This window comes from Erinaceus europaeus, chromosome 21, assembly GCF_950295315.1.
Source record: "Erinaceus europaeus chromosome 21, mEriEur2.1, whole genome shotgun sequence".
Taxonomy (NCBI): domain Eukaryota; kingdom Metazoa; phylum Chordata; class Mammalia; order Eulipotyphla; family Erinaceidae; genus Erinaceus; species Erinaceus europaeus.
The window spans coordinates 9,776,289-9,920,467 of record NC_080182.1 but is presented as its reverse complement, the minus strand read 5'-3'; the positions used below and the strand labels follow the sequence as shown (position 1 = coordinate 9,920,467).

Sequence of the window (144,179 nt, the reverse complement as noted above, 5' to 3'; positions counted from 1 at the left end):
CCCATGTTCAGCAGGGAAGCAATTACAAAAGCCAGACCTTCCACCTTCTGCATCCCCATATTGACCCTGGGTCCATGCTCCCATGGGGTTAAAGAATAGAAAGACTATCAGGGGAGGGGATGAGATACAGAGCTCTGGTGGTGGGAACTGTACCCCTTATCTTGTGGTCTTGTCAGTGTTTCTATTTTGTAAATAAATAAAATAAAAAACAAAAACCCAAATGAAAGAAATGGTAGGTGGGTGCTGGGGAGACAGTCCAGTGGTTACACAACAGACTTCCATGTCTAATGTTTGGAGTCCCAGGCTCAATCACCAAAGCCAGAGCTGAGAAGTGCTCTGGTAAGACAGAAAGGAAGAAGAAATGAAGGAAGAAAGAAAGGAAGGAAGGAGAAGGGAAAGGGAGAAGAGGAGAGGGGAGGGGAGGAAAGGAAAAGAAAGGAAAAGAAAAGAAGAGAAAAGGGAAGGAAAGAAAAGAAAAGAAAAGAAAAGAAAAGAAAAGAGAGAAAGGAGTGGAAGTTTGGGCCTCTATGTCTCTTCTCTGCCTCTGCTTTGTGGCTGGCTCCATGAATGTGATGAATGACAAAGATGTCCACACCGAGCTCAGGACTTCTGCCTGGAGTGGAGAATGAGCACCTAAAAGCTGACTGGGTGGGTCCCCAGTTACCCAATAGCCCCTACATCCCTCCTGCTGCAGACTCACGACTACTCCCCTTTTCTGAGCCTTCTCCCCAGAATTCCAGTCTCACTGCATCTCCACGTTGGGAAGCACCTGTCACCAGACTTTGACCCCCAAATCTAGGCACATTCTGGACTTGGGCTCAAGGTTGGCCATGAAAGGGCAAAAGCCACAGAGATGTGGCAATTCACAGATGCACCGAGCACTGCATCCATTTTGCTTCCAAACTTCAGTGACTGGAGCTATTCCAGTGCAAGCTACTGATACCTCTAATCTCTCTGCTTTCATACAATTTTCTTTAGTTTTTTTTTCTGCCTCTTTCTACATGCTTTTAGCTTTTTCAGTTCTCATTCCAAATCTATCCTTTTGGAATACATTTATCCCTCTTGGTGGTTGCTTTTCCTGCCCAGTCATGAGAGTTTTTACCCTCAGCTATATATGCTCCTTTTTTGTTGTCTTAGATCTCACCCTCTTCCTCTCTATCTTCTTATGATAAATTTATTACCCAGAAGAAATTAAAGACCCCCTATAATCTAATCATCAGAAGTCAAACTTTGGTAGTGATACCTTCTTAAAAAATTAATATGATTTTTATTAGTGAATGATGGTTATGAGATTAAGAGATCATATGGGTATAGTTCCACACTTCACTCACTGCTGAAGCTCTGTGCACCGCTGCCTATGGCCTCCATAGTCCTCACAGCGTCATAGAGACAGTTTGAGCGCTCCTTTATGTCAAGTTTATGTAACTTCTAAAAATATTTATTTATGTATTCCCTTTGGTTGCCCTTGTTTTATTGTTGTAGTTATTATTGATGTCATTGTTGTTGGAAAGGACAGAGAGAAATGGAAAGAGGAGGATAAGACAGAGAGGGGGAGAGAAAGACAGACACCTGCAGACCCGTTTCACTGCCTGTGAAGCGACTCCCCTTCAGGTGGGGAGCTGGGGGCTCAAGCGGGGATCCTTACGCCAGTCCTTGCGCTTTGCGCCATGTGCACTTAACCCGCTGTGCTACTACTGCCTGACTCTCTAGTTTATGTATTTTAATTATCTATAGTCTACATATGAGCAAATATATCACCTTCTTACTTCACTAGGCATAATCTATTACCTCTAGTTCCATCCAGTTTTGTCCTGAAAGACATATTATCGTTGCTTGTTTTATTTTATTTTATTAGTGATTTAATAATGATTGACAAGATTATGGGATAAGAGGGGTTAAATTCTACACAGTTCCCACCACCAAAGTTCTTTTTTAAAAATATTTATTTATTCCCTTTTGTAGCCCTTGTTGTTTTATTGTTGTAGTTATTATTGATGTTGCTGTTGTTGGATAGGATGGAGAGAAAAGGAGAGAGGAGGGGAAGATAGAGAGGGGGAGAGAGAAAGATACCTGCAGACCTGCTTCACCACCTGTGAAGTGACTCCCCTGAAGGTGGGGAGCTGGGGGCTCAAACCGGGATCCTTAGGTCGGTCCTTGCACTTCGCACTACATGGGCTTAACCAGCTGCGCTACTGCCCCACTCCCACCACCAGAGTTCTGTACCCCATTCCCCTCCATTGGAAGCTTCCCTGTTCTTTATCCCTCTGGGAGTACGGACCAAAGATCTTTATGGGGTACAGAAGGTGGGAGGTCTGGCTTCTGTAATTGCTTCTCCACTGGACAACGCGGAGACTGGACTCCATTGGACGTTGATAGGTCTATCCACACCCTCATCTTGTTTCTCTCTTTCCTTAGTGGGTCAGGGCTCTGGGGAGATGGGGCTCCAGGACACATTGGTGAGGTTGCTTGCTCAAGGAAGTCAGGTTGGTGTCATGGTAGCATCTGCAACTTGGCTGAAAAGTATTACGATACAAAGCAGAACAAATTCTTTAGTAATCAGGAACCTAAAGGTAAGAATAGAGCAGATGAGATTTGGGGTCTTCATGTTGGAAGAAGCTAGGAAGTCTATTTAGCCATATTCTGATGGGCCCATGCCTTTACTAATTTTTACCTGGGCTGGGCAGCTAACATGCAGGTGGGCTAAAAGTATTGTGTGGGAAGATGGTGTCAGAGTTGGGAATTGGACTAGAAAGCTGGATCAGGGCAGAGAGTAGCTCCCAAATATGGGAAAAATATATAAGTACTGTATATAAAAAAGCATATAAATACTGTAAACCCCATTGATCTGACCTAGGGCCCAAGTCTGTTCATATTCAGCACAGGAGTCTGTGTAACCTCTGCATCCTTGTAGGTCTGAGCTCGCATTCTGTGGTCACAGCTGGGCACATTCTAAGCTACACTCATCTCAGGACCAGACTTCCTCAAGTGGCAGAGTATGTTGACCCACATAATATCTTTTTAAATTTCAGAGTAGTGTTCTATGGTGTATATAACCCATGATTTCTTTTTTCTAAATATATTTTTATTTATTTATTATTAGGCAGAGACAGAGAGAAATTGAGAGAGGAGGAGGAGTTAGAGAGGGAGAGAGACAGAGAGACACCTGCAGCTCTGCTTCACCATTCGTGAAGCTTTCCTCCTGCAGGTGGGGACCAGGGGCTTGAACACGGGTCCTTGCACACTGTGGTGTGTGCACTTAGCCAGGTGCACCACCACCTGGACCCATAACCCATGATTTCTTTAGCCAGTGCGTGAACATTTATTTATGTTTCTTCCATGCCCTGGCTATTGAAAATAAAGCAGCTATGAAACTGTGTCCCTTTGGATTAGTATTTTTATGTCCTTTGGATAAATACCCAACAGTGGTGATAGGAACACTTTCTTTCATAGTTCCTTTCTCTACTACTTTCCGTAATAAACTGCCCAGTCCCATGATCGAAGGCATTTGTACCCTTGATCGGATTCAGTAGTCTTTAACTGCTCATGATCCAATAATAATAGCTTGTGTTTTTTGAGTGCTTCTTATGTGGCAGGTAGTTTCATGTGTTTTACACACATGATCTCCTCTCACCCTAAAAATAATCTCCATGCTGTAGATGAGGAAAGGTCGGCACAGAAAATCTGAGTAGCTTATGAAACATTGGAACCAGTGTATGAATCTGATCAGCATCCCAGATTAAAAGCCACGGAAGGGAGTCTGGCGGTAACGCAGCAGGTTAAGCGCAGGTCCAGCGAAAGGATCCCGGTTTGAGCCCCCCCCCCCCCCCGGCTCCCCACCTGCCAGGCGGTGAAGCAGCTCTGCAGGGGTCTGTCTTTCTCTCCCCCTCTCTGTCTTCCCCTCCTCTCCCCAGTTCTCTCTGTCCTATCCAACAACAATAATAGCCACAGCAATAAATAAATAAATTTTTAAAAAGCCACTGAAATATGCTGTGTCTAAAATGTCTGCACATCTCAGTTGGCTTTCTTCCCAAAGTTTGCTTAAGTGGTCTTGGCCATTCAGATCCTGTTAGCAAAACACAGTATCCTTATCTTGAGGACATGGATGATCTCGAATGTCCTCTTGAAGGCTCAGCACCAAGATTCTCTTTTTAGTCGTGGCTGTCTACACTAACTGCAGCTGCTATCCTTGGATCACAGGGATACACTTTACCAAGATTCAGATGTCTCCTTCCCAAGCCCGAGTGGAAATTGCATCCCTTGTTCGTAGCCTCTCTGATTGTGTTCCTACTGCCTTGGTCCTGATCTATGGGTGACTGATGACATACTCAGAGGCTGGGCTGGAAGAGGTGGTCTGATATCTATCAATTCATGCCAGACTCTGATTCAAAGACTTATCTGTTGGGCAGGCATAGACATTGACCTCCAGGTACTTGGACCAGCTAGGACAGCCCACAGGTCTGTCTCTGTTGGCATATGTCTCTGTTGGTGTATGTTGCCCCTGGTACTACCCCCAGGTGCTTCTTTGAGTCATTATGAAAGTAATACTTTCCACTTTTCTTTTTTTTTTTAATTTCTTTATTGGGGAATTGATGTTTTACATTCGACAGTAAATACAATAGTTTGCACATGCATAACATTTCCCAGTTTTCCATGTAACAAACAACCCCCACTAGGTCCTCTGTCATCCTTTTTGGACCTGTACTCCCCCCCCCCTCCACCCCAGAGTCGTTTACTTTGGTGCAATACACCAGCTCCAGTTCAAGTTCTACTTGTGCTTTCTCTTCTGATCTTCTTTTATAACTTCTGCCTGAGAGTGAGATCATCCCATATTCATCCTTCTATTTCTGACTTATTTCACTTATCATGATTTCTTCAAGCTCCAAGATGAGCTGAAGATGGTGAAGTCACCGTTTTTAATAGCTGAGTAGTATTCCATTGTGTATATAGACCATAACTTTCTCAGTCACTCATCTGTTGTTGAAGCAACTTGGGTTGCTTCCAGGTTTTGGCTATGACAAATTGTGCTGCTGTGAGCATAGGTATACACAGATCTTTTTGGATGGGTGTGTTGGGTTCCTTAGGATATATCCCCAGGAGAGGAATTGCAGGATCATAGGGTAGATCCATTTCTAGCCTTCTGAGAGTTCTCCAGACTGTTCTCCAAAGGGGTTGGACCAATTTACATTCCTACCTGCAGTGCAGGAGGGTTCCTTTGACCCCACAACCTCTCCAGCGTTTGCTGCTGTTGCCTTTTCTGATGTATGACATTCTCACAGGAGTGAAGTGGTATCTCATTGTTGTCTTGATTTGCATTTCTCTGACAGTCAAAGACTTGGAGCATCTTTCCATGTGTTTCTCAGCCTTTTGGATCTCTTCTGTGGTGAACATTCTGTCCATGTCCTCTCCCCATTTTTGGATGGGGCTATTTGTTTTCTTGTTGTTGAGTTTGGCAAGCTCTTTATATATTTTAGTTATTAGCCTCTTGTCTGATTATGGCATGTAAAAATCTTCTCCCATTCTGTAAGGGGCCTCTTGGTTTGGACTTTCCACTTTTCAAAGAATTCAGATACCACACAAGCGAAAATTAAGACGTCTACCTTCCATATTTCCTTTGGGGAAAAGCGTCAACTACTGGAACTTTGATGTGTTCCTTTTCTAGATCTTTCTCCCTGGTTGCTAATGCATAAAAAATAAAAAAAAAATCTATCCATGGAATTAAACTATAGATGATGTTCTTTGTTTTCCCTTGATTCTGTCATTAACCTCTTTCCATACTTTAGGTTGTATCTTAATTTACTGAATCCTTTCTATATTGTTGGCCACTTAAATAGCTCCCATTTACTTATTATCTCAAATAATATTGCAAAGGACATTCTTGTGCATGTGTCTTTGTGGGTATTTATGTAGAAAAGTCTTTCATTTTCATTTCTGTATAATGAAACGTGCTGTTTAGATTATTAAAATATTAACCATATTAAAAAATTCCACTAGACTGTTTCTAACACCCTGAAGCTGCCTCATTTGCCCATTTTCCTCCTCTGGATAAATGAGCTATTCATTAGCAGCTCCTTGTAAATAAACATCACATATTTGGGGTCCACACACATTTCTCACAGATTCCTTCTCCCCGAGGAGTATCGGGTCCAGGGCAACAGACAGAAGTCAGAGCCTGCACACAGGGGGAGGGAGTGGTAGTCGCTAAAACCTCCAGGTGGTGGCTCAGATGGATGGCTTGTTCTTGGGCGACTCTGAGTATCCCCTTTCCATAGACCATGTGCTAGCCCAGGAAGGGTCTTTGAGAGTCAGTGGTAACTGACCAGTCCTTTGGGAACCTCAGTGGCTGATGCTTCCCAGGGGGTGGGCTGGATGGAGCTCCTTTGACATTTGGACCTGATGGGTTTTCTTGGAGGTACAAGAAGTTTCTGGTTCCAGAAGTGAGGCTAGAGCAGGGAGGGCAGGCAGAGGGGGTTATTTATGAGCTTGAAGTGCTGGACTTTAACTCTTCTAGCCTTTCTCTTCCCTTTGCAAAATGAATTTGATGTAGTGTTCTGATAGCTAGTTTATTTTTACTTTATGCTGGAGTAGGCATCAACAAGTGCTTGCTGGGGGGAGTTAGGAAGATGGCGGCCTGAGAAGTCGCTGACAGTGAGCGCTCTGACCGCATCGTCGGCAACGGTAGGATTTTCTCCCTTTAGCAGGCCAGTCAATAAGGGGGGACACCAAAGAAGTGAGTACAATTTAATTTGGGTTAAGAATTAGAGTAAAGGTGACACGGACTAGCGGGGCGCCAGAATTCCCAGGGTGCTGGGCAAGGCGAGCGTGCCAGGCATTGTCCTCCGCCCGCCCAGGAAGGCGGCTCCTCCGCCGGTTGCAGAGCGTGGCGGGCAGAGGACCCGGAGAGAGCACTTTAGCTCGGGGGCTGCCTCTTGGGAGTCGCCAGGGTCCACCGCGACCCTGAGGGTGGATCCAAAGACTTCTTGAGTATAGCTCTCATTGGATCAAAGGACTTGGAGCTAGTTTTCATTTTTGAGAAATCCTTTAAAAAAGTCTGGAGGGGGGGGTTTCCCGGAAGATGGCAGACTGAGAAGCGGCTAGCCTTTGAGCTCCGGACACATCTCGTGTAAACAATAGGATTTTCTGCCTTTAGCAGGCCAGCCAATAAGGGGACACAGCGGTGACAACAAGGAGGTGACTATAACTTAATTTGGGTTAAGAATTAGAGTAGGGGAAAAAAATTCTTTTTTCTTCCTTTCAATTTTCAAACATACATCCTTCCCGCCGCCCTCCCCCCCCCATAAGCAGTGCCTGGGACCAGCTACTAGCAGGATACCCCATACCACCAAACAGGGTTTTTTTTTTTTTTTTTTAATTCACTGATACACATTTGGGAAGTTCCTCGCACTGCTCTTTAATTACAACTCTTCTTCTTATCTTCTCCCTTTTCTCTCTCTTATCTCTCTCTATCTCTCTCTCTTTTTTTAAAATCTTGTCATACACTTCTTTCTTCTTTGCCTTTCTGAATTTGTGAATTACTTTGGGGAAGAAATCTGACCCAGAGTGGACTCTCTATGTGTGTATCTCTGCTCTAGTTCCCTTTACACTCTTGTTACCCCTAGAATATACACTGGATAGTAGATTTGCATAACTGTCTATTCTTGCTATCCTCTCTTTTCTCTTTCTTCACTGGGATTTGGTTACTATTTTTTCACGGACTGGAGAAATTGTTTGGCTAACTGGTAACGATTAAACTCCTTCAATACTTACTTCAGTTGCTACTGTTATTCCGGAGGTTGGTGAGTGCAATTGTCATAAAGGTATTTAGTACAGCGTTACTTGTGCTCAAAACACAACTGAGGAACAACAGAGCATAAAAAAAAAGAGAGAAACACATAAAAAAAATGGGTAGATTAAAAACAAATAAAACTGCTACCCCAATGAATGAAGACAAGAGCCCAGAAGAAACCACAAATCAGTCAGAAGTAACCATAGATAAGAAAAGTATGCAAGCAATAATAAACTTAATAATCACAGAAATGAAAACAACATTGGAGGAAAGGAATGGCAGTATTAGGGAAACAACAGTTGAGACCCCCAAGGAAAATACTGATTATCTTGAGACAATTAGAGAACTGAAAGCTGAAATAGCTGTAATGAAGAAAGAAGCTGAGGCAAGGGAAAGCAGACTAACAGAAGCAGAAAACAGAATTAGTCAGACAGAGGATGAGTTAGAGAAAACTAAGAAAGAGGTGAAAGAGCTTAAAAAGAGATTGAGAGACACTGAAAACAACAACAGAGACATATGGGATGATCTCAAAAGAAGTAACATTCGTATAATTGGCCTGCCAGAGGAAGAGAGGAAGGGGAAGAAAACATTCTAGAGGAAATAATACAAGAAAACTTCCCAGACCTGAATAACAGAAAGGATATCAAGGTTCAAGAGGCCCAGAGAGTACCAAACAGAATCAACCCAGACCTGAAGACACCAAGACACATCATAGTCACAATGAGAAGAAGTAAGGATAAAGAAAGGATCCTAAAGGCTGCAAGAGAGAAACAAAAAGTCACATACAGGGGAAAACCCATAAGACTATCTGCAGATTTCTCAACGCAAACTCTAAAAGCCAGAAGGGAGTGGCAAGATATCTATCGAGCCCTGAATGAAAAAGGGTTTCAACCAAGGATAATATATCCTGCTAGACTTTCATTCAAGCTAGATGGAGGGATCAAAACCTTCTTAGACAAACAACAGTTAAAGGAGGCAACTATCACCAAGCCGGTCCTGAAAGAGGTACTAAAAGACCTCTTATAAACAAGAACCTCACTATAACACTTGCAATATATCAGAGTAAACAAATTGTTTTTTAGAACAATGGCACTACGATACATTAAATCCATAATATCAATAAATGTCAATGGCTTAAACTCACCCATCAAAAGGCACAAGGTGGGGGGATGGATCAGAAAACATAACCCAACCATATGCTGCTTGCAAGAATCCCATCTGTCACAACAAGATAAACACAGACTTAAAGTGAAAGGATGGAAAACTATCATACAGGCTAACGGTCCACAAAAAAGGGCAGGAACAGCCATTCTCATCTCAGACACGATAGATTTTAAATTAAATAAAGTAATAAAAGATAGGCAAGGACATTACATAATGATTAGAGGATCAATCAGCCAAGAAGATTTAACAATTATTAACATCTATGCACCCAATGAGGGACCATCTAAATACATTAAGCATCTACTGAAAGAATTTCAAAAATACATCAATAGTAATACAATAATAGTGGGAGACTTCAATACCCCACTCTCACACTTAGACAGATCAACAAAGCAGAGAACCAATAAAGATACAAGAGAATTGAATGAAGAGATCGACAGACTAGACCTCTTGGACATTTTCAGACTCCTCCACCCCCCAAAACTGGAATACACCTTCTTTTCAAATCCACATAACACATGTTAGGCCACAAAGACAGCATCAATAAATTCAAGAGCATTGAAATCATCCCAAGTATCTTCTCAGACCACAGTGGAGAAAAACTAACTTTTAACAACAAACATAAAATTATTAAAAGACATAGAATTTGGAAACTAAGCAACATGCTCCTTAAGAACCACTGGGTCAGAGACTCAAACAGGAAATTCAAATGTTCCTGGAAACTAATGAAAATGAAGACACAACCTATCAAAATATTTGGGACACAGCGAAAGCAGTACTGAGAGGGAAACTTATAGCTACTATCACATATTAAACACCAAGAAGAAGCCCAAATGAACGACCTTACTACACACCTCAAGGACTTAGAGGAAGAGGAACAAAGGAACCTTAAAGCAACCAGAAGGACAGAAATCACTAAAGTTAGAGCAGAAATAAACAACATCGAAAATAAAAGAACCATACAAAAGATCAATGAAGCCAAATGTTGGTTCTTTGAAAGATTAAACAAAATTGACAAACCCCTAGCCAGACTCACCAAACAAAAAAGAGAGAAGACTCAAATTAATAGAATTATAAACGATACAGGAGATATCACAACCGACACCACAGAAATCCAGAGAATTCTGCGAAACTTCTATAAAGAACTATATGCCACCAAGCTAGAGAATCTGGAAGAAATGGAACAATTCCTAGAAACCTATGCACTTCCAAAACTGAACCAAGAAGAACTACAAAATCTAAATGCACCAATCACAGACAAAGAAATTGAAACCGTTATTAAGAATCTCCCCAACAACAAAAGTCCTGGACCAGATGGCTTCACAAACGAATTCTACAAAACTTTCAGGAAACAGTTAATACCCATACTTCTTAAGCTATTCCATAAGATTGAAGAAACAGGAATACTCCCTTCCACCTTTTATGAAGCCAACATCACCCTGATACCAAAAGCTGATAGGGACAGAACAAAAAAGGAAAACTACAGACCAATATCTCTGATGAACATAGATGCCAAAATATTAAACAAGATCTTGGCCAACCGGATACAGCAACACATCGAAAAGATTGTTCATCATGACCAAGTGGGATTCATCCCAGGAATGCAAGGCTGGTTCAACATCCGTAAATCAATCAATGTCATTCATCACATCAATAAAAGCAAAGCCAAAAACCACATGATTATCTCAATAGATGCAGAGAAAGCCTTTGACAAAATCCAACACCCATTCATACTCAAAACTCTACAAAAAATGGGAATAGATGGGAAATTCCTCAAGATAGTGGAGTTCTATATATAGCAAACCTACAGCCAACATCATACTCAATGGACAGAAGCTGAAAGCATTCCCCCTCAGATCGGGGACTAGACAGGGCTGTCCACTGTCACCGTTACTCTTCAACATAGTATTGGAAGTTCTTGCCATAGCAATCAGGCAAGAGAAAGAAATCAAAGGGATACAGATTGGAAGGGAAGAAGTCAAGCTCTCACTATTTGCAGATGATATGATAGTATACATAGAAAGATCTAAAGAATCCAGTAGAAAATTACTGGAAGTTGTTAGGCAATATAGCAAGGTATCAGGCTACAAAATAAATGTACAAAAATCAGTGGCATTTCTTTATGCAAACACTAAATCTGAAGAAGAAGACATCCAGAAATCACTCCCATTTACTGTTTCAGCAAAATCAATCAAATACCTAGGAATAAAGTTGACCAAAGAAGTGAAAGACTTGTATGCTGAAAACTATGAGTCGCTACTCAAGGAGATAGAAACTGATACCAAGAAATGGAAAGATATCCCATGCTCATGGATTGGAAGAATAAATATCAAAATGAATATTCTCCCCAGAGCCATATACAAATTTAATGCAATACCCATCAAAGTTCCACCAGGCTTCTTTAAGAGAATAGAACAAACACTACAATCATTTATCTGGAACCTGAAAACACCTAGAATTGCCAAAACCATCTTAAGGAAAAGAAACAGAAATGGAGGCATCACACTCCCAGACCTTAAACTATATTATAAAGCCATCATCATCAAAACAGCATGGTACTGGAACAAAAATAGGCACACAGACCAGTGGAACAGAATTGAAAGCCCAGAAGTAAATCCCAACACCTATGGGCATCTAATCTTTGATAAGGGGGCCCAAAGTATTAAATGGAAAAAGGAGGCTCTCTTCAATAAATGGTGCTGGGAAAACTGGGTTGAAACATGCAGAAGAATGAAATTGAACCACTTTATCTCACCAGAAACAAAAATCAACTCCAAATGGATCAAAGACCTAGATGTCAGACCAGAAACAATCAAATACTTAGAGGAAAACATTGGTATAACACTTTCCCAGATACACCTCAAGGACATCTTTGATGAATCAAACCCAATTGCAAGGAAGACCAAAGCAGAAACAAACCAATGGGACTACATCAAATTGAAAAGCTTCTGCACATCCAAAGAAACTATTAAACAAACAGAGAGACCCCTCACAGAATGGGAGAAGATCTTCACATGCCAGACATCAGACAAGAAACTAATCACCAAAATATATAAAGAGCTCAGCAAACTTAGCTGCAAAAAAGCAAATGACCCCATCCAAAAATGGGCAGAGGAAATGAACAAAACATTCACCATAGAGGAGATCCAAAAGGCTAACAAACATATGAAAAACTGCTCTAGGTCACTGATTGTCAGAGAAATGCAAATTAAGACAACACTAAGATACCACCTCACTCCTGTAAGAATGGCATACATCAAAAAGGACAGCAGCAACAAATGCTGGAGAGGCTGTGGGGACAGAGGAACCCTTTTACATTGCTGGTGGGAATGTAAATTGGTACAGCCTCTGTGGAGAGCAGTCTGGAAAACTCTCAGAAGGCTAGACATGGACCTTCCATATGACCCAATAATTCCTTTCCTGGGGTTATACCCCAAGGACTCCATAACACCCAACCAAAAAGAGGTGTGTACTCCTATGTTCATAGCAGCACAATTCATAATAGCTAAAACCTGGAAGCAACCCAGGTGCCCAACAACAGATGAGTGGCTGAGAAAGCTGTGGTATATATACACAATGGAATACTATGCAGCTATCAAGAACAATGAACCCACCTTCTCTGACCCATCTTGGACAGAGCTAGAAGGAATTATGTTAAGTGAACTAAGTCAGAAAGATAAAGATGAGTATGGGATGATCCCACTCATCAACAGAAGCTGACTTAGAAGATCTGAAAGGGAAACTAAAAGCAGGACCTGATCAAATTGTAAGTAGGGCACCAAAGTAAAAACCCAGTGGTGAGGGGGAGACATGTAGCTTCCTGGGTCAGTGGGGGGTGGGAGTGGGCGGGAGGGATGGGTCACAGTCCTTTGGTGGTGGGAATGGTGTTTATGTACACTCCTAGCAAAATGTAGACATATAAATCAGTAGTTAATTAATAGGAGAGGGGGAAATCAATTGTATGTCTCAAAGTTTCTCAAAAGACAAACTGATTCTTTTTAATATATAGGTTACGTATTTGATATGCGGACTCTCTCAAAAGCCTAGACCAAGTAGATTAGAAGCTTCCAATAGCACAGCTATCTACAAGATACTGGGTACTGTACAGCAAACCATAACAAAGGGACTTTTCAAAGTTAACCCAATTAACAAATAATGTGATAATAATATTAACTATTGATTGTCTTTTTGAACCCTAAGACAGCAGGAACCTCACATCTTCACTATAGAGCCCCTACTTCCCCCAGTCCTGGCACCCTTGGATAGGGCCCACTTTCCCGTATGCATCTCCCAATCCAAACCAAATAATATTGCATCCGCCGATCACAACCTAACCAAAGCAACGATTGCCATCTCAACATGCTTCACCTCAGACTGTATCCAGAGACTTCACGTGTGGAATGACAACCCTTCAGCTTCATTACTCGGGTGAGACCTTTCCTTTAATAGTACACTCTAATTTCATCTCAGGTAGTTCACTTTCTAACAAAGTCCCATAACCTAGATATACACCAGTTTCTGTGAGAGAGAGCTTATGTGCACACGTATCCATAAACAACTGCAAAATATATACCTGAAAGCAGGATTACACTAGAGTTTGCAGTGAGTACCTCCCTAACACTTCCTCTCCACTATTCCAAGCTTGGGATCCATGATTGCTCAACAAATTGTTTGGCTTCATATGTTAACTCTCTTTTCAATCACCAGGTTCCAGATGCCACCAGGATGCTGGCTAGGCTTCCCTGGATTGAAGACCCCACCAATGTGTCCTGGAGTGCAGCTTCCCCAGAGACACACCCTACTAGGGAAAGAGAGAGGCAGACTGGGGGTATGGACCGACCAGTCAACGCCCATGTTCAGCGGGGAAGCAATTACAGAAGCCAGACCTTCTACCTTCTGCAACCCTCAATGACCCTGGGTCCATGCTCCCAGAGGGATAGAGAATGGGAAAGCTACCATGGGAGGGGGTGGGTTATGGGGATTGGGTGGTGGGAATTGTGTGGAGATGTACCCCTCCTACCTTATGCTTTTGTTCATTAATCCTTTCTTAAATAAAAAATTTTAAAATAAAAAAAATAAAAATAAACAAGTGCTTGCTGCCCCACCTCCACTCATTCTGATGACTGCTGCTTTGTTTTCTTTTCTTTTCCTTTTTAATCTCTCTCTTAATTTTTTTTTTTCTCATTGCCACTAAGGTTATTTCTGGGCCTTGGTGCCTGTACAACAAATCCACCACTCTTGGTAAGCATTTTTCTTCTTCTTTCTTTCTTTATTTTTTTCATTCTTACCTAGCCAGGAGACTTTCTTTCTTATTTTCTTTCCTTCTTTCTTTCTTTCTTTCTTTCTTTCTTTCTTTCTTTCTTTCTTTCTTTCTTTCTTTCTTCCTTTCTTTCCCCCAGAGATTGCCGGGGCTCGGTGCCTGCACCATGAATCCACTGCTCCTGGAGACCATTTTTTCCCCTTTTGTTGCTCTTGTTTTTCCATCATTGTTGTGGTTATTATTATTATTGTTGTTGTTGCTGTCCTTGGATAGGACAGAGAGAAATGGAGAGAGGAGGGGAAGACAGAGGGGGCGAGAAAGATAGACACCTGCACACCTGCTTCACCTCCTGTGAAGCGACCTCCCCTACAGTTGGGGAGCCGTGGGCTGGAACTGGGATCCTTACTCAGTTCCATTAACACTTTGCGCCACGTGCGCTTAACCCGCTGCACTACCTCCCGACTCCCATTTTTTGTCTTTTTTTTTTTTTCCTTATCTTTCTTTGTTTCTTTTTGTTGATAAAAACAGAGAGAAATTTAAAGGGAAGGGGGAGGTAGAGAGGCCTAGAGAGAGACACTTGCAGTATTGCTTCATCTCCCTTAAACTTTTCCCTCTGCAGGTGGGCACTGGAGACAGGAAGCAGGGCCATTGTGTACATGTAGGCTTGTGCTCCATTGCGCACACCACTGCCCAGCCCGGATGGCTGTGGCTGAGTCCAGGGTATGCACATGGTGGCAGGGGTCCTAGAATCAGGGGCGACAGGCAGTCCTCTGTGACTTTCTGTTTTTACAAGCCCCATCACATATGCAGTAGCTGTTGACCCACCAGACCAGAGACTGGAAAATTCCTACCCTTTCCAGTGTTGAGGAGGAAAAAAAAAAACTTGTCAAAATCTTTAAAAAAATTATACTGGGCTCCAATGTCAAGCAAAAGCCAAACTCATCACTCCTTTCCCTGGATGCTTGGCGCCTATCCCTCCTCATAATGCTGCCGGAACTCTTCTGTATAATTAGTGGGGGCATAATTAATACATGAGAGGAGTCTCCCTAGCAGATCTGAGCCAGAGTGTCCTCTTAAAATGGGGTGGGAGGCAGAAACTTACAAGCTTCTACTCGTCAATCCACAATGTCCAGGCAGACAATGACAGCGGTATCCCCAGTCTCATTCATTTCTGTGTTTCTTGCACGAACCCAGTCCCGCAGAAGAACCTTCTTGACTGAAGGGGTTAGGAGGAGTTCTGAGTGACTGCTCTGGGAATCCAAAAGATCAGCTTCAAGAGCTGAGAAATCCAAGGAGTGAATGATTGTTTCCCTAAGAGCATCTCCAGAGGGACCGGGTGGTGGCACACCCTGTTGAGCACGTGTGTTACAATGCCCCAGGACACGGGTTCAAGCCCCCATTCCCTGCCTACAGGGGAGTTGCTTCAGGAGTGATGAAACAGTGACTCAAATGTCTCTCTTTCTCTCTTCCCCTCTCAGTTTCTCTTTGTTCAATCACATAAATAAAACTTTGAAAAGAGCACCCAGGGAGAGCAGATAAGTTGATGAGTGGGACTGACTGGTACAGGCACCAACCACTAAGCTTGCACCCAGCCTCGATCTACCTCAGTGTTGGCATTCACACTCTGACTAGTTCCTCACTCACTTGGAGTTGTTTCATATATATATATATTTTCCTACTCATGTTCTCCTACTCATATTTTTACACTTCACACCTTCCAACAGCTCATTTTTTTTCACACTGCAATCAAACGATCTTTTTAAAGAATATAATGCTGGCCATCGCACTCTGCAATTTTCATTGCCTGTCCTGGCTCCTTCTTGCCCTCAAACTCCTTAACATAACTTACAAGGACTGCATTATACTGGCCTCTGATATCTCTACAGCTTTGTCTCCAACACCTCTTCCCTTCCCACTCCATGTTCCAGCCGCGTAAGCCACCTACAGCTTCACAGAAATATATGGGGAGAAATAATACCCCTCATCACTCAAGTCAGCTGTGAAAAAGATGAAACTTTATTTTTTTCTATAATTAACTCAAATTATTGTACACATTCTTGTTTTTACCCAGCAGTGAGAAAAAGGAATCTTGCTGGGAGTCGGCGGTAGCGCAGCGGGTTAAGCACATGTGGCAAAACGCAAGGACCAGCATAAGGATCCCGGTTTGAGCCCCGGGCTCCCCACCTGCAGGGGAGTTGCTTCACGGGTGTTGAAGCGGGTCTGCAGGTGTCTGTCTTTCTCTCCTCCTCTGTCTTCCCCTCCTTCCTGCATCTCTCTGTCCTATCTAACAACGACGACATCAACAACAATAATAACTACAACAATAGAAAACAACAAGGGCAACAGAAAGGGAAAAATAAATATAAACAAATTTATACTGGGAGTTGGGCAGTAGCACAGCGGGTTAAACGCAGGTGGCGCAAAGTGCAACGACCGGCATAAGGATCTCGGTTTGAGCCCCCGGCTCCCCACCTGCAGGGGAGTCTCTTCACAGGCGGTGAAGCAGGTCTGCAGGTGTCTATCTTTCTCTCCTCCTCTGCCTTCCCCTCCTCTCTCCATTTCTCTCTGTCCTATCCAACAATGACGACATCAATAACTACAACAATAAAACAACTAGGGCAACAAAAGGGAAAGCAAATAAATATTTAAAAAAGAAATAAAATAAACATGTATTTAAAAAAAAGGAATTTTGCTCATTTAAGTCAACTATCTGTTACCTTTCTTTTTTTGGGGGGGAGGGGAAGTTTTTCTTAATTTTGTAAAATATAGATAGGGTGAAATTTGCCATTTTAGTTATTTTTTTTTAAGTGTGCAGCTTCTGGGAACATTAAGTTAGCCACATTCTTGTGGAACCATCACTAGCATCTGTCTCTAGAATCCATTCATCCTTCCAAACAGACATTGTCCCCATGACTAACTCTCTCCTACCCTCTGTCTCGCAGCCATCTTTGTGTTTTCTGGCTCTCTGAAGTTGACTGGCCAATACAGTTTCACCCCCTGGTCTAGGTTGCTTGTTGTCAACTCAGAGTTATCTCCAGAGCTTGTACTCTCCTCTATGGGGGTGGCGTGAGCCTCTGGGTGTCCTGGGAGGTCCACACCTCTGCTACCACCTCATGTTGGGCATGCACCTATTTCCATTTCCTGTCCTCGGTCTGATTGTGTGGCTTCCATTTGACTGCCTACACACTCTGCTCCCACATAGGCCTCTCAGTTCTGTGGCCCTTTTAGTGCTTCTCCAGGCACCCCCTACTCTTCACTCTCCACATCCAGAGGCAGACTCCAGGTGCCTGAAAAAAAATTGCTTGTTAGGACATGGAGATTGCCTATAGATTTTCTAAGAGGGGTACAATTCCACACAATTCCCACCACCAGAACTCTGTATCTCATCCCTCAACTGATAGCTTTCCTATTCTTTAACCCTCTGGGAGTATGGACCCAAGGTCATTGTAGGATGCAGAAGGTGGAAGGTCTGGCTTCTGGAATTGCTTCCCCGCTTCTTCTTCTAGCGTTTGCCCTTCTTCCATAGTAGCCAGTCAACAGCGTCAGGTTGAGCCTGATGTAAAGTTTCCAGACCTCCTTTGAATCTGGAGAGGTGGCAGTCATTGACTATGTGGGTCATAGTCTGTCTGGAGCCGCAGGGGCAGTTCGGGTCGTCTCTGGCTCCCCAGCGATGGAACATAGCGGCGCACCGGCCATGGCCTGTTCGATAGCGATTGAGGAGGGCCCAATCATAATGTGCTAGGTCAAAGCCGGGTTGACGCTTGCAGGGGTCTGTGATGAGGTGTTTGTTCTTTACCTCAGTGGACTGCCAACTCTGTTTCCAAGAGTCTGGAACAGAGAAGTTCAGTGTAGGCGTAGGGGACCAGATTGGGTGACGAGATGTCAAGCGTTGGACAGGGTGGGCGAAGATATCCGCGTATATTGGCAGGTCCGGTCGAGCGTAGACGTGGGAAATGAACTTAGATGATGCTGCATCCCGACGAATATCTGGCGGGGTGATGTTGCTAAGAACTGGCAGCCATGGAACCGGGGTGGAACGGATGGACATGGGCGTTGACAGGTGGATCTATACTCCCAGCCTGCCTCTCTCTTTCCCTAGTGGGGCGGGGCTCTGGCGAAGCGGGGGTCCAGGATATATTTGTGAGGTCATCTGTCCAGGGAAGTCAGCTTGGCATCCTGGTAGCATCTGCAACTTGGTGGCCTAAACTTTTTATTTATTTATTTAGGGTGGGGATAAGGAGGACAGCACAGAGCAAGTTCTGGGCATTGAACCTGAGGTCTCAGGCATCCTGGCTTCTTCCACCCACAGTGGGTACTCCTGGAATCCTGTGTCAGTATTTCCTACTGCTCCAGAACCCTCTTCCTCTCTGAACTCTCTTAACCAACCTCTAGTCCCAGAATTTCCACCAGGACTCCGGGAGCAGCTGAGCTGTGGCTATTCACCTCCCACCCATTCTTCTAAATTCTCTCTGCTTGGGCAGGAGAGATTTATTCAGCACATCCTTATATATTCTCTTTCCAAACTATGCCAGAAGTTTACTGTTTCTCATACAGGGCTCTTAACTTTTTGGAACACAAAATTAAAAACAATATCTATTCATCATTGTGATAAACATTAACTCTGGGAGTCAGCGGTAGCGCAGTGGGTTAAGCGCAGGTGGCGTCAAGTACAAGGACCGTGTAAGGATCCGGGTTCGAGCCCCCGGCTCCCCACCGCAGTGGAGTCGCTTCACAGGCGGCGAAGTAGGTTTGCAGATATCTATCTTTCTCTCCCTCTCTCTGTCTTTCCCTCCTCCCTCCATTTCTCTTTGTCCTATCTAACAACGACAACATCAATAACAACAATAATAACTACAACAATAAAACAAGGGCAACAAAAGAGAAAATAAAGAAATATTTTTTAAAAAAGAAAATAATTATAGACAAAAAACCCATTAACTCTAAATACTAGGACCCTACTATGGGTGTGTACACTGATTCCTTTCCAAACAGAATGTATTAGCACTGACTATGGTCTAGGCACTGCTCTAGCCACAGTGAACAGAACAGACTAACATGTCTCCCTTTCCCCTATGGTCCAGTAGGGAAAGATAGAGAACAAACAAGTTAAATGAAACACCTCAGGTGATGATTAATACTAAGGAGAAAATAAATCTGAGAATCAGGGGTGGCATTTGTGTGGCATTATGACTTGGGGAAAGCAGCGAGATAAAGAATCAAAGAGAAGAAAGGAGGCCATTTTTAATACCTGAGTAGTATTCCATTGTGTATCTAGACCACAACTTGCTCAGCCACTCATCTGTTGTTGGACACCTGGGTTGCTTCCAGGTTTTGGCTATTACAGATTGTGCTGCTATGAACATAGGTGTACACAGATCTTTTTGGATGGGTGTGTTTGGTTCCTTAGGATGTATCCCCAGGAGAGGAACTGCAGGGTCACAGGGTAGGTTCACTTCTAACCGTGATGGTGATTTTAAGCTATAAAGTACTTTCCAAGATCTTACCATTCCTTTCTTCCCCCCTCATTTTCTTCCTCCCCTCCTTTTTTCATCTCTTTCTTCTTACTATGATTCCTTCATTCCACCATCCTTCTTCTGCCTTATTTAACAGAAGCCTTAATAAGAGAACCAGTGAAAGGTAGACAACATTCCATATGTCTGAGCATATATGAGCTTCCATCAGGTGTCAGGTTAGTTGATCCAAAAAAAAAAAAAAAAGAGGTTAGGGAGGTGAAGAATCACTATAAATGTTCTTAAAACAAAAGTGGAGTAAGATTGGATGGGTGACGAACATTTTTTCAGTCCTTTATCATCCTTTCTGTCTTGCTTTGTCTTTCTAGAGTTAAAATATTAAACCAAACTTTCATATATAGATTGAGGCAATATTTGAAGCACTAGAGTTCAACCTTAAAGCAAGTTCTTGCTCAAGATCATTTATCTGCAGTACAGATAAACATAGAATTACACCAACATAAACTTATGTTTTATTAAGCACCCTGGTAATACAGTGATTCAGCCTGTCTGCAATTTATACAAGAGTTTTCTTGGGGCTTTGTTACAGTATAGTAGTTAAACCTCTTAATTAAACCAGCTTGCTGGTAAACCAGATCAGATCTCTGTACTGAGGCCCTCACCCATTTATCCAGATCCAACTCCACATTTCTATTTGCATGACCCTCAGGCACTCTAATAAAACTGAAAGCTTAATTTTCTCTATCTCCCTTCCACAACAGAAGCCTCCAATATTTTTTCTTTTCATAAATGCCATATGAATGGAATCACAATATTACTAAGATGCTGGGACTGAATTTTTAGCCACCCCCACCTTATCTCCACATCTAATCCATCGCCTCATTGCATTAGTTTTACTTTCAAAGTATGTGTCATGTGATTTCTATTTATAGTTTCCTTGTTTGTTCCTCTAGAGAGAGTGGAGTTCATGAGATACCTGTTATTATAAGTATACCCAAGATCCTAGCTCTCTCTTTATTCCTCCCTTCCTTTCCCACTCCCTCCTTTCCTTCCTTCCCCCTTTCCTTCCTTCCCTCTTTCCTTCCTTCCTTCCTTCCTTCCTCCTTCCCCTTTCCTTCCTTCCTTCCTTCCTTCCTTCCTTCCTTCCTTCCTTCCTTCCTTCATTTCTTTCTCTTTTCTATTGCTATCGGAGTTATCATTGGGGTCTCAGTGCTGGCATTATGAATCCATTGCTCTTTAGCACCAGCCATTTTTCCCGTCCTTCCTTCTTTACTCCCTCTTTTCCTTTCTCTCTCTTTCTTCCTTTATTCTTTTCTTTTCTTGTCTTCATTCTTTTTTATTTTTATTTATTTATTATTGGGTAGAGACAGAGGGAAATTGAGAGGGGAGGAAGAGAGAGGGGAAGAGACAGAGCGACACCTGCAGCCCTGCCTCACCACTTGTCAAGTTTCCCCCTGCAGGTGGGGACCAGGGGCTTGAACCTGAGTCCCTGTGCACCGTCATGTGTGTGCTTAACCAGGTGCACCACTGCCTGGCCTCCCCTCTGTCTTCATTCTTTATGCCCACTCTTATGTGATTGGTATATGTCCTTATAGGTGCCCACTCTGACACATTGGATATGTGTCTTGGAATAGGTATATATCTCTGAAAAATACGTAGTATTTCTGTATACAACTAATTTGGTTCCCAATGTGATATTATTATAGCGATCTCATTCTAACTTTTGTAGTCAACACTGTGCCACTAAAGATTCCTTATGCATATGAACCTCTCTAGTTCCTCACATCTATTTGCTTCTTTGAATTACACTGTGGATTGGCACCCAATCTTACTTATCCATTCCCCTAATAATAGATGCCCAGGCTATCACAAAGTCCTTACACAAAAAATGTATTCTTACACAAAAATGATTCTCATAAATGTTCTTTCATGGACTTGAGTATGAGCTCTTGTCAGATATCTTGCCCAGGAGTGGGATTCTAGCTCATAGGGTGCAGACACACTTACTTTCATTCAGCAATGCTACGTTGCTTTCCAGTGTCACTGCCCCCGATCTTCTTTCTTCCTATTCGAATAGAAAAGTTCCTTTACCCTGCTGGGGCCCTAGTCGGGGAGTCCTGAGAGTCCCAAACAGACATGATGGACCTAGACCTCGAATAAGTCCCTCTCTCCATTGTTACCGGTCACTCCTATCAGGAAAAACACAATAGACCCCTTTGTGGGCTCCCATAGGACCTTGCCCTCAACTTGGATCAACAACGGTAGAGAATGTTCCATCCTACAAAGGGAGGCTGGACAACATACTCTATGCTACACCTGAGGAAGATGGGTCCTGATATTGGGGCAGCTTGGAATGTTCCTACTCATGACCACAGAATGTGAGCTCAGATCTACAGGGATGGAGAGGTCACACAGGCTCCTAAGCTGAATATGGGCCCCAGATCACATCAGATTAATGGGGTTTACAGTCAACAATATGTATACAGCTTTCCCATATTAGGGAGCTACTCTCTTCCCTGATCCAGCTTTCTGGTCCTTCTGCCAGCCATGACATCACCTCCTCAGACAATAATTAGGATCCACCTGCATATCAGATTTCAGGCACAGGCAAAATAAATAAATAAACAAACAAATAAATAAATAAAATAGCACTAGTATAGCCACAGCGACATCCCTTTTGGAATATAACTAAAATATGCCTACTAGCTGTCTACAGAATGGAGGCCCCCTAACTCTTCATCTGCACTATTCCAGCCTTTGTATGTTAACTCTCTTTTCTTTTCTTTTTTTAAAAAATTTTTTATTTAAGAAAGGAGACGTTAACAAAACCATAGGATGGGAGGGGTACAACTCCCCACAATTCCCATCACCCAATCTCCATATCCCATCCCCTCCCCAGTAGCTTTTCTATTCTCTATCCCTCTGGGAGTATGGACCCAGGGTTGTTGTGGGGTTAACTCTCTTTTCAACCACCAGGTTCCAGATGCTAGCATGATGCCAACCAGACCTCCCTGGACAGCCCCACCAATGTGTCCTGGAGCTCTGCTTCCCTAGAGCCCTTCCCCACTAGAGAAAGACAGAGACAGGCTGGGAGTATGGATCGACCTGTCAATGCCCATGTTCAGCAAGTAAGTAATTACAGAAGCCAGACCTTCCACCTTCTGCATTCCACAATGACCCTGGGTCCATACCCCAGAGGGTTAAAGAATAGGAAAGCTATCAGGGGAGGGGATGGGATACAGAGTTCTGGTGGTGGGGACTGTGTGGAGTTACACCTCTCTTATCCTATGGTTTAGTCGATGTTTCCTTTTTACAAACAAAACATTAAATTAAAAAAAGAATAAAAAAAAGTTCCTTTCCCCTCACATGATTCCCCCATTATAATCAAGATACTGGTCCTCCATGGCTTTTTAATTTTGCCAATTTCATGGATATAATTGTTTTAATTGGTGATTGAGCTAATTAGTATCAGTGTGAACATCAATTCTCGTGGCTGTTAGCCATTCAACCTCTACTCTTGTAAATGGCCTGGATGTAGTCTTTGCACATATTCCTTTGCATTAGATTTCCTGTCTTGTTCCTGTTGTTCTGCAGGGAGGAGTTTAGCACGTGAGAGAAACTGTCCTAACCAGGTACTACCTGTGTGCACATTCATATATGTGCTTATGTCGGTACCTAGCAAATCTCAAATCTCTGTGGGAGCAGAGAATTCATCATAATTCATGTAGAGAAAGGGAGTGGGAGGAGTGTATCATCTCTCCATCCACAGAAATCTAGGCATGAGGAAGCCAAAAGACTCTCCACTGTGACGATTAAAGCCAGATCCAGAGTGCAGGCCTGTGCGGCGTGCACCACTGCTTTGTACAAGCCAGACTTCAACCGTGTATTAGCAATCCGGGTGTCAGTGATTACGCGCTGATGAAGTTTCCATTGATTGGTGCTTCAGGTTTTTCTTCTCAGCACTGTACTTGAGAATGCTCCATTAGATTGATTGGCCCAAAAAACCAGTGGTTAAAAAATGAATTCATTGTTAAAAAGGAAAAATAATGATAATGACACTGACAGTGATTGAAACAATAGCCCATCCTGCTCAGAAACCAAAAGCACAGGATCATTAATGTGTGAAATGTGAAAAAAAAACCCAACAAACGTGTAAATGAACTTGCCTACTACTAGGCCCACAGTGGTGATCTGTTTTGGACAAAACAACATCATTAATCATGCTAAAGGAATGTTGTCCATTTGAATCCCATTCATTTAGAGTCTGTGTTGAATTTGCAAATTGCTTCTAATAATTTTTAGATTTGTGACCATGAGAATTTTGTGGCTATTTTGAGGACTCTGTAACCCCATTCTACTAGGATCCAAAGTGTTTGTCACCAGGAATCTTGTTTTTATTATTTTTTTTATAAATTCTTTTTTAAAATATTTATTTATTACCTTTTGTTGCCCCTGTTGTTTTTTATAGTTGTAGTGATTATTGATGTCATTGTTGTTGGACAGGACAGAGAGAAATGGAGACAGAAGGGGAAAACAGAGAGGGGGAGAGAAAGACACCTGCAGACCTGCTTCACCACTTGTGAAGTGCCTCCCCTGCAGGTGGGGAGCTGGGGCTCGAACTGGGATCCTTTGGGCAGTCCTTGCGCTTTGTGTCATGTGCACTTAACCCGCTGCACTACCGCCTGACTCCCTGCAACTCTCACTTCTACTCTGTCCCTCTTCCTTCTATATATCTCTGGGTCTCCTCCCATCAAATTATAAGAAAATTTAAAAGAAAAGAGTTTTAAAAAGAATCAGCCAGAAATAGAGGGCAAAGAGATCATTGAAAAAGATCCAAGGATAACAGAAAAAAAACGAAATAAGACTATATAAGTAAGTGGTAACAAAAATCTAAGAAAATGTAAAACACATGTCAAAAATAGTTATGTAGATAAGATTTCAACAGTCCAATTGCTCGTTCAGTTTTTAATTTTTTAAAAATTATCTTTATTTATTGGATAGAGACAGCCAGAAATCGAGAAGGAAGGGGAATATATAGAGAGAGACAGAGAGACACCCGCAGCACTAATTCATCACTGGCAAAGCTTTCCCACTGCAGGTGGGGACCGGGTGCTCGAACCTGGGTCCTTGCACACTGTGACATGTGCGCTCAACCAAGTGCATCACCACCTGACCCCTCATTCAGTTTTTATCCCCCTCACACCACCCACATTGACCTGGAGACCCACAGGCATATAGAGTGAGTCAATACCAGTTCATGCAGAGAAGATTATGGCAGAGAGCTTGGTCTTTTGTTTCCCAAACCTTGGTAACAGACAGGCCAATTGCTCTGAGATAGTTATGATTTTTTTTTGTGTGATCTCTGTACTTTCATGTGTCTTAAAGAAATGTGCAGTTTGAAACTTATCTTCCGTGTGTTGCCTTCACGGATTCCTTTCTGCCTTGGTTTGGATTCCTCTAGAAGCAGAGCCCGAGATAAGGGCTCAGGAAGAAGACCTCGAGATCAGGAATGAGGACAGGGACAGTGGGACGGGGAGAGGAAGAGGTGTTCTCCTGGCGCTCTATGGAGGTGGCTACTGTGTCCAAGGGCTTCCAGACTTCCTGAAGAGCAGAGAAGCCCAGAATACCTTTGAGACACTGCTGTTGGTAGTTGTCTCTTCAGCACCTCCCTTCAATGGTTCAAGTTTGCCACAGGGAACGTCAGTGCCTCTGACTTCTGGGCTGAGCCAAGTCAGGATGAAAAGTGGGAAATACAGTAGTGGGAACAGTTGTGTCTGAAGCAGGACGCTCCAACCTGTGGAACTGACTATTGCAGTTGCAGCTGGTAATATAAGTGGGACAGAGCAGCTTGCTAAAACGTCTGCACAGCTAACAAAGGCCCTCTCAGGGCAGCCTCTGGGGTGGACTTCTCTCACTGCACTGAACCAGTGTTGATATCCAAGGGAAGCATAGCAGGTGACCAAAGGCAGACTTAAGAAGCCCATGCCAGTTTCAAACTCTCTATGGGATTTCTGAATGGTCCTCAAATCCTGGGCATATAGATGCACCTAAAGGGTTAGTTTCTGCTTTTAGCTCTAAGTCTGTTCTATCGGGCCACACCTGTGTCCCAGTGGACATTATGCCTGATTGTAATCACGTGCCCCCAGGTCTGATCTCTCACCAGATCATTGTGCTTCTGGCAAGTACAGCTTCATTTATTTATTTATTTTAAAAAACATTTATTTATTTTCTCCCTTTTGTTGCCCTTGTTGTAGTTATTATTGTTACTGATGTCGTCGCCGTTGTTGAATAGGACAGAGAGAAATCGAAAGAGGAAGGGAAGACAGAGGAGGAGAGAAAGACAGACATCTGCAGACCTGCTTTACCGCCTGCAAAGTGACTCCCCTGCAGGTGGGGAGCCGGGGGCTTGAACCGGGATCCTCATGATGCTCATTGTACTTTGCGCCATGTGTGCTTAACCCGCTGCGCTGCGCCCGACTCCCAGCTTCATTTGCTTTTATATTGCCAGCAGTGAGTCCAGGGTGTGATGCATTCAGAAACTCAATACTAGAAACAGGAGTGGTAACACAACAAAATAGGCATTTAATTCCAAGGTCTACCAAAGCTTGGTGTTGCTGAGGAGTTATTCTGATGCAGTCTCCACCCCCAGGTTTTACTACGCCCCGAAATCCTAGCAGTGCCCCCTTCAACCAATCCTGGCCCTACACGTCACCCCTGGTTGTCGCCCAATAAAAAGCCCCCCCCTCTCAGCTCTCCCTCTCTGAGATCTCGCTCCCTGCTCCCCCCCCCCACCCCCCCCCCCCCCCCCGTGGTCAGGTAGTGGGGACGGCCATTGCCAGCTGGCTCCACGTGGTCTGAACCAACCCCCCCATCCTATAATAAAGATTTGTGTACCCCTTTGCTCTGGACGTCCACTCTCTTCTCCGCGGTGCAGGCCGACACCAGACCACCACAACAACAGCTTGGCTAAAGTCAGGTACTCACTATTGTGTGCATGACTTAAAGTCAAGTTGAACAGTGAAGATTTTGAGTCTTACTTTAATCCTGGGCATAATCTTATTTTAAATTGTAACATCCATCCATTATAAAGCTGGATTCTGAAGATACAAGCTTTGTTCCTCTGAGAGTGAATTTGATGTTTAGAAATGACCCAGATTTGCCCAAAGAGAAACCTGGCAAATTCTAGTCATTTTTAAAAGCAAGTAAAACAGTTTTGGATCATGTTCCTACTCATGACCACAGAATGTGAGCTCAGATCTACAGGGATGCAGAGGTCACACAGGCTCCTAAGCTGAATATGGGCCCCAGATCACATCAAATCGATGGGGTTTAGGGTGCTACTGTTTTCCCTGATCCAGCTTTCTGGTCCTGCTGCCAGCCATGACATCACCTCCCCAGACAATAACTTGGATCCACCTGCATATCAGACAGTTGTTTATTTCTACAGGAACATACACAATGTTTCCAAATTCTGACATACACTAAGAGTTCTCCCTAGGTTATGTGTTTCTAAGTTACATGTAGTCTATGTTTAACTACAGGCTAGCATGTGGAGCTATCAGAGCATGATGAAACTTACCTGGCAATTCATTTTCTCACTGTTTAAGTTACCAGTGTCACCCATTTATTTGTTGTCTCCCATGAAAACAGAGTTAAGTATCTCCCCTGATACAGAAACTTCATAAGAATCTGCATTATTTATCACTCCAGAATATAGGCAGCTGGAGTAAGTCTAACTCTTAAATCCAACCCAGGAAATCTAATCCAATATGCTACTAAAATAGAAAGAAACAAGACATTGGGCTGGGGAGATGGCTTAATGGTTCTGCCAGATTTTCATGCCTGAGGCTCTGAGGTCCCAGGTTCAATCCCCAGCACTTCCATAAACCAGAGTTGAGCAGTGCTATGGTCTCTCTCTCTCTCTCTCTCTTAAAATAAATAAAGTAAAAATATATAGGGGTAGGGTGGTGGCACACTTTGTTAAGCACACATGTTACAATGCATAAGGACTTGGGTTCAAGTCCCCAGTCTCCACCTGCAGGGGGAAAGCTTTCCAAGTGGTGAAGCAGGGCTGCAGGTGTCTCTCTGTCACTCTCCCTCTCTATCTCCCCCTTCCCTCTTGATTTCTGGCTGTCTCTATCCAATAAATAAATAAAGATAATAAAAATTATATATAAAAATAAATGAGACACTTAAACTTCGTGGGGGTAAATATTCAGTTTTTTAAATTATTATTATTAATCTGACTTTGACTCACATGGAAAGAGTCACTGCTCCTATTTACTGCCAGCCCCTCTCTGATCTCTGCTTGGTTGGAAGTGCTTAGGCTTTCAAATGAAGATTTCATAGACCCAACACTCTTGATCTTTTGGATTGCTGTGAAAACTGGGCATTGTAGAATGTCTCCCAGCATTCAAGGTCCCTACTCACTACATGCCCTAACTTTGTGACAACGCAAGATGTCTTAGCTATTGCAGACTGCCTCCCGAGGGGCAACACCACCCCAGCCCATACTGAGAACTCTCAGGGACTATAAACCACTCGACACCTTTCTGCAAGTAACAGGAGGCAAACAGTAGAGGATTTTTGCCACTTCTGTGAATGGTGTAGTTGGAGATGCTGGAAGGAAGTCCAAGTCTCAGCACCCCAAACATTATGGTGTGGTGAGAGGTAGTGCTGAAATGGAGTTTTTTGCCTTTTTGTTTGTTTGTTTGACTTCTCTATAGATATAAGGAAGAGACACATACACCAGAATCTGAGCTCAGATTCTGCTCTGTGGGTTTTCTCTACATATAAGATGCATTCCAGGACCTTCTTCGAAGGGGAGTTGTGAGGATAAAATAAGATTATGCTGGTGACAAATCCCTATTTTTTTTAATCTTCTTTCCAAACTGCCTAAGCTCGTTGTAGCAAACAGACCTGTGCTGAGGTCCCCTGAGTCCATTTTACATTCTGCATTCACCTTCTTCCTCAACATCTGTGTGCTTTCAGTTAAAAAAAAATTTAGTTACCTTTATTTATTTGATAGGAACAGCCAGATATTGAGAGAGAAGAGGGAGATAGAGAGGAAGAGAGACAGAGGACACCTGCAGCCCTGCTTCACCACTTGCAAAGCTTTCCCCCTGCAGGTGAGGACTGGAGGCTTGAACCCAGGTCCTTGCATATTGTAATATGTGCACTCAACCAGGTGCACTAACACCCAGCCGCTGTGCTTTCACTTTTCCGGGCTGTGTTGGTAAGTCTTCCAAGTGCTGCTATTGGGCTATGGAGCCAGTTGAACATCAGTAGGGTGGAAGTGTCTGGGTGTTCACTCCCCTTATGACCTTTAGGCAGTTGTTGACAGGTGTAAAAATATAAAGCCGCAGGGCTGGGGAGACAGCACAGGTAACAGCCACAGTTTCCATGACAGAGGTCCCTGCTTGGATTCATCAGTAGCCAGGGCTGAGTGATTCCTTGGTAAAAGAAAAAAAAAAAGGTGGGGGAGGCCAACAGAAAGACAGCTCATTGGGCAGTACTATTGCATTTGCATGATCTCAGTTCAAACCCTGCCACCACATGGTAGGTTTATAGCTCTGGAGAAAGATTTGATGATATGCTTTTATTTATTTATTTGTTTATTATTATTATTTTTTATTATATTTATTGATTGGGTAGACACAGCCAGAAATCGAAAGGGAAGGGGGAGATAGAGAGGGAGAAAAAGAGAGACACCTGCAGCCCTGTTTCACCACTTGCAAAGTTTCCCCCTGCAGGTGGGGACCAGGGGTTTGACCCTGGGTCCTTGTGCACTGTGACATGTGCGCTCAACCAGGTGCGCCGCTCCCCGGCCTTGGGGATGTGGCTTTACACCTTTAAGTCTTTCCCTCTCTGTGTCTGGAAGAAAAAGTGTGAGGGGCATTAAGAACACGTGTATTTATACACACACACACACACACACACACACACACACACACACACACAGAAAGAAAGAAAAAAAATATGAAAGTTCAGTTTTTTCTCTCAAGTTGATCCAAATTCCAAGGCCTGGCTTGCACCCTGACACATCTCTAGATGCAGGAGGGAGGAAGCTGAGCTGTTGCCTGAATGTGCCCCCAGTATGTCATCTGCTCCCTGCCAGTGCCTCCTGTCTTCCTACAATCTCTCCTGGCAGATTCTCTATTCTTGCCTGCATGTGAATCATTATCTCTAGGCCTGCTTTTGGAGAACCGTGTATTCATCAAAAGTGGCTTCAATCTGGTTCTCCTGCCCTTTCTTGGCACCCAGTTACTATGCTCTGGAAAGCCCAAGCCTTTTGAAAAGGGCACTGGCGGGAACTCCACTCAGTGGCCTCTGTAGACTCCCGAGCCTGTGACCACCATTTGCTGGCAGCCACATGGATGTCTTGCCTAGGTGAGCCTTCAAACAACTCCAGTTGCCGTCTGACTGTCTCTTCATCATAACCATCAAGGAAGAGCTCCTGAGCTGGGCCAAGCCACCCACAGGCTCACAGGAGATCATGGTACATTTTTTTACACCTTTAGGTTTGGACTGATGCTCTCCCCTCCACACACACACACACACACACACACACACACACACACACACACACACACACACACACACACACCTGTGGATACTGAAAGCAGAAGCTAGGCGGAAAACTTCAGCTAGAAGGCAAGCCTCCAGAGGACAGGAGACTCAGCAGATGTGCTCATAGTCGCTACGGTATCTTCCACAGTAGAAGGCAGTGCGTGGAAAAGTTGCCAGCGGTGGACTTGGCCTACTGTTTCTCCCTGCTTAAAGGATGGGGAGTGAGCTGTCATGCCCCCTATGCAGCTTCTCTCCACTGGTTTTCCCGTGAGGTGCTTACGGTTTACGTGTGGCTTCTCTACAACACAGCTAATTAGCTGGTAGGTCTGATGAACTGCTTGCCTTCTATAAAAGGGTCTGTGAAAAATGACACTTCCCTGTTGGAGAGTTTTATTGGTTTCTGCAAGATGCGAGCACATTGCAGCAGTCTCACGCCCCAGCACCCAGTGATGGAAAGACAAACATCTCCTTCTCTCCTTGCTGCTTGAGGTGCAAGCAACCAGTCCGGACACAAGACCTTCGCTCAAGGTGCCATCACAGCTCGAGTCCTGGGTTTGTGCGAAGGAAGCTGAGGTTTGACTCGCTGTTTAAACTGCAGGCAAAGGTCTGATCAGGAGTCAGTAAGAGTGCAGTGCCAGGAGAGGTTTTGGATACAGAGGAAAACGAATAGAACCTTGGACTGCTATGTGCCCTATTTGACGGTTAGCTGGACAAAAGTCCATTGTGTGTGTAGCCGTCTAAAACAATGATAAGTAATGGAAGGAAGATGTCATATCAAGAATCTCTTTTTTTACTCTTTCATATCTGTCAATAGGAAAACATATATTAGACACTTGGCTGTGAAGGGGAGCGGGGGAGAGGGCTGCTTGTGGCGTCTCTGCTTGTCTAAAACATGAGCATTTGTACATTTGTCATTGGTAGAGATGGCATGGCTCCTGTCCTCCTTTGACTTGTGAAACCACAGCTGCTGGGAAGGACATTCCAGGTGAGAGGATTCTGAGAATAGCCTGAACTTTTTCTCCCACCTCAACTTTTCCTTCAAAGAGTAATTCAGACTCGGAACCACTGCGTTCAGAATTTCACTGAGGGAGGTGAGGTTGTACTCTACTTGAGTCAGATATCCTTAGCTCCTAATATTTATGTTTGGATGAGATGAGACCTAAATGAGCCTCCAGGGATGGGAGGTGATATAGCCACTATAATTTACAACTCAAGAGGTCCTTGTTTGAATCTATATGAACTGGAATTGTACCCCTGGACTCAAGGACCCTGTTAGAAAAGGAACCACTATGGCCTTCAGAAAATAACACTGAACAGGGGCTAAGAAGATAGTGTTTAATTTTTTTGTCCAAGCCCTGATCATACCTGTCTCCTGCTTAACAACTTCCTCATGTACACCTTTAACATCACCCACTCCACGGTAAAGCAAATGTTAAGAGGTTCGTAGTAAGCCTGAAGCATGTAGAATGATTCCTCGGCTAGGGAATCATTGAAGAGGGGCCTTGTGATCTAATACGGGCATCTCTACCACCAGGATGATTTAGAAATAAAAACAACACCTATATAAAGTGACAATTTCTAGTTATTTGTTAAGCAGTGAGCACTTTGTTTACACTACACTGGCGTATCCGAGATGTCAACAAGAGTTCTGCTTACTCACCTACACCCTTCTCTGTAGAACTTCCGTGTTCATCGAGGTAAGCAACAGAAACTGACACCGGCTAACTTAATTAAAAAAATAACTTCTGGGGAGGGCCTCCCACCTGCTGGGAGGAGTCACTTCACAAGTGGTGAAGCAGGTCTGCAGGTGTCTATCTATCTTTCTTTTTTTCTTAAATTATCTTTATTTATTGGATAGAAACAGCCAGAAATTGAGAGGGAAGGGGGAGACACCTGCAACCATGATTCACCACTTGCAAAGCTGTCGTGGGGGTCAGGGGCTTGAACCCTGGTCTTTTTACACTGTAACATGTTGCTCAACCAGGTGTGCTACCACCGGGCCCCAGGTGTCTATCTTCCTCTCCCCCTCTCTGTCTTCCCCTCCTGTCTCCATTTCTCTCTATCCTATCCAATAACAATGACATCAATAACAAGAATAACTACAACAATAAAACAAGGGCAACAAAAGGGAATAAATAAATAAATAATTAAAAAATAATAACTTCTGGGGGGAGGTCAGGCGGTAGCACAGTGGGTTAAGCGCATGTGGTGCGAAGCGTAAGGGCCAGCATAAGCCCCCCAGCTCCCCACCTGCAGGGCGGTTGCTTCACAGGCGGTGAAGCAGGTCTGCAGGTGTCTGTCTTTCTCTCCCCCTCTCTGTCTTCCTCTTCTCTCTCCATTTCTTTCTGTCCTATCCAACAATGATGACATCAATAACAATAATAACTAAAACAACAAGGGCAACAAAAGGGGAAAAAGCAAATTAAAAAAAAGAACTTCTTAGAGGGATGATAGGTAAAACATGTTCAATAGAACCCTAGACAAAGCTGACCAAGAAGGTGATGGAAGTCTAGAGAACCATGGAAATCTTAGTCACGCACTGCTGAACTATCATGGGTGTCTTTTCATCATCTGCATTTCCACACAAAGCTATAATCTCCAGAAGAACCTCAGACCAAAACATCTAGCTCTTGGCCAAATGGGAAGATCCCAAAGGAAGAAAGAGAAAAACAGGAAAAATGTAGGCAAGGTGTGAACGGTAGATTTTGCCCACATACCCAGAGGATCTTTCCAGATACAGTCACAACTATACAAAGATTTTCATTTGGGCTTGTTGTGGAATTGTAGGAATGATTTCAGACCTGCAGACGGGATCGGCACCTTTGAGATGTCAATGGAGTCATATTTGGGGTGGGGGGAGCGGGGATCCTTGACTGGCACTAGAATGGAACTTGACTTTTTATTTTATTTTTTAAAGACTTCTAGCAGAGGATCCAGGTGGTTAAGTGCACAGATCCGTGCAAGGATCTGGGTTTGAGCCCTTGCTGCCCACCTGCAGGGAGAACACTTCACTAGTGGGGAAACAGGTCTACATGTGTTTCTCTGTCTCTCTCTCATTCTATTTCCCCCTCCTCTCTCAATTTCTCTCTGTCTTATCTAATAAAATGGAAAACATGGCCACCAGGAGCAGTGGATTCATAGTGCTGGTACCAAGGCCTAGCAATAACCCTGGAGGTGAAGGAGAAGAAGGAAAACGAGGATTAGGAGGGAGGGAGGGGAGGGAGGAAGGAGGGGGGAGGAGGAGGAAGAGGAGAAGGAAGAGGAGAAGGAGGAGGAGGAGGAGGAGAAGAAGAAGAAGAAACAGAAGAAGCAGAAGCAGCAGCAGCAGCAGCAGCAGCAGAAAAAGAAGAAGAAGAAGAAGAAGAAGAAGAAGAAGAAGAAGAAGAAGAAGAAGAAGAAGAAGAAGAAGAAGAAGAAGAAGAAGAAGAAGAAGAAGGAGAAAGACTTCAAGCAGGTAGAGGAGACAATACCAATCATTCATTTCATTTGGAAGATCCTTTCATATTTTTGGAGCAATTTTGACTTTTGTGCCTAGTCCTGGTTCTCTGGATCTGTGCTAAACAAAATTGTGAGAGAATGACAAATGTCCACATGTGAGTCATTAGCTGGTAGATGCCAATGATTCCCGAACAGGACTGATTTGAGTAGAATCCTGAACGGTAGCTTTGACGCACCATTACAACTAGAGCTTTGTGACTAAGCTTGCTTCCTTTTATTGCTTAGACTGCCAGGATACCTTGAATCATAACAACTATGCAGGGAATTGCTGATTTTCCCCCCATCCCAGTCCATACACCTTATTATAATCTCGACTCCCCCCATTTCTTCTGTTAATTGCGCTATTTTATTATAAGCATTTATTAGTAGAGCTTCATTGCTTTGTGGAGATAGATGGACTAGAAAGAAATAAATAGCTTGGTTTCTCCTCTGATAGTTATGAGCTGGGCGTTTTCAGGAAAGATATTCAAATTCTCTGTGCCTCATTATTCTATAAAATGCCCCACTGACTTCATTGGGTAGTATTTTTTTTTGGCCTCCAGGGTTATTTCTGGGGCCCAGTGCCTGCACCATGAATCCACTGCTCCTGGAGGCCATTTTTCCCCCTTTTGTTGCTCTTGTTGTAGCTTTATTGTGGTTATTATTGTTGTTGTTGTTGTCATCGTTTGTTGTTGGATAGGACAGAGAAAAATGGAGAGAGGAGGGGAAGACAGAGAGGGGGAGAGAAAGATAGACACCTGCAGACTTGCTTCACCGCCTGTGAAGCGACTCCCCTGCAGGTGGGGAGCCGGGGGCTCGAACCGGGATCCTTCCGTTGGTCCTTTCGCTTTGCGACATGTGCGCTTAACCTGCCCGACCCCCACATTCGGTAATTTTAAGGGTCAAGTGAATCAAGGTGCCTGAGGAAGACGTGTGCAGCAATATAAGCCCCCAGAGTAAGTAGTATTGTGGGTGCCATAGCAGCAGCTGCCAAGGGTATTATTTGCATGAGACACAAGAAGATTTTACTTTAGTTCTGAAATCCAGCCAAGCCAAAGGAAAGGAAAATCTAGAAGGAGGTGGTGTTTCTAAAATCTGGAGAGGGACTTTCAGCTCTGGGTCTTTTTGAATTCACATTCCTGTTTCTTGGCTTTCTGTCACAGCTACTGGGACCAGACTTTTTCTCTGGGAGATCTGGCCTCTTGGTGGAACTTGTTGGGCCTTGGAACTGAGGAATGTCACATACTCTTTCTGCTCTTCCCTGAGAACACAATGGAGGAGAGTGCTATAGAATAGACCCCGAGGTTTCTCCTCTCACTGGATCAAAGCTGGGAGAGACTAAGCCACAGACCCGGGAGTCTGTCCAAGTACTCCTCTGAAGATCCTATGGGGGACTAAGAAGCACATATGTTTGCCACTAGAGCTACTTTGGGGGCTTGTTCCATTTATGATTCGTCTATTTTGGTGGTGGCCATTTTTATTTCTTTTTTTTTTTTTTGATAGCGGGTATGTGTCGGGGGGTGGAGGGAGGAGAAAGACAAGGAGAGACTCCTACAACATTACTCCATTGCTTGTGACTTTTCCTCCCTCTGTCTGGGAACTGGGAACTTGAATCTGGGTCCTTGAACTTGAGTCATGCCTGAAAATGAACAAATTTAGGAATCTCTTTGACTAAATAGTACCAGCTCCATTTCACTAAGAAAATTAGAAAGCCACCTTGGGAGTCGGGCTGTAGCGCAGCGGGTTAAGCGCAGGTGGCACAAAGCACAAGGACCGGCATAAGGATCCCGGTTCGAACCCCGGCTCCCCACCTGCAGGGGAGTCCCTTCACAGGCGGTGAAGCAGGTCTGCAGGTGTCTGTCTTTCTCTCCTCCTCTCTGTCTTCCCCTCCTCTCTCCATTTCTCTCTGTCCTATCCAACAACGACAACAACAATAATAACTACAACAATAAAACAACAAGGGCAACAAAAGGGAATAAATAAATAAAATAAATATTAAAAAAAAGAAAGCCATCTCATGGTCTTTCTAAAGTATCTACACTTCCCCCAGCATAAAAATATCATGCTTTTCTTTTTCTTAAAGTTAACCCAGCGGCCAAACAATATGATTATAGCAATGACTATCTATTGCCTTCTTAAACCCCAAGACAGCTGGAACATCCTGCTTCCTCTAGAGAGCCTATATTCCCCCAGTCCTGGAACCTCTAAGATGGGGCTCCCTTTCCTGCATGCTTCTTTCAATTCATATCAGATGATATCGAATCTGCTGATCTCAACCTAATCAACGCAACGAGTACCACCTCGGTATGCTTCACTTCAGATTGTGCCCAGAGACGTCAGGCATGGAATGGCAACCCTTCAGCCTCATTACTTGAGTGAGACCTTTCCTTTCTCATAGGATTCTCTAATTCCATTTTGGCTGGTTCAATTCTTAACAAAGTCCCAAAACCTAGATATAGACCAGGTCCCATGAGATAGGGCATATGTTCACATGTATCCATAAATTAGGGCAACATATATACCTGAAAGCAAAAGTGCACAATAGTCTGCAGTGAGTGAATATTTGCAGCAAGCAAGTAGAAAGACCTAAAAAGACACCATAAAGTTCCTAATGAAATAGTGTCTACTTTAGACTTAGATACCTTCCTCACCTACTTCCCTCACTCACTCCCAAACTAACCTTATCAAAGCAAGGTTTACAAAGGCTGAATAAGGGCAGGAGACTGGCATACTTTAACGATGACTCTTTAGTCACTATCAGGCCACCCCATCAGCTGGGGCCCTAGTCGGGGAGTCCTGAGAGTTCCAAACAGGCATGATGGGCCTAGACCTTGAATAGATCTCTCTCCATTGTTACCAGTCATCTTTATCAGGAACAACACAACAGACCCCTTTGTGGGCCCCCATATGGCCTTGCCTTCAACATGTATCAAAAACTGTAGAGAATGTTTCATCCTCTGAAGGGAGGCTGGACAACATACTCTATTCTACACCCGAGGAAGATGGGTTCTGAAATTGGGGCAGCTTGGAACATGCCTACTCATGACCACAGAATGTGAGCTCAGATCTACAGGGATGCAGAGGTCAATAGGCTCCTAAGCTGAATATGGGCCCCAGATGACATCAAATTGATGGGGTTTACAGTCAACAATATTTATACCCCTTTCCCGTATTTGGGAGCTACTCTCTTCCCAGATCCAGCTTTCTGGTCCTTTTCCAGCCATGACATCATCTCCCCAAACAATAACTTGGATCCACCTGCATATCAGATGTCAGGATCAGAGAAACCAACCAAACAAACAAACAAAAAAACACCACTAGTATAGTCATGACCCTTTGGAATAAAACTAAAATATGCCTACTAACTATCTATAAAACAGAGACCCCTAAATCTTCATTTGCACTATTCCAGCTTTTAGGTTCATGATTAATCAACAATTTGTTTGGCTTTATATGTTAACTCTTCTTTCAGCTACCAGGTTCCAGATGCTACCATGATGCCAACCAGACTTCCCTGGGCAGACGACCCAATGTGTCCTGGAGCTCTGCTTCCCCAGAGCCCTTCCCCACTAGGGAAAGACAGAGACAGGCTGGGAGTATGGAACCACCTGCCACGCCCATGTTCAGCAGGGACGCAATTACAGAAGCCAGACCTTCCACCTTCTGCACCCCACAATGATCCTAGGTCCATACTCCCAGAGGGATAAAGAATAGGAAAGCAATCAGGGGAGGGGATGGGATATGGAGTTCTCATGGTGGGAACTGTGTGGAGTTGTACCCCTCTTATCCTATGGTGTTTCCTTTTTATAAATAAAAATTTTAAAAAATAATTAATTGATTTTGGACAGTTTTTTTCCCCAGAGCACTGCTTAGCTCTGGCTTATATGGTGGTTCAGGGGATCGAACCTGAGACTTTGGAGCCTTAGGCATTAGAGTCTGTTTGTATAACCATTAGGCTACCTACCCCTACCCTAATTTTGGATAGAGACAAAGAAATTGAGAGGGAAGGGGGAGATAGAGAGGAAGAGAGACAGAGAGAGAGAGAGAAAGAGAGAGACATCTTCAGCACTGCTTCGTTGTTCATGAATTCAAACCTAGAGATTTTGTATCTGTAAAGTGTGCCTTCTCTCTTTTCAATTTTTTCTCTTTTATTATCTTTATTTATTGGATAGAGACAGCCAGGAATTGAGAGGGAAGGGAGTGACAGAGAGGGAGAGAGACAGAGCGACACCTGCAGCCCTCCTTCACCACTGACAAAACTTTTCCCTTGCAGGTGGAGATGGGGGCGGGATAGGCTCCAGCCTAGGTCCTTGCACATTGTACCATGTGTACTCTGCCAGGTGAGCCACCATCCAGCCCCCAGGTGTGCGTTCTCTGGGGAAGGGGTCAGTGGTAAGGTTTCAGAGTTCTTGTTGTCTTCCTGAGCTAGACATGGCCTCTTTGCTGATGCCAAACCACCTTGTAAGGAATTGTCAGTCAGAGAGACACCTGCAGCTCTGCTTCACCAATTGTGAAGCTTTCCCCCTTGTAGGTGGGCACCAGGGGCTCGAACCCGGGGCCTTGGCATTCATCATAATATGTGCGCACCACCAGCTGGCTCCTTTTTAAATATTTATATACTTCCTTTTGTTTTTTAAAGCTTCCATATGACTTTATTGAGGAAGTGTTGATTTACAGACTTTTCATGGTCACCAGAGTATATTTCCACATTTCCCCACGGGAGGTGATCTGTACACGTCACCCTCAGCCAAACCATCATCTTGTTCCAACATGGGAACTTCAACCCCCAGCCTGCCCTTACCCATCCTCCTTTCCCTCCCAAATTCCTGAATCTGCTGTGATCCATGTAGACAACATTCTTTCATTTTTTTTATTAAGATGATTATTTCTTCTTTTTAATTTTTTAATATTTATTTATTTGCCCTTTTGTTGCCCTTGTTGTTTTTCATTGTTGTTGTAGTTATCATTGTTGTCGTTATTGATGTCGTCGTTGTTGGATAGGACAGAGAGAAATGGAGAGAGGAGAGGAAGACAGAGAGGGGGAGAGAAAGACAGACACCTGCAGACCTGCTTCACTGCCTGTGAAGCGACTCCCCTGCAGGTGGGGAGCCGGGGGCTCGAACCGGGATCCTTAAGCTGGTCCTTGTGCTTTGCACCACGTATGCTTAACCCACTGTGCTACGGCCCATCTCCCTAGACAGCATTCTTATCCTTCCTGTGCTTTGATTTCTTCATGTGTAAAGAAGGGGAAATAATGGTTTCAGCCTTATGGGAACACTGTGGGGATTAAATGAGAGAATTTATGAAAAGCATTTAGGACAAGGCCAAAGAGACAATAGGTGTTCAATAAACAATAGTTGTCTGTCCTCAACGGGTTCTCCATATATCCCATGCCCCATCCCTTTGATGCTGTTTTTATTATTATTATTATTATTTATTATTATTATTATTATTCAGGCAGCATGGCTGAAGAGCAAACATTTAGGATCTAAGATCAGAGAGTCTGAGCAGCTCCCCATCTGTGTGACTGCAGATGAGTCACCTTGCTCCCCTGATACAGAAGGCTCCATCCTTACCTGCCTATGCAAGTTTAGCCTCATGGAGAATGTGCCCATGGTATTTCTGATTATTGCCACTGATGCTGTTCACACTTAGGGGCCTGTGTAGGCACTGGGAATGGTGTTCCTGGCTTTCAGTGTGTGCTGACCTGCCTCCCAACTTCCAGAGCCTGTCTCTGCCTCTGTTTCTCTCTCTTTCTATCTTCCCAAAGAGAAATTAAAAGGAAAAAGGGGAGAGGGGGTAGAGAGGGGAAAGAGAGACGCCTGTGAAGCTTCCCTCCTGCAAGTGGGGGCTATGGACTTGAATCGAGATCCTTGTGCATAGTGACAATTGCACTCAACCAACGGAGTCACCACCTGCCTCCCTGGAGCCTGCATTTCTCATTTCTCTTCCCTAGGGCCCAGTCAACTGAGCCACGTAAAAACTTGGACATCCTGGGGAACTGACTTTGCCTCCTTCCTACCCGATCTCTCCCCAAACCATACACCCATCCCACTTTCCCCCAAGGCTAGAGCAACTGCTATAGAAACACCTCCAGCTAATCAGAGGACTGGCTTAAGGATCCCGGTTCGAGCCCCCGGCTCCCCACCTGCAGGGGGGTCCTACATCAGCTGCTGGTTTTCCTAGGGGAGTTCAGCTGCACTGACCCATAATCAAGTGTTCAACACTTCAGCTTTTGTTGGCTGCTCTCTCTTCCCTAACTTCTTTTGTTCCAAAATAAACTACTTGTTCTTCAATCTTTGACTCATGGTGTGCTTCTTGGAGGATCCACATCTGATAGAATCCACTAGGTAGTACAGTGTATATGTGTGTGTGTGTGTGTGTGTGTGTGTGTGTGTGTGTGTAGCTTGTATTGTATGTGGTGGCTTAAGGAAGCTTTGTCTCCCCAAGGAAAGCCCCTTCCATCCCTGCTGGTTCTACTGCCTGAATGTTTCTGATAAAGGATCAGATGTGGTCTCAGATAGGAGGTGCAAGTGTCAGCTTATCCTGTGGGAATGTGAGGCCTGGGCCATGTTAAGTGGGCCTTGTTCTAAGTAAGGATTGAGTCTGGCACATGCACAGGGCATCCCAGGGCATCTCTACCTTCTGGCAAGCGTCCCTGCTGGCACCCCTCATACTCATCTCTCCACTGGGAGGTCCCTCATGGCATGTAGACCTCTCAGGGATGGTGACCCTCAACTGTCCAGCCCACACTGAACCTTCACCCTGACCTTGAGGAGCAGGATGGCTCAGGCTTGGGAGTGGGAGGTTATCATTAAACTATCAGTCCTGGGATTATTCTTTATTGGCCCCTCCAGGACTAATCGTGAGAAGGAACTGGAGCGGTGTGGCAGAGAGCCCTGCTGTTGATTTTAATAACTGCCTTGTAGCTTGAGGGGAAACACAGAAAGAGCTGAGCTGGGCTGGAATAAACCCAAATTCAGCGTTCAGCCAAGTACAGCATGTGGCATTCCAGGGAGCTTGGCTGGTGGCATAGAGGAAGTCTGGGAAGGTGTGGGAAGGAGATGTAGGTGAGGGATGTGGGTAAGTGACTCCTTTCTGCTTAAGTGACTTAGAGAAGGAACGCACAGCATGGCCTGCTGCCTGCCTACTTAGAAAATTTGACAGTCATATTTATTTTTATTTATAAAATGGAAATATTGACAAAACTATAGGGCAAGAGGGGTACAATTCCACACAGTTCCCACCACCAGAACTCCCTATTCCATCCCCTCCATTGGAAGCTTCCCTATTCTTTGTCCCTCTGGAAGCATGGACCCAGGGTCATTGTGGGATGCAGAAGGTGGAAGGTCTGTCTTCTGTAATTGCATCCCCGCTGAACATGGGCGTTGACAGGTGGATCCATACTCCCAGCCTGTCTCTTTCTTACCCTAGTGGGGCAGGGCTCCGTGGAGGCGGGGCTCCAGGACACATTGGTGGGGTCATTGCCCAGGGAAGTCAGGTTTGCATCATGGAACTCGGTGGCTGAAAAAGAATTCAGATATAATGCAGAACATACTTCTTTGGATCATTTTTGTCCTTTCTTCCTTCTAAGCACAGCACACCACAAGTTATCCCTCGGTCCAAATGTTGGGGCAGCCTGACATTTAATGAGTATTGCTTTCCTGTAATCTGTGTGTCTGGGCAGTGTGGTCCTAAACTCCGCAGGAGATGACAGCCCGTTCTTAGAAAAAGCATAATCCTCATGCAGAATCCAGGTAGCCCTCAGGAATGGAGCACTGGAAGTCACCTGTGTTCAGAGCTGGAAGATGCTTCCTGAGAGCAAAGGGGGTAAACCTGCATCCCTGACAGGTACAGAAAGCAAACTGTAGTGGGTGACCAGTGCTGACTCTTGTCCAAGGAGACAGACGGGAAGAAGTAGCAGCTAGCTTGCCTCCCCTAGCGTAGGATGGGGAGGGGACACTGAGGCAGCGACTAAGCCTCTCTTCTGAGAGGCTGATGACAGATGGAACAGGTCCCTTGTAGGAAGGCATACACCCTGACATTGTCCAGCGCCTCAGTTGCCTTCGATCTGCCTTCTTGAGTTCTCTAGTGAAGCGGTCAGTCACTTGTGAAGGTCTGTTGGATGCTTAAGAACCAAAGCAGTGGGGGGCTGAGTGGGGGTGCACCCAGTTAAGTGCACATACCATCAAGCACAAGGACCCAGGTTTGAATCCCTGCTCCTCACCTAAAGGGGGAATGCTCTTTCATTTCTTTCTTTTTAAAAATTTTTTTTTGTATTTCTTTATTTATTCCCTTTTGTCGCCCTTGTTGGTTTATTGTTATAGTTATTACTATTGTTGTCGTCATTGTTGGATAGGACAGAGAGAAATGGAGAGAGGAGGGGAAGACAGAGAGGGGGAGAGAAAGACAGACACCTGCAGACCTGCTTCACCAATTGTGAAGTGACCCCCCCTGCAGGTGGGGAGCCGGGGGCTCAAACAGGGATCCTTACGCTGGTCCTTGTGCTTTGCACCACCTGGGAATGCTCTTTCTATCTCCCCTACCCTCTCAATTTCTCTCTAGCCTGTCAAATAAGAAGAAAGAGGAGGAGGAGGAGGAGAAGAAGAAGAGCAAAGGGGACTATGAAGTGGCACACCTGATTGAGTCTACCAGCCATTATGCTCCAGGACTCAGGTTCAAACTCCTGGTCCTGCCTATAGGGGAAACTTCATGAGCAGTGAAACAGTGCTGTAGGGGTCTCTCTCTTTCCCTTTATATCTCCTCCCTTCCTCTCAATTTCTCTCTGTCCTATTAAATAAAAATAGAGAAAGAAAGAAGGGAAAGGAAAAAGGGGGGGGCAGCTGAGAGCCCCAGAAATAACCCTGGAGACAATTAAAATAAGTAAGTAAAGAAAGAAAAGAAAAACAAAAGAGAAAGAAGGGAAGGAAGGAAGGAAGGAAGGAAGGAAGGAAAAAAAGAGAGAAAAGAGAGAAATCAAAGCAACTCTTGTTTGGCGTTAATATGGAATTTTAGCTATTCATTCTAAGCTTGCTGGGAGTTTTGTCCATCTGGTTTCAGCTTCTTCGGGGTGGGGGCTACATTCAGCTAAGGAGACCCCCCCAGCCCACCATGTCTCTCTTGAACTGCCTTATTAACGCCTCCTGTCTCACCTTGCCGCCCCCTGGTGGTCTCGGTCCACTTTGTGTGCCTCTGCAAGAGTTTTCGGATGCGTCTCCAGTGTTTTCTGACTCCTCTGAGCCTCATGGAGCCCGGGGGGGGGTGGGGGGGGTGGGGGGGTGGGGGGGGTTTGCCTGCAACCTGAGCCTCTGAGGAGACTGTGCATTCCAGCGTCAGGGAGAAGGGCTGGGCAAAAATTGCTCAATAGTCCTCAACCACTGCCCTTCTGCCTCCATCGCCCCCAGCAGCTTCCAGTCTGATGAGGATCCCTCACCGCGGAGTTGGCCAAGGGACCTTGTCTGTGTTTTGCTTCCTAATCCAGTGGAGCTTCTTTGCAAAGATTTCTCTCTCTTTTTTTAAAAAATATTTTTTGAAAAATTATTTATTTATTTATTTTCCCTTTTGTTGCCCTTGTTGGTTTATTGTTGTTGTAGTTACTGTTGTTGTTGTCGATGTTGTCGTTGTTGGATAGGACAGAGAGAAGTGGAGAGAGGAGGGGAAGACAGAGAGGGGGAGAGAAAGATAGATACCTGCAGACCTGCTTCACCGCCTGTGTATTATGTGCTTGGGGGTTACCTTTATTTACTTATCCATTTATTCATTTATTTAAAATAAGAACCCCTGATTTTAACTTTAATTTTGTCCATCCAAGGCAAAAAAAAAGTGGATTATCAACATTAGTCCTTGAGCTGAGAGTTATAGGAGATACAGGACAGAGAGTTGTAGGAATCTTGCGATTTCTTTCAATTATCCATTGTTGCGTAATAGCACCAAGAATTAACTTAAATCATGGTGCTATGCATTCATCTGAGCAATTCTTCTCCTCCTCCTTCTTCATCTCCTTCCTCTTCTTCTTTTTCTTTTTTTTTTTAAATTAAAAAAAAATTTTTTTTAATATTTATTTTATTTATTTATTCCCTTTTGTTGCCCTTATTGTTTTATTGTTGTAGTTATTATTGTTGTTGTCATTGTTGGATAGGACAGAGAGAAATGGAGAGAGGAGGGGAAGACAGAGAGGGGGAGAGAAAGACAGACACCTGCAGACCTGCTTCACCGCCCGTGAAGCGACCCTCCTGCAGGTGGGGAGCCGGGGTTCGAACCGGGGTCCTTATGCCGGTCCTTGTGCTTTGCGCCACCTGTGCGTAACCCGCTGCGCTACAGCCCGACTCCCTTCTTCTTCTTTTTCTCCTCCTCCTCCTCCTCCTCCTCCTCCTCCTTTTCCCACTCCTTCTCTTTCTCCTCCTCCTTCTTTCTTTTTTTCAAATCATTTTGTTGGCATATAGGTACAGTTTCTCATCTCCCTATGACAGGTGTTTGCAACACAGAATCAACCTTCACTTAGGTCCATTTCCACTTTTGTACCAGCAAACCCAAAGCCCTTTCCACTCTGTCCCAAGCCCCCCTCCCCCTTTGGTGTATTACACTAAACTCAGTCTGAGTCTCAATTTGTATTTTTCCCTTTCGTTCTTCTTTCTTAAGCTTCTCCTCTAAGTGAGATATCATTGGGCATTTGTCCTCTTTTTTTTTTTTTTTCTTATCTCACTTAACATGGTTCTTTTGAGATCCATCCAAGATGAAATGAAGGAAATGACATCCTAGTTCTTAACAGTTTAACTGTATTTCGTTTCATTTCGCATGTAGACTACAACTTCTCTTTAACATTTTAGCAGGGGGTAGAGGAGGCTAATGGTTTCTAATATAGTTGTTGATAAATGGGTATAATTCCTTATCTTCCCTTCATAGATGTCTGCAAAGCATTCTCATGCCCAACTTACTACCTTTTCTGTTGCCATGCACCAGTACCTCCAAACCATCCTCAACCATTTCCTTCTCTCTGTCCCAAGACTCCTCTGCTTTCATGCAACACACCAAACCCTGTCCACATTTTACTTTATGTTTTCCCTTTCTGTCCTTTTTCCTCAAGTTTCATCTATGAGTGCGATCATTCAGTACTCAACCTTCTCTTTTTGGTTTATCTCATTTAACACGATTCCTTCAACATCCATCCAAGATGAAGCAAAGGAGTTGAATTCAATATTTTAAACAACTGCATAGTATACCATTGGGTATATAGACAATTTTCTTAGCCACTCGTCTGTTGTTGGACATCTGGGTTGTTTCCAAATTTGGGCTGTTACAAATTGTGCTGCAGCAGGTAGATAGCGTAATGGTTATGTAAAGAAACTCTCATGCCTGAGGCTCTAAAGTCTCAGGTTCAATCCCCCAACCACCATAAGCCAGAGTTGAGAGTTGAGTAGTGCTCTGGTTAAAAAAAAAAAAAAAAAAAAAGGAAAGAAAACAAATTGTGCTGCTGCTATGAGCATAATTGTACACAGAACTGTTCGGATGGGTGTGTTTGTTTCCTTTAGATATATTCCAAGGAAAGGAGTTGCTGGCTCATTAGGGTAGGTCCATTTCTGGCATTCTGAGAATTCTCCAGACTGTTTTTCACTGGCATTGGACCAATGTGCATTCCTATCAGCAGTTAAAAGGGTTCTGTTCCCCTTCCCCTACAATGTCACCAACACTTAATGTTTTTGCCCTATCTTTTCTTTTTTAAAGTTTAATATACTTAAATGAAAACAGAAAGCTGATGAAAGAAGATTATTTTGAAATGCAAAAGGATAGGTTTATATAAAATTCTTTTTTCCCACTGTTCATAAGTAAAAAAAAATTCTTTGAACAGACAGGGAGCAGGAACAGAAATAGCAACATCGACAGTCTAGAAGGTACATGCTGGTACTGAGCAGGTCCCTGAAGTGCAACTCAGAGGGGGAAGAGAAGACTAGCTCCAGAGAAGAAGGGAAGCAAGGAGGAGGAAGAGTAGAAGGAGAAAGAGGCGGAGGAGAAGGAAGAGAAGGAGGAGCAGCCACAAATAGAATTTTATTGGAACATAACCACATTCATTCATTTGTAAATTATCTATTCTGCTTTTTCACCATGATGAAGATGAAGAGCTATATAGTCTCAACCAAGCCCTGCAAACTCTAGATCATTAACAATGAAGGGCATATGGCTTCATACGAAGCAATATGTTTACAGTCTGGTTATTTACAGAGTAAATTTGCTGACTCCTATATCTGGCAAAAAAAAAAAAAAAAAATTGCTTGCTTCATTCCCCTGTGTACTATTTAGGTTTCTGCCCTTTCTAATGTAAGACATTTTCACATGACTCAAATGCTATCTCACTAGTGTTTTAGTGTCTTTATATCCATTTCTCTGATAATCAATGAATTTGCGTGTTTTCTCTCTCTCTCTCTCATATGTCTGTGGGGCTTCTGAATCTCTTCTTGGTGAAGATTCTATGTTTTCTCCCCATGTTTTGTGGGATTGTTTGCTTTTTATATTGCTGAGTTCAGTGAGATCTTTGTATATTTTGGTTCTTCGTCCTATATCTGATGTAGAGTGTGTCAAGACATTCTCCCATTCTGTTGAGTGTCTTTCTGTTTTGGTGATGGCTTCCTTTGCTGTGCAGAAGCCTTCTAGTCCGATGTAGCCTCCTTGGTTGAGTTTTGGTTTTGCTTCTTTGCTGTGGGAGTCAAATCTATGAACATGTTTCCCAAGGAGACATTGTGAGGGGGTCCTCCCACTGTTTATATCTCTATATTTGGTGTTTCTAGTCTAATGTCCATGTCTCTGATCCACATAGAGCTGCCTTTTGGGTACTAGGTGATTCTTCTCAGTTTGGTTGGGTTTGCTTATGACTTTGTGGCCAGCTGGCAAGGTGAGTGATTAATATTGCTTAATTTACATGTCTAAATTACAGTGCCTGCTTGACTGTGGACTTTTCTCTGTACCATGGAACCTCTTATCTTATGGCAGCTAGCTCTTATTTCTTTACCTGGTGGTAGAGGTGCAAGGTTCTATGAGAACAAGCAGAAACACGCTAGGCTTAAAACTGGTTCAGTCTTTCCTTCTTCTGCTTGTTAGTTGAAGCAGATATGAGGCCAGCACAGACACAGGGTGAGGTGACAGAAGGTCTGGCATGTTACATTGCAAAGGAGGAGAGGAAGAAGGGTAGACTGGGACCAATTCTCTAATAACTCTATCAACCACACTACTGTTGTATTGACTTTTTTCTTTTTTTAATACTCTCATGGAATTTCTCTTTCTTTTCTTTTGTGGCCTTCAGAGTTATCACTGGGGCTTGGTACCTTCACTATGAATCCACTGCTCCCAGTGGACATTTCCTCATTTCCTTCCTTCCTTCTTTTCTTTTCTTTTCTTTTCTTTTCTTTTCTTTTCTTTATTTTCCTTTTTTGTTGCCCTTGGGTTTTTTTTGTTGTTGCTGTTGTAGTAGTAGTTATTATTGTAGTTGTTGGTGTCGTCATTGTTGGATTGGACAGAGAGAAATGGAGAGAGGAGGGGAAGACAGAGAGGGGGAGAGAAAGACAGACACCTGCAGACCTGCTTCACCGCCTGTGAAGTAACTGCCTTATAGGTGGGGAGCCAGGGGCTCGAGCCGGGATCCTTATGCCGGTCCTTGTGCTTTGCACCACGTGCGCTTAACCCGCTGAGCTACTGCCCTACTCCCCCTTCCTTCCTTCCTTCCTTCCTTCCTTCCTTCCTTCCTTCCTTCCTTCCTTCCTTCCTTTCTTCCCTTCCTTTCTTTCTTCCCTTCCTTCCTTCCTTTATTTTTTTCTATCTTTTCATTTGATAAGACGAAGAGAATTTGAGAGGGAAGGGGATATAGAAAAGAGACAAAAATACACACTTGCAGACCTGCTTCACCTCTTGGTGACCGTGAAGCATCTCTGCTGCAGGAGGGAGAAGAGGCTTGAAAGACAACATTTCTTTTAAAAAATATTTTATTTATTTATTGAATAGAGACAGTCAGAAATCAATATGGAAGGGGGAGATTAAGTGAAATACCTTGGGCCTTAGGTCAGATTCATGGGGTTAACAGTTAATGGTACGTAAATACTCTTCTCTTATTTGGGAGCTACTCTCTACCCTAATCCAGCTTTCTAGACCTACTTTCAACTCTGACACCATCTTCCCAGACAGTACTTTTAGTCCACCTGCATGCTAGCTATCAGACTCAGGAAAAAATTACTAAAGTCATGGACCACAAGGAATATTCCTAAAAAGAGACTTCCCAGCTTCCTCCCACATGAAGACCCTAATTTCACTTGCCCTATCTCCGCCTTTGGGTGCCTGTTTATTAAACAGTTTGTTGTATATCATACCACCTTTCAGCCACCAAGTTGCAGATGCTACCATGATGCCATCCTGTCTTCCTTGGGCAGATGACCTCGCCTTTCCGAAGTCTTACCCCACTAGGTAAACATAGAAACAGGTTGGGGGAATGAATCGACCTACCAACATTCATGTTCAGCAGAGAAGCACTTTACAGAAGCCAGACCTTCCACCTTCTGCATCCTACAAGTAATTCTGGTCCACACTTCCAGAGGGATAAAGAATAGGGAAGCTTCCAATGGAGGCAATGGGGCACAGAACTCTGCTATTGGGAACTGTGCAGAATTGAACCCCTGTTATCTTACAGTCTTGTTAATCATTATTAAATCACTAATAAAGACAGACAGAGAGAGAGAGAGAAGCAACTCTGCTTTACCATTCATGAAATTTTCACCCTGCAGATAGGGACAAGGGGCTTGAACCCTGGTGCAACCTTGTACAAAGTAACATGTTCTTTTTACCAGGTATGTCATTGCCCACACCACTCTCTGATTTTTCTTTCTTTCTTTTTTTTTTTTTTTTAGATTTTTATTTATTTATTTATTAATGAGAAAGATAGGAGGAGAGAGAAAGAACCAGACGTCACTCTGGCACATGTGCTGCCGGGGATCGAACCCAGGACCTCATGCTTGAGAGTCCAAAGCTTTATCACTGCGCCACCTCCCGGACCACTGATTTTTCTTTATAAAGGCACAGAGATCTTAAAGTAGTACTGTGACTGAAATCTAGAGTTTTCTCTCTTTTCTAGCTTCAAGCAAGATCTCCATGGTGCCTGAAGCTGGTATTGGAGAAAGATGATGTGAACCCCCTGGTGGATATCAGCAGCACACTAATCTCAGAGCAAGCCAAAAAATCCCCAGAGAGGCTCATAAGTTTGTGGGGATGGAAATAAATAAAACATATATTCTAGAAACAGTCCCCCAGGTGCTGAGATAAGGAAACAGAGCTTTTTTTTTCATATATGTTTGACTTACTGTTTTGAAATAATTTCAGACTTGGAAAATTTTGCCAAAAACTGTCAGTCTGGGGTTATTTTTAACTTTTAATTTTTTGTATTTATTTATTTATTTATTCCTTTTTTTGTTGCCTTTGTTGTTTTATTGTTGTAGTTATTATTGATGTTGTTGTTGTTGGGTAGATCAGAGAGAAATGGAGAGAGGAGGGGAAGACAGAGATGGGAAGAGAAAGACAGACAGCTGTAGACCTGCTTCACTGCTTGTGAAGTGACTCCCCTGTAGGTGGGGAGCCGGGGGCTCGAACCGGGATCCTGACACGCAGGTCCTTGCACTTGGCACCACCTGCACTTAACCCACTGCGCTAGCGCCGGACTCCTGTGCAGTGTGTGTTTCTAACAGTCCTCAAGTGCATGTCTTTGCGGGAGGTGTGCTCGGCACACAGGTTTGGATGGCCAGAGACGAAGCCCCCTCCCCTAGCAGCCCTCCACCTGGACCGCTAGGCAAATACCGTGGCTCCCTTGCCTCCAGCCATCATAACCGCAAGGCACACATCGCACAGTGGCTCCCAGAGTGGCCCAGGGCAACCAAGGCCCCAGGTGTCCATGGAGCTGGCTGGCTTGATGGATCTCATATCCTTTGTGGCCTGCTTGCCCTGCCCTCCTGTCTAGCTTTCTACTTGCTTCCAGTGACTCCTGGGACCCCTTTGGGCACTCTGTAGCCCTGGTCTCCGGGTCCGTCTTTGGTCTGTCTTTGTCTTCCTCCATGAGATAGACACGCCAGGCCTGCAGTGTGAGGGGAGAATCTTGTCAATTGCAATTGCACCCTATTGCCTCTCAGCTGGGGTGGGCCTGAGCTGCTGTCAGGACTTTCTGATGCGCCCAGCACCACACCCCCTTGCTACCTGTCAAGTGTCACCCTGCTGGCTGCCTGGCTCTGAGTCTGAGGAAGGGAGAGATCAGATCAGAGGATGAGTTCAGGCAGGGTCTGCTCAAAACAGACAAGGCTGAGTCGAGGGGACCAGTGGCTCATCCTTCCAGGCATTTCCTTGTAAATAATAAGGAGCAGCTTCACTGTTTTTTTTCCCTCCTTTCTGGCAGTCTAATCGCTGCAAACTCCCCTCTGGTGGGTACTTTTTTGGGAGCATAATGAGAGGTGTGATATCTTGTGAGAGGCACCAGAATCACTGAGAGAATGGCAGCTCTGGGACTGAAGAAGGAGGTGACAAGTTCCTGGGAATATTAAAGATTAACACCAAATACTTTGTTGCCATTTAACTCTGCCGATTCATGTTGCTGGAGCGGAAAGATAACATTTCTTTCCCTCCCTTCTGTTTATTCCTTGCCTTCTCTGTTCTGGGGATTCAGAAGCTGTGGATGTCAGATGCCAACTCCTTAAGGGCTGAAACGGTTTCCTATAATAACAGAGAGGGAGAGCCTACAAAATGAAGAAAGAATCTAATTCAGTGCTTGGACTGAAATGGGACCTGGAAATGAAGGGGGGGGGGTGGCAGAGACTTAAAAATAGCTCACTCAGAGAGAAGAATGCAGGCACAGCCCTTGGGTGAATTATAGGTGCCTACTGTAGGCCTTGTGCGTTCTCTTTTGAAATGTTGATCGTGGCTAAAAAGAGGCGGGTGAATGGGAAGCTGACACTGGGAACACGGCTTGGCAAAGGACTAGCCTCTCGGGCCTCCGTCTGCTGCCTGCATGGGCGGGCACCACAGCCCTGGGATACACACACCTTGTGTCCTTCCACAGACACGTGTGCAGCTTCCACTGCTGAGACTCCCTACCACCCCAGAGGGGAAGAAAGCTAGGAGGCCAGAGAGATGAGGGGGAAGAGAGACAGGACTGAGACAGGAGACAGATGGGCACCTTACACACACACACACACACACACACCTACCTACTAAATGGGGACAGAAGCCCATAAGCAGACAGACAGACACAGGGAAGGAAGATTAGCTATAAGAGGAAAGAGAACAAAGGGGTAAATGTTGGGGGAAGATGACCAGAGGGGCTCTGAACTCCAATTTCATGAGGACCCAGAGAAAAGAAGAGGAGAAGGGGCCTGGTGGTGGCAAACCTGGTTGAGCACCTGTTACAATGCACAAGGACCCAGGTTCAAGCCCCCAGTCCCCACCTGCAGGGGGAAAGCTTTGTGAGTGGCAAAGCAGGGCTGCAGGTTGCAGGGCTAGTGTGGGGATGCCTCTTCCCAGGAGCATACTCTCTGGGTTGGAAAGAACGTGACCGGAGCCAGCCTGGGCTGCTACTCACTCAGCGACTTGAGAGAGATGACTCAGGAACAGAGCTGGTGGTGGCAAGGCGATTCAATTCTTTATTGATCAGAGTGCCAAGGCTTTTAAGAGTCGGACCCAGAAGTGGCAAGTCAGAAACGGAAATGGCCTGACATGGTTTGGAAAGGGGCGGAGAAAGGCAAAAGGGCTGGGAAAGATAGAACTTCCTTAGCAACTGTTGCGAGGGTTTTAACTGGTAGGATTAATAATACCCTGCAGGCAGGGAGGGTCTTGAGGGCAGAAAGAAGATAGATCAAAGGAATGGAATGGGTGGGGATCTTTCAGGCAAAACAATGATTATGTAGATAATAAGGGAGCAGGCCATAGTCTCAAGAATGCAGGGTGCTTTGTGAGGCAGGGAGTCTGATAAGATGAGGCGAATCTTGGGGGCTTGTGTCCCTCCTTGCTTGGCCTCTCAGTAGAGAGAGAGAGACTGACAGGATGGATGTCCCCTCAAGTCAAGCCCTGCCAAGCTCAACCACATCCTCAGAATTTCCCAACAGCAGGTATCTCCCTGTCTCTCCCTCTCTCTGTCTCCCCCTTCTTTTTCAGTTTTTGGCTGTCTCTGTCCAATAAATAAATAAAGATAATAAAAAAAGAAAAAAGAGAAGAAAAGGAAGGACACTCTGAAGTAGTAGTAGACACAGGTGTGACTTGGGAAGGAAGAGAAGGCAGGACCACAGAAAAAGGGGGAGTCGAGTGGTAGTGCAGTGGGTTAAGTGCAGATGGTGCAAAGCACAAGGAACGAGTAATGATCCTGGTTCGAGCCCCCTGTAGGATCAGGCAGTGAAGCAGATCTGCAGGTGTCTATCTTTCTCTCCCTCTCTCTGTCTTCCCCTCCTCTCTCCATTTCTCTCTGTCCTATCTAACAACCACTACATCAATAACTACAACAATAAAACAAGGGCAACAAAAGGGAATACATAAAATATTAAAAAAAAAAAAGGGGGGCAAAAGGCTGGGTGGTGGCACAACTGGTTAACAGCACTTGTTACAATGCACAAGAACCCAGGTTTGAACCCCTGGTCCCCACCTGCAGGCTGTAGCTTTGCGAATGGTGAAGCAGGGCTGCAGGTGTCTCTCTGTCTTTCTTCCTCTCTATAACCCTCTCCCCTCTTGATTTATGACTGTGTCTATCCAATAAATAAAGATAATTCTAAAAAAGAGAGAGGAAAATGGGCAAGTGTGTGTGTGTGTGTGTGTGTTTATGTACATAGGTAGGTAGACAGTTATAGAAAGAAGAGTCACCCCACATCTGTGACCTTGGGAGAACTACTGCAGTTTCCAGTGTAGGGAATGGGACCACAGAGCTCTGGTGGTGGAAATGGTGTAGGATTATATCCCTGTTGTTTTATAATCTTGTAAATTAATATTTAATCACTAGTAAAAAAAAGAAAAAGAAATAAAAAAGAAGTCGTTCATTTATCACTGAGTTATGAGGAGGAGTAAGGGAGAGAGTGGGGTGGACACAGAGCTCTTTCCCAGACTGTTGAGCACCCATTCTCGTTCCTTTCTGGAGCATGTGTCTACAAGGGCACCATATTTGCTTCCATTTTGTGATCAGCTCTGCTCCCAATGGGCAGCTTCTGGGCACATGTACAAACCCCACAACGGTGGCAGGCTTTCAGGGTGACTCTCCAGCTTGGCCAGTGACCATCCAGACCTTAGTTAATGCTTCAAAACAACATTTCATTTATTTATTTATTGAATGGAGACCTTGAGAAGGAAGAGGGAGATCGCTTGTGAAGAGTCACCACCCTGCCTCCATCCCCCCCACTTGCAGATGGGGACCAGGGGCTTGAACCTTGGTCCTTGCACATTGTAACATATGAGCTCAAGTGGTTGCACCATCACCTAGCACCTCTTAGCTGCTTCTGTGCCCAGGGCATAGGGGGGAGCTCTGGGTCAAACCTCTCTTCTATCTAGAAGGTTTGCCTTTGATTCCTTACAAGTCCAAGTGTCCTAGCTCATTCTATCAGACTCACTCAAAATGGGATAGTGAAAAGATGGCAAGAGATCTGTCCTGCCTTTCTGGGTTCTAGCATAACACCGTCCTGGGTAACACGTGGGTAACCCGGGCCCTGCCCACATCCCCTTGGCAGTGACCACTCCCATACCTTGCTGCCCGCTTCTGACTGCAAGTGTATAAGTCTCTCTGCTTGAGCACTTTGGTCTGCAAGAGTGTTTGGCCCTATGGGGGCAGGCTGTTGGAGCACTGGAAGAGAGTCCTTCATCCTATATCTGGACGTATGTTCTAAACAACAGCAGGCGGGTCATAAATGGAGATGGTCTAAATTTGAATCATGACATGCACAGGGGAAATCCACTGGACTGTGTGTGGGTCCTTAGAGAGCTGAGAAGTGAGGTGTGATCTGTACTGGAGAATCTTCATTCAGGGAGTCTGAGGAGTCGGGAGGGGACCCGAGAGTGGTGGAGAGGGGGGAAGCAGATGCAAATTGCTTCCTGTTAGAAGGAAAAGCTTTATTCAAGCTCTGCTCACTTTGAAAGGGGAGATGATGATGAAATGCTAAGAATCCAGGACCGTCCTGGGTCTGCATACCAAAATGGTGCTTCTTGAGAATGTCAGCTTTGTGTGACTTCTTCAGGTCTGTTTATGGGGACTTCAAGGTCCCAACCAAGGCCAGGGGAATAAATGCTCAGCTTCCTTGCCCTGGGGATGGCACCGTGCCGAGGCATGTCCTGCATGGCTGCCCAGCGAGCTCCAGGTCACGTGCTCCCTACGAACTCCAAGGGCCATCTTCTCTCCCTGCCTCACGGCTCCTGTTACCGTCTGTGGTGGCCTCCCAAGGAAACCATCTGCTCCCTGGCCACTCTGTCCCCCCACCCCCACCCCCTGCTGCCAGCCTTCTGGGAGGAGAAGCTCACCCACGACAGGGCCTGTGTGTGTGTGACTGGAGGCATTTTCCAGCTCACGTGAACTGAGGGAACCTAAGAGGATCGTACCACCATAGCATCTACAAAGCATCGCACAGCATGCCCATTTAGGCTTTCTGCAGACCACCCAGGGAACGTGCTGGAGACAAAGCACATCTCTGTCCTGTAGAAACCAGCTTTGGCAACTAGCAGACAACAGCAAAGCAGGAAGACAGAGGGGAAGGAAAAAACCCAGCAGCTTTCATGCTGGGACAGACATCCCTGGAGAATGAGCAGCCCCAGTTGAGTCAAAAGCCCTTGAAGCAGAGCAGGGGTCAACTGCTTGGGCGCTTCTCAGACTCTGGCTGCCAGTGATCCTGGCAGAGTGGGGGGGTGGGTCAGGTAGTTTACTCTGTCCTTGAGAACAAGAATCCCGGGGTCTTAAGGAGAAGGCCTGAGGTGTCTAGAGAGGGTCTGATGGCTGGAGGAGACAGGCTGGGGTTGTAAGCCTTCTCCACCATATTTAATTTGTGTGACCCTGAGCAAAAGGGTTGGACCTCTCTGCATCTCCACTCCAGCCTCCCCACCCCGTCCCCCTGCAAAACAAGATCCTCAGAACTCCCTGGAACTGCTGTGGAGATTAAAGGCGACACAGTGCGTGTCCAGCGGGTGTGTCAAGAATATCTTCCTCTCACCTTCTTTTCTCTCTTCCTTTCCCAAGGGAGCCACACCGACAGAGACCTGGCTGTGGGTGAGAGGAGGTGTGTCCAGGCCACACGAGCCGGCACCAGATCAGCTGGCCACCACAGCGCCCCACACGCAGCCCGTCTGCATCCATGGGCGTGGGAAAGAGATGTAAACGCTGAAGGGCACTAAACACGAGTTAGACATGCCATTCCGCGCCACCAACACATTTCAAAAGTACACATCACCAGGCTCTTGTTGAAGCCCTGGCAGCCAGCCAGGGGCTGACCACAAAAGGAAGTTGTTTCTCTGCTGGAGCTGCTGGGTGGCCAGGCGTGGCCAGGGCAACACGTCACCGCCGAGTCTGGGGCTTCTTCTGGGATTTCCTGCCCTCCCATCCGTTCTTTCTCCTGTGTCGGCCCGGATGCAAATATATCAGGTGCAATGTCCCGGCGGCCAAGAGAGTACTTGATATTTACAGGCCCCTGATAATATCCAATCTGTGATATTTACCCATGGCCTCTTGCTGGAGCACCACAGCCTTCTGGAGGCCTACCTTGTAACAAGTCGCAGCTGGTAGTAGAAGTTACTTTCTGGGGAGTTGGGCGGTAGTGCACTGGGTTAAGCCCAGGTGGCGCAAAGCGCAAGGACCCGTGAAAGGATCCTGGTTCAAACCCTCCGCTCCCCACCTGCAGGGGAGTCGCTTCACAAGCGGTGAAGCAGGTCTGCAGGTGTCTTATCTTTCTCTCCCCCTCTCTGTCTTCCCCTCCTCTCTCCACTTCTCTGTGTCCTATCCAACAACGACGACATCAACAACAATATCAACAATAACTACAACAATAAAACAAGGGCAACAAAAGGGAATAAATAAATAAATATTTTTTTAAAAAGAAGTTACTTTCTGAAGGCCTGGTGGTAGCTCATCTGGTAGAATGCACGGTTGACATGTGCAAAGACCAAGGCTCTAGCCCTTGCCCTGGTTCCCACCTCTGGGAGGAAGCTGCATGAGTGGTGGAGCAGTGCTGCTGATATCACTCCTTCTCTGTGTCGCTCACCTTAAATTAAAGAGAAAACTGGTCACAGGGAACAATGGAGTCAGGCAGGCACTGAGCCCCAGCAATAAGCCTAGTGGCAAAACAAATAAACAAAACATGCTATTTGTCGTCAACAACGAGTAGGGGGCTCAGCACTCAGGTCTAAGGCGGCGGTGGGCCTAGAGGTGGGAGAAAGGTCGTGAGGCGGCAGTGCTCAGGCAGGCCTCCCAGGGCAGAGAATCTGCAAATATTTATGAAGGGTCTGCTCCCTACCAGCTCAGTGCCCAGGTCTGCAGGGCACACAGAGATGTTCTGCATGAGACAAGGCACCTGTGTTCTAACTGGGAGGACCAGAGTGCCACAGGGGAAGTGCCAACCTGCTGGGTCCCACTGTGAGTTTCAGGCTTCAGTGTGTGGGGAGGTGGAGGCCAGAATGAAGACACTCGGCACACTCCCAGAACCCAAAGGGGGGGCGACTTAACCGGCCTTTGTTTTGCATGTAGACGCTTTGCCAACCAGCACCAAATCCACTCACTTCTCAGGCAGCCTCCTCCCTCCTGCGCCCGGACCCCTCTTTCCCATTAGGCTTTCGTCCCCACGTCCCTAGCCCCAGGTACTTTTTACCTGTCCAGACCAAACACACACTACACACTTGCAGGGAGGACGCCAAGACTGGGGGGCGGGGGGCTGACAGGCCCAGGATCACAGAGACCTAGCTTCCCATCTGTGTGCTCCCTGACTCTTGAGGTTGGTCCAGAAGGCTTAGGACTGGGTGAGCATGTAAAACATCCTTCTGTTTCTCGAAATGTCACATAAACAGATTCGTCATTTTGATACATGAAGTTTCCTGTCACAAGTAATTTTCACTGGTAGAGTGGTCTCCTCAACATGCATGAGGCCTTGAGTTTGAATCCTGGCCCCACATAGGAACACTGGGAGGAAATGCCAAAGATGGTGGAGTTGTGTCTATCTTTCTCTCTGTCTCTCCCTTTCTCTCTCTCTCTCTCTCTCTCTTTCTCTCTGAAATGAAAATAAATAAATATAAAGGGTTGGCCCTCGAAAGGTGGACTCAGACATACACAAGGCATCTGATGCATAAAGAGAAAAAAGGAAAACAGTATCTCAAAATATACATCAGAAAGGTTTTTTTTTCCTCATTATTCATCGAGTCTTGAACCCCTACTTGGTCCCTTACTGAGTAAAAAAAAAAAAAAGTGACTGATCTCATTAAGCACTCAGGTAAACCTTCAGTGTTTGTCCTCAGCTCCACTCAATCCATTTCCCAATCCTTGTCCTGCCTGGGAGAGCTCCTTTAGCTGGAGAGAGAGGTACACGTCTTCTGAATGCTGAACCACTGACACAGGTGGGGAAACCTCTGGGTTAACAACAACGTTAGCTTCTTGTCTAGCCAAGTTGACGGTAGACTGTGGCCTCAGTGTGTGGCTACTGTACACCCTTAAAACAGTCATTCTCGACCACCAGACAGACTGACTTCCTCACACAGGCCTGGCTGGACCACCCCAGTGGTTCCCATGCTGGGGCCCTAGTCTGCTTTGAGGGCAGAGAAAAATACAGGCTTCCTGCAGCACCCCTGAGAGAATAGTTCTTCCAGGTAGCTTCTTTCAACCTCATCAATCAGAACTCAGTAGAATGAGAGGAGGGGACAGGTGGTGATTGTTAAAGAAAGCTCCCCAGGGGTCGGGCGGTGGCGCAGTGGGTTAAGCGCACGTGGCGCAAAGCGCAGGGACCGGCATAAGGATCCCGGTTCGAGCCCCCAGCCCCCCACCTGCAGGGGAGTCGCTTCACGGGCGGTGAAGCAGGTCTGCAGGTGTCTGTCTTTCTCTCCCCCTCTCTCTGTCTTCCCCTCCTCTCTCCATTTCTCTCTGTCCTATCCAACAACAAAGCAACGTCAACAATGGCAATAATAACCGCAACAAGGCTGCAGCACCGAGCCCAGCAATAACCCTGGAGGAAGAAAAAAAAAAAAAAAGAAAGCTCCCCATACCCAACAAGGCAAAGCTTGCTCGAGCTGCACAAATAGCAGAGTTGCTTTCCATGAGACTAGCTTCTCTAACCCTAGTTTATCAGGAGAATGATGTGAAAAGGCCTCGCCTCTGGATTACCAGGAGGTAGATTCTCCCGAGTCACCTGGCCAATTCTCTGCGCCCCCCCCCCCCCATGTCAGTACAGGATTTACCTGCTGCTGTTCAAGCCTCTGAGAAGCAAAGGCAATGGAAACTCACGGCTGCAAGTTGGTGAGTTTTAAGTGATTTTTCTCCTACTGTCAGCAGTCTTTTATTGGTAAAACTCAAACGGGAAGTAGTGTGTCAGCTGAGAAAGTCCTGGACTGGTATTAGTCGCTTCTGCATACAGCCTCAGCCCCTCTCGGTTCACAAGCCACACGCGTTTGTACTCACCTGCGGCTTGACAGGTTTTTGAAGGGATCCTGGTCTTGTCTTGATGTGCTCTCAGGTGATCTTCATTGCTTTTCCTAGTTGACCTGGGAGGGAAAAACGCAGCTGCGGCTACTCCATAGCCACGCTTCCAGAAGTCCCCGGATATCTTCTCTGATCCTATGTAACTCACCTCCAGCTCTCTTAGAAACATAAGTTCAGGGGGTGAAGGTAAGTTTGTCAGTAGTTTCCTCTGGTTGTTTCTTGGATGGTTTCTCACAAGAGAATGGAGAGAGGAAACTTGAGGGTCTGTTTTGATATTTGACTAAGGGCTGAGAGATTTAGGAATAAAGACGTGGCTGCTTGGTGTCAGCCCTGGTTCTGGCCCTAGTACCCTTACCTAAAGTATAGAGAGAATTACTTTAGCAATTAATTTTTGTGTGAATTGAAGTGTCTAGCACATGGTAACTGCTTGATTAATAACCACTCATGCAATGCCAGACAGGACACTTTATAATGCCATCTGCCTGTTGTGTGTAGAGCATCTTGTGTGTCTGCTCAATAACTGCTCCTGTCTAGGCTTTTTTTTTTTTTTTTTTTTTGCTCATGGAAACCAAGCACAGCACAGCACAGGATACACAAAAGCTATCCAAGTAGAATGTTTCCAGCAGTGAGTCCCCTCTTAAAGCTGAGTTCCTTGCGCTGAAGGAATAAGTGTTAGGATCAAAGAAACAGAAGTGACAACTGTGGGGCTGTGGGACCTTGGAGCAGAGGGCAAGTGGTCTTTGCTCATGAAAGGTGGCCATGCAAATGAGGCCTGGGGTGGCCAGGCATAAGCCTCTGCTTTCCTCCTTTTTTTTTTTTTTTTTTCATGCAGAAGAATCTCCTAGCACCTGAGGTGGGGAGGGGATTCATGGCCAACCCTTCCTCTTCGTTGTGTTTTTGAGGCTCATGAAAAGATGTAGTTTCTCTCGTCTTCCACCATCTCTCACTTTTTTCCTTCCTTCTTTCTCTGTCTCCCAGACCTCCCTCCCTCAACCTCTCGTCCTTCCCAGCTGTATTAGACAGCAGCCTTGGAACTGTCATCTGCGTGTTTTCCGGCAAGAAGAGCAAGTCCTGACTATGTTGTGATGTTCTTTTCGACAAAACTGCCTTTTAGGTAAATAGTTTTGGGGGGCCAGTCTTACTGAATTAACTATCTAGGTCATTTGAATTTCTTCTGCAGGAAATAATTATGGCCTTTGGGAAATGTTAGGTGTAGTGCAGTCCTGTGAGTGGATTGAAAATACCAGCCTCTCTCTCTTGATGCCTTTTCCTCCCATTTCCATGTGACCCAGGAAACCAAATTAGCAGTGACTGCCATCTCTGGGGTCCAATGTTGCGTTGTGTCTCTCCAGGGAAGTCCCTCAGGCATTCAAGGCAGTTCTGCCTGGGAAGGAGATAATATTCATGTTATGTTTCTTCACTGAGAGAGTAGTGACTTCCTTCTAGGCAGCTAAATCATTTTATTTTTGAAAAATAACTTGCCACAGCTTCCCGCTCCAGTTCTGGAAGGTTGAAATAGAAGCATGGGGTGCCATTACTGCACTGGACTATTGGGAGGCTTACTGCTTGCCTCACAGCATAAGGCATGAACAAAAGCCCTTAAATCTGAGTCTGGGAGTGGGTTGTCGGTGGGGGCGATGGTAGCTTTTGATTATGGTAACGAGACACTGGAGTGGTAGCAGCTGCCAGCCCCTTCTCTGACTTGGAGAGGCAGGAAACTGCTTTGAACATGACAATGGCTCCTCTTTGTCATGAAAACATAAGATAAAGAGACCACTGTTGTCCTAGGGGGAAGTGAGACCCCATTTGTGCCTGAACAAGGATAACTTTTCCCAATACTCCTTGGGAGGCAGGAGTGACAAGAGGCAAGATGGTGGGGAAGTTTGCAAGGGACTTTCTGTGTGCTGGGAATGCCACAACCAAGGACCACAGACTGGGTTATTTAAGCAACAGAAAATACCTCCCCCTTCTAGAAGTCCACAAAGCAAGTATCAGCTGGGGCCTCCCTCTCTCCTTGGCTTGTCCCTGGCCATCTTCTCTGGCTCCTCCTATGGCCAGAAGGTCTTCTTGCACCTGTGTTCCACTGGTCTCTTCTGGTAGGGATGCCATTTTTCCTTGGGTAGGACTCACTCAGATGACCATGTTTTACCTTAACTTTTAAATTTTATTTATTTATTGGATAGAGACAGTCAGACATTGAGAGGGAAGGAGGAACACAGAGATGGAGAGAGACAGACAGACACCTGCAGCCCTGCTTCACCATTTGCAAAGCTTTCCCCCTACAGGTGGGGACCGGGGACTCAAACCTCGGTCTTTGAGCACTGCAACATGTGCACTCAACCAGGTGCACCACCATCTGGCCCCTTTCATATTTTACCTTAATAACCTCTTTGAAGGTTGTATCTTCATGTCAGGTCACATTGTAAGGTACTGAGTAGAATTTCAACACTTCAGTTTTGAGGAAGATCCAGCCCGGCCTGTAGCAGACTTCCTGGCAGGAGCACGGGAAGGTGGAGCTCACTGATGGGAGGATAGAGGGCCTATGAATGTGGCCCAAGTTTCAGGTGCTCAGAGAAAATAGGGCTTCTCTGATGCAGTGGGCCATCTTGATTTGAGGATGCTAAGAGAATCAAAGAGGAACTGACTCAAGAAAGAAGAGAGGCTGGAGCTGTTGACCCCAGCTCACTAGCAGGGCCTGTGGCTTCAAGAGTGAGAGCGTTCCGAGCAGAGGAAATGCTTGGATATTTCTTCAACTGCAAGCCTAACTTTGTTCCTTCATTCTACCAGGTTAAAGCTTGACCTTTAAGTAAGACCAAGGGGCACTGGGAACGAGAGAGAGAGAGAGAGAGGGGAGAGAGAGAATATGAGAATGTACAAACAACAACAACAACAACAACAAACCAAAAACAGAAACTTCCAAGTGATACAGGAAGGTGGGACTTTGAGTTTCAGGAATCAGAAAGGATAACACACTTTGTAGCCCAAGCTGGCAGAATGTTTTTATTTCTTCTGGATATTTATTTATGTTTTGATTTTTGTTAGTGATTGAATAGTGGTTTGCAAGATTACAAGATTATAGGGTCTAGTTCTATGTCACATCCAGCCACCACTAAAGCTCTGTGACACCCTCCTCCCTGTGCTAACTGCCGTGTAGCAGAATAAGTGTTATCGGCTATATTCTCTATGGAAAATCAGATACTGTTTTTTGGGGGGAGGGGAGAGGGTGAGGTTCTAAAAACTTTGCAGTTTGGGATTTTGCTTCAAATTTTGACTCACACAACCAATGCACTCGTTTTTTAAAAGACATTTTTAAAAAAATATTTGTTTATTTATTTATTCCCTTCTACTGCCCTTGTTGCTTTATTGTTGTAGTTATTATTGTTGTTGTCATTGTTGAATAGGACAGAGAGAAATGGGGGGGGGAAGAGAGACACCTGCAGACCTGCTTCACCATTTTTGAAGCAACTCCCCAACAGGTGGGGAGCCGGGGGCTCGAACTGGGATCCTTAAGCTGGACCTTGTGCTTTGTGTCAGGCTGGTCCTTTGTGTCAAGCTGGTCCTTGTGCGTAACCGGCTGCACTACCGCTGGACTCCCCCATGCACTTGTTTTTATCCTCTCTGATTGTATTTGTCAGAGGGGCAAAGATTCACATCCCAGACACTTGGGTGGACACTGCACTGGGGCTCCTAGTTTCAGGTAACTTATAAATGGAGAAGATACCCAAGGGGGCTTCAGTCAGCCCTGTACCGGGTACATGTCAGCTACTTTACAGAAGAAATGCTACCTTAGGGTGGGTTTCTCTCACAAGTGTGGAGACAGGGCTCCTGGGAAAGTGACTTATTAAGGGAGAGCTCCCAGAGGAGATATGGAGGGGGTGGGGCAGTGGGACAGGAAGGACGCTGGGGAAGATTGAACTCAGGCAGAATCCCCAACTCCCTTGGGCCCCAGGGGTGCTGGGGGTGGTGGTGGGGTGTCTGACCACCGGCTTTGTCCTGACCGCAGGCAGTGGAGCTGAACTTCTCTGGTCTGCACACAGGCAGGTCTTGGCAGTGGGCCATCTGGGAGGTCAGAAACGGCTAAGGACTTCTGGCTTTGTGGCTCATGGCCTCAGGCAGTCCTCCTAAGAGAGGTGGGTATGGTCACTAGAAGCCAAAGCACATGGCAGCTGGGCCTGAGGTGCACACAGTAGGCGGAGGGAACGCCTTTGAGAACTTGGCGTGTTCCTGCCTCAGTGCAAGTCATTTCTGAGCAGCTCACACTCCTTGTGTTGACTTCTTCCCCAGATCCGATCCAGAGAAGGAATGTGCAATGTAGATCAGAACCACCCAGCAAGAAGCTGACGGTGGTTTTCTGAACCCGCCAGTTTTGTGACCTTCAACAACCAACTCTGACCTTGACTTTCTTCACTGGCATTGGTGGGCAGGGGAATTCCTCCCTCACAGGGTGGCTGTGACAAAGAGGTAGGTGCCCACTGAGCCTGTACCACCCCGCCTCCCCCACTTGGTCCACAGCAGGAATCTGTGAAATGCCAACTCCCCTGCTCCTGGCTCTCATTCTTCTTGGGGGGAGGATGGGGGGGAGAACCAGGGCTGCTGAAGTCCCCTCGACCTGCTCACTTTGTTTATGCGCCGACCTGGGGAAGGGAACGATTTAGGTGGCAAATTGCGCTGCCAGAGTCAGGGAGTCGGTGTATTAATTTCTAGCTATTTACCGCGACAGGTTTATAGCCTAGTATCTCAGGGAGCACTGGTGTGCCTGCATCACAGCACACGGAGATTCACAACCACTCTGCTCCTTGCGACTTCCCACATCCAGCATTGCAAAAGACCCCAAGCTTCCATGGGTCTCCCGCTCAGAGGGGCTGGGAGCTCATGAGGATAGAAGGATGCCCTTCCTTCCTCGCCTCTCAGCAGCCTGGGCTGAGCCACCAGCTCCAGGCTTCTGGGTATTGGTGGGAGACGGCCTTTCTTCCTTAGAAAAGGACAGATGCACCACCTTCAATGTTGCCCTGCGGTCACTAAGTGGAAGTATCATGGTGGTGCCACTGGGTCTCAGTGAGGACAGGGAAGCTTGCGGGGGGTGGGGTGGGAGAGCAGATGGGGGCCCTGGGAGGTAGCACTGCTGAAGCTCTTTCAGTTCAAGCCTCATGTGGGGAGGAGGTGGGGTCCCATGCTGCACGCTGGGACACGGAGGCTTGGGCAAACCCTCTCACCTCTAGTGAGAAGCACAACCCAGCAAGGAGCTGATGTCTGTTCATCTTTCTTTCTGGGAGATGCCCATCACCCCACCTTTCCCCACCCCTTCCTTGCCCTGCAGCCCCACAAGGGCGAGCTTATGTGTGATGTATGTTTCCTATATTCACAAGGCAACTTTTTTGTGTTTTTTCTGAGGGGCTCAGGTAATCCACAAATGTTTCCTGCTCACACTCTGCATAGTTTCCTCTGTCTTTTAAAAAAAATATTTATTTATTTATTCCCTTTTGTTGCCCTTGTTGTTTTATTGTTGTAGTTATTGATGTTGTCATTGTTGGCTAGGACAGAGAAAACTGGAGGGAGGAGGGGAAGACAGAGAGGGGGAGAGAAAGACAGACACCTGCAGACCTGCTTCGTCGCCTGTGAAGCGACCCCCCCTGAAGGTGGGGAACTGGGGGCTCGAAGCGGGATCCTTCCGCCGGTCCTTGTGCTTAGCGCCACCTGCGCTTAACCCGCTGCGCCACCACCGGACTCCCAGTTTCCTCTTTCTATTGTCTGCCTGCTCCCTCCTGGAAAAAAACAACGAATGATCACAACGTGAGAGTACCTTTTATTCCTTGGGCATGAACACAGAGCCTGTGCTCTACCCTGAGGAGCACATTAAAGTGTTTCTTCCTGACAAACCGCTTATGAATAAGTGGGGAGAAAAAGAAACGCCTTCACCAGAACGTCTCGTTAACCTGAAAACAGAGCCCACACCGCGGGGCTTGGGGAAGTGGCTGTGTTTAGCGCAGTGCCTGGTACTCAGTAAATCCTCAGCTGCTGTTGGTGATTATTATTACGGCCGGCCTTGTTACGTGGGTGCTCGTTTTGTGTCTGCACTGAGCAGAAGGACTACATCCATCTCCCTCTGTCCAGTAAGAACCGTCTGCAATTCTGGAGAGTCCTGTAAGGCAGCCAGGCTCTCTGACATAGTCATCACATAGCAGTGACAGGGGGCTGCTCAGAACTTGAAGTGTGGAGAGTTCAGGAAAGAAGAATTCTCCATTTTGATTGCCTGGGACTCCAGGCAACAGCTGTCTAAGTTTACCCCTCATTTTGGAATAACTATGGAGGCTGCAAAAGCCTTCACCTTAACACACACGGATGCTTTCAAATGATTTGCTGCAGAAGCTGCGTATCCTCATGAAGCTCAGACACATGGTAAGGGGGCAGTAAAGGGCTTTCTGATTGTCTCTGGGAGGCGAGCACTAAGAGGTGATTCCTGGAGAATCGGACGGTAGCGCAGCGGGTTAAGCGCACGTGGCGCAAAGCGCAAGGACCAGCGTAAGGATCCCGGTTCAAGCCCCCAGTTCCCCACCTTCAGGGGGGGTCGCTTCACAGGCGACGAAGCAGGTCTGCAGGTGTCTTTCTCTCCCCCCTCTGTCTTCCCCTCCTCTCTCCATTTCTCTCTGTCCTATCCAACGAACACAACAATAATAACCACAACAAGGTGACAACAAGGACAACAAAAGGGGGAGAAAATGGCCTCCAGGAGCAGCGGATTCATGGTGCAGGCACTGAGCCCCAGCAATAACCCTGGAGGCCAAAAAAAAAAAAAAAAAAAGTGATTCCTGACCTGCAGCTTGATGAAGGACTCCTGTGGGAGGACCTCAGTGGCCACATCTGTTAAGCCCAGCTGGTGATCTTCTCAGTCTCAGATTTAAATGAGAGTGAAGGCAGTTGGGCCCCCTTCGAATACAAATAATATGGGTTCGAACTAAAGATGCCTTGCAGCAGCGCCTGGGGCCCATGTTTGAGCCTGGGCATCACAGAGGAAACGCAGGACACGGGGAAAATCCCTGTACTGATGCTTTCACCTCCGTTCGAGTGTCTCTCTCAAGGAAAACACAACCAAGACACAGTGAACGTGTGTATGCCTGAGACCCCAGCTCCCAAACAGCCCCCCCCAATACTATGGGAAAGTCTCCAATAATGATTTTGTGAATACCTTGTAATCTGTGCCTTAAAAATGGTCTTTCTGGGAGTCAGGGGGCAGTGCTGCGAGTTACGTGCACATGGCGCAAAGCACAAGGACTAGCATAAGGGTCCTAGTTCAAGCCCCCAGCTCCCCACCTGCAGGGGAGTCGCATCACAGGTGATGAAGCAGGTCTGCAGGTGTCTACCTTTCTCTCCCCCCTGTCTTCCCCTCCTCTCTCCATTTCTCTCTGTCCTATCCAACAACAACAACATCAATAACAACAATTACAACAATAAAAAAATGATTTTTCCTTTTAGCTCACTAACCCTGTTTTATAGGAGGTTATTCCTTTAAAGCAACTCCCAAAGAGAGGATCTTTTATGCTCAGTGATGTCAATTTTTGTTGTATAGCAGTAGATACTTAGAAAGAAATCGTATGCTTGTTAGAGAAGAGTTTAAATAAAGGCAATATGCAATAGAGTACTGGAAATAATTTGAATGGTTAAAGTGGCTGGGAAATGTAAGGGAACTTTCTGTAACTACTAAAATCATATTTATATTACAATACTGCTTTACAAAGCATACTTGTATAACAGAGATCATTTGTACATTTCAAAAACTGCACAGGCCAAAGACTCAGGGGAAATGAATGAAAAGTGTTTCATTGGACTTCTGCTTTTGAGAGGGTAAAGTGAACACAATCTTATTTAATATATTTCTAGATACTCTGGACATTATTTATGAAACAACCCTAAAGGCTGCTAGTTAGAAAGAAGCAGATAGGGGCCTCCAGATCAGAGGAAGAACACACTAGTGAATTTGCTAGCTCTTGACTTGGCCTTATTTACACCAGGCTTGCAGCTGAAGATGCCGGCATTCCAGAACCCCCTAAATGACACACACACACACACACGCACACACACACACACACACCCCATCAACTACCTGTCTTCTACCAGAAGGACTAGGAAAGAGGCAGACTAGCAAGACAGAAAACTCACCTTATTATTGCAGCCAAATCGCAGGGGAAAGATGGCCACCTTCACCCAGGGAAGTCCATACTGCCTCCCTCCTGAGACTGAAATGTAGCATCCCAACACCTTCACAGGAGATCACATCACGGGGAGCCAGGAATTTCATCCCCACAGACCCAGGTTGAAATCCTTTCTCCCTGTATGTCCACTAAAACAGAAGTCGAAACACTGAACCAGAGACTTGGTGCCCCAGGAAAAGGCAGCTCAGGGAATAAAGTGTTGGGTTCTCAAGCAGGCAGTCCCAAGTTTGTTCTCCAGCATCAAATATATCAGAGTGGTGCTCTGGTTCTCTTTCTTGGTGACAAACACCTTAAGAAAATGCCCAGGCTTCAATAGAAAATTATTTTTTCATACTGAGAACTAGGGAAATCTCAACTGAATGAAAAAGAAAAACCACACATGCTAAGACAATTATCCAACAGAATCTAATCTGATCTCTTTTTTAGACAACACAAATTTTCCTCGTGTCGACATATCGAGAGAGATCACATCTGGAGTGATTAAAACAAACCCTAACACATCTAGAATAACTGAAATCACACATACTGAGTTCTCCAAACTAGGAATCAGGAACAGAAAGATAAGTGAAGGATCTCTGGATATCTGGAAACTAAACCACAGGCTTTAAGAGTAAAAGAGAAAATATCAGGGGAGACAAAAGTACTGCACTGGCCTGTGTGAAAATGAAACACCACGTATAATTGAGGGACCAAACTACAGCAGTGCTGGAAGGGGGTTTATATCACTCAGTGAATACATTAGAGAAGAAGAAATCGGGAGTTGGTTGGTAGCACAGCGGGTTAAGCGCACGTGGCGCAAAGCGAAAGGACCGATGTAAGGATCCTGGTTCGAGCCCCTGGTTCCCCACCTGCAGGGCGAGTCACTTCACAGGTGGTGAAGCAGGTCTGCAGGTGTCTGTCTTTCTCTCCCCCTCTCTGTCTTCCCCTCCTCTCTCCATTTCTCTCTGTCCTATCCAACAACGACGACGACATCAACAATAATAACTACAACAATAAAAACAAGGGCAACAAAAAGGAAATAAATATTTTTAAAAATTTTAAAAAAAGAGAAAAATAAATCGTCAGATCAATAACACAGCTCCCATCACAATAATCTAGGAAGTGGAGAGAGAAATAAATCCAAAGCAAACAGAGGGAGGGAACAATAAAGACAGAAATCAACCAAATTGAAACTGAAACAATGGAGAAAATCAATGAAGCAAAAGATAGTCCTTTGAGAAACAATCAATAAAACTGATAAACCTCTAGCAAAATGGAGAAAAGGAACAGAGAAGACAGTACTTACCAAAATCAGGAGTGAGACCGGGGCTATTGCCAGACCCTGTGGGCATCAATGGATAAAAAGAAAAACACTATAAGCAACTCTCTACATATACATTCAACAATTTAGACGGGGGGAAAAAAATCAAAATTGTTGAAAAACAGCTATCACATCTCACTCAGCATGGAATGTATCATCTGAGTACCCCTTTAACTATCAGGGAAATTGGATTTGTAATATGAAAACTCCCCAACAGAAATCGGCAGGTCCAGGTGGTCACACTGGAGAGTTCTAACATGCATTCAAAGCAATCTATACAGATTTCTTCTAGAAAACAGAAACAGAGAGAACATTCCCCAGCTCCTTCTCTGAAGGCATTATCACCCTTCTCTCAAGATGTTAAAACAAGGAAATCCAAGGCTGGTCAAGGACCTCACCTGGGTAGTGTTCCAGCCTTGCTGCTCATGCAAAACAGGGGTAAGTCGGTCAATTACCACACTGGAGGAAGCTTCAGTGTGTGTCTCTCTTCTCTCTCTCTCTCTCTCTCTCTGTGTCTCCCATTAACCCAGAGCTATAAAATCCTAGTGATGACCGAGAGAGAGAGACGGTAAGAAAAAGCCAAGAAAAATCATATGAAAAATCATAATACAGTTGGCAAACATAGATGCAAACATTCTTAGCAAACTATCAGAGAATGGAGTTTTTTTAAAAAAATTATTATCTTTATTTATTTATTACATCGAGAGGGAAGGGAGGGACAGATAGGGTGAGAACCAGAGAGACACCTACAGCCTGGCTTCACCACTTGTGAAGCTTTCCCTCTGCAAATGGGGACCGGGGGTTCGAACTAGGGTCCTTGCGCATTGTAACGTGTGTGCTCAACCAGATGCGCCCCCACCCGGCCCCGCGAATGGAGTTTAACACCATATAAAAACTATTTGCTGGGGCCAGAGAGAGAGAGAGAGAGAAAGAGAGCGCTTTTATGATAAAAGGTCTTGAAAAAAACTGGAGGGAACCTGCTCAGCTTGATAAAGAACATCTGCAAAAACCCTCCAGCTAACCTTAGACTTTTTGGTGAAAAAACTGATGCTTTGCCCCTCAATCCAGAAGTCAGATACAGCTGTGTGCTTTTATCATGTACAAACAGGAACATCGTGTGGGAATGTCTAACCAGCACATAAAGCAAGGAAAGGAAATAAAAGGTATACAGATTTAAAAAGGAAGGAACAAAAATGTTTTTGTTTGTAGATGACATGATTGTGTGGAGAATCTCAAGGACCCTACCCAAAACGGTGAACTTACTAGAAAAATCAGTGAAATAACATCCAGAGGGCCACAGAATACAAGATAAACATATAAACAAGATAAATATATAAAATCTGAATATTTTATACACTAGTGATAATCATATTACTATTGAAATTATAAATATAATATCACAAGTATTCCAGAAAACAGGAAATATACACATTCAGCTCTAACAAAACGTACAGGCTTTGTATGCTGAAAACTACGAGTCATTAAGGAAATAAATGGAAGACAGTCTGAGTGGGGTCAGGTGGTGCTGCATCTGGACGCGCACAAGCTACAAAAGCACAAGGACTGGAGTTCAAGCGGGGGGGGGGGGGGGGGGGGACACACACCTGCTCGGGGAAGCTTCAGAAGTGGTGAAGCAGAGCTGCTGTGTCTGTCTGTCTTTCTCCGTCTCTGTCCTCTACCTTTCAATTTCTCTCTGTCTCTATCAAATAATAAGAAAGGAAGAAAGAGAACCCAGAAATGGATCCTCACAGTTAAGCCTGGATTTAGGACAAAGGTGTAAAAATGATTTTGTGAGGGGGAATTGGGCGGTAGCGCAGCGGGTTAAGCGCACCTGGCGCAAAGCGCAAGGACTGGTGTACGGATCCTGGTTCGCTTCACAGGCAGTGAAGCAGGTCTGCAGGTGTCTGTCTTCCCCTCTTCTCTCCATTTCTCTCTGTCCTATCCAACAACGACTACAACAAGGGCAACAAAAGGGAATAAATAAATATTTAAAAAAATGATTTCTTGAGGGAAAAATATTCTTTTCAACATATAGTCCTGGAGCCCTTGGATACCCAGAGGTGAAATAAAATGCAACCAACATGAAACAAATTTATCCGACTTTTCATACCTTACTACTCAATATGGATCATAGATTTAAATACAAATTATATATATATATATAACTGAAAAAATGAAAAAAGTGGATTCAGCTGGATTTCAGATTCTGATATTTAAACATCTTGACTAATATTCCAGGCAAGAAAGTTTTGGACAAGAGCAAGGTGTGGCTTGCTGGCAGACACTGCTGCTTCTCAGTGCCCTGTAGATGTGGTCCCAAGGCAGCCACAGGAGACAGCTCAGAACTCCCTCAGCTGTAGTATCCTAAGGGTTTACTGTTTGCTGATTTCCACAGAGAAGCTTTAGGGAAACAGAGTTTATATGGATGTTGAAGTTCTGTGACTTTAAAAACCAGAGACCGTCCCCCCCCCTTTTTCTTACTTTTCAATTCTAGTCAGTACAATTTCAACATTGCTTGGGGGTAGGTTCCGACTCTTCCTAGCCACCTGGGAACGTAAGAAGTAATTCACTTAAAAAGAGCCCACTTAGTAATGCCTCTGGGGAAATGCACACTGAGGGTGTGGTGGGGAGATAAAGTAATGATTATGCAAAAAGATCTTCATGCCTTAGGCACCAAGTTCAATCCTCAGTGCCACCATGAACTAAAGTTGAGCAGTGCTCTGGCAAAAAATACATACATACATTAATTAATTAATTAAAAGACCCTTCAGGTTTGAAAATGGACACTTAAAAAAAAAAAAGACTTGGAAGTCAGGCGGTAGTGCAGCGGGTTAAGTGCATGTGGCGCAAAGCACAAGGACTGGTGTAAGGATCCCGGTTTGAGCCCTCGCCTCCCCACCTGCAGGGGAGTCCCTTCACAAGCGGTGAAGCAGGTCTGCAGGTGTCTATCTTTCTCTCCCTCTCTGTCTTCCCCTCCCCTCTCCATTTCTCTCTGTCCTATCCAACAACGATGACAACAAGAATAACTACAACAATAAAAAACAACAAGGGCAACAAAAGGGAATAAATAAATAAAGACTTAAACGATGCCAACAATAATAGAGCTCCAACCACCACACCTGCAAATTTGAAGAAGGAATTCACACAGGGACATAAAATGGACTTTCCCGGCTTGGGGGGCTGCACCCAGGAAAGACATGAGTGACCTCTGAAAGGGGGTAAGAACATTTAAGAGAAGACAGAGAAGGAAGCTTTGGGGTGGGATACCCTTAAACCCTCCCCTCCCCATTGTGCAATGCCAGTTACCTACATTTTCAACAGAGACTTTTTCTAGCAGATTATGGGACTCTTTCTCTTTCTCTCTCTTTTTTTTCCCTTTTGTTACCCTGGTTTTTTTTTTAATCGTTGTTGTGGTTATAACTACTGTTGCTATTGATGTCCTTGTTGGATAGGACAGAGAGAAATGGAGAGAGGAGGGGAAGACAGAGAGGGGGGAGAAAGATAGACAGACACCTGCAGACCTGCTTCACCGCCTGTGAAGCGACTCCCCTGCAGGTGGGGAGCCGGGGGCTTGAACTGGGATCCTTACGCCGCTCCTTGCGCTTTGCGCCACATGCGCTTAACCTGCTTTGCTACCTCCCTACTCCCTGATTATGGGACTCTTATGGGCCAGGGCAGGTGAACCTAGAGGTGCCAACACGTTGGCTCTACTTGATACTGGGCTGTCTGGCTTCCTTCATGCCCTGCTGTTTCCCCGTTGCCACAACCCTTCTGATCTCAGCCATTCTGTGCCAGCCAGCTGTTTGAGGTTCTAAAGTCCCAAGGTTCAGTTCCCTTGTACCATCATTCTAGTCGCTTTGTATCTCTTTCCTCTCTCTACATATTTATTTGTTGGATGAAAAAGGAGAAATTAGAGGGGGAGAGGGAGCTAGCGAGGGTTAGAGACAGAGAGACACCTGCAGCTCCACATCACCACTTGCGAAGCCTTCCTCCTGCAGATGGGGATCTCTCTCTCTCTCTATTTCTATCTCTCTCTCTTATTTGAAAATTGTAAAAAGAAAAGACAAGTATCCCAGGTGTCTCACAGAGAACTCAATTGATCACAGGAACCCTGAGAAGACAGTACAGTTCTGAGGTCAGTATTTGAGGCGAGGCTCAGACCGCCAGACGGCCAGACGGTCAGAGGCTCACAGCCTTCTGAGGACAGCCGACTCAGGGCTCCGGATAATTACCAGGGAAGGATTAATTTACAAGTGGCAAATATTTGGGTGGGGGTGGGGTCAGGAGGTGGGGCGAAGACTGAAGAAACCACTCCTATCTCTTTCCTTGACTCTTGTATGCCAAGCCCTATTCAAACATGGATAAGTGTCTTAAAGCAGAAGGCCAGGTCATCCTGTGACTTACCTGAAGATAAGTCCACAAGATGAGCCTTGTTGAGATCTGACTAGCCAGTGACACTTACAGGAGCAAGTACGTAGGATGCCTTGTGTTTGATGTCAAGTTGACAGTTGTCTCAGTAAAGCAGTCCATGTGTAGAAACTTCTGGTGCTGTGAACACTTTTTTTTTTGCCTGCAGGGTAATTGCTGGGGCTCAGTGCCTGCACTACGAACCCACTGCTCCTGGAGGCTATTTTTCCCATTTTGTTGCCCTTGTTGTTGTGATTGTTGTAGTTGTTATTGTTGTCATAGCTGTTGTTGTAGTTGGATAGGACAGGGAGAAATGGCGAGAGGAGGGGAAGACAGAGAGGAGGAGAGAAAGATAAGACACCTGCAGACCTGTGAAGTGACTCCCCTAAAGGTGGGACCATCGGTCCTTGTGCTTTGCGCCACGTGTGCTTAACCTGCTGTGCTAACGCCCGACCCCCAACACTGTCTTTTATCTCTTGGCTAGGATAGTTGAGCCAACCAGAAAATGATCCTGGCAGAAGACGGCAGAAAGGGGCAGGAGAGGAATTCTCCAGGAGTCCAGAAGTGAGTGACGGTAGCCAGGTGACAGTGACCCAGACCAGGAACCACAGTGAGCAGACAATCTGGTCAGGTAATACTCTCTACTTATTTCAGTCTTTTGATGGAAAAACCATCCTTTATGCTCAAAAGGTTTCCCAGTGATGACTTAGGGAAATTCTGACAATGAAAGGAATTTCAAATGTAAGTCTTGTATGTGAGGGTAGAGAAAAGAAGAACCACATGACACAGCCACATGACTATATAGGCGCCATCATGCAGGCTAACTTTCAGAGTCCATTTTCCAATGTTCCTGAATCCACACAAAGTTCTGGGCTTGGCCTTTATATACCTGCATACTTGTATGAAAACTATATTCAAGGGCAAACACACACACACACACACACACACACACGAAAACATATAGGTCATAGCAGTTACACACATAAAAAGACTTTCATGCCTGAGGCTCAAAGGTCCCCGGTTCAAGCCTGGACACCATCATAAGACAAAGCTGAGCAGTATAGTATTCTGGTCAAAACGGAGTCAAATAAATAACATTTTGAGGCTTGAGAGGTGGGATAGTTAATAAAGCATTGGACTCTCTATCATGAGATCCCAAGTTCATTCCTTATCACTGGCAGAATGATACTCTGACTCTCTTATCAAACAATCAATCTTGAAAGGCTGTGTGTGTGACTGGCCTGCTAACTGAAGAATCCTTTCAGGGTTTGACTCAAGACCCTCCATGGAAGAGAATGGATGCGAGGGTAAAGATGAGAGGGGCATTGCTGTTGACTTGCTTGTCTTTGTTGAATGAAAGAGACAAGTACAGTAACTATCAAGGACAGTCACATTCTGTGAGTGCTTAAACCAAGCTGATGAGTATATTTCAGATCATAAAGGGATGGGTGAATAATTAGGAAGCAGAGTGAGAAGGTGAGACTAAAAATAGACTTACTAGCTTTTTCCAAAATGGGGATTTTCCCAAAATCTCCTCTGCTCTATTCTTAAACAATTTGTTCTGCTTTCTCTCTTTTTAAATTTTATTGTCTTTATTCATTGGATAGAGACAGCCAGAAATCGAGGGGGAAAGGGGTGATAGAGATGGACAGAGACAGAGAGACACCCACAGCCCTGCTTCACCACCCACAAAGCTTTCCTCCTGCAGGTGGGGACTGGGGGTTCGAACCTGGGTCCTAGCGCACTGTAACATGTGCGCTCAACCAAGTGCGCCACCACTTGGCCTCCATCTGCTTTCTATCTTAATGCTGTTGCAGATGCTACCATGACAACAACCTGATTTCCATGGGCAGACGACCTCACTAATGTGTCCTGGAGCCCCACTACCCCAGAGCCCTGTTCCCCTAAGGGAGAGAGAGAGACAGGCTGGGAGCATGGATCCACCTGCCAACAACCATGTCCAGCAGAGAAGCAATTACAGAAGCCAGACCTCTCACCTTCTGTATCCCATAAAGAATTTTAGTCCATACTCCCAGAGTGATAAAGAATAGGAAAGCTTCCAGTGGAGGGGGTGGGATACGGAGCTCTGGTGATGGGAATTGTGTGGAATTGTACCCCTACAGTCTTGTTGATGTTTTTATTTATTTTATTTTATATATATAAAATTTTTAAAGGGGGGGAAGTGAGTTGGGGATTTCTAACTGTCTAGCAGGTCTATAAAGTAAGAAGGGACAGGGAAAGGAAAAGGGGTGTGAGAGGGGAGGCAGCATGAGTGTGAGGCAGAGATGGGCAGAGCCACAGTGTATCAGTGAAAGGAAGAAGGGAACATTGAGGCCCCTGGGGGGATGTTGCAACTGTGGTAGTGAAGATTGGGGAGGGGAGCAGCGATGTGCTTTCCAAGGACCTTGGGTAGCCACTGGGGGAGGCTGCCACTGTGGGAAATCACAGAGGTGTTTGAACAGGCAGTCTCGCGATTAGCTTTGTATTTTTTTCTTCTTTGGGAAGTAGGTCTTTTTCCTTTCTCACAAACCTGTGGGTATAAAAGAATTTACACTGGTAGCAAGGCTGTGTTTTGCTCCCATATTTCATATCCCCCTCTCACCCAGTGAACTGCAGGAAACCAGTCTCCTTTGTGGACCACAACCCAACGATCATTTTTGAGGGAGACCCAAGGCCCTGGCTCTTACTGCCAGACCACTGCACCAGCGAGAGGTACATTGCGGGCTGCAGCTGGCTTCCTGCTGCTTCTTTCCCTGCCTCCTCCAGGCCCTGCCTCCACTCCTCTTCCTCCTGTGAGAGCCTTCCTCCTTCTCTGTTCCCTTCTGCTTTGAAAAGGCTCACGGACAGCAGGAACCTCCCACTTCCTCTATACAAAAAAACAAGAAAAGTATACAGCATATATGAAAATATTTTAAAATTTCATCATATATTAAGCCTATTTTTCCCCAGTCCTGGAACCTCTAGAGTGGGCACACTTTCCTGCATGCTTCTCTCAGTTCATACCAAATGATACCGCATCTGCTGATCCCAACCTAATCAACACAATGAGTACCAGCTCCATATGCTTCACTTCAGACTGTGTCCAGAGACTTCAGGTGTGGAATGTCAACCCTTCAGCCTCATTACTCAGGTGAGACCTTTCCTTTCATAGGATTCTCTAATTCCATTCCGGATGGTTCACTTCCTAACAAAGTCTCAAAACCTAGATGTAGACCAGGTCCCATGAGATAGGGCATATGTTCACATGTATCCATAAACTAGGGCAAAAGTATACAATAGTCTGCAGTGAGTCAGTATGAAGTTCATAGTGAAATAGTATCTACTTAGACTTAGATACCCTCCTCACCTACTTCCTGTTATACTTTCCTCAGTCACTCCCAAGCTAACCTTATCAAAGCAAGGACTACAAAGGCTGAATAAGGGCAGGAGACTGGCATACTTTAACGATGACTCTTTAGTCACTATCAGGCCACCCCATCAGCTGGGGCTCTAGTCGGGGAGTCCTGAGATTCCCAAACAGACATGATGGGCCTAGAACTCCAATAGACTCCTCTCTCCATTGTTACTGGTCATCTCTATTAGGAACAACAAAACAAACCCCTTTGTGGGCCCCCATATGACCCTGCCCTCAACTTGGATCAACAACGGTAGAGAATATTTCATCCTCCGAAGGGAGGCTGGACAACATACTCTATGCTACACCTGAGGAAGATGGGTCCCGAAACTAGGGCAGCTTGGAATGTTCCTACTCATGACCACAGAATGTGAGCTCAGATCTGCAAGGATTCAGAGGTCACATAGGCTCCTAAGCTGAATATGGGCCCCAGATCACATCAAATCGATGGGTTTACAGTCAACAATATTTATACACCTCTCCCATATTTAGGAGCTACTCTCTTCCCTGATCCAGCTTTCTGGTCCTTTTTCCAGCCATGACATCATCTCCCCAGACAATAACTTGGGTCCACCTGCATATCAGATTTCAGGCTTAAGGGGAAAAAAACCCCAAAAACTAGTATAGTCATAGGCCCTTAGGAATATAAATAGAATATGCCTACTAGCTATCTACAAAATGGAGACCCCCCCCCCCACACCTCTTCATCTGCACTATTCCAGCCTTTAGGTTCATGATTACTCAACAACTTGTTTGGCTTTATATGTGAACTCTCTTTTCAGCCACCAGGTTCCAGATGCTACCGTGGTGCCAACCAGACTTTCCTGGATAGACAACCCCACCAATGTGTCCTGGAGCTCTGATTCCCCAGAACCCCATCCCACTAGGGAAAGAGAGAGGCAGGCTGGGATTAAGGATCCACCTGTCAAAGCCCATGTTCAGCAGGGAAGTAATTACAGAAGCCAGACCTTCCACCTTCTGCATCCTTGGGTCCATGCTCCCAGAGGGATAAAGAATAGGAAAGCTATCAGGGGAGGGGATGGGATATGGAGATCTGGTGGTGGGAATTGTGTGGAGTTGTACCCCTCTTACCCTATGGTTTTGTCAATGTTTCCTTTTTATAAATAAAAAATTTAAAATAAATAAATTAATAAATTAAAATAAAAATAAAAAAAGAAAAGGCTCATGGAAAGATTGCACTGGAAAACATCACAGAGTTCTTGTCAGACTTTTTTTTTAATTTTTAAATTCAGACATTATATTTTAGAGCCACTTAAGGTTCACAATCAAATCCTATCAGAGCACAGGACAGGATTGGAGGTTTACTTTTTTAAAAAAATATTTATTGGTTCCCTTTTGTTGCCTTTGTTGAGAGGTTCACTTTTAAAGAAAGCCCTTGCTTGTATGGCTGAGAGCCTGTCAGTCTCCCTAGAAGCAGACCACCAGTGGGAGTTTATGGCCGCAATTTTGTGAATTTCCATGACTTTGAAGCATTTTCGAAGGCAACCTGAATATTGAAAGCTTTTCTGTTGTGATGCTGTACTGCTCTCTTAGAGGCTCAATAATTTAGAGGGTCAAGGTGGGTCGGGCAGTGGCTGAAGGACCCACGCAAGGATCCTAGTTCGAGTCTCCATCTCCCCACCTGCAGGGGGGTCACTTCACAAGTGGTGAAGCCGGTCTGCAGGTATTTATCTTTCTCTTTCCTTGTCTGTCTCCCCTCCCTTCTCAATTTCTCTCTGTCCTATCTAATAAAATGGAAAAAAATGACCACCAGGCGCAGTGGATTCCTAGTGCTGGCACTGAGCCCCAGTGATAACCCTGGAGGCAAAAAATTATTAAGTAAATAAATAAATAAATGTGTGGAGGAAGGTTGGCCAGGCAGTGGGGACGGACAGGTTCTGAAGTGAAGCTTGAGCAGCTCAGACCCTCTGCTCAGATCCCTGGACATGCTAATTAGCTTTACTCTGTTTCTGTTTCCTCATCCACAAAATGGTGACAATAGCAGTATCTACTCGATAGAATTGCTCTAAGGGATAAACAGATGAACCCCACGGGAGTCGGGCTGTAGCGCAGCGGGTTAAGCGCAGGTGGCGCAAAGCACAAGGACCGGCATAAGAATTCCGGTTCGAACCCCGGCTCCCCACCTGCAGGGGAGTCCCTTCACAGGCGGTGAAGCAGGTCTGCAGGTGTCTGTCTTTCTCTCCTCCTCTCTGTCTTCCCCTCCTCTCTCCATTTTCTCTGTCCTATCCAACAACGACATCAATAATAACAACAACAATAAAACAACAAGGGCAACAAAAGGAAATAAATATTAAAAAAACAGACGAACCCCATTTCCTGTATTGCCTCACACAGCGTGGGTGATGATGATGACAGCAATTCTGATGTGCAGTTGGCAGGAAGACAGGGAATAGGAGGGTGGGAGGATTCTGGTGGCGTCAGGAGAAATTCAATGCGTGGGGCTTTCAGATGGTTCAAACTGCGGGACACAGCTTGGCCTATCCAACAAGCTGAGTTGTAGGACGTTGGGGGAGAATTCAGGTTAAGGCTGGCGACTTTTTAAATGAAGGATTTTAAATATACCTTTGCCCACAGTCAGGGGAATAGACGGTCTGACCTGGACAAGTTTTGTCTCTCAGAGATTATATGACTCTCATCATGGGGATGTGGAGGAGTTTGGAAAAGTGAGCTATTAAAAAAGACAAGTCGCAAAGGGAAAGCAATGATGGGCCTTTTACTCTCGCACTCTGGTTATTCCTAGAGCCAGGTGCTGGCAGGCTGGGAGGCTAATTGAATAATTGCTAGAAGCCCCCAGCTCTCCTCAGGCAGCAAAGGCTCTAGGGCAGAGGCTTCCTCAGCTACTGACTCAGGAAAGCTGGGCCTTTCCCACTCTGGCCTTGGAGCCTGAGGCTGCTGCTCCATGTTTAGCCTGGAAGGCAGGAAATGTCCTCATGAAGCTCATTGTCTTAAAGGTTTCCCTTGTTAATAGGCAGGAAATAGCAAGGTTGCTAGAATGGCTGTGAGTGCCCCCTCAACCCCTCCCAGTCCTCCTGGGATTCTGCCCCTGAGGGTTGATGGGAGACATGAAGTATTCCCGCCAGGCTGGCAGGAAGATGTTTCTGCCCAAATCCTTAACCACCAGTCCTTCCAGAGATTTATAGGGCTGATGGAATTCATGAAGCTGACCAGTTAATTAAAAAAAAAAAAAGGTGGGGGGTGCGGGGGAGAAATTATTACAGCTCGTTTTGTGTAGACATTATTTTCTTGTTAAAAACTTCACATTTAAAACTTCAGTAACTCAGAGGGGGTCGGGCGGTAGCGCAGCGGGTTAAGCGCAGGTGGCGCAAAGCGCAAGGACCGGCGTAAGGATCCCGGTTCGAACCCCGGCTCCCCACCTGCAGGGGAGTCGCTTCACAGGCGGTGAAGCAGGTCTGCAGGTGTCTGTCTTTCTCTCCCCCCTCTCTGTCTTCCCCTCCTCTCTCCATTTCTCTCTGTCCTATCCAACAACAACGACATCAATAATAACAATAATTACAACAATAAAAAAAAGAAATAAAACTTTAGTAACTCAGGTTAATCTCAGAGACGAAAAAAAAAATCTTGTCACCAACAAAATTGTTTCCTCCAGTCTCAGGTATGATATACTAATAGAACTTCAAGATTTTCAGCCAGAAATCTACAACCTGTAGTCTGGTTGCCACACAACATCGTGTCAGAAACATCTTTAGTGTTGTTACACGATTTCAGAATTATTTCTCAGAGCCGCCTGGCATGCATTCCATTGAATTACTATACCGTCATTTCTTTCGTCATTCCTTATTAATGGGCATTTAGATGTGTGTTTTTTTTTTTTTTTTTTTACATTGGGCTGTACTGCTAACTGCGGTGTGAATGCCTCTGTATTTATGGCCAGTTTCCTTGCTATAAACCTTCCCGTGGATAAAATACGAGCGACGAACTTACTCGAATGAAAGACGCGGAACTTCGTGTACTCCGGCCCACGGACTGAGCCGAGCCGTGACGTCACGTTCCTTCCCGCCCGCTGATTGGCTGCTCACAGTCCCGTGCCTATCGCGGGCTGGGCGCGGGTGGGCTTCGCTTGCCTTTCTCGGCTTGTTTCTGCTTTTCTTCTATCTGACCCCTTAGTTCAGAAATATCTATCGCTCAACCCAACTCTGCCTTCGCTTTCTACAACTTTTACCCCCCACCCCGGCTTGCTGCATCTGTTTGCACTGATTCTTGTTGTCATTGGAGCTTCATCAGTCTGGGCTGACTTTTTTTTAGTTGGAGAGACGGAGAGGGAGAGAGGGAGAGGGAGAGAGAGAGAGAGAGAGAGAGTGGGAGAGAGGGAGAGAGGGAAAGAGAGAGGGAGAGAGAGAAGGAGAGAGAGAGAGTGGGAGAGAGGGAGAGAGGGAGAGAGAGAGGGAGAGAGAGAGTGGGAGAGAGGGAGAGAGGGAGAGAGAGAGAGAGTGGGAGAGAGGGAGAGAGGGAGAGAGAGAGAGAGAGGGAGACAGAGAGAGGGAGAGAGGGAAAGAGAGAGGGAGAGAGAGGAGGAGAGAGAGAGTGGGAGAGAGGGAGAGAGGGAGAGAGAGAGGGAGAGAGAGAGTGGGAGAGAGGGAGAGAGAGAGGGAGAGAGAGAGTGGGAGAGAGGGAGAGAGGGAGAGAGAGGGAGAGAGAGAGAGAGGGAGACAGAGAGTGGGAGAGAGGGAGAGAGAGAGGGAGAGAGAGAGGGGGAGAGAGAGAGGGAGAGAGAGAGGGAGAGAGGGAGAGAGAGAGAGGGAGAGAGAGACAGAGAGAGAGAGAGAGAGAGGGAGAGAGAGAGAGAGAGACTACAATAAAACGTCCTCTAACTCTTTTTCTTCCTCCCCCTTTTGCTAATCAAATAGCAGTATGAGAGGGGGTTAAAAAATTTATCCAAATAGTATTGTCTTTATTGACATAAATAAAGACTGCTGTTTTTAAATTTAACATAGCAGGAGTGGGCGGTAGCGCAGCAGGTTAAGCGCATGTGGCGCAAAGCGCAGGGACCAGCATAAGGATCCTGGTTCGAGCCCCAGGCTCCCCACCTGCTGGGGAGTCGTTTCACAGGCGGTGAAGCAGGTCTGCAGGTGTCTGTCTTTCTCTTCCCCTCTCTGTCTTTCCCTCCTCTCTCCATTTCTCTGTCCTATCCAACAACGAAGACATCAATAACAACAATAATAACTACAAAAATAAAACAACAAGGGCAACAAAAGGGAATAAATAAATATAAAAGAAAGGTATTTAAAAAATTATCCAAGTAGTATTATCTTTATTGACATATAAATAAGGACTGCTGTTTTTAAATTTAATATAACGGGAGTTGGGCTGCAGCGCAGCGGTTTAAGCACACATGGCACAAAGCACAAGGACCGGCGTAAGGATCCAGGTTCAAGGACCCGGCCCCCCACCTGCAGGGGAGTCACTTCACAGGCGGTGAAGCAGGTCTGCAGGTGTCTGTCTTTCTCTCCCCCTCTCTGTTTTCCCCTCCTCCCTCCATTTCTCTCTGTCCTGCCTAACAACGACGACATCAGTAACTACAATAATAGTAACTACAACAAGAATGAAAAACAACAAGAGCAACAAAAGGTGTTGTATGCTTTACATTGGTTTGTTCTAGCCCTCCCCCCGCCAAGAGAATTGGATCAGTCCAATTAATTTCACGGGCCTGCTTGGCCCCGCCCCAAGGAACCCCGGGAGAGGGTTCCTGAGTTCAAGAGTTGCAGAGTTACAGAGTAAGAGAGAGTTCCACAGTGGAAGAGTTTCAGAGGGTTCCCCAGTACGAGAGTTCCAGAGTACCAGAGTGACAGAGTTCCTGAGTTCGAGAGTGCCAGAGTTTCTGAGTTCCTGAGTTCGAGAGTTTCAGGGTTACAGAGTAAGATAGAGTGCCAGAGAGACAGAGTTCCTGGGTTTCTGAGTTCCAGAGTAAAAGAGAGAGTGCTTGCGCCGCCGCAAAGAGACAGCAGAGTTCTGTTTGGTGATTAGTTTGTCTTAGTTTATGAATCGCTGTTCCTGAATAAAGAAATACAGCTTCCCTGCCCAGCTGTTGTCTCCGCGTCTCTGTTACCCGCCTGTGAAGCTAGACCCGCCCAGCCAGAGCCTCCGAAATTTTAACAACAAAAAGGGTAAATAAATATTAAAAATATTAAAAAATTAATATAGATCCTAAAGCAACCAGAAGGACAGAAATTACTAAAGTTAGGGCAGAAATAAATAACATTGAGAATAGGAAAACCATACAAAAGATCAATGAAAGTAAATGTTGGTTCTTCGAAAGAGTAAACAAAATCGACAAACCTTTAGCCAGACTCACAAAACAAAAAAGGGAGAAGACCCAAATAAATCGGATAGTAAATGAAAGAGGAGAAATCACAACAGACACTGCAGAAATTCAACATATCATGCGAGGCTTCTATGAACAACTATATGCCACCAAGCTAGAGAACCTGGAAGAAATGAATGATTTCCTAGATACCTACCAACTTCCAAAACTAAGTAAAGAGGAAGTGGATAACATGAACAGGCCCATCACAGCTAATGAAATTGAAACAGTTATCAAAAATCTTCCCAAAAATAAAAGTCCTGGACCAGATGGTTTTACAAATGAATTCTACAAAACTTTCAAAGAAGAACTAATACCTCTACTTTTAAAAGTCTTCCAGAAGATTGAAGACACTGGAATACTCCCTGCCAGCTTCTATGAAGCCAACATCACCCTGATACCAAAAGCAGACAGGGACACAACCAAAAAAGAAAACTACAGACCAATATCTCTGATGAACATAGATGCGAAAATATTGAACAAAATTCTAGCCAACCGGATACAGCAGTATATCAAAAAAATTGTTCATCATGACCAAGTGGGGTTTATCCCAGGCATGCAAGGTTGGTTTAATATACGTAAGTCAATCAATGTGATCCACCACATCAACAAAAGCAAGACCAAAAACCACATGGTCATATCAATAGATGCAGAGAAAGCCTTTGACAAAATACAACATCCCTTTATGATCAAAACACTACAAAAAATAGGAATAGATGGAAAATTCCTGAAGATAGTGGAGTCTATATATAGCAAACCTACAGCCAACATCATACTCAATGGTGAAAAACTGGAAGCATTTCCCCTCAGATCAGGTACTAGACAGGGCTGCCCACTATCACCATTACTATTCAACATAGTGTTGGAAGTTCTTGCCATAGCAATCAGGCAGGAGCAAGGAATTAAAGGCATACAGATTGGAAGAGAAGAAGTCAAACTCTCCTTATTTGCAGATGACATGATAGTATACATGGAAAAACCTAAGGAATCCAGCAAGAAGCTTTTGGAAATCATCAGGCAATACAGTAATGTGTCAGGCTATAAAATTAACATTCAAAAGTCAGTGGCATTCCTCTATGCAAACACTAAGTTAGAAGAAATTGAAATCCAGAAATCAGTTCCTTTTTCTATAGCAACAAAAACTATAAAATATCTAGGAATAAACCTAACCAAAGAAGTGAAAGACTTGTATACTGAAAATTACGAGTCACTACTCAAAGAAATTGAAAAAGACACAAAGAAGTGGAAAGATATTCCATGTTCATGGGTTGGAAGAATTAACATCATCAAAATGAATATATTACCCAGAGCCATCTACAAATTTAATGCTATCCCCATCAAGATCCCAAGCACATTTTTTAGGAGAATAGAAAAAATGCTACAAATGTTTATCTGGAACCAGAAAAGACCTAGAATTGCCAAAACGATCTTGAGAAAAAAGAACAGAACCGGAGGCATCACACTGCCAGATCTCAAACTGTATTATAGGGCCATTGTCATCAAAACTGCTTGGTACTGGAACATGAACAGACACACTGACCAGTGGAATAGAATTGAGAGCCCAGAAATGAGGCCCCACACGTATGGACATCTAATCTTTGACAAAGGGGCCCAGACTATTACATGGGGAAAGCAGAGTCTCTTCAACAAATGGTGTTGGAAACAATGGGTGGAAACATGCAGAAGAATGAAACTGAATCACTGTATTTCACCAAATACAAAAGTAAATTCCAAGTGGATCAAGGACTTGGATGTTAGACCAGAAACTATCAGATACTTAGAGGAAAATATTGGCAGAACTTTTTTCCGCATAAATTTTAAAGACATTTTCAATGAAACGAATCCAATTACAAGGAAGACTAAGGCAAGTATAAACCTATGGGACTACATCAAATTAAAAAGCTTCTTCACAGCAAAAGAAACCACTACCCAAATCAAGAGACCCCTCACAGAATGGGAGAAGATCTTTACATGCCATACATCAGATAAGAGTTTAATAACCAACATATATAAAGAGCTTGCCAGACTCAACAACAAGACAACAAATAACCCCATCCAAAAATGGGGGGAGGACTTGGACAGAATATTCACCATAGAAGAGATCCAAAAGGCCGAGAAACACATGAAAAAATGCTCCAAGTCTCTGATTGTCAGAGAAATGCAAATCAAGACAACAATGAGATATCACTTCACTCCTGTGAGAATGTCACACATCAGAAAAGGTAACAGCAGCAAATGCTGGAGAGGGTGTGGGGTCAAAGGAACCCTCCTGCACTGCTGGTGGGAATGTCAATTGGTCCAACCTCTGTGGAGAACAGTTTGGAGAACTCTCAGAAGGCTAGAAATGGACCTACCCTATGACCCTGCAATTCCCCTCCTGGGGATATATCCTAAGGAACCCAAAACAGCCATCCAAAAAGATCTGTGTACACATATGTTCTTGGCAGCACAATTTGTAATAGCCAAAACCTGGAAGCAACCCAGGTGTCCAACAACAGATGAGTGGCTGAGCAAGTTGTGGTATATATACACAATGGAATACTACTCAGCTGTAAAAAATGGTGACTTCACCGTTTTCAGCCGATCTTGGATGGACCTTGAAAAAATCATGTTGAGTGAAATAAGTCAGAAACAGAAGGATGAATACGGGATGATCTCACTCTCAGGCCGAAGTTGAAAAACAAGATTAGAAAAGAAAACACAAGTAGAACCTGAAATGGAATTGGAGTATCACACCAAAGTAAAAGACTCTGGGGTGGGTGGGTGGGTGGGGAGAATACAGGTCCATGAAAAATGATGAATGAAATAGTGGGGGTTGTATTGTTAAATGGGAATCTGGGGAATGTTATGCATGTAAAAAAAAAAAAAAAGAATTAGAAACGCAAAGCAGAAATTGACTGAGTTTGGAGTATGGCACCAAAGTAAGAAAGCAGAAGTAGACTTTGCTAGAGTTTGCAGTGAGTGCCTCCCTAAATACTTCCTCTCCACTTTTCCAAGCTTTGGGTCCATGATTGCTCAACAATTTGTTTGGCTTTGTATGTTAACTCTTTTTTCAGTCACCAGGTTCCAGGTGTCATCAGGATGCCGGCCAGACTTCCCTGGATTGAAGACCCCACCAATGTGTCCTGGAGCTCAGCTTCCCCAGAGACCCACCCTACTAGGGAAAGAGAGAGGCAGACTGGGAGTATGGACCGACCAGTCAACGCCCATGTTCAGCGGGGAAGCAATTACAGAAGCCAGACCTTCTACCTTCTGCAACCCACAATGACCCTGGGTCCATGCTCCCAGAGGGATAGAGAATGGGAAAGCTATCGGGGGAGGGGGTGGGATATGGAAATTGGGCGGTGGGAATTGTGTGGGGTTGTACCCCTCCTACCCTATGGTTTTGTTAATTAATCCTTTCTTAAATAAAAAAAAAAATTAATATAGATTTTATTAGTGGCTTAGGAGTGCTTTACAAGATCATAAGATTACAGGGGTACAGTTCCACAGTGTTCCCACCACCAGACTCAAGCCTGGGCCATATATCCGTCAAAAAAGCACACTATTCAGATAAGCTATTTTGTTTGTTTTATTTTGCTTTGTTTTCTTTCTCTCTCTCCCTCTGTCTTTGGCTCTCTCTTTCTTTAGCCTCCAGAGTTATTGCTGGGGCTTGGTGCTAGCATTACAAATCCATGGCTCCTGGCAGGTATTTGTACCATTTTATTGGATAGGACAGAGAGAAACTGAGAGGGGAGGGGGGACAGAGAGGGAGAGAGAAAGAGAGACACCTGCAGACCTGCTTCACCATTGGTGAAGCTTCCCCCTTGCATGTGGGAGCTGGGTGCTCAAACCTGGGTCCTTGTGAGGGTCCTATATGCATTTAATCCGGTGCACACTGCCTGGCCCCTCTTTTTAAATACCTTTCTTTACCAGAGCCCTGTCCACTTCGGACTTAATGGTGGTGTGGTGATTGAATCTGGAATTTCTGGTGACTCAGACCTGAAAGTGTGTTGTACAAATAAATCTCTGTGCTATTTTTCCAGATGTTTTCACTGGTTATTCTTCTCCTCTTCTACCTCATTCTCTTCACTAATCAGATAACAGTATTATAGGGGTTAAAAACAAAATTTTATCCAAATAGTACTATTTCTATTAAAAACATAAAGATTGAGATTTTAAAAACTGTAATATGAATTACTTACAAGATTATAAAATCACATGGGTATAGTTCCACAATGTGCCCACCACCCCAATGATCACCACAGTTCTCACAAAGTCTTAAAGACAGTTTGGTGGGGCTGGGTGGTGGCACACTTGGTGGAGTGCACACATCACGATGTGCAAGGACCCAGGTTCAATTCCCCAGTCCCCACTTGTAAGGGGAAAAGCATCATGAGCAGCAGTGAAACAGTGCTGCAGATGTCTCTTTCTCTCAATCTCCCTCTTTCCTCTCAGTGTCTGCCTCTATTCCAGATAGATAAAGACATAAATAAGTAAATAAAATTATAAAAATAAAGACAGTTTGGCTACTTTTAAAATTTGACTTGCAGATTCATGGGCTCCTATATTCTCCTTTTTTACTTTCCCTTTTTTTATTGTTGTTGTAGTTATTGTTGTTATTTATGTCATTGTTGGATAGGACAGAGAGAAATGGAGAGAGGAGGAAGACAGAGAGGGGGAGAGAAAGACAGACACCTGCAGACCTGCTTCATCTCCTGTGTAGCAAATCCCCTGCAGGTGGGGAGCCGGGGGCTCGAACAGGGATCCTTGAGCCAGTCCTTGCCCTTTGTACCACCTGTGCTTACTACTGCCCGATTCCCCCTATTCTCTCTTTAAAAAAAAAAAAATATATATATATATTTATATTCATTTACTATAGAGACAGAGAGAAATTGAGAGGGTAGAGGGAGACAGAGAGACACCTGCAGCCCTCTGCAGCCCTGCTTCACCACTTGTAAAGCTTTTCTCCTGCAGCTGGGGACCAGGGGCTTGAACCTGGGTCCTTGTGCACTGTAACAGGTGCGCCCACCCCCTGGTCCCTCGTGCTTCTGTCCTATATGCTCCACACAGTAGTCGTCTCTCACCTCTCACCTCACGGAGCGTAACGCCACTAGTCCCATTCGTGTTGAAGGCCATAGCACCAGCTCTTTGAATTGCAGAATGGTATCCCACTGAGGGTATGTGCCGTGATTTCTTTGTCTGGCTGTTTGTTGATGGGCATTTCAGTTGCATCTATTCCTTGGCTATTGTGAGGAATACGGTCAGTCATGAATGAACACAGGGACACACATGTCCCTTCCAACTAGCTTTCTCGTGCTAGGAGTGGTGTTTTGCTGCCTCATAAGTTCATTCCATTCTTATCTGTTTAAAGGCTCTCCGTAGGATTCTCCAGAGAGGCTGCACCAGCCCAGGTCCTCACCAACAAAGCGACAGAGTTCTTTCTTCTCCACATCCTTGTCAACACTCGCCATTTCCTGCTTTGCTGAGGTAGGCCAGTCTCATAGTCCTCGTCTCCCTTCAGCTGATTCTTGCATGTTGGGCACTGGTTTAATCCCCATTGGTTAGAACCTTCGCAACAGCTGGAGACCCGCCCTGCCTGCAGGGCATTGGTTTAATCCCCACTGGTTAGATGCTACCTTCGCAGCTCTTTTTTCCGCCCCCTATCATATCCACTTCCTTTTCCGGCCTGCCACTTCTGCATCGGAAGATATAAAGGCAGATCAATAAAGGCAGTTGCATTGTGTTCCCACTCAGCCACGTGCCCCAGAGTCTCTCTCTCCTGGCAGCGCTAGCCCGGCACTTGCACCCAGGTGGACTCTCTCTGTCTGCTCTTACCCTCCCCACCCCCACCACCAGATTTCACTCTCTTGCAGATCCTTCTCGTCTGCCACCTTTCTGACTCGTCAACTCCTTTGGCTGTTTTCACTAAGGAATGACAGTTTCTTGCTTCCTGGACAACATCACCCCCTCTCTGGGTGGTAGATACAGATTTAGACAGTAAGAGCAAGCAATGAAGAGAATGTCTCTCTCTATATATATGTTGGGTTATAATATATTTTTCCTTGTACGGATTGTCTATGTCCTCTGCCATCTGATGAATGACTTTATTGCAATGAGTGTCACGGAATGCTTACAACATTCTGGGTGGCAAAGGTATACCAGTGAAGGTATAATCTCTACTTTCCTAGGGGCACACATACTATCAACAATGAGTGAATATATCAGGCATGGGCAAGTGCTAAGGAGACAAGTATGTAGGATAAAGGGAAAGGAAAAGATGAGTGGGGAGATATAGACAGTGTTGCCCTGGAACTGGGTTGTGCCATCATCTTTTTATTTATTTTTTTTCTCCAGGGTTATTGCTGAGGGGGATGCATTGGATCGACCTTCCCGTGGTGCATCCCGTGAGTACCCATTCATTGGGGAAACTGACGATCCTTCCTAGCCGACTGAATCCACATGGATCCCAGTCACTTTCAAAGCCAGCAACAAGCAGCTCCTGACACCTTTCAACCTGACGCTGTTGACTGGCTACGGAAGAAGGGCAAACGCTAGAAAAAGAAGAATTGCTGAGGCTCGGTGCCTGCACTATGAACACCTCAAGGTCATTTTCCCCATTATGCTGCCCTTGTTGTTGTTGTTGGATAGGACAGAGAGAAATGGAGAGAGGAGGGGAAGATAGAGGAGGAGGGGGAAGAGAAAGATAGACACCTGCAGACATGCTTCACCACCTGTGAAGCAACCCCCTTGCAGGTGGGGTGCCGGAGACTTGAACCGGGATCCTTACGCAAGTCCTTGTGCTTTGTGCCATGTGTGCTTAACCCACTGCGCTACCGCCCAGTCCTCTTAAGAATTGAGTGCACTTCTCAACTCATGTTTAATAGCCTCCTGCTGGCAACTTAGACTTGGCCATGGTAGGAGAACGCACATCCCCCCCCCCACACACACACACTATGCCGCAGACCAGGGGCACCTCAGAGCTAAACAGCAGACAACAGCTCAATGTTGGAATTTCAATCTGTGTGGGTTAGTCAGGGGAAAGCTTACTGACAAAGTGACATTTGACCAGAAAGAGATAAGGAGGAAGCCATGTAGGTATCTGAGGGAAGAGCATTCCAAACAGAAGGAATGGAATGGTCAGTTTCAGGAAGAGGGAGGCCAGTACACCTAGAACTGATTTGGAGAGGGCATGAGGAATATAGGGTGGTAAGTGATTAGATGGGAGGAAGGGGCGGTGAATTGGTGGGAGGTTGATAAAGATTTTTAATTTCTTTATTATCTTCTTTTATTGGATAGAGACAGCCAGAAATGGAGAGGGAAGGGGTGATGTAGAGACAGAAAGACACCTGCAACACTGCTTCACTACTCAGTCTTCCCCCTGCAGGTGGGAACGGGGGGGGGGGGGAGTTGAACATTGCTTCTTGCGCATTGTAACATGTGCCTTCAACCAGGTGCGCCACCACCCGGCAGGAGTTACAGATTGTATATTGATAGGTTGTTATAGATGTCATAGATGCTCTGTCTGGGTTTTACTCCGAATCTGAGAGGAACGTCAACTGAAGGATTTTGAGCTGAGAAGTTACATGCTATGATTTCTGTTATAAAAGAATCAATCTGGCTGCTGCGTTGAGAACGGGGCTTTAGGAGGGCAGAGTTCCAGTCATAAGGAGGCTGTTGGATCATTCCAGGAGATGACGACTGACGCTGTTTACATTGGTGGTAGAGGTGGAGAAATGGTCTGGACTCTGGATGCAGTGTTAAGGGAGAACTTCCGGTACCTGTCGACGGAGCCAATCGACTTTAAGTTCAGGAGGATTTGAGACATAGTGGCAGAGTCTACCACTCAGCTCTTTGGGTTACTTTGCATTCTGCTGCTCAATCTTTTTTTTAAGGAAAATTTCTTTCAAACTGTGTTTGATTCTGATTATCTTCCTCTTCACCCACTTGAGGAGACAGTACTAGATGTTAGCAACACCCCTTCTCACCCTTTCCCCAACAGTCACAGAAGTGGAAGTTACTTTTGGTATGAGGTAGTTAGACATAGCTGTGGGGGTCAGGTGATTCCGCTAAGGAGAAAGGGTAGCGTACTGCCTTCAAGTGATTGATAGAAAAAGACAGGCCTCTCTCTCTCTCTGTCTCTCTCTCTCTCTCTCTTTCTCTCTCTCCATAAGCTCAAAGACAGATGCCAGATGTACCAATAACTTGACTTTGTCTAGGAATGTGGAGCAATGAGTTAGAAAAATCTGAAGTTCTGAGATGTCCATGTGAAGTAAACATGTCTTACTCCCTTCCCTTAGAATTATTTTTCTTTTCTTTCTGTTTTGTTTTCTTTTTTTTCTGTTTTGTTTTTTTAAAAAAAGAAAGAAAGAAGAAAGGTTTCACTTCTCTAATATATGAATCCTAAGGTGGTACAAAGCATAAGGACCTGTGCAAGGACCCCAGTTTGAGCCCTTGGCTCCCCACCTGCAGGGTGGTCACTTCACAAGTGGTGAAGCAGGTCTGCAGGTGTCTGTCTTTCTCTCCCCCTCTTTTTGCTTCCCCTCCTCTCTCAACCTCTCTCTGTCCTATCCAACAATGACAGCGATAACAACAATAATAGTGACAACAACAATGATTACAAGGGCAACAAAAGGGAAAAAAAAAATAGCTTCCGGGAGCAGTGGATTCCTAGTGCTGTCACTGAGCCCCAGCAATAACCCTGGAGGCCAATATATATATCTTTTAAAAAGTGAAGTAGAGGAATGGATGCTGAGGATGAAGGCAGGATGATTTCCCCAGCCAGAGTGCTGGGGCTGAGGCTGAAAGCCTGTCAGGGAGCTTGTTCTACTGTGGAGAAAGCCAAACAAGAGAATCTGTCTGGAGAGAAGGTGGTCTTGCAGGAACTGGGGAGGTAGTTAGGAACGACCCAGTAGGTCTGCTGGAAAATATGCCTTTTATGGCCGTGCACTAAGTTTGATCTGTGCCAGGGGAAGGGTCACAAAGATCCCCTAGCAGCCTTCCTCATTAAAGTTAATGGGGGAATCTCCTGTACAGCCTCAGGGCAGAATATGGCATGATGAATCTGTATGATTATTTCATGAAGTTTCTCAAAGATAAATAAGGCTCTTAACTGACATGTTTAATAGCGAGCGATTTATATCTGAGTGTGTGTGGAATGTAATACACAACTGAGGAGGATAAGGCAGGAAACGGTCACCAGGTCTGAGTCCAGCTGGTGTTGCTGGGAAGGCGATGAATAGCTGCTGATCGAAGATAAACTGGGACGGGGTGAACACTTGTAGGGAGCCAGTGCACACAGCTGCTTACTGTCTCGAGGAGCTGGTGCTGTCTGGCCCTTGATGGGGAGCAGTTAAGTTTCCCTCGGACGGCCACCTGGAAGACCCGGTCAAAGTCTCTGATACAGGAGAGGAGTCATGCTTATTAGCACTCCTGGTTTTGTCTAGGCGCAACTGTCAGCTCCGCTTTCTTTTCTTGTTCTTCTTCTTGTTCTTATTATTCTTGTTCTTGTCCTTGTTGTTGTTGTTGTTCTTGTTCTTCTCCTCCTCCTCCTTCTCCTCATTTTCCTTCTCCTCCTTCTCCTTCACCTCCTCCTTTTCCCCATTCTCCTCCTCCTCCTTCTCCTCCTCTTCCTTCTTCTCCTCCTTCTTCTACTCCTCCTTCTTCTTCCTCTTCGTCTTCTCCTTCTCCTCCTCCTCCTCCTCCTTCTTCTTTTTTGTAATTCAGTCTTGTGCTTTATTTTATTTGTTTTCATGTTACAGAATTACATGTCAACAGGAGGTGGAATCCACACCATTCCCACCACCCGAGTTCTGAATCTTCACTCTCCCCACTGCAATCCACCGCAGTTGCCCTAAGGTTGTAGACATGGGCCAGCCATCATCTCTACAACTCTCTGTCCACATTTATACACAGTTGCCCCTTCCTTTTCTGATTCAATATTCTCTTCCCCTCCAAGCCTCTCATGACAGCATAACTACCTCCATTTGTCCCTCTACTTTTCCTCCTCTCTTTGGGTGCTGCTGGAGCTGGAGTGCAGAGCCCTCTTATCTCCGTCCTATCACTTCTTCCCCACTGGGAGGATGGATCAAGGTTATTTTTGGGGAGCAGAAGGTGGGTGTTCTGGCTTCTGGAGCTGCTTCTCCACTGAGCAGGGTCTCAATGAAGGTTTCCACTGGAGAGATTTGACTCTCATCTTTGCCATCGCCCTTTGGGTGTCTGCAGTGGGAAGAGCTCTACCCACTTCTTTTCGCTCTTCATCTCCCATTCTCTTGCATTCTGAACAGACACTCCTATACTTCAGTGTGTTCTCTCCTGGTAAATCTAAGTCATCTTCTCTTTTTATTTTTAAATCACTGCCATGAGGGTTATCCCTAGGTCTCATGCAAGATGAATTCACTGCTCCTGGTGGCCATTTTTTTTTAATTTATAGAGACAGAGACAGAGACATGGGAGTGGGAGAGGAGCAGGAGATAGAGAGGGAGAGGGAGAGAGAAAGAGAGACACCTGCAGCCCTGTTTTACCACTTGTGAAACTTCTTCCCTGCAGGTAGGGACTGGGGATTTGAACATGGGTCCTTGTACATGGTAATGTGTGGACCTCTACCAGGCCCACTACCACCTGTCCCCCTCTAAGTCTCCCATGGTTGCTCCCCCCACCCTGCAGAGGTTGCTTTTGCCAGCACAGCTCAGCACAGCACAGCGGTTAATGAACATGAGCAGTGAGGTGGGCCTGCTAGAATTGAGGTCCTGATCATTCCCTGGATTAGAGCTCTGTGGTGTTGGGTCCAGTGTTCCTGTTTGTAAAATGCAGAGGCAGTCTAGCACCATGGACTCTCTGGATGGACTGCGTGAGTTTCACTCTTGTCCCCACCATTTACCAGTTATGCGACCACGGGCAGGCTACTTAACTCTACCTAAAACGGGGGTAGGGGTTAACAATAGAACTTGCCTCACACGGTGACGCTAAGGAAAAGCTAGTGGATCAAAGACACATGGTAATTACACTATACATGTTAGCTATTATTAATTGTAGTGTTGTTGTAAGGATTACCTGAGAAGTACAAAAGCAAGGCTTAGCTTGATATCTGTGACATGGAAGCAGTGGCTGCCTCGCTATCACTTATCAAAGTCCTTGATCACTTCTGAGGCTGCCAAGTCAATGGGCATTTTTTTCCGGTATGCGTCGTACTGAAATGCATTCTTGGTCACCCCTATAGTGCGATTATTTCCTATTCTCTGAGTAGCCAATGAGTCTGAAAACGCATGGTAGCAAGTGCACTCAACTGGGTGGGTGATCTTCCAGCATCCCCTCCAATTCTCATCAGCCCCTCTAGGCTATGACCCTCTGCCAATTTTTGTTTTAATTTTTTAAATTTTTATTTATTCCCTTTTGCTGCCCTTGTTGTTTTATTGCTGTAAGTATTATTATTGTTGTTGTTGGATAGGACAGAGAGAAATGGAGAAGGAGGGGAAGACAGAGAGGAGGAGAGAAAGACAGACACCTGCAGACCTGCTTCACCGCTTGTGAAGCGACTCCCCTGCAGGTGGGGAGCCGGGGACTCAAACCAAGATCCTTACTCCAGTCCTTGCGCTTTGCGCCACGTGCACTTAACCCACTGCGCTACTGCCTGACTCCCCAAATATTTTTAAAGATAACTGTCACCATGAGGTGTGTGATGGAAATCCTCACAGCCATCATGTGCTTTATCTATCACGTCATGTATTCCTACTGCTTTGCACTTCATCTCCCCAGACAATAACTTGGATCCACCTGCATATCAGATTTCAGGCTCAGGGAAAAAACAACAACAAACAACTAGTATAGCCACAGGCCCTTTGGAATAGAACTAAAATATGCCTACTAGCTACCTACACCCCCCCCCCCACAACTCTTCATCTGCACTATTCCAACCTTTAGATTCATGATTAGCCAACAACTTGTTTGGATTTATATGTTAACTCTCTTTTCAGCTACCAGGTTCCAGATGCTAGTAGGATGCTGACCAGACTTCCCTGGGCAGACAACCCCACCAATGTGTCCTGGAGCTCCGCTTTCCCAGAACCCCACCCCACTAGGGAAAGAGAGAGGCAGACTGGGAGTATGGATCGACCAGTCAATGCCCATGTTCAGCGGGGAAGCAATTATAGAAGCCAGACCTTCCACCTTCTGTACCCCACAATGACCCTGGGTCCATACTCCCAGAGGGATAAAGAATAGGGAAGCTATCAGGGGAGGGGATGGGATGCGGAGTTCTGGTGGTGCAAATTGTGTGGAGTTGTACCCCTCTTATCCTATGGTTTTGTCAGTGTTTTCTTTTTATAAGTAAAATAATAAAAAAAAAGATGCTCGAAAGATCTGAGGAGACACTTCTCCAAAGAGGGCATGCAGATGACCAATAGACACGTGAAAAAAAAATGCTAACTGCTTGTCATTAAGAAGATGCAAATACAAATATAAATATATAAATAGAAATATATATATATAAATATATACATATATAAATATAAAGCATAACTATATAAAGAATGTGGCCAAGTGACAGTGTGTCTGTTCTGAATCTAGTCTTCCAAACCACAGCCCATGGGTGTCTCTCATTCTCAAAAAAAAAAAACAGTGCCATGTGAGCAAGCCCAGGGGAACCTGCTGAACGATGACAGAGCAAGTGGACTGGAGCCATGGCAGCCTAGTCCCCCAGGGCATGGCTCAGAAATGGGAGAACCCAGCAAAGATCAGCAAACTCAGTCACCAGCTGGCTTCCATGGTTTGCAGATGTAAGGGAACAGAGTCCAGAGATGAAGGACTGCCCAGATGAGCCCTGCCACGATTGCCAAGACACAGCTATTGTGAACTAAATAAATGCTGTGTCTTTAGTTCATTGAATTTTTAATTTTGGATTGCTGTGTAGTCAGTAGCTAATGCATCACGGAACAAAGCTAAATGGGGTCTGGAAGTGGGAGGAAGTTGTGCGTGCCACTGACCACCCAACTGCCACGCAACTCTTCCTGTGAACAAATACCATTGTTCTTTTAACTTAATTTTATTAGCTGTCGTGGGAGGAGATATCCTGTTGATATCCAAGTGAGCTGAAATGCTGGATGATGTGTCTACATCTTATTTCCAAAGGCCCAGTTTCAGGTACCAGATATCAGATAATATCTTTGGGCATTATCCTCAAGGAGATCAAGTGACAATGGTTATCCTGTCCACAAGGAACTGTCACAGTGCTTTCTGCTTAGACCATGTCTATGTGCAGTGATGGACAAGCATGGGGATGTAACGTCTGGAGGAGCAGGGGCTAGGCGGCGGTGCACCAGGTTAAGCACACATAGTACGAAGCCAAGGACCCACGCAAGGATCCTGGTTTGAGCCGCCCCCCCCACTCCTCACCTGCAGGAAGGTCACTTCACAAGCAGTGAAGCAGGTCTGTAGGTGTCTGTCTGTCTCTCTCCTTCTCTGTCTCCCTCGCCTGTCTCAGTTTCTCTCTGTCCTATTCAGTAAAATGAGCAAAGGAACAGTGGATTCATACATAGTGCAGGCACCGAGGCCCAGCGATAACTCTGGAGGCAATTAGATAAATAAATAAATAAAATGATTTGGAGGAGCAGCATTGCCAGCTCTAGACTTGAAATATGACATTGACCACTTGTGGTCACCTGTATTAGCTTCTATTTCTTGATCAGTCAGATGAGGAAGGAACCAGGTAACCCTTGCCTTCTTGGATTGCTACTAGGATTTAATGAGATAGAGGTCTGGTTCACACCTCACCATGAGTTGTGAGTATTGTGGTAAATCCTGGTAGTGTGGGGGCAAAGCCCCCACTGGAAGCTCAGGAAAGATGTCTCCTCTCATATGAATGGGAATACAGTCTTCAATATGTAATTACTGGCTAGGGGCTAAGGTTATTTCAGCGCCATCAAAAGGGGGTTAGAGGAACTGGGATATCAGTCGGCCTCAGAGCTCATGTGTTTGACTATAAAGACACAGGTGCTCACCTGGTCGGGATAGCACTGTGTTTCTGGCAAACGTTCTCTGTTCTTTGTGTTGGCGATAGAATAGTCAGTGAATTTCTTTCTGTTTTTGAGCCAGACGTGATCGTCTCAGTGGCTGGGGCATATGCTTTTCTCACAGGAAAACATGAGAGTAGGCCATGACTTTCTCTTCTGTACCCAGGTCCCTCTTGCTCTCCACCTGAACCCTCAGCCCTTGAAGATGCTCTGGTCCCTGTGGGTCAGCAGGGGCTGAGTCCACGGGTGTCTTTGCATCTGCCAGGCATCCAACTGAGCGTCAGGACAGCTGATTCGGGATGTGATGACAATTACAGGCACGGGCCCTGCAGTTGTGGTTGCTGTTACTTTTCATAGACTGTTCCCAGGGGGGAATCTCCTTCCTAAACAGATGCCAGGATCTGCTAAAAATGCCATATTTCCCCAGAGCTCTAAAGAACGTTAAAGGGGAAAGCACTTAGGTTTGGGATCATCTGCTCTCTGTCAGAACTTTTGTTCACACACATGATAGAGTATGTGTATCGCTGTACAGACTCCATCTGTGTCTGTGTGCATACATGGTGGGATGATACATGTGTGATGATATTTACATACATGCATCTGGCGTCTGTATATATACAATTGGGTCATTTTGCTATCATTTACTATCATGCATCTTTTATGATTATTATTCTTATTTTAACATTTTATTTATTTATTAGTGAGAAAGATAGGAGGAGAGACAGAAAGAACCAGACATCTTTTGGGTACATGTGCTGCTGGGGCTCGAACTCAGGGCCTCATGCTTAAGGGTCCAATGCTTTATCCACTGCGCCAGCTCCTGGGCCACACCCTTCTCTCATTATTTATTTATTTACTATATTTTACTGTATTTGATGGTATCAGGCATTCACATATATATGACTCCACACTCTTGGGCCAATATTCTCTCTCTCTCTCTCTCTCACACACACACACACACACACACACACACACACACACACACACACACACTCGATAGAATAGAGAGAGGTTTATGGGGGCCAGACAGTAGCACATCTGGTTAAGCTCACACATTACAATGTGCAAGGACTCAGGTTCAATCCCCTGGTCCCCCCCACACACAGGGGGAAAGCTTCGTGATGGTGAAGCAGGACTGTAGGTGTCTCTCTGTTTCTTCCTCCCTTCTCAATATCTGCCTGTAACTAATAATACATTAAAACAATTAAAAAGAGAGAGAGAGAGAGAAGTTGAGAGGGAAGGGGGAAGAGAGAGGGAGAGAGAAAGAGGGACACCTGCAGCCCTGCTTCACCACATGTGAAGCTTTCCCCTTGTAGATGGGGACCAGGATCTGGAGCCCAGATCCTTGTACATAGTAACATATGTGCTTGACCGAGTGTACCCTGCCTGGTTCCTGCATTCTTTTACTTCACATAGGTAAGTGGAAAGAGAGAGACGCTATTACCTGTTCCACCATCTGTGGGGTTTCTGGTACTGGCGGTGCTCCCATGTGGTTCTGGGTTTGAACTGAGTCCTCTCACATGGCAGGGCACATATTATAGAGAGTAAACTGTCTCTTAGTTCAGTTCATCTTTATTTAGAACAGTCTCCAAGGTAAAAGCCAAATTCTCAGTGGAAAATAAGTCTTGTTTGACAACAAGTCTTAACAACCTGAATTTGAATGTTGTAGGCGAGGCATATATATATCTTTCAGTCCTGACAGGTCCTGGAGTTGTCTGAAGTTATCATGAGTTTTCCATCATTATTTATAATTATGATTGCTTCAACATTTCTTAGAAGGGTGTGGGATTTGAACCAGCAATTGTCTTCTGGAACTATTTTGGGGCATTGAAGTACATGAGAACCCCTGGCCCTCACTAATTTAGCCCCATGATTGTTCCCAAGTCATTGTGACAACTGTTAGTTGCTGGGAAATTGTGCAGATGCAGTCACATCTGCCATGTTGTCCCCTCAGGCTATTTCTAGTTCCTGCGAGAGGTGGGATATTCTCGGAGCGCCTGTTCCACCATGTTGTGCCCTCAGGGCATTGTCAATTCCCCACGATATTTGGAGTGCTATGGTTACTCCTCCCCCTTCCCATTCTAGCGAGAGCTACTCCCATAAAAGCCCTTCTTCTTCTGCACCTCTCTCTCTTGCCAGCCCTTCACTTTAGTGTTTAGACGTAGGAAAGGTTACTGTGTGAGGCGGCCATTTTTACTACCTCCACATGGCCCAACCTGCTTCTCTCTCACCCAACTCTGAGGTGCCAGCACAGATAAAGGGTTGAGTTCCCTTTCTGCTCCAAACCTCCTTTTTCTGCATCCCGCCACCGCAAACGACAGTGAGTGACTCTACATGCTGCAATAGGCTTGTCTGTTCTTGACCTGGAGTTATGAGATTCTCAGAGACTCTTCTGCAGAGGTATGTTTAAAAAGGAAACTCATACAACCTACTTTTCTGGGGTGGTCTCAGGGTCTCCTGCAGTGCAGATCATTTATTAATGACATCTTTTTTTCACTATTGCCAGTGTCTTTGAAGGATAAACCACTTGATCACCTCAAGGGTACAATGCAGGGAAGGTCTGAGTTTCCAGAGTTCTCACAGGAGAGATGAAGTGTGCTGACAAGTACTCCATGAATCTCCCCAGAGTTAAGCTGTTTGATGGTGGATGACTTCTGTTTTTTTTTTTTTGTGTGTGTGTGTGTATGTATGTTGTGGGGATGTGTGTGTGCCAGCACTATGAGTCCACCGCTCCTAGCAGCCATTTTTTTCTATCTATTTATTTATTTAATTTATTTTACTGGACAAGACAGAGAGAAGTTGAGAGAGGAGGTGGAAGTAGAGAGGCAGAGAGAAAGACAGACACTTTCATAACTCCTTCACTGCTTCTGAAGGGTTCCCCCTTACAGGGTGGAGCTGGGGCTCCAACCTGGGTCCTTGTTTATGCTACTACGTGCCATTGACCAGGTATACCACCACCACCCTTGCATATGTGTGTGTGTTTTTACAGGGGTATAGTTTTTTAAATTTTTATTTATAAAAAGGAAACACTGACAAAAACCATAGGATAAGAGGGTACAACTCCACACAATTCCCACCACCAGAACTCTGTATCCCATCCCCTCTCTTGATAGCTTTCCTATTCTTTATCCCTCTGGAAGTATGGATTCAAGGTCATTGTGGGATGCAGAAGGTGGAAGGTCTGGCTTCTGTAATTGCTTCCCCACTGAACATGGGCCTTGACAGGTCGATCCATACTCCCAGCCTGTCTCTCTCTTTCCCTAGTGGGGCGGGGCTCTGGGGAAGTGGGGCTCCAGGACATATTGGTGGGGTTGTCTGTCCAGGGAAGTCTGGTCGGCATCATGGTAGCATCTGGAACCTGGTGGATGAAAAAAGACTTAACATATAAAGCCAAACAAATTGTTGACTAATCGTGAAACTAAAGGCTGGAATATTGCAGATGAAGAGTTGCGGGTCTCCATTTTGTAGATAGTTAGTAGGCCTATTTTAGTTATATTCCAAAGGGCCCATGACTGTACTAGATTTTTCCTGAGCCTGACATCTGCTGTGCAGGTGGACCCAAGTTGTTGTCTGGGGAGATGATGTCATGCCTGGAAAGCTGGATCAGGGAAAAGAATAGCTCCCAAATATGGGAAAATTGACTGTAAGCCCCATCAATTTGATGTGATCTGGGGCCCATATTCAGCTTAGGAGCCTATGTGACCTCTGCATTCCTGTAGGTCTGAGTTCACATTCTGTGGTCATAAGTAAGAACGTTCCAGGCTGCCCAATTTCAGGACCTATCTTTGTTAGGTGGTAGATAGAATATGTTATCCAGCCTCCCTTCAGAGGATGGAACATTCTGCACCATTGTTGATCCACATTGAGGGCAAGGTCCTTTGGGGGCCCATACAGGGGTCCATTGTGTTGTTTCTGATGGAGATAATGAGTGACAATGGAGAGGGATCTATTTGAAGTCTAGGCCCATCATGTCTGTGTGGGAATCTCAGGACTCCCCGACCGGGGCCCCAGAGGATGTGTGTTCTTAATGCTATGGAAATGCACTCCCAACTCCAGTGTTGAACATGGCATTCAATGACACAGGACACATATATATTTCTCTATTGGGGGATTAATGGTTTGCAGTCAACAGTAAATACAGTAGTACATGCATAACATTTCCCAATTTTTCCACATAACAATACAACCCCCACTAGGTCCTCCTCTGCCATCATGATCCACCCCCCCAGAGTCTTTTACTTTGTGTGTGTAATACACCAGCTCCAGTCCAAGTTCTGCTTCATGTTTTCTCTTCTGTATATTATATAATATATATTATGTATATTATATATAATATACATACATATGTATATATATATATATATATATATATATATATTAAATTTCAGGTAATAAATTGTTCCAAGGTCAGAACTTGGCTGGAGAAAGGGTATCTGTCTACCCTTTAGATGAAAGAAAAGCTAGAACTTTACAGAGAGGAAGGGCATTTTTGCTTCATGTTTTGTAGAACCCCAAACAGTGAGGCAGATCATGAATATTGTGTTAACATTTATGTTAATAGCACGTATCTCTGCTGCAGGCCCATTTATGTTCTATGTTAATATCAATACCTTATACACAGCTAGGATAAGGGTTTTTCACCTTACCATCCTCCAAGCAGGAATTACCACAGTGATTATATCGCTTCGCTGAGAATGTAAGGCTTAGGCTCTATATAGTACAGATTAGGTTCAGGGGAAGGGGAGGGAAGGGAAGGGGAGGGAAGGGAAGGAGGGGGAAGGGGGAGGGGAGGGTTGGGATGGGGAGGGGATGGAAAGGAAGGAAATGAGAGGGAAGGGGAGGGGATGGAAGGGAAGGGAAGGGGAGAAAAGGGGAGGAGATGGAAGAGAAGGGAAGGGGAGGAGAGGGAGGGGAGAAGAGGAGAGGGAAGGTAGAGGGGAGGGGAGAAGAGGAGGAGAGGAGAGGGAATGGGAGGAGAGGGAATGGGAGGAGAGGGAAGGAGAGGAGAGGGAATGGGAGGAGAGGGAAGGAGAGGAGAGGGAATGGGAGGAGAGGGAAGGAGAGGAGAGGAGAGGAGAGGAGAGGGAAGGGGAGGGGAGGGAAGGGGAGGAGAGGGAAGGAGAGGAGAGGAGAGGAGAGGAGAGGTGAGGAGAGGGAAGGGGAGGGGAGGAGAGGAGAGGGAAGGGGAGGGGAGGAGAGTGAGGACTCCGAGGTATGCTAGGGCTTCTGGGTGCCTTTCTTCCCCGCTCTTGCATTTTCCTTGAACATTTGGGGATCAAGGTGGAAGGTGAACTTTGATTGGGTCACCGAGATCTCTCAGGCTAGAGACTGAGCCAGAAACTATCTTCCATGGCCTTCATCTAGAGCTTAACCATCCCTTAAAATAAAAAAGAAAGAAAAGCAAATACAATGGAATGAGAACCTCTTTGGGGGAAATAGCTTCTTCTTTTTTTTAATTGCTATTTATAAAAAGGAAACACTGACAAAAGTCATAGGATAGGAGGGGTACAACTCCACACAGCTCCCATCACCAGACCTCCGTATCCCACCCCCTCCCCTGATAGCTTTCCTATTCTTTATCCCTCTGGGAGTGTGGACCCAGGGTCATTGTGGGGTGTAGAATGTGGAAGTTCTGGCTTCTGTACTTGCTGGGGGAAATAACTTCTATTATCTTTGAACTACCTCCTACCTAACCTGTTACTTAGAGGCTGGATTCACTCTGGATTTGGGAAGTTTCCCCAGGAATCATGTCTCAATAGCAGCAAGTTATCTGGGATATAAAATGAGATCCACACTAAAATTTTTTCCTTCCTTCCTTCCTTCCTTCCTTCCTTCCTTCCTTCCTTCCTTCCTTCATTCCTTCTTTCCTTTCTCTCTCTCTCTCTTTCTTTCTTTCTCTCTTTCTTTCTACTTGCCACTAGGGTTATTGCTGGGGCTTAATGCTTGAAGGATGAATCCATCACTTAGGTTGGCCACTTTATTCTTCCCTTTCTTTTTCACAGAGACAAAGAGCAATTAAAAGGGAAAGAGAAAGAGAGAGGGGAGGACTGTGACACCTATAGCAACATTTTACTTCTCATGACATCTCTCATCTGCATGTGGGGACTGAGGGCTTGAACCTGGGTCCTTGCACATGGTAACATGCCTCTCAGCAGCATGTGTGCTCAAGCAGGTGTGCTGTCACCTGGCCCCCATGAAAGGGGGCTGGACTGTCACCATGAGAGGCAGCTTTCACTGACCTGGCTGCAGACCCACTTCTTCCTGATGCTGTTTCCAAATGCATCCTGTGTGGAAAGCCAAGGTTCTTGATATTGTTCATTCCTATTTATAGTTTCCTATGGGCTTTGTGCTCCTTTAAAGAAACCTGTCAGCCACTTCTTGTGTACAGTTACATGTTTGTTGACACATGGTTTGCTCCATGTTCCTTGTGCGTGGACCGTGGCCGTCCTACAGTCTTGAAGACGACAAATTTAGTGGTAGTCGTAATATGCCCACTAGCTATCTACAAAACAGAGACCCCCCCCCCCCCACAAATCTTCATCTGCACTATTCCGGCCTTTAAGTTCATGATCAGTCAACAATTTGTTTGGCTTTGGATGTTAACTCTCTTTTCAGCCACCAGGTTCCAAATGCTAGCAGGATGCCAACCAGATTTCCCTGGATAGACAATCTGTGAACACAGATTGCATTGAAAGCATCAGGATTCACATTTTAAAAAACACATTGTTGGCTAAATCAAGTTTGTCTGTGAACCAGTCTGAACCAAGGACTGCCCTTTCAGTGTTACTAATTCAGACATTCTTTTAGGTGCTGATGGCTTCATGTGATGTTTGATGTCGGGAGTCGGGCGGGAGCGCAGTGGGTTAAGTGCACGTGGTACAAAGCGCAAAGACCGGTCGGTGTAGGGATCCAGGTTCGAGCACCCAGCTCCCCACCTGCATGGGAGTCGCTTCACAGGCAGTGAAGCAAGTCTGCAGGTGTCTGCCTTTCTCTCCCCCTCTCTCCATTTCTTTGTGTCCTACCTAAAAAAAAAAAAAAAATGTTTGATGTCCTCACTTGAAAAAAAGGGAAAAATACTACAACAACAAAATAGAAAAGGTGGCCACCAGGAACAGTGGATTTGTAGTGCAGGCACCCGGCCCCAGCGATAGCCCTGGAGGTGAAAATAAATAAACAAGTAAACAAACAAATAATTAACTAAAGGACAAATGTGAAGGTTTTGATTCTCTCAAGGAATCAGGTGTCGGTTAGTCTTTATAGAAGAAGCTCCTTGAGCCCGATCCAGCGCTAATCCCACAATTCTGCCCCCAGGTGGGATCCCTGCGTGAGGCCCACCCACATCCACCAGTTCTTTCCTCTGACGTCTACTCCACTCCACCCCACCCCACACTCATCTTTCCCTGTCTTCCTGCAAATGCCTGGTCCCAGTCCAGACTAGATGAGTGGGTGGGTACCAGTCTACAGCTGACAAAGCAACCCACAGCCCATGTTCTGTGCCCAAGTGGGGACTGGGGCTGGGTGGGGGTTGGGGTCCATCTGTCTTTATAAAAGGGAGCATGTTATTATACTGATTACAGTGTGCTGGGCTCCACTGTGGCTTAAAAATAGATCCATGTGGCTTCTAAGGCTAGGCACCAGCGTTCCTTTGGCTTCTCTCCCTGTGTATTATTTATTTATTTATTTTTGAGAAATCTTTGCTGCAGTTAGAAAAAAAAGAGAAACAGAGATGGAGATGCTGACAGCTCTGCTGCCCTAGGTGTTTTGGGAAGGGCAGTTGCTCTCTTCATGGAATTGTTCCTGAAGGCCCCCGTGTGATTACAGAAGAAGCAGTAGGCATTCCCCGCTCTGCGGGTGTCCTCTGTGCCAGTCAGCCAACCAGCTATTTGGTTTCCTGGCTCTTCTGCACACCACAACCCAGCCTGGGTGGGCCCAAGAGACCTTTTCCCTGGAGAAGAAATTTGAGAGAGATTTGGGCTGACTCTGCAACAGGGTAAGGCAGGGAATTAGCATTTATTGAGCTCCCGCTGTGAGCGCCCCTGTGTGAGAGGCTTTTTGCTGATCATCACAAAATCTCTGGAAGGCAAATGAAGAACTCTGCTCCTTCCAAGCCGACTGTCTTCCTGTACTCTTTCAGGGAAGAATTTCATGACAGAAAAATGAACTTTTTAGTGTCCTGGATGCCTATATAATATGCCTTGGGAGATGCGGTGAGGTACGATTGGGAGAATAGGGAGACGCTTCCATGCTTCTGTTCTCGGGTAGGCATAAGGAGATGATGTTCACAAGCTCAGGCCTCTGAGGTGCTTGGTAGTTTGTGTACAAGGGGGTGACGTGAACAGAGAATTGGCAGGAAGGATGGAGTAATGGAACCAGTGAACACAGATTGCATTGAAAGCATCAGGATTCACATTTTAAAAAACACATTGTTGGCTAAATCAAGTTTGTCTGTGAACCAGTCTGAACCAAGGACTGCCCTTTCAGTGTTACTAATTCAGACATTCTTTTAGGTGCTGATGGCTTCATGTGATGTTTGATGTCGGGAGTCGGGCGGGAGCGCAGTGGGTTAAGTGCACGTGGTACAAAGTGCAAAGACCGGTCGGTGTAAGGATCCAGGTTCGAGCACCCAGCTCCCCACCTGCATGGGAGTCGCTTCACAGGCAGTGAAGCAAGTCTGCAGGTGTCTGCCTTTCTCTCCCCCTCTCTCCATTTCTTTGTGTCCTACCTAAAAAAAAAAAAAAAAATGTTTGATGTCCTCACTTGAAAAAAAGGGAAAAATAAATGTATTACACAAATTTAAAAATCACATGTATATATCATATTGTCCTTCTTTTTCCTCCCCCGCAAACACACACACACACACACACACACACACACACACACACACACACACACACCCAAACATCACTTAGTGGTTTATTGTGGCTGGGCAGTGGCTCACCTGGTTGAGTTTACATGTTACAATGCACAGGTCCTGGGTTTGAGTCCTCACTCCCCACTCTTCCGCTCAGAGTGGAAGCTGCAAGAGCGGTGAAGCAGAGCAGCAGGTGTCTCTTTCTCTCCTCCTCTCTGTCTTCCCTCCCCTTTCAATTTGTCTCTGTCCTGTTGAAATAAGAAAGGGAAAGAGAAAAGGTGCCTGGCATTCTTCATGCGGACACCACGCCTCAGCAGTAAATCACCCTGGCGGCCACAAAAAAATAGAAACAAACGAATGAGTGAATGAATGGATTTCACTCTTGCATTAACATTTAAAAGTGTACTAACACAGAACTAGTTGGCAGAACCTCCTGCATATGGTAGAACCTTCTGGGAAATTTTATACCTCTCACTATGAGGAAAAAGTGGCGGCATTTGCAGTGTCATGATTCCTTGTGACTTCTTTGGCATGAAATAGATGAAATGAAATAGATCTTCCTGACTTTACCCCCCCACCCCCCCACGCACACATTGTCTATTAAATACTGGCCTTATCACCACTCATCAGGCTGCACTGTGCTCTGAGCTCCCAGTGAGTAATGACTCCCAGTGACGGGCTCAGTGATTATTACTCTGCTTCAATGGTGATGAGTATCACACCAGTCGGTGTCAACTAGAGAACCCAAACCAGTAGAAAAAGTATATATTAAGAGGTTCATCACAGAATTATTAGCTTATATATTTGTGGGGGCTGGCTGAGCAAGTCTGAAATTCTTTTTTTTTAAAATTTTTTATTTATAAAAAGGAAACATTGACTAAACTATAGGATAAGAGGGGTACAACTTCGCACAGTTCCCACCACCAGATCTCCTTATCCCATCCCCTCCCCTGATAGCTTTCCTATTCTTTATCCCTCTGGGAGTATGGACCCAGGGTCATTGTGGGATGCAGAAGGTTGAAGGTCTGGCTTCTGTAATGGATTCCCCGCTGAGCATGGGCATTGACAGGTCGATCTATACTCCCAGCCTGTCTCTCTCATTCCCTAGTGGGGTGGGGCTCTGGGGAAGCAGAGTTCCAGGATACATTGGTGGGGCTGTCTGTCCAGGGAAGTCTGGTCGCCATCATGCTAGAGTCTGGAACCTGGTGGCTGAAAAGAGAGTTAACATACAAAGCCAAACAAATTGTTGAGCAATCATGAACCTAAAGGCTGGAATAGTGCAGATGAAGTGTTGGGGGGTTCCTCCATTTTGTAGATAGCTAGTAGGCATATTTTAGTTATATTTCAAAGGGCCTGTAGCTATACTAGTGTTTTTTTTTTTTTTTTTTTTACCTGAGCCTGAAATCTGATATGCAGGTGGATCCTAATTATTGTCTGGGGAGATGATGTCATGGCTGGGAAACGGACCAGAAAGCTGGATCAGGGAAGAGAGTAGCTCCCTAATATGGGAAAGGGGTATAAATACTGTTGACTGTAAACCTCATTGATCTGATGTGATCTGGGGCCCATAATTAGCTAAGGAGCCTGTGTGACACAAGTCTGAAATTCTTAGGGAAGGCTTTCAAAGAAGCAGGTTGAAACTCTCAGTAGGGAGTAAATGCTGCTGTCCACAGGCAGAAGTTTCTTGTCTTCAAGAAACTCTTAGTACTATTTTTTTAAATTTGATTAGTGATTTAATAATGATCGACAAGATTGTTGAGTGAGAGAGATACAGTTCCATACAATTCAGTTCCCTCTGCCAGAGTTCCATACTCCCTCCCCTCCACTGGACGCTTCCCTATTCTTTATCCCTCTGGGTATATGGACCAAAGATCTTTAAGGGGTGCAGAAGGTGGAAGGTCTGGCTTCTGTAATTGCTTCTCCACTGGACATGGGAGTTGGCAGGTGGATCCATACCCCTAGCTTGTTCCTCTCTTTCCCTAGTGGGGCAGGGCTCTGGGAAGGTGGGGTTCCGGGATGCACTGGTGAGGTCATCTGCCCAGGAAGTCAGGCTGGTTTCATGGTAGCATCTGGAACCTGGTGGCACCTGCTCTTTGTTCTGCTCAGCACCATTTTTCCTCAGTACTGTTTTTAAAGGCCTTTCACTGACTAAAAGAGACCCACCTAGATCTTTAGATAAGACTTCCTTTACATAAAGTAAAGCAATTAAAACCAAGGGCATAAATCACATCTACTTAGATTAGTTTGCTTAAAATAACAAGGGATTCTAACTTAGCTGAGATATTGCAAAAACAAAACCAAAAAAATCAGATCTACATATGCAGATTCCTTACCCAGAACATACTGGAGATCATAGACAATGCTTTATGTCTTAGTCATATTACAATCACTTAAAGATCATTTTTAATTGTATGGTGCATATGTGGGACTCTCTAGGTTGCAGTCACTATATTCCTAAACTTTAATTGCTTCAGGGTTGGTTACACCCCTGCCTTCTGCACCAGTGGCTGAGTTAAGGCTTATGAATGGAGCCATTGGTTCAGGGAATTGCACCATCCCTTGACCAGCATGCTTTAAGACTGACCTGAGAGAACATCATGTCCCTACACTGATTAATAGAAAGAAAGGGTATTTGTCCTACTGATGCATTTACTTTGTGGAGTCTCTTTCCCGAAAACACTTGCTACAGTCAACTGCTTGGGGGGAACAGAGTCTACAGAGGGGTGGAATGTCTGCCACTGATACTCACAAAGTAATATTCTTGCTGCTATTTGGAGGTAGACACTCAAGGTGACATATTGATGAGGACACATCTGGACGGGAGCTGACCCAGAGGTTCATGTGCTGGACCCGTGATCCAGTGTAGGTGATGAAATAGAAGTTCTGAATTCCTCCTGTCACTGGTGTATGTGACAGTCACTTTAGATCAGCATATTAATACTGGGCAGCTCAATCTTGTGCTATTCCTTGAAAGAAAGCCCACATCAGCCTTACTAAAGGGACAATCTGCTCACTAGATGGCCCTGGGTCAATCTTGTAAATTTAGCTTCTGAATTTTCTTATGACCCAGCAATTTCTCTCCTAGGGATTTACTCAGGGAAAACAAAAACACCTATCCAAAAAGACCTATGTTCACCAGTGTTCATAACAGCACAATTTGCAATGGCCGAAACTGGGAAGCAACCCAGATGCCAAACAATAGATGAGTAGCTAAGAATGCTGTGGTACATATACACAATGGAGTATTATGCAGTTGTTAAAACAATGAGACTATCTCTCTGTAGTTAGAGCTGGAAGGCATCATGTTGAGTGATACAAACAACAAAGAGAAAGACCAATACCAAATAATCTCACTTATAGGTGTAACTTTAGAAGAAAAAACGGTAAGGGAAAGCAGAAGTCAGAATTAGGACTGGGTGTGGTATATTGCTCAAAGCAAAGAACTCTGGGGAATGTAGGGAAGGGACAGGATGAAGGGACAATGGGGTCCTGATGTGTCTCCTAGACACCTATCAAGGGAGGTGAGACTATACTAGAAACCACTAACCTCCCAATAAAAAAGGGGCTCCTTACAGCGCCCGCTCTCCCACGGGACAGATGCTACAAGAAAGTTGCAGATTGGAGCCTGCATGGATTCTAATCCATACTAGGAAGTCCTACTCAGACAGAAGTACTGACAGTAACTGGTTCTAAGCACTGAACTTGGGCATGCCCTGAGGAAGCCATTCCAAAGTCAGGAGGTGGGATGCTATGACATGGGGGATTGGAGCAGGTGTTCTACTTCCTGTCACAGGTCTGAAGGCAGGTGGAGGGGGAGGAAGTTGTTGAGGATCACACAACTGTGATGTGAACGAGGGGTGGCCTACAGTAATTGCTACTAGTAATTAGTTATGAAGACACAGGAGACTGTAAATGTTTTTCACAAAAAGAAAAGTAGGACATGCTGAAGGTCATTCCTATGATAGCTCCACTCTTACTTGCACAGGTTTATTATCTTGAAAGACAAAGAAAAGGAAACAGAGAGACACAGGGTTGGAGTTATCCCAAAAGGGACGTGATCTGGCTGCATCTAGGAGTGTATTTTCCAGAGCTAGGGTAGGGAGGGAATGACCCATTGGGCACTTTGAGACTTGGAGAGGCCAGGTGATGGTGGGTCCAATAAAGCATACTCATAAAGACCTGGGTTCAAGCCACAGATCCCCTCCTGCAGGGGGGGGAAGTGTCATGAACAGTGAAGCAGGACTGCATGTTCCTCTCTTTCTCCTTCCCTCCCACCCTCTCCCTACATCTCACTGTCACTACGAGAATAAAGAAAAACAAAATTACTATGGTAAATGGTGATTACCATGCAAGCATTGAGTGCCATCGATTAAAAAAAGGAGAAGAAGAAGACAAAATCAAAACAAAACCAAAAAAAATTAAAAATTAGGGAGTTGGGCAGTAGCGCAGCAGATTAAGTGCAGGTGGCGCAAAGCGCAAGGACTGGCTTAAGGATCCCGGTTCTAGCCCCCGGCTCCCCACCTGCAGGGGAGTCACTTCACAGGCGGTGAAGCAGGTCTGCAGGCATCTGTCTTTCTCTCCTCCTCTCTGTCTTCCCCTCCTCTCTCCATTTCTCTCTGTCCTATCCAACAGCAATGACATCAATAATAACTACAACAATAAAACAACAAAGGCAACACAAAAGGAATAAATAAATAAATATAAAAAATTAAGAGTTAAAAATAACCCCAGATTGACAGTTTAAAAAGGACATTATGATACCTTAAAAAGGACATTTAGTTTTACTGAAAAAAAATATATACCAAGGTGGAAAAACCTTGCCAGAATTCCTGCGATTCAAACAGTACTGCAATGACAGAGAGAGACAGAGGGAAAGGTCATAAGTCATAGGACACCTGATGCTCTCATACTCTGCAGATGGAAGGGTAGCAGTTGAATCTTTCCTCTACTTGTTGAGAAAGCACACCAGCTCTCACCTGACCCAATAAGGATCAAGAGAACATAAACTACCAAGAAATCCGTCTTCATGTTCCAACTTCCAGAAAAATTTGCTCAGATCTCAGTTCCATTTTCCCCTATGCTGAATCAACAGTCTCCAATCAAACTCTGACGGCACCGCTGCTCATCAGGCCTTTAAGTTTCTAAAGGGCTTAGAGTTTCAACCTGTTTCTTGGTTACTAGAAATTTCCCAAGGAGATAAGGGGATGAGAATGGAAGCTATTGCAGATAGAAATAATAACCTGGGGAAAAACGTGTGGTGCCTGAAACTAGCATGACCTTTTCAGGAAGCATTACCTGAAATGAACGGAGTACAAAGCAGGAGGTAGGGTATTTATATCTGGATGGGAGGGCTGGGGAGTGGAAACTGGTGATGAATCGTCTTGAAGTCTAAATTTAAAAATTCTGCATCTAACCTGCTCTCCTCTCTGAGATCTCTCATACTTGTCTAACTGCTTCAGCAAAAACACTCTCATGTTTAAATCGTGATGATCCAAAGTAGTGATGGGAGACTCCTTCCTGCCAGTTTCCACATAGGTCCGTTGGGTTGTGCTGTGCATGCCTGTTATGTTACACTCCCCTGTCTGTGGAATGGTGTGTAGATATCAGTCATCCACAACACTGGGCAAAGAAATAATCTAGCAAGCATGAGGCAGATTAATAAAAGGATAAGTAAAGAGAAAGCTGTCAATAACATACATCTTCAGTACACATGGGAAGAGACTCAGGAAATATGAGTAACTCACCTGGTAGTCTTAGGTCTCATCTTTTTATTTTTAATTTTTATTTATTTATAATATGGAAACATTGACAAGACCATAGGATAAGAGGGGTACATTTCCACACATTGCCCCACCCCCAGAGCACCATATCCAGTCCCCTCCACTGATCCGATTCCCCGGAGCCCCACCCTACTAGGAAAAGAGAGAGGCAGGCTAGGAGTATGGATCGACCTATCAATGCCCATGTTCAGCAGGGAAGCAATTACAGAAGCCAGACCTTCCACCTTCTGCATCCCACAATGACCTTAGGTCCATACTCCCAGAGGGATAAAGAATAGGAAAGCTATCAGGGGGAGGGGATAGGATACGGAGATCTGGTGGTGGGAATTGTGTGGAGTTGTACCCCTCTTATCCTATTGTTAATGTCTCATTTTTTAAATAAATTAAGAAAATAAAAAAATAATGATCAACAAGATTTTAGGATAAGAGGGGTGCAATTTCACACAATTCTCACCACCGGAGCTCCACATCTCATCCCCTCCATTGGAAGTTTCCCTATTCCTTATCCCTCTGGGAGTATGGACCCAGGATCATTATGGGGTGCAGAAGGACTCAATCACACCCATCCAAAAATATATATATATATATATATATATATACCCATGGATGGATCTAGAAGGAATAATGTTAAGTGAGGAAAGTCAGAAAGAGAAAGATGAGCATGGGATGATCCCACTCCTAAACAGAAGTTGAGAAAGAACAGAAAGGGAAACACAAAAGAGAACGTGACTGAGTTTGGAGATGTCATCTTTAAATAGCTTGTGACTGCAGAGAACTTTTGGAAGAAGTAAGGATGGTCAGTAAGGCGCAGGGACTGCAAGGCATGCAACTACAAGTTCAGCCTTCTCCAGGAAGGAGAAGGGGAGCTTCAGTTAGGAATGAAAGTTATTCAAGAAGGTGAAGCTAAAGGTGAAAACCTTATAGTCCCTCCCTCTCCACAGGGTGCAACCTCTCTAGAAGACTGTATCTCAAGGACTATGTTCATTCTGCCTTCAGCATCTCTGTTATGAAATTAACTTTTGCCCAGGACATTTTTTTGAAAGGGTTACACATCTTCACTCCCCTCTAGGGCTCTCCATGCTCTAGAATTAAGTGAAATTCCCTTTGCCTGTCATCAAAGGTCATGCATGGCCTGTTTTTGGCTACTTTAAAGCCTGTCTATCATCTACTGTTGCTTTTAGGCAATGGAGTTTATTATTATTTTTTTTTGGGGGGGGGGGAAGGATGATAGTAGACTCTATGGAAGATGAGCAAGATAAGATGCCGATTTAGCAAGTGGAACTGAGAAGCCAATGGGCTGACAGACCTGTGCAGAGTCCTGTCAGAGAAGCAAGTGTGTTTAGTGTTTTCAGGGCAAGGAGAGAGCAATCAGAGGAAATCTGACCCGAGAGAAAACAAGAGTTCTCCTCTCAGGTGCTTGGCTTAACCCTGGGGATTATAAGCTGGATCCTTTTTCTGGACTGTTGTTTCTCTCTCTCTCTCTCTCTCTCTCTCTCATTTTTTTTTCCCCACATGAAGAGATACATTCTTTCTGTGTCTCCCTTACAGAATGATTTTGTCGGAACTATAAACATTTTTAGAAATATTTACTTTATTTACTGAGAGAAAGAGAGAGAAGATTTCACATGAGATTGAGAGGAATAAAAATTGAAAGAAAAGCCAGAGCAACACTTTGGCATGTGAGGCTGATGCTTTACCAGTTACCAGGGTCGAATTCAAGGAAAGGAAAGGACAGACTTTATGGGGTGTCTTTTAGAAAGCTAGCAGTGTTATGCCATTGCCTCTGTTACCAAATAGGTTTTACCAGAGCCATTTCATTAATGAAAACACTAAGGCTGAGGCCAGCCATATGGGTGATCCACATTATCTGCCTCACATAACTAAATACAGAAGAGACTGGAGACAGAATGGGGCAGGAAGCCAGCTGTGCTTGGAGTGGACAGTCCTGAACACAGTGGTTCAGAACACACTAGGATAGATTGCAGATGACTCTGGATGCTCTGGCGGGGACAGAGGGAGAAGAGTTAGGTATTCTTATCCTGACCTGCTTAAGAATCAAAGTTCAGAGGCCAGTTGGTGGCATAGCCGGTAGAATGTACATGTTCCCATATGCAAGTACCTGTGTTCCCATTAGCAGGGCCGGGGCTGTGGAGGGAAGCCTTATGAGTGGTGAAACAGGACTGCAGGTGTCTCTCTTTCTCTCCTCTCTCCTATCTCAATTTATCTCTGTCCCATCAAGAATTTTAAAAAATGGGAAAAATTATTTCCTGGAGTGGTGGATTTAATGTGTAGGCACTAAGCCCCAGGAACAACCTTGGTGGCATTAAAAGAAGAAAGAAAGGAAGGAAGAAAGAAAGAAGGAAAGAAAAAAAAAAGAGAGAAAGAAAGGAGGGGGCTGGGTGGCGGCACACCTGGTTGAGCTCACATGTTACAATGTGCAAGGACCTGGGTTCAAGCCCCCAGTCCCCACCTGCCGAGGAAGAGCTTCTTGAGTGGTGAGACAGGGCTGCAGGTGTCTCTCTGTTTTGCTCCCTCTCTGTCTCCCCCTTCCCTCTCAATTTCTGGCTGTCTCTATCCAATAATAAGTAAAGATAATAAAAACAATTAAAGATTACAAAAAGAAAGAAAAAAAGAAAATGACAGTCTAAGTTGGGAGGAATCCTTCCCTGCTTCTATATGCACCTCCACAGTTGCTAGGCAGAGATCTCGAGTGCCTTCTTTCTTGACTCCCCTGGGGATGGCAGCACTGGATTTGGGTCAGGGGATGGCTGGGCTCACTCATCCTTAGGGAAAAGGAAGGAGCAGGAGAACATCCTGAGAAGGTTTGGCCAGTTCCACCAGCTGGGGCCCTATTTGGGGAGTCCTGAGATTCCCAAACAGACTTGATGGGCCTAGACCTCAAATAAATCCCTCTCTCCATTGTTACTGGTCATCTCTACCAGGAATAACAAAATAGAACCCTTTGTGGGCTCTCATAGGATCTTGCCCTCAACTTGGATCAACAATGGCAGAGAATGTTCCATCCTTCAAAGGGGGGCTGGACAACATACTCTATGCTACACCTGAGGAAGATGGGTCGATACTGGGGCAGCATGGAATGTTCCTACTCATGACCACAGAATGTGACCTTAGATCTACAGGGATGCAGAGGTCACACAGGCTCCTAAGCTAATTATGGGCCCCAGATCACATCAAATCAGTGGGGTTTACAGTCAACAATATTTATACACCTTTCCCATATTAGGGAGCTACTCTCTTCCCTGATCCAGCTTTCTGGTCCTTTTTCCAGCCATGACATCATCTCCCCAGACAATAATTAGGATCCACCTGCATATCAGATTTCAGGTTCAGGCAAAAAACAAACAAACAAAACACTAGTATAGCTACAGGCCCTTTGGAATATAACTAAAATATGCCTACTAGCTATCTACAAAATGGAGGGGCCCCCCAACACTTCATCTGCACTATTCCAGCATTTAGGTCCATGATTGTTCAACAGTTTGTTTGGCTTTGTATGCTAACTCTCTTTTCAGCCACCAGGTTCCAGATGCTAGCAAGATATGACCAGACTTCCCTGGACAGACAACCCCACCAATGTGCCTTGGAGCTCTGTTTCCCCAGAGCCCTTCCCCACTAGGGAAAGAGAGAGACAGGCTGGGAGTATGGATCGACCTATCAACACCCATGTTCAGCGGGGAATTCATTACAGAAGCCAGACCTTCAACCTTCTGCATCCCACAATGATCTTAGGTCCATACTCCCAGAGGGTTAAAGAATAGGAAAGCTATCAGGGGAGGGGATGGTATACGGAGTTCTGATGGTGGGAATTGTGTGAAGCTGTACCCCTCTTATCCTATGGTTTTGTCAATGTTTCCTTTTTATAAATAAAAAATTTAAAAAAAAAAAAAAAAAGAAGAAGGTTTGGCCAGGCTTTCCATAACTGCACAGTGTGGCAAGCAGGGCTGACACAGAGCTCCAGATCACTTTGTTGACTCAGATCCATCCAAGTTTACAAACACAGAAGTAAAGCCCAGCATGGACAAATCATGCTCACCAGTAACCACAGGGTGATGCAGAACAGCTTACAGACTCAGACAGGAGCCCAAACAAGAGGTCAAAGGGGCCCAGAGAGGAAGGGGACCTGACGTAACAATGAAGTCCTTCAGCAGTTCAGCAGACACAGACCCACTCATTGTCGCAGGAAGAGAGCTACGAGGACCGCAGTCTTGTCCTCTGGGAGCAAAGTTTCAAGTGTTTTCACTTGAGAGTCAGTGTATGCCCACAGGACCCTCATATCAACTCCCTGCAGGAAAGGAAAGACTTTCTGGAGGAGGCGATCTCTGAACTTAACTACTGATGGACAAATGTTGAGTGGACCTAGTGCTTGGTGGGTCTAGCAAGCTATGAACATAGGGACAGGGTGTGCTGGTTCTGGTGAGTTCATCTCGTCTGGGGAAAGGGTGAACTAAGAAGTAGTGAGAAGAGACCACAATGGACAGTTGATAGGAGCAGTGAAGGGAATAGAGATGGGTGCAAATCTATGTCCTATAAGCATCACTCTAATGAGCATGAAGGCTGGGCAAACTTGTTTCAATAAAGCAGACAAGAAGCCACAATGGCCTCGTGAGTCATAGCTTGACCTGGCTTCAGATTCTGGTGACTCTGAGAGAGAGGCGCTGTGAGCTCCAGGCCGTGGTCTGGTCACGCTGCAATATAAACTGTGACATCATGGATGGGTCCTAGTCATAGGCATCAGGAACCAAGCGCTGCTGATTGTAGCAACAGAGAGCATGATGGGATGGACACTGTGTGACCAGAGAATCAGTGGGAAGGTTGATGACAGAACTGCAGAATAAATCATCGGAAGCTACAAGTGGAACCACACAACAGAAGGGGTTGCTGGAATGTCCACTGCTGCCATCGAATCCTGGTGGCATCCCTGCCACATCCATGCCAGGACCCTGAATCCACAGTAAAGAGGAAGAGAGAAGCCCACCACTCCCACATTGAGCTCCTGAGTCAAAGCCCAGCAGGGGCTCATGGTTGATGAATAATGGAGAGGGCCTGGGCCCTGGATGCAAAGGCTCCTGGGAACACCAGAGTCTGTCAGTTCCAATGTCACCAATGGGAGGGGGCCCCAACGACAGTTGTGACTCATAGACCAGAGTACTGCCCCAGAAAGTGGGGATTCAACAGCCGGGGGATATGGATCGACCTGCCAATGCCCATGTCCAATGGAGAAGCAATTATAGAAGCCAGACCTCCCACCGTCTGCACCCCCAAAATAATTTTGGTCTATACTCCCAGTGGGGGAGAAATGAAAAGGGGCAGATGATCAGAGGGCTCTGAAATTTAATTCCATCAGCACCCAGAGAGAGAAGAGGAAAAATGAAGGGACAATTAGATGGAATAATAGGTGTATGTGTGACTTGGAAAGGAAGAGAAGATTGGACCATAGGAAAAGAAAAGAAAAAAAAAAAGGGCAAATATATACAAATGTAGACAGATAGTTGTAGAAATAATAATTAACTCCTTTTCAGGTTCTACTTGTGTTTTCTTTTCTGATCTTGTTTTTCAACTTCGGCCTGAGAGTGAGATCATCCCATATTCATCCTTCTGTTTCTGACTTATTTCACTCAACATGATTTTTTCAAGGAATTGGTGTATCGCACCAAAGTAAAAGACTCTGGGGTGGCTGGGTGGGGAGAATACAGGTCCAAGAAGGATTCAGAGGACCTAGTGGGGGTTGTATTGTTATATGGGAAACTGGGGAATGTCATGCATGTACAAACTACTGTACTTACTGTTGAATGTAAAATATTAATTCCCCAAATAAAAAAAATCAGAAAAGGAAAAAAAAATTAACTCCTGGTAGTCGAGCAGTAGCGCAGCGGGTTAAGCGCACAAGGACCAGCGTAAGGATCCCGGTTCGAGCCCCCGGCTCCCTACCTGTAGGGGAGTCACTTCACAGGTGGTGAAGCAGGTCTGCAGGTGTCTGTCTTTCTCTCCCCCTCTCTGTCTTCCCCTCCTTTCTCCATTTCTCTCTGTCCTATCTAACAACGACGACATCAACAACAACAATAATAGCTACAACAAGGGCAACAAAAGGGAATAAATAAATCAATATTTAAAAAAACAATAATAATTAACTCCTATCTGCAACCTTAGGAGAACTGCTATGGCTTCCAATGTAGGAATTGGGGACACAGAACTCTGGTGGTGGGAAAGGTGTGGAAATAAAGGCAAGACACTGATAATAATATTCTCTAATATGTTTTGAGAGGTTGCCATATGCGCTGAGTGCTTTAAAAACAGAATCAAATTATTAAAAAAAAACATAAAATAAATTCTTTTTAAAAAGCAGCAGGGCCCTGGGGCAAAGAGAGAAATCATGGCAGGGCTGAGGAATGGTGTACTGCCAAGATCTATACCACTGTGAAGTTGACTGAAACAATAGGACAGGCAAAATCAGGTGCCAAGGAACTGAAAACTGAGCAAAAATCACCTGATTTCTAGACATTTGCCAAAAAGGACAGGGACATATGACCCACACTTAAATAAACATACTTAAAAAAATTCCACATGGGGAGGCGGAGCTACGAGCAGCAGATCGCTTTCTCTCCTCTCCTCTCCTCTCCTCTCCCGGATCAACTAGGAATACCAAAGGAGACCACCCAGACCGAAACAAGACAGGACTAGAATGACCACAGAAACCCAGTAAATCACCCGTGAGTACAAACACGCGTGGCTGGTGACAGAGAGGAGAGAGGGGCCTAAGGAGAGATTAAGTGACTGCTAACAGTTCGACAGTTTGTCAGTGGAGACACCACCTCCAGTCTGCTCCACCAACAAGGGGACAGCTGAAGGGAGGAAAGGACTCCCCAGAGACTCACCAAGTACAACTCTGAGTCTCCATTGCTACTACCCTCAGAATCTGGAGCAGCAACAGGGAGGGACACTAGGGTACAGAGATCTAACCGGGAAACTCAGGAGAAGACCTATACCTCGGTGGCATAGCTGAAGGGCTGTGAAAGTCTCTTTGCATAACCACTGGATTATCTCTGCCACACCCTGCTTTATCTCTTGGTCAGGAGTCATTGATTAAGCCAAGAAGCCTATTGATAGTTTAAAAGCCCTCAGGCTACCATAGCCTACAGGGGAAAAAAAAAAGGCTTTTACACCACTGAACTCCAACTCAGGGATTGAAAAACCTCTTAACTTATATAAAATGGTTAAAACAACAAGAAAAAATAATGGAGACTCGAACCAGGACAAGAGTCCAGCTAAAAGTCCTCCAGAGGGCAAAGCACAAAACAACGAGTTCAACATCCAAACATTAGCTAAGGAAATAATAACAGGAGTGAGTAAAGAATTTGAAAAAATTGTAATCAGAACTGCAGGAACAACAAATGAGAATATGGAAGAAAATTCTAATAATCTCATGGTTATTAGAGAGCTGAAAGCTGAAATTGCTGAGCTAAGAAGGCAACTAGCTGAACAAGCTAAAACAGTATCAGAGCAGGGCAACAAAACAGATGAACTCCAGAAAGCAGTAGAGGGCAGAGAGAACAGAATCAATGAGGCTGAAGACAGAATTAGCAAGATTGAGGATGAATTAGAGACAACTAAAGAAGAAGTAAGAGATCTCAAAAAGAGATTAAGAGATGCTGAAAACAACAACAGAGTCCTATGGGATGACTTCAAAAGAAACAATATACAATATACGCATTATTGGCTTACCAGAGGAAGAAAGAGAAGGGGAGGAAGAAAGCGTTCTCCAGGCCATAATAGCTGAAAATGTTGTCTCTAGTCTAGACAACACCAAAGACATAAAGATTCAAGAAGCCCAGAGGGTCCCAAACAGAATTAACCCAGACCTAAAGACACCAAGACATGTCATACTTAGATTGGAAAGGAATAAGAATAAAGAAAGGATCCTCAAGGCTGCAAGAGAAAAACAAAGAGTCACCTACAAAGGAAAACCCATAAGATTAGCAGCAGACTTCTCCATACAAACACTACAGGCCAGAAGAGAATGGCAGGATATCTATCAAGTGCTCAATGAGAAAGGCTTTCAGCCAAGAATACTATATCCTGCTAGACTGTCATTCAGACTAGATGGAAGCATCAAAACCTTCTCAGACAAGCAACAGTTGAAGGAAGCAACCATCACCAAGCCTGCCTTGAAAGAAGTTCTGAAAGGTTTCCTATAAACAACCAGACCACCACAAATAGAACAAAACACTCTAAAACTCTACAAGAATGGCGTTAAAATATCTTCAATCTTTGATATCAATAAATGTGAATGGCCTGAATTCACCTATTAAAAGACACAGAGTAGGAAGATGGATCAGAAAACACAACCCAACAATATGTTGTCTACAGGAAACTCACCTAATGCAACAAGACAAACACAGACTTAAAGTGAAAGGATGGAAAACTATCATTCAAGCCAATGGCCCACAAAAAAGGGCAGGAACAGCTATTCTCATATCTGACATGATAGACTTTAAAATAGATAAGATTAAAAAAGATAGGAATGGACACTACTTAATGCTCAGAGGATCAGTCAATCAAGAGGACTTAACAATTATTAATATCTATGCACCCAATGAGAAGCCATCTAAATACATCAAACTTCTACTGAAAGAGCTACAGCAATATATTAACAGTAACACAATCATAGTAGGGGACTTCAACACCCCACTATCTCAACTTGACAGATCATCCAGGAAGAAAATCAGTAAAGACATAAGGGAGCTAAATGAAGAGATAGATAACCTAGAACTATTGGACATTTTCAGAGTCATTCAGAGCAAGTTGTGGTATATATACACAATGGAATACTACTCAGCTGTAAAAAATGGTGACTTCACCGTTTTCAGCCGATCTTGGATGGACCTTGAAAAAATCATGTTGAGTGAAATAAGTCAGAAACAGAAGGATGAATATGGGATGATCTCACTCTCAGGCCGAAGTTGAAAAACAAGATTAGAAAAGAAAACACAAGTCGAACCTGAAATGGAATTGGAGTATTACACCAAAGTAAAAGACTCTGGGGTGGGTGGGTGGGTGGGTGGGGAGAATACAGGTCCATGAAAAATGATGAATGAAATAGTGGGGGTTGTATTGCTAAATGGGAATCTGGGGAATGTTATGCATGTAAAAAAAAAAAAAAAAGAAGTAGAAACGCAAAGCAGAAATTGACTGAGTTTGGAGTATGGCACCAAAGTAAGAAAGCAGAAGTATACTAGAGTTTGCAGTGAGTACCTCCCTAATACTTCCTCTCCACTTTTCCAAGCTTTGGGTCCATGATTGCTCAACAATTTGTTTGGCTTTGTATGTTAACTCTCTTTTCAGTCACCAGGTTCCAGGTATCATCAGGATGCCGACCAGACTTCCCTGGATTGAAGACCCCACCAATGTGTCCTGGAGCTCAGCTTCCCCAGAGACCCATCCTACTAGGGAAAGAGAGAGGCAGACTGGGAGTATGGACCGACCAGTCAACGCCCATGTTCAGCGAGGAAGCAATTACAGAAGCCAGACCTTCTACCTTCTGCAACCCTCAATGACCCTGGGTCCATGCTCCCAGAGGGATAGAGAATGGGAAAGCTATTGGGGGAGGGGGTGGGATATGGAGATTGGGCGGTGGGAATTGTGTGGAGTTGTACCCCTCCTACCCTATGGTTTTGTTAATTAATCCTTTCTTAAATAAAAAAAAAAACAATAATAACTATAACAACAACAACAACAACAAAAAACAAGGGCAACAAAAGGGAAAAAAAATTTTTAAAGTTGGTGTATTTCACCAAAGTAAAAGACTGGGGGGTGGGGGGGAGAGTACAGCTCCAAAAAGGATGACAGAGGACCTAGTGGGGGTTGTATTGTTATGTGGAAAACTGAGAAATGTTATGTACAAACTATTGTATTTACTGTCTAATGTAAAACATTAATCCCCCAATAAAGAAAAAAAAAATTCCACATGAAGTTAATTTACATACAACTTTAACATGAAAGGGGTGTTTCTAATAGTGCCCAGCATGTATGTCTACAAAAATCATTCTTTTTTTGCCTCCAGGGTAATTGCTGGGGCTTGGTGCCTGCACTACAAATCCACTGCTCCTAGAGGCCATTTCCCCCCATTTTTGTTGCCCTTGTTGTTATTATTGTTATTGCTGTTGTTGTTATTGGACAGGACAGAGAAAAATCGAGAGAGGAGGGTAAGATAGAAAAGGGGAGAGAAAGACACCTGCAGACTTGCTTTACCGTTTGTGAAGTGACCCTACCCCCACCCCCGCAGGTGGGGAGCCAGTGGCCCAAACCGGGAATCCTTGCACCAGTCCTTGCACTTCGAGCCACTACACTTAACCTACTGCTCTACCGCTCCCCCAAAACATTCTTTTTAAAAATATATATTTATTTATTTATTCCCTTTGGTTGCCCTTGTTGTTTTATTGTTGTAGTTATTATTGATGTTGTCGTTGTTGGATAGGACAGAGAGAAATGGAGAGAGGAGGGGAAGACAGAGAGGGGAAGAGAAAGACAGACACCTGCAGACCTGCTTCACGGCTTGTGAAGCGACTCCCCTGTAGGTGGGGAGCCAGGGGCTCGAACCTGGATCCTTCCACCGGTCCTTGAGCTTCGAGCCACTTGTGCTTAACCCGCCCAACTCCCGAAAACATTCTTAACATTGAGCTCTGAGCGCTTTTTATATATTGGAAGTGTAAGTTCATTATCAGGTACATAGCTACCAAGTATTTTCTAGTGTGTGGTGTGTCATTTTGTTCTAACTCATCCTCTTAATTTCTTATTCCTTAATACTTCAAAGAGCAAAAAGTAACTTTGATCATGTACGACTTACCAATTTGTTTTTATATGGATCTTTAGTTTTCTTTTGCAATTTTACATTAAGCTTATGATGTTCTTAGGGTTAGCTTTTGTATATGGACAGAAATTCACGGTTTTTACATATAGTAAGTTACATCAGTCCCATTTACCGACACAGACAGTCTTTCCTCCACTCAATTGTTTGTGTACATTTATTTAAAAAGTTTCATGCAAGTAAGTATATCTCTGAACTCTCTCTCTCTCCTTAAAGATTTTATTTATTTATTTAAGAGAAAGATAGGAGAGAGAGAAAGAAACAGACATCACTCTGGTACATGTGCTGCCCGGAATTGAAGTAAGGACCTCATGCTTGAGAGTCCAATGCTTTGTCCACTGAGCCACCTCTCAGACCACATCTCTGAATCCTCTATTCCAGTTTTCTTTTCTAACTTCATGACAGTATATCCTTGTCTTGATAAAGGTACATTTATAAATTTTGAAATCATGTCACTCTGGTAGTCCAATATTTTTCAGAGTTATTTTGCCTGTTCTAGATCCTTAGAATTCCTACATTTTATAATAGTTCTGTCAGTACTTATTTATTTATTCATTTATTTATTATTTTTGCCACCAGGCTTATCACTGAGGCTGTGTGCCTGCATGCGGAATCCAGTAGACCTAGCAGCCATTTTCCCTTTCTTTCTTTCTTTTTTTAAAACTGATAAGACAGCTAGAAATTGAGAAGGGAAGGGAAGAGAGAGAGAGAAACTTGTAGGCCTGCTTCACCACTCATGAAGCTTCTTCCCCCCTGCAGGTGGGGAGTGAGAGCTCAAACCCAGGTCCTCACAGATGATACCTGGTGTGCTCAACCTGGTATCCTACTACGAGGCCCCAGTTTTGTTTCTAAAGAAAATCTGTTGGACTAAGGTGGCTATTGTTGGGGGTGGCGCAGAACTTTGATGTCACTAGAAAAACATCTTGAAAGCGAATGAAGCATATTCATTTCAGGTATAGTCATTATAAGAAGATTATAGCAACTCTGTTTTTAAAGAAAAAAAAAAAAGAACTGTCTATATCAAAGTCCGGCAGAGAAGCAATTACAGAAGCCAGAACTCCTTGCCTCTGCACCCCCAAAAAGAATTTTGGTCCATACTCCTATAGAAGGAAATGTTAGGAAGGAAGATGACGGGAGTCAGGCTGTAGCACAGCAGGTTAAGTGCACGTGGCGCAAAGTGCAAGGACCAGTTAGGAGCCCGGTTTGAGCCTCCGGCTCCCCACCTGCAGGGGAGTTGCTTCACCTAAGGAGGTCAGGTGCTTTTTCCCTTATCTGAGAGGCAGGCAAATAAAGGAAGGAAGCCCCGAAGTTGTAATAGGTCTAAGTGTGACTTAAACAAATGAAAGTGAGCCCTTAGAAGTGAATAAAATGGGCGTCAGCTCCCACATGGGGTCAGCTATTCTTGCCCAAGTGGCCCATGAGCTTCACTAGTGTGTACCTTTTCATTTTCCGGATTAAGAGTTTAAAATACTGGGGGGGGGGGAAATCCTATGAGGAGTACTTAGTTGGGGAAGGAGCCTTTAACAATGGAATGAAAAGCACTAATCTGGGTCTTATAAATACAAAAAAAAAAAAAAGTCATGGAGCATACACTAGTGGAGTACTACTCAGAAGTTAAAAAAAAAAAGACTATTGTTTTCTTTTGGACTAAATGGATGAGGTTGGAAGTGGTCATGCTTAGTGCTGTACATAAGGAAGTGAAGGACAAATATAGGATGATTTCACTCATAAGTAGAATTAAAACACATGAACTTGTAAAGAAAAAATATGTATTGATATTAGTTGACTATAATATATATATATATATATATATATATTATAGTCAACTAATATCTATGACCTTGGGAGAACTATGGTATTACTCTTGGAGGGAGATGGGGGCTTTGGAGGTGGGTGTGGTGTAGAATTATATCCTTACTATCTTATAATTTTGCACATCACTAATAAAAATACATTTAAGTTAAAAAAAAAAAGGAGCAAAATCTCACTTAATTCTTGGGATGAATCTCTCAGAAATTACTAACATCATCCCCAGTTAGCAACCAAAAAAAACCAAATATATTGTAGATGTATTCTTGGCACATACTTAGCACATGGCCAAGCGGAACTTCTAGTCTAGACAGCCTGTTTTCAGAAACTGGCCACAGGTTCTCTGATGGGCTGTGCACTGACCTCTAAGTGTCTTCCTTTAAGTTAGAGCACAGCAACTCACCGCCCCCAAGGCTAACCTTTCACAAAAACAAATTATGTCACATTAATTGTTAATGTATTAATGAATGCCATTCTCGCAAGTCCCATCTCAAGGTATTTCTGGGAGCCTCCGAGGATATCTTGTGAGTAGTGCCAGATAATGGGTGGCCCCTGTGTCATCACCATCCTCTGTCAAACTCAGGCCTGCTGTGGGGGCTGCTAGGTCTCATGTCTGTGTCTTTGGGGAGGGGGTGGGACAGTGCACTAGAGAGCTCCCTGCACCCACTACTCAAACCCCTGCCCATATTCCAGATGGAGTCATCTGCAGATACAGTCTTTCGCCTCAGTCTGCCACAATTGCTCTGGTATGAGAGTGGAGGGTGAGTATTAGCATAATTTTAGGAACAGATTCCAAAGGCTCACTGGGGTCACTGATCCTCTTGGTCCTCAAGCATGTGGTCTGTGGAGGAGAGAGGAGTAGTCTCCCCTGCCTCCCCAAAGCTTCAGCTCTTACTGGGGGGGGGGGGGGAAGAGACAAGGTGAGTTGCTGCTACAAGCATAGCATGTCAGGAGACCCTCAGATCCTCAGGAGCAGGGCACAGCTGGTATGATGTCTTTTTTCTGCTGTCCTTTAAGGACTCCACTTTCTTATATTCAGAGATTTGTCTCCAAGTCATTCCCTTTATTAATTTAGTGGGTTAACAACAAATACTCATTATATTCTTTTTAAAAAATATATTTATTTGTTTATTTTCACTTTTGTTTCCTTTTTTATTGTTGTAGTAGTTATTATTGTTGTTGTCATTGTTAGATAAGACAGAGAGAAATGGAGACAGAGGGAGAGAGAAAGATAGACACCTGCAGGCCTGCTTCACTGCCTGTGAAGTGACTCCCCTGCAGGTGGGGAGCCGGGGCTCGAATCGGGACTTGAACGGGGACTCCCCTGGGGGGACTTCCCTGGTGGGGAGCTGGGGGCTCGAAACGGGATTCTTACATTGGTCCCAGCGCTTTGAGCTACTGCGGGACTCCCAACAAATACTCATTGTAAAGCAATGATCTGCAGAAGCCTGACATCTCTGCCATAACGAATGCTCTCTTCCTTGGCTTGTGTCTCCCTGTGAGCAGAGCTGAGCCACCTCTCCAGATTCAAAAGAGGTCTTGAAACTTTACATCAGGCTCAACCTGACGCTGTTGACTGGCTATGGAAGAAGGGCAAACGCTAGAAGAAGAAGAAGCTAAAGAAGTGGGTGGAGGGTATTCCTTTGCAAAGTAATCCCAGAATGTAAAAAAAAAGACTCAGTACAGGGAAGGGAGGGGGCCACCACCCTGAGGATGTCTTATCAAGCTCTGTTTCGCACAGTGGGAGCTCTACTTGACTGAAAGCACCAAGAAGTGTAGGGTCCACCTGTGCCCCATTCACCCCTAGAGGGCAGGAGCCTTTACTCACTTTCCAATTCCCTTTGTGAAGAGTTGAGGCTGGTTCTCTCCAGGACCTTGCCCTCTCTGTGGAACAGCAATGGTAGGGACTGCCCCACTCTCTGAAGGGAGGTTGGGTCAGCCTACGCTGCCCCTCACAGAAGACAGGGCCTGAAAGGAGTGAAGCCTGGAATGTTCCCAGCTGTGGCCATGAACTGTGAGCTCAGACTGTCAGGGACTCAGAAGTCACTCAGACTCCTGTACTAAGTAGAAATATATACATATATATGCCCTAGGTCAGGTTGATGGGGTAAACAGTTAATTTTATTCATGGATATTTTTTTCAAGATCCAGAGCTACTCTCTGCCCTAATTAAACTTTCTGTTTTTTTTTTCTCAACTCTGACACCATCTTCTCAGACAATACTTTTGTCCAACTCCATGTTAGTTTTAAATTCAAGTAAAAACTATGATATTCATAGGCCCCTAGGAACATACCTAAAATAGACATCCATACTTCTTTCCACTCTAAGGTCCCTGTTCTCATCTGCTCTATTCCTACTTTTTGGCTCCTTTTCATTAATCATTTTGACTGGATTTCTACCTTGCCACCTTTTAGACATCAAGTTGCAGTTGCTACCATGATTCTATCCTGACTTCCTTGGGCAGATGGCCCAACCAATATGTCCTGGAACCTCACCTCTCCAGAGTCCTACATGACTAGGGGAAGATAGAAACAGGCTAGGGGTATGGATCCACCTACCAATACGCATGTCCAATAGAGAAGCAATTAAAGAAGCCAGAACTCCTACCTTCTGCACTCCAAAAAGAATTTTAGTCCATATTCCAAGTGGGGGAGAAATGACGGGGAAGATGACAAGAGGGTTCTGAACTCCAACTCCATCAGGACCCAGAGAGAGAAGAGGAAGAAGGGAAGGACATTTGGATGTAGTGATAGGTGTAGTGTATGTGTGACTTAGAAAGGAAGAAAAGATGGGGACATCAGTAAAAAAGGGCAAATATATAAATATAGACGGATAGTTGTAGAAATAATAGTTGACCCATGTCTGCAAGCTTGGGAGAACTCTGTAGCTTCCAGTGGAGGGAGTGGGGACACAGAGCTGTGGTGGTGGGGATGGAGCAGAGTTGTACCTCTACTATCTTGAAATTTTGTAAATTATATTCAGTTGCTAATAAAATAATAAGAATAATAAGAAAACAACAAAAGAAAGTCGAGGCTGGCACCAGTTGCCTGCCCTGCCCTCCAGAAGGGGGAGTTTATTCTGTAGCTTCAATGTGTCTCCACTTGAGAGGGGCAAGCCAGGGGTGGGGGAGGTCTAAGAGTAGGGGGCAACTCCCCAGAAGATGGACCCAAATCATTGGTCAGGGAAGGGGCCATGATGAAGCACCAAGAATATATACCCGGGTTCCTTCTGAGGCTTTCCTGATTAAGTGAAATAATTTATGCAAAATTCCTAAACTGATACCTGTTATCCCTCCGCCTCCAGGGTATTTCTAGATTCCTTGGTGGATATGCCCTGTCATAAAAAATGAACTTGTGGGAGTTGGGCGGTAGCGCAGCAGGTTAAATGCACTTGGCGCCAAGCTCAAGGACTGGCGTAAGGATCCGGGTTTGAGCCCCCAGCTCCCCACCTGCAGGGGAATCGCTTCACAGGCGGTGAAGCCAGTCTGCAGAAGTCTATCTTTCTCTCCCCCTCTCTATCTTCCCATCCTCTCTCCATTTCTCTCAGTCTTATCCAACAACAATGGCATCAACAACAACAATAATAATAACTTCTACAACAATAAAAAAACCACCAAGGGCAACAAAAGGGAAAATAAATAATAATAATAAAAATGAACTCACAGGAGGTGACCTATGGTGCACCCAGCAGAGTCTTTCTTTTAAAAAGAAAGAAAAATAAATAATAAGAAAAAAAAGGTCACCAGGAGCAGTGGTTTGTCATGTAGACACTGAGCCCCAGCAACAACCCCGGTGGCATTAAAAAACAAACAAAAACCCCCTCTTATCCTATGTGTTTTGTCTGTGTTTCCTTTTTATAAATATACATTAAAAAAAGAAAATAAATAAATCTATATAAAACATATAATATAATAAAATAATTATTTTTAAAAGAAAAAACAACAACAGGAGACTGCTTATACTCTCATCCCTATGACAACACAGCTGGTCACAGGACTCTAGACTAGTGCAGGCACCTGTAGTGAGGGTCTTCTCGATCTCTATCTCAACTTCCACTAATGACAACTGATGAGATGTCAACTAGGCAGTCAGAATTCACTTATGTTATTACCATAAACAAATACAATAAGATAAAATAACATCAAATGAAATCACAGGACTGGTTGGATAGAAAAGAACTTTACGGTGGAAGAGGTCACTTAGACACTGGGAACCATGGCTAATCAGACTTGGCTGTACAACATACTTCCCAAAAGGGGAGTAAGGGTCTAGTCTTAACGCTGAGTGGCGTTAGGAGGGTGGAACAGCCCTTACACATTGAGGAGTTCTGCAGGAACTATGTTTAGCAAGGGAGAGAGGTGGGCACAGCCAAGGGACAGACATCATAGCACAGACATAATCATACATTGAGTGGACAGAAAACAAGAAAGAAAAAGTCACTTGGGGCATGCTTTTTGTTGTTGTTGTTGCATGACAGTGAGAGAAAAGGTGACTCACTGCTGAGCTTCAGCTTCACTGCTCAGTCCCCAGCCCCCACTGACCAGTTCTGTGCAGTCAGGGGTCTGGGCCCTTATCAGTACAAAGGTATTTATTTGTAGGCTCTGACTTGGTCCAATCAAAGCCACAAGAATGTAGCACCATGACTACTCCCAGCAAGGGGTTGTCATATCCTCTTAACTATAAGCCTCAGGCCAGTTTTTGTTTTCTTATCCCTAGAGACTCCTCAGTTTTATTGGAGGAAAAAGAGGCACAGGATTGCAAAAAATTCCCATATTTTGATTACACCCTCATGGGATTTACCTACATTTACCAAAACATGTCTTGTTTATGAATTGGGACTGTGATTACTGACATTGTAGAGGTACTTTCACCAGAAGCCTTGGCCCTCATGAATGCTGGCCAGGTGACATGGCCCTATTAGCCTGGTCTGTGTCTATGTCCTTCTCTGTTCTAGTGTAAAGACTTGTGCTCTGTGCTCTGCAGTTCAGGATTTGAACAAAGAACTTGAGAACTAAGGTCTTCTGAATCCCAGATGTGTAATAATCAAGCCCAAGTTGTGTAGTTTCTGAATTATGTCTTTCTGTGCAGAGAAGATAGCTTAGACACAAAAGTCACTTAGCTTTTTAATAATTGATTGGTAAGAGATTGCATCATGGGCAAAAGAGAGAGAGAGAGAGAGAGAGAACACACCTTAAATATAAGCCATTAACAGTGGCTGAAGCAGAAGAAATCATTCTACCATCCCTTGAGGCCTGGCCTGGCCTGGCTTTAGTCTTCTGATGACCTAATCCTTTTGCATAGAGAGTTTGTGTGTTCAGGTTACGAATGTTCCATTTCATTGGAACCTTCTGGAAGCAAGTCCAGTACGGCTAGTGCTTATCTGTCCAAGCTAGGCTGACCTGTGCTGGTCTTTCATGCCTAGGCTGGTCCTAAATAGGAATGTCCAGTTCTCCTTCCCCTATCTTGTTCGTAGACTGAGGCTCGACATTACTGGCTTCATAGAGTCTCTAAGCTTTGCTATGGTTCTTCAAGGACTGTCTTGGCCACTTTTTTTGGCTGATTTACCCATTGTTTTCCATTAATTTCTGGCTTAACAGGGGACCTCTTTCTCTAATCCCCGTGATAATACAGTCCTGTGATAGTCACAGGACTCTAGGCCAATCCAAGCTCCAGTAAGCGGGGTCTTCTTGAGTTCTATCTCAGCCTCCACTGATGATAGCTGGTGAGGTGTGAGCTAGGGAAACAGCCAGAATTCACTTTCATTTTGGAATGTTAATGTATCGCTACAAACTCCTGCCTCTGTTGGTCCCTAGCCCCATATGCATAATCTCATAATCTGCCCTGAACGACAAGAGTGAGTTTTAGTCTCAGGAGCACCAAAATCTGACCTGATTTACATCATTTGCCAGAAACATCAGAGCTGTACCAAAGGGTGGCTATTTCTAGCCCGTCCTGATCTCCTCAGTGTGACTTTGAATAACATGCTGCTACAGAAAAAAGAAAAAAAATGGTGGCCACCGATCATGGAAGGCCCAGTGCCCAACGGAGCTGCTCTGCATGGCATGATGTGCGTGCTGGATTGCTGCTCTAAGCTGTGCTCCACATTAGGAAACCTGCCTTTGCCCTAAGGATTTGTGGTCAGGGGTTAAGGTCTGTAATCAGGATTGTCTCAGGGAAAGTTCTGGACAGGGAGAAGTGGCCACAAGTGATCTTTGCTCTCCAAGCCAGAGGTAGCTGCAGCTTGAATAAAATGTCACTGGGTTTATCTGTGTAGTTATAGTGTGTGGACACTTTATTTTATTTATTTATATTTTATTTTATTTATTTTTGCCTCCAGGGTTATTGCTGGGGCTCGGTGCTGGCACTACAAATCCACTGCTCCTGGGGACCATTTTTTCCCCTATTTTACTAGATAGGACAAAGAGAAATTGAGAGGGAGAGGTAGCTAGAGAAAGAGAAAGAAAGACACTTGCAGACCTGCTTCACTGCTCATGAAGCATCCCCCCTGCAGGCGGAGAACTGGAGACTCGAACCCAGATCCTTGCAAGGGTCCTTACACTTATTACTATGTACTCTTAACCGTGTGTGCCACCACTGCCTGACCCCCCTGTGTATGGACAGTTTAAAGATAGTCACATGGACAAACTCTCCATTAAAAAAATAATAAAGAAAATCTAGATTCGCTAATGTGGCATCATCTTAAAAACTGAAAATCTCTTAGGAAGACCAGAAGCATTTCTAGATATTTTAGAGAACTTTAGCTTTCTTTGTTCCTTCTCTCCTTGGCTTCCTCTGGAAACCCTCCCCATTGGTGTTTGTCTGTAAGAGAGCATCTCTCTTGTAGTAGGAGATTGTAGCTTCTTTAGGAAAGGAAATGGAAGGCCAAGCCTGAACTCTAAACACCAGACCATCTTGTTACCTTTGCCTTTACAGGGAGTGTGCTCGAGGGTCTACCTAGTTGATGTCAGACACTTTGATGTGGAATATTCGGGAGGAATGCTTGGTGCACAGTCTTGGTATCTCTTTTCTTAAATGCCAAGGGAGCCAAGGCTGTGTGTCTAATGTGAACTTGTAGCTTGCGTTTTTCAGAGATGAGCATTCTAGGAGGTGAGGAGAGCAGCAGTAGGGGAGTGAAATGAGTGAACTTAGGCTCAAGCCTGGAGCTGAGCCTAAGTTCAGGAAACTTGGGCACCAGTTTAGAGCACACATAACCAAGTTCTCCCTACACCCAGGAGTGAGGGCACTGGAATAGCCATGTGTCCTGAGGACTAGGGCTTGACACATCTTGGTGCTTCTGGCTTGTTGCCCAGGGGCCTTTCCAGGCTTGGACAGAGGACTCCAATCCAGAGGTGGAGACGCTGGGGCTTGGGGTTGACTGGCGCATACTTAATCATATTGTGCAAGACACACCGTCAGGGTACCGACAGCCTCTGCTATAACTCTTTCTATTAAACACTCCAGGGGTTAAAACATATATGGATATCATTTTACCAAATTGACAGAAGAGGGAAAGTAAAACTATTCCTTCCACTCTGAGGCTCGGGTACTCACCCTATTTTTGTGGGAGAGCCTATACACATGGGGAAACAACAGTGAAGTCTCTGATGGCAGGGGGTCCAGCTGGACTTCGTAACTGATTCACTGCAGGGTATGTGACTTAGTCTTGACCATCAAGACATGAGGAGAAGCCTGTGTGTGTGAGTGTGTGTGTTTATGTGCATATGTGTGCATGTGCTTGGCATTTTTAATGGGTTGGTTTAAAACCCACCTTGTGCTCTACCTGGAGCCCCTCCAAGAATCTTCCTAATTGACTGACTGTTTAATGAGTCTATATCAGGCACCTGCTACACAGGCAGCACAAGGGCAGGTCTTTCTGGGAATAAGAGAGTCATATAAAGCACTGTCTTCATCTTCAAGCATCATCAAATTTAGCTGGTGGGTAAAAGCTGGAAGTAAAAGCAAACTAACGACTTAGAGCAGGCCACAACCAGCGTGGGCTGCTGGAGGTGAGGAGCTGGAGAACTCTGGGCTGAGCTTCTCTCAGGAGAATGGAGGAGAGTGAGGCCACCAAGATCAACACACGCCAGATGATAAATACAGCAATTAGCAGAGCTGAGGTTCAAACCCAGGACTCCTCCCAACACCTGACGTGTAACTAACCACTGGACGGGGAGGCATTGCAGCTGCCAAGATGGATGTGTAAGTCTGAAAGGCTGATTTGTTCATTTATAATGAGGAATAGAACTGACCAACATTGTAATCCAGTGTTTGGAAAAGTCCTGGAGGGAGCTTGGCGCTGATTAGCAGAGAGAGGCCCACTGACACTTGGCTGGGGGCGCTGATCTCCCTGGGTGTAGAGTGCTCCTGCGAGGACGGCACAGTCTCAGGGCTCCTGTTTCAATGCTAGTCGTGTGTCTTTTCCCAGACATGGCTAAACCCCACTGATGTGATCTCTAGGTAGTAATTATACTTCCATGCAATGGCCAACTAGTAAATGTTTAATAAACGGCTCTAAGGGGAAAGAGTCCTGATTAGCATTACTTGCCAAGTCTCATGATGTCAGTACTTGGTGCCAAGACTGACTCCAAGGTGCCAGTGGGCAGTGCGGTGCCCAGCATCCAGCATCTACCCACCCTCCCAGCTCTGGTGTGGTCAAGCTTCTCCTGTACACCACTGTGACATGTTGCTGCTTGCTTGTCAGGGTCCATGTCCAGATGTCCCGACAGCAATTATGAGATGTTTCCAGACAGCTTTGTAGCACATTTACCAAATTAGTCATAGTCATTGTATGTGAACCTTTCCAGTTTATTTTTCTGGGAAGAGGCCTCATTTCCAGGCTGTTGGAGAGAACTTTAATTCTGTATCCATAGACTATCAGTTGACACTGTTGTAAGGTGACCATCACAGTGACTGGGAATCTGATAGTTCAAGAAACCCAAGGTGGATTTCTTTTCGGTATTGATGTAAGTTCAGAGTTCAGTGGGAAAAACTAAACAAAATGATAAAAAGAAAAATGGGGGGGGAGGGGCCCGGTGGTGGCGCACCTAGCTGAGCGTACATATTACAGTACACAAGGACCGGGGTTTGAGCCCCAGTCCCCACCTGCAGGGGGGAGACTTTGTGATTGGTGAAGCAGTGCCGTGGCTGTCTCTTTTTCTCTCTGCCTCCCTCTATATCACCCCTTCCCTCTTGCTTTCTGGCTGTCTCTATTCAGTAAATAAATAAAGATAAAAATATTTTAAAAAGAAAGAAAGCTTATGTCTTAAAACCAGGAAGCAACCCAGGTGTCCAACAAAAGATGAGTGGCTTATTAAGTTGTGGTCTATATACACACTGGAAAACTACTCAGCTATTAAGAAGGATGATTTCACCATTTTCAGCCCTTCTTGGATGGAGCTTGAAGGAATCATGTGAAATGAGATAAGTCAGAAACCGAAGGATGAATATGGAATGATATCGCTCATTGACAGAAGTTGAAGAACAAGATCAGAAGAGAAAACACTAAGCAGAACTTGGACTGGAGCTGGAGTACTGCACCAAAGGAAAAGACTCTGGGATGGGAAGGGAGGGCTCAGGTCCTGGAACACGATGGCAGAGGAGGACCTAGTGGGGGTTGAATTGTTATGTGGAAAACTGGGAAGTCTTAAGCGTGTACAAACTATTGTATTTACTGTTGATTATAAAATATTAAATCCCCAATAAAGAAATAAATAAGAGAGAGAGAGAAGGCTAAGAGGTCTGTGTATCTTCTGAGACACTGCTCCCCCATGTCCCTTGCCCAATATAAAATGACAGGAAAAAGCCAAAAATGATGTGATCCAGTGACAGCCCAGGAGACAGTGAGAGACCTGTCAATGCAATTTTGAATTAAGGCAACAGAAGCTCACACACACACACACACACACACACACACACACACACACACACAGAGAGAGAGAGAGAGAGAGAGAGAGAGAGAGAGAGAGAGTCAATTTTGAGGTTTTATAGGAAAACAAAAGCAGATTTAAAAATTGTCTCACTAGCTGATGGGGAAGTCCCATTAGCTCTGGGTACCGGATTATGTGAGATCAAATAGGCAGGATATGGATGGCTTCGTTTTCTGGGAAGAAATTATCTACTCTGAGGCAGTCACGATCAATAGGCCCCTTTGAAGTCTGGCTTGAAATATTGGTAGTGTTTTGGTTGTACTTGTGAATGACCAATTCAGCAAAAGTCAGACCATTTAGCAATTCCCACGGAGAGCCTCTGTCTGCGTTGTGGTGAGGACTTTTCTGTTGAAAGCACCAGCCTCTCCCCAGGGATGTGGAAGTATGGGAGCTGATACCATCACAAGAGACTGCAGGAAGTTCTTCTGTTTCCCCAGGACAGAGGGGTTTCCGGGATGCTGGATTTGTGGTGCTAAAGCCAAGGCAGTCCTGATTAACCCAGAACAGTTGACTATCCAAAGATCAGTGCTTCTCAGCTGGCAATAATCTTGCTTCTCAGATAAAAACACAAGATGCCCTGTTCATTTGAATGTCAGATGGATAATAAATACTTTTCTATTTTTATTTTGATTGCTGCCAAGGTTATTTCTGGGGCTCGATGCCTGCTAAATGAATACTAGACATATTTGTTTATTTATTTATTTTTATTTATGTATTTATTTATTTTAAAAAGGAGACATTAACAAAACCGTAGGATAGGAGGGGTACAACTCCACACAGTTCCCACCACCAGATCTCTATATCCCCTCCCCTCCCCTGATAGCTTTCCTATTCTTTATCCCTCTGGGAGTATGGACTGAAGGTCATTGTGGGGTGCAGAAGGTGGAAGGTCTGGCTTCTGTAATTGCTTCCCCACTGAACATGGGCGTTGACAGGTCGATCCATACTCCCATCCTGCCTCTCTCTTTCCCTAGTAGGGTGGGGCTCTGGGGAAGTGGAGCTCCAGGACACATTGGTGGGGTTGTCTGTCCAGGGAAGTCTGGTCAGCATCATGCTAGCATCTGGAACCTGGTGGCTGAAAAGAGAGTTAACATACAAAGCCAAACAAACTGTTGAACAATTATGGACCTAAAGGCTGGAATAGTGAAGATGAAGTGTTGGGGGTTACTCACTGCAGACTACTGTGTACTTTTGCTTTCAGGTATATATTTTGCCCTAGTTTATGGATACGTGTGAATATATGCTCTATCTCAGGGGACAAGGACTATATCTAGGTTTTGGGACTTTGTTAGGAAGTGAACCACCTGGAATGGAATTAGAGAATACTATGAAAGGAAAGGTCTCATCCGAGTAATGAAGCTGAAGGGTTGTCATTCCACACCTGAAGTCTCTGGTCACAGTCTGAAGTGAACCATGCTGAGGTGGCACTCGTTGCGTTGATTAGGTTGTGATCGGCGGATGCAATATTATTTGATATGAATTGAGAGAGGCATGAAGGAAAGTGCGCCCCACCCTAAGATTGGGGGAAATATAGGCTCTATAGTGGAAATGTGATTGGGGGAAATATAGGCTCTATAGTGGAAATGTGAGGTTCCTATTGTCTTAGGGTTCAAGAAGACAATGGGTAGTTATTGTTATCATCACTTTATTTGGTAATTGGTTAACTTTGAAAAGTCCCTTTGTTAGGATTTGCTGTATCATACACAACATCTTGTATATAGCTGCACCACCGGTTGCTTCTGTTCTCCCTGGTCTAGGCTTTTGAGAGCGTCAACATATCAAAGACTCAGCCTATGTATTAAAAAGACTCAGTCTGTGCTTTAAAAAGTTCGAGACATACGATCAATTTTTCCTCTCTCATATTAATTAAGTAGTGATTTATATGACTACAATTTAATAGGAATGTATATAGACACCATTCCTGCCACCAAAAGACTGTGTCCCCTCCCACCCACCCGCCCCCAGAAACCGAATGTCCACCCTCCCCCTCAAATAAAATTTATTTATTTATTTATTTATTTATTTATCTTTCTATGTCTGATGGCCTCACCTCTCAGGGGGCATCTAGATGACCATGACTGGAGGTGATCTGGACAGTCATCGACAACCTGGGTGTAGATGGGGCGATAGGACCAGCACCTAACAAGGGAGGCCAGGGACGTCGTTAACTACCCAGTAAGGCACGCGATGGCCTCCTTCCCGCCTTAACAAGACAGACAGCCACCCTCTGTGAGCAGCACAGAGGTGGAGAAAAGCTGACCTCAGGCTCACGTAGAGAAGCTGGGTTCCCCCGCAACTGTGTCCTTGTCCGGGAAAGCAAAGGACTGATGTCAGTTCTTCTGCACCACATCAACACGAGGAAATAGGTAACACTAGTTCCTGACCTTTAGTGCTTCCAATGGACTAGGGTCTGCTAGCCAGTGGGAGCTTAAGGAGCGTTCACCACAGGCTAGGCTCTTCCTTGCGCACTTGGGAGGGTGGGGCTGGGCCCCTGTGCCTTGAGACAGGCATACAGATTAAAGCTGGATCACGTCTGTGTGATCCAGGGCCCACAGCTGTCCGTATTTAGCACAGGAGCCTGTATAACCTCCGAGTCCCTGTTAGTCTATTGGAAGTCCATGACCACAGAACATTATTCTAGGTTGCACTCATTTCAGGACCAGTTTTCTTCCTTCAGTGACAGAGTAGGATGGACACAGCCTCTCTTCAGAGAGTGGGACAGTCCCTACCATTGTTGTTCATAGTGAGGGTACAGACCTGATGAAGATCACAAGAAGGCTTTATAATGACGTTCCTGATGGGAGTGACCAGTGATGGTGGAGAGAAGGGTCTATTAGAGGTCTAGGCCCATTGAGTCTATGGGGGAAACTAGGATTCCCTGACTAGGGCCCCAGGTGGGGTGGCCTGGCAGTGACCAAGAAGGCCATCATTAAGTGAGACAGTCTCTTGCCCATTTTCAGTTTTTGTAGTTCCTTGTTTACTTGACAAGCTTGGTCTATCCCAGTTGTTAAAGTGTTGAGTGTCCTTTGTTATATCCATACTGGTATTAGATTTATTGGGTCTGACCTCAAGTTAGGGAGGAAATACACCTAGGATTTTAGTGGGGTCTAAGCTAACCTTGAGTTTTACTACATTTACTTGTTTGGTGATTCTAATAAAGCTTTTCATAAAGAAAAAAAAAAGAAGAAGAAGCTGGATCAATGTGGTCTCCAGGATGCCTTCGTCATCCCAGACTTTTATGGTGATATTTCCTCATCCTCCTGGAGCTTGTTTTTGGCTTTGAAAACAGAACTCGAGAATGTCTTCATTGTTGGCTAAGCAGCACCACCGGTGCCAGCCCCGCCTCGAGTTTTCCTGAAGGAAACAGTCGCAGCAGGAATTTTGTGTAATACTATAATAAGGGGGGCTTTATCCTTTCAAAAATACATCCTTTCTCCTCATTGCCAGCCCTCCCACAGCCCTGTGAAAAATGTAGCTCAGGAGTTACTGAGACGTTTTTATGTTTTTCCTGTCTCCTATATTTTATACCGAGCAACAGAAGGCAATTATTCTGTGGTTCACTTAGGCACGCTAGCTGGAATGAATGAGTGTGAGAGAATCAATGAATCAAAGTGCCAGTTCTTGCGTGCCCACTTCCCTCCTGGGTAAGAGATGGAATGTACAAAGTGGCATGTGCCTGAAAAGGAACTGGTGAGTTGGATTACTCCAGCTAGGTACCCCAGAGAACAGGAATCTGTGTTTAATAGGCTTTCAGTTGGGGGGAAATGAGAAAACTGGGCAAGATGGATGGCTGCACAGTGGTGTGAACAGACTTAGTGCCAGAGATCTGTACACACTTGAGGATGCTTGAAATGATCAGTTATATGTTATATATATTTAAACACAGTAAAAAAATAAAAAGAGGAGGCGGGGCTATGGAGCAGCAGCAGCTGTGTTTCTCTCCTCTCCTCTCCTCTCCTCTCCTCTCCTCTCCTCTCCTCTCCTTTCCTCTCTTCTCCTCTTCTCTCCTTTCCCGGGTCAACTAGGAATACCAAAGGAGACCACCTGGGACCACAAGACAGGACTAGAACAACCTCAGGAACCCACCAAATCACCGGTGAGTGCAAACACATGTGGCTCATGGACAGAGAGGAGCCTAGGGAGAGATTAAGTGGCTGGTAACAGTCCGGAAGTTTGCCAGTTGAGATACCACCTCCAGTCTGTTTCACCCACAAAAAGATGGCTGAAGGGAGGAGAGGACTCCCTAAGACTCACCAAATGCAACTGTGAGTCTCCATTGCTACTGCCCTCAGAATATGGAGCAGGGGGGTGGGGGGGGGAAGCCCTGTGCTGACACCAGGGGACAGAGATCTAACCAGGAAACTCAGGAGAAGATCTATACCTTGGTGGCCTAGCAGTGAGGCTATGAGAGTCTCTTTGCATAACCACTGGATTATCTCTGCCCCACCCTGCTTTAAGTCTTGGTTAGGAGTTAGTGATTAAGCTAAAAAATAAAAAAGAAAGGAATTGGTAGTACAGTATTTTCGAGGCACTTAGTTAGTCATTCTGTGTCCTATAGATGTTTACTGATTATTGAACTAGGTCTGTTCATGCATTTTCCCTGGCAGGGTGGGCAGTAGCCTCATTCTGGTGAACGGAGCATGAGAAAGAGCTCTTCAGTCCAAGACTGTCTTCTGTTTGACATTTGCCCTAACTCTCTCAAATGCAGATCCTGTCATATGTTGGTTTCTGTAAATACATACCTAACGCTAGGAAACCTCTTGCCTTTCCCTTGGTGTGGGGGCAGGTATAGGCTATTTTGGTTTGAATTGTTTGGATCACCCATCACATGGCTGCCAAGCTGCTAGTAGACTATGCAGTGAGGTGACTTTTAACAGGGCAGCTTCTAGAGGCAGAGTGTGCTGGGGTTTAGGCCCCAGCGCTGCCTCTAACTAGTCCTGTTACCCTGAGGATATTACTTGACCCCTCTGGGCCTCCCTTCCTTGTTGGTCATGGAGGAATCAAAAAGGGTAATGAGTCTGCCTGTCCCAAGAAAGCACTCAGTAGATTAAATGCTACCAGCACTTTCACCTTAAGGAGAAAACCCAGGTGGGGAGGCAGCATGCCGCATGCACGGCCTTCCCAGCACCATCACACTGTGCACCACTCCGCACGCACAGTGCCTGTGGGCCCCTCCCTCCTCTGCTTCCACGGGGCCTTTGCTCCCTTGGTTCTTTTTCTCCACACATCGCCTTCTCTTTCACCTTGTTCCCTTGTAGGTGAGCCCAGCCATGGCTTTCTAGGGCTCCTACTTTATGTTGAAAGCTCATGCTCTCTCTTTTTTGCTGGAGCTCAGTGGTCTTCTTTCTCGTTTCTGCACTAGCCCCTGTGTGGAGGCTGAGAACCTTCTGACTCTAGTTTTCAGCACAGGCCTGGGCCCAGCAGGCCTCCTTAATGAAACAATGCCAGAGTGCAGCTCTGAAGGTTCAGTTTGCACAGAAAATCTGCAGGGCTGGGCTTGATGGGGCTTGACCATAACCCAGACGGCCTGGTCTGTGATGGCTCAGGGCTCACGAAAAACCCAGACTGGGGGAGTGAGACTCCATGAGAAAGTCTCTGTTGTAAAGAAGGGAGTTGATGTGTCAAACCCCGCAGACTCTGGGGAGGACAGAGAGGAAAGGCAGGAAGAGCCTGGGTCCCCAGCGGACTTCTAGCTCACCCCTCTTCTGACTTCTGGTATGTCCGCCAGTTAGTCTCTTGTTTTCACATCCAATTGGAAATTATCATTATTTTGTCATCTACAGCTGGAACAGGGCTGGTCCCTGTGAAGCTAAATAAACTCACTCACATGGGTTGCTTGCAAGTTCCCAGGAGGGCTGGACAAAGTATTCTTAGGTTGACATGTTCTCATAATCTTTCTAAAGGAAATTTACTATTATTATTATTTTTTGAAATCTATTAAAGCACTGCCTCTTTCCAGTGTGATGTCCCCTCTGTCATATTTCCTTAGGGTCTGGGAGCAGCTGAGGCAACCACAGACGGTCCAAGGGGACACAAACTGGTCAGCATGCAGCTGGGTGTGGAGAGTTATGGTTTAAGGTCACTTTGGGGTTTAGCCAAGTCGCACTGAAAGACTGAGTATAGGAATGACTTCTAAGAATACTCTCACCACCCACAGCGTTGACTCACCGGCAGCCTTCTCCCAAGGTTCAAGGCCAAAGGGCTTATCAGAGGACCATGTAGAAGGTGGAGGAGAAACTGGATTTGAAACATAGCCTGAGGAAAATTTTTCTGCAAACCAGATGCCTGGGACTGCAAGTAAAGGTGAGTTCTCCCCATTGCCTGTTCAAAAGGTAGCTTTCTTCTGTCACAGTTCACATATGCGATGACCAGGATGACAAACTGGCTATTGGCTAAAGCTCAAAGCATAAGGATGGGCCACCATATAAGAAAGCCTAAAATGTCCGAAGACCTTACAGTTTACAGAAGGTTCCCCAAGTTTAACAATAATTCTAAACCCCATACATGCAAAGCATATACTCTACCACTGAATTGCCTCCCTAGTCCCAGTTCTGGAAATTCAAATGACCTTTTCAATAGTGGGGAGTGTGAGGGTCCAATAAACTTTAAAAACTCAACAACAACAAAAATCTGGGGTGGGTGGTGGTGGCTCACTGGGTAGAATACATAATAAGATCTCTATAAGATGCAGAAGGTGAGAGGTCTGGCTAGCTTCTGTAATTGCTTCTTTGCTGGACATGAGTATTGGTAGGCTGATCCACACCCCAGACTGTTTCTGATTTCCCTAATGGGGCAGTGCTCTGGGGAAGTGGGGTTCCAGGACACCTTGGTGAGGTCGTCTGCCCAGGGAAGTCAGGCTGGTGTCATGGTAGCATCTGTAGCTTGGTGGCTGAAAAATATTAAGATACAAAGCAGAACAAGTTGTTCAGTAATCAGGAACCTAAAGGTAAGAATAGAGCAGATGAGATTTAGGGTTTTCATTTTAGAAGAAGCTAGGAAGTCTATTTTATATTCCAAGGGGCCCGTGACTTTACTCATTCTTGTTTGAGTCTGACAGCTAACATGCAGGTGCGCTAAAGGTATTGTCTGGGGGAGATGGTGACAGAGTTGGGAATAGGACTAGAAAACTGGATCAGGGAAGAGAGTAGCTCCCAAATATGGGAAAAGTATATAAATATTATTAACTGTAAACCCCATCAATTTGATCTGGGGCCCATATTCACCACAGGAGCCTGTGTAACTGGATTGTGTGATTTTTATTTTAATTATTATAACTGGTTGCCATTTCTATTAGTCTCAAATATTTATTTTTACATTCAATATTATATTTGTAGTTTTAAGATTTTTTAATATGCAAAGGGGGAGTTTCTGAGTTATGCGGACCTAGGATAGATGACCCAGTGGCAGTGGTGTGGGGACACTGCCTGCATCTCCTTTCCATGAGTTTCGCCAGAGGAATTATTCTGGTGACTCAAGGCAGCTTCTGGCTGTGGCCCTTGACAACCAAGGCCATGCCAGCAATGGCAGTATTAGATCACACCCACAGACGCACCTCGGAAGACCCAGGAAATACCCACACAGAGACGTTTCTGATGTACAAGAAGTTTATACAAGCAGTAAGGACATAGAATATCCCCCTAACATCCATCTGCACCCTGTCTCCAGGCTGGAGGGAAGCAGCTGAGGCCCCTCACACGGTATGAACTGCAGGGACTCCACAGACCCCCCTCCCCAGTCCTCCCACACCCAAGAGAATCCAGGAAATCTGTGAATTTGGAGTGAAAAGATACAGTATCGTTATTTTCACCAATTTATAGGTCAATTCTAGCAGATTCTTCAGTTACAAACACATAACGGTATTAGCAGGACTGCCAGCAAAGAAATAATGGATATCTCTCTATACCATTGCTGTGTCTGTGGATAACTCAAGATATCATTTATGCTCATTATTACTACAAATTATAGTCATTATTCCACTTGCTGTTAGACCTTATTGAATGTATTCAAATAGAGGCACATACATTACTATATCTCAGTTTATACCTGGTGTTTAAATAATGATTTCAGTGTAAGTTGTTTCCTTTATAAGTTATTATTTTATCTAGATGATTTAAAGACATTACTCTTGGGGTCAGGCAGTGGTGCAGTGGGTTAAGCGCACGTGGCACAAAGCGTAAGGACCGGCATAAGGATCCCGGTTCGAGCTCCCCGCTCCCCACCTGCAGGGGAGTAGCTTCACAGGTGGTGAAGCAGGTCTGCAGGTGTCTGTCTTTCTCTCCCCCTCTCTGTCTTCCCCTCCTCTCTCCATTTCTCTCTGTCCTATCCAACACCGAACAACATCAACAGTGGTAATAATAATAACCACAATGAGGTTACAACAACAAGGGCAACAAAAGGGGGGGGAATGGCCTCCAGGAGCAGTGTATTCATGGTACAGGCACCAAACCCAGCAATAACCCTGGAGGAAAAAAAAAACATTACTCTTAGAGCTTTCAGTCCAAAAAAAGCTGGATAAGGACAAGAGACGTGTGTACTTCAGTGATGGCTCTCTTGGTCATTACCAGGCCACCTTATCATCTGGGGCCCTACTGAGGGGATCCTGGGATTCCTACATAGGCATCATGGGCCTAGACCTCTAACAGATCCCTCTCTCCACCATTGGTGATCATCTCTATCAGGAACTGCGTCGTGGACCTGCTTGTGGGTCCCTACAGGACCTTGCCTCACTGTAAAGCAGGAGTGGTAGAAACTGCCCCGCTCTCTGAAGGGAGACAAAGTCAACATGCTCTCCCACTTGAGGAAGACAAGTCTTATAATGAGTGCAGCCTAAAATGTTCCTATGACTATGGAACATTTTAGACTTACAAGAATGCAGAGGTTACACAGGCTCCTGTGTTGAACATGGGCCCCAGATCAGAGCACTGGGGTTTACAGTTAATAATATTTATATACTTTTCCCATATTTGGGAGCTACTATCTTCCCTGATCCAGCTTTCTGGTCCTATTCCCAACTCTGACAACATCTCCCCTGACAATACCTTTAGCCCATCTGCATGTTAGCTGTCAGGCTCAAACAAGAATGAGTAAAGTCATGTCCCCTTTGGAATATAACTAAAATAGACTTCCTAGCTTCTTCCAAAATGGAGACCCTAGATCTCATTTGTGCTATTCTTACCTTTAGGTCCCTCATTATTAAACAACTTGTTCTACTTTATATCTTAATGTTTTTCAGCCACCAAGCTACAGATGCTATCATGATACCAACCTGACTTCCCTGGGCAGATGACCTCACCAATGCATCCTGAAGCCCCACCTGCCCAGAGCCCTGCCTCACTAGGGAAAGAGAGAGACAGGCTGGGGGTATAAATCCACCTGCCAATATCCATGTCCAGCAGAGAAGCAATTACAGAAGCCAGAACTCCCACCTCCTGCACCCCATAACAATATTGGGCCCATACTCCCAGAGGAATAAATAATAGGAAACTTCTAATGGAGGGGATGGGATGCAGAACTCTGGTAGTGGGAATTGTGTGGAATTGTACCCCTCTTATCCAACGGAATTGTCGTTCATAATTAAATAAAAAAAAAGGAACTCCTAGTTGATAAGAACAAGTTGCCAAACACAGGAAAGGTTAAAAAATACCCATGAAAGAAGAAACTTCATGAATGGGAGAGAAGACACTGGGAGGGGCCAGGGATAAAGAAAAGAAAAATGCAGGTGGGAGTCGGGTGGTGGCACAGCTGGTTAAGCACACGTGGTGTGAAGCAAGGACCGGTGTAAGGTTCTCAGTTTGAGCCCCTGGCTCCCCACCTGCAGGGGAGTCACTTCACAGGCAGTGAAGCAGGTCTGCAGGTGTCTTATCTTTGTCTCCCCCTCTCTATCATCCCCTCCTCTCTCCATTTCTCTCTGTCCTATCCAACAACAGTGACATCAGCAACAACAATAATAACTATAACAATAAGATAACAAAGGCAACAAAAGAGAATAAATAAAAATTTAAAAAGAAAAGAATTTAAAAAATAATACAGTTATATAGCTCCACAATCTTATAATCCTATAAACCATTATCACATCACTAATAATTTTTTTAACTTTACTTAATTTGATAGAGCAGAGAGAAATTGAAGTGAAGAGACCGAGAGACACCTGCAGCCCTGCTGCGCCATTTGTGAAGCTTTCCCCCTGCAGGGGAGGACCTGGGGCTTGAACCTGGGTCCTTGTGCATGGTAATATATGCACGTAACCAGTTATGCCACCACCTGGTTCCACTAATAAAACATTTTCAAAATTACAAAGATGAAATAAAAAAGAAAAGAAGATGGGGATAGAACTGGAGAAGCAGGAAGAGGTGGAGGAGGAGGAGGTAGCAGATAAGGAGGAGGTGAAAGAGGAGGAGGAGGAGGAGGAGGAGGAAGAGATGAAGGAGGACGAGAAGGAGAAGAATAATGCATAACCCAAGTGGCAAGCTTTTAGCTCTGAGTCAAATTTTTCAAGTCTATGTATGCATTCATTAATTCAGTCTTTCGTTTATTGAGTGACCAAGAGGGGGCTCTGTGGGTAAGAACTCACCCCTTGCCTGCATGGGGTCTTAGGTTGGCTTCCCTTAGCCCTTCACATGCCAGAGCAGTTCTCTTATCTCTTGCTTACTCCATAAAATAAATAATTTTGGGGGCCAGGAGGTAGTGCAGTGGGTTAAACACATGTGGCGCAAAGCCCAAGGATGGTCATAAGGATCCCGGTTGGAGCCCACGGCTCCCCACCTGCAGGGGAGTCACTTCACAGGTGGTGAAGCAGGTCTGCAGGTGTCTATCTTTCTCTCCCCCTCTCTGTCTTCCCTTCCTCTCTCCATTTGTCTCTGTCCTATCCAACAACAATGACAACAAAAATAGTAACAACACCACCAATAAATAACAAGGGCAACAAAAGGGAAAAA

At 45.0% G+C, this 144,179-nt stretch overlaps 2 long non-coding RNA genes across 4 annotated transcripts; one reads left to right on the top strand and one right to left on the bottom strand.

Moving 5' to 3' along the window:
- Positions 1–66,498: 66,498 nt before the first annotated feature.
- On the bottom strand, positions 66,499–79,813 carry LOC132535235 (uncharacterized). Its single transcript, XR_009547011.1, has 3 exons — positions 79,636–79,813; positions 67,857–67,892; positions 66,499–66,860 (listed from the first exon to the last, which is right to left on the bottom strand). It is a non-coding gene; the product is annotated as an uncharacterized LOC132535235 (long non-coding RNA).
- A 7,363-nt stretch (positions 79,814–87,176) lies between these two features.
- On the top strand, positions 87,177–142,837 carry LOC132535234 (uncharacterized). 3 transcript variants are annotated; one of them, XR_009547008.1, is made up of 3 exons: positions 87,177–87,481; positions 139,432–139,548; positions 142,478–142,837. It is a non-coding gene; the product is annotated as an uncharacterized LOC132535234 (long non-coding RNA). The 3 variants fall into 3 exon arrangements; XR_009547010.1 differs by lacking the exon at positions 87,177–87,481 and adding an exon at positions 131,356–131,518; XR_009547009.1 differs by lacking the exon at positions 87,177–87,481 and adding an exon at positions 137,253–137,341.
- The last annotated feature ends 1,342 nt before the right edge of the window (positions 142,838–144,179 follow it).